The sequence below is a fragment of the Microtus pennsylvanicus genome, chromosome 1, assembly GCF_037038515.1.
Source record: "Microtus pennsylvanicus isolate mMicPen1 chromosome 1, mMicPen1.hap1, whole genome shotgun sequence".
Classification (NCBI taxonomy): domain Eukaryota; kingdom Metazoa; phylum Chordata; class Mammalia; order Rodentia; family Cricetidae; genus Microtus; species Microtus pennsylvanicus.
Window position 1 is genome coordinate 220,818,419 of NC_134579.1, and position 144,179 is coordinate 220,962,597.

Here is a 144,179-nt window from a genome sequence, read left to right on the forward strand (position 1 = left end):
GTGCTATATCAAACAGACCTTTCTTGAATAAAATCCTTTGGTAACATTTTAAATTGAAAACACATCATATATGCAAAGAATAACTTTGCTTCCTTTCTGTTCAGACATGTACTGTGCTGATTCCCACCACTAATCAGAAATTTTCACTTGTCTTAGGATTTCTATTGCTGTGATGAAACACCGTGACAAAAATGCAAGTTGGGAAGGAAAGAGTTTATTTGGCTTACACTTCAGCATTGCTGCTCATCACTGAAGGAAATTAGGACACGAACTCAAATGGAACAGGATCTTGGAGGCAGGAGCTGATTCAGAAGCCACAGAGGGGTGTTGCATACTGGCTTGCTTCTCATGGCTTGTTCAGGCTGCTTTCTTATAGAACCCAAGACCAACAATGTAGGAATGGCACCAACCACCATGAGCTGTGCCCTCCCCAACTGATCACTAATTGAGAAAAATATCTCGCAGCTGGACCTCATGGAGGCATTTCTTCAATTGAAGATCCTTCCTCTCTGATGACTTTAGCTTGGATCAAGTTGACACACAAAACTAGTCAGAGCATAACTATAAAAATATTTAGGGTTAAGTTCAATTTTTGTTTGGCTTTTGTAATCTGTATTCAGGTGTTTTCCAGACCCTCAAACAACTAAAACTCATTCTTAAACCAATTACCCTATTTTACACTGAAAGATAGAGAAACTCCACCTGCTTACAAAATGAGAATTACCTTCATTAACAAAGCTTTTTGAACAAATTAAACTTAATTGTATTGCTCTAGTAATTCTAAAACTGATAATAGAGTGCTTAAATTTCTGTGCTATGTAATGTAAACATTAGTGAGAGCTCATCAAATTACCACAGCCTCCTTTCAACAGGGTTAGGTTCTCCTCTTTCCTATACATGAGCTTCTCATCACTGCCCAAAGGCCTTGAGATACTCCAGCTTGGATTACTATGTCACAAATCTGCCTCCACCACAATGCCTACAAAATAGTGCTGTTATAGCACTCACTGTAATGTCCACCAGCTTATTTGTGCTTCTAGAATATCAGTCCCTGAAAGACAAGAACCTAATTTGTCACTTAACTGTATTTAGTAAGAAGATTTGAGAGAAACAGAGAGAAAGTCAACAGCAGCTCTATCTCTTTTGCTTTTCTTCTTTCTCCTATTTTGAATAATTCAGGCCATTATTTGTGACATGGTAGGAGAGATAGATGTCTAGATACAACACCAGAAGAATGAGGATGTGTCCAGCATGCTCTGTAAGTACTTCAGGGAAGAGAGTAGAGATTTATGTAAGAAGCCAACCTGGTATAGGAAGTCAAAATCCAAGTAAGCATGATGCCGAGGATACACTCCAGAGCCAGAGCAGGGAGTAAGAGATCCAGGAGAGTCAAAATAAAGTCATCTTCAGACATGGAGATGACCCAGCTAATGATTCCAGAGCCCTAGGGAGCTGTGAAAAGAATCCAATGTGGAAAGTGCCTAAATAGGAAGACAAAATCCACAATCTAAGGTGACTCTCCATGTGGGAAGACAACCTATCACAAGGTATGTGAGCTCAGCCATAATGTGATAACATCCACATAGAGGGTCTGAGGGTTTGTGCATCAGTCTCAGCATACAAGCAAGACAGATAGCCCCTTGTGAGATAAAAGGCTCAGTTGCTAGGAACAACAAGATTGATAGCGATTAGATACAGGGAGTTTGAGCATAAGCAAAGTGAGAAATGACTTCCAGGAAGCTGGGACCCTGATGCAAGGTACTGACTGAGTTCAGTGACAAGGACTTTTGCAAGGAGACAAAAAAAGGCACTGGCCAAACCCAGGGCATGAGCTGTGCAATGAGCTCAGTCCTAAAATGTTGACACATCAACAGCAAAGCACCCACATAAACAACCGAAACACTGATTACAGCCAGTGATTTAGAACAAACAACTAACTTAAGCAAAGATAGAAAGCTCCCAAAGACTCAATTAGAAAGGGGGCAATATCACCTATAGAGATTGGTTCTTCCTTCTTTCAATTTCCTTTACACTGGCCCACTCCTTATAATAAAAACAAAATTTATTAGAAGGGCTTACAGGCTATGGTCTGACTATTCTAACACTTACTGTCTCTTGACAGAAAGTCTAAGAATAAAATAGTTGTTTGTGGATGTCGCAGCCTGTATTTAAATTGATGGGGAGCAGATGAAAATTCCTTTGTATAAGCTCCAGTCTATTCTTGCAGCACTTCCCACTTCCTATCAAGTAATTAATTTTATTCTCAACAAATAATTTACCTAGAAATCAGTATATATTTTTCCTAACCCCGATCTCTCTTTTCTCCCTCCCTCCTTACCTTACTCCTATACCTTTGTGGTGGCTAACACACACATACACACACATACACAAACACGCAATCTTTAAAAACATAAAATATATCTTTCAAAAAAGACAGCCATCTCATAACTAGCATTTCTCCTCTCAGAAAAGCATGAACATGTTTGCAGGCCAGAATTATGTCTTAATGTTGGACAAATTTATAGATAAAATTATATAAACTCAGGGATATAGAGAAATGACTCATCACTTAAGAGAAATCACCACTCAGTTCCTAGCACCCATGTCAAGCAGATCACAATTATTCTCATCTTCTTGAAGGAGGTATATCTCATAAGGGATTTCACGTTTCAGGACCATAATGAATATACTGAAATATCATCATGTTGATTGACATTTTAGTTGTGGAATTTATGATATCTTTTGTTTTGGTGGCCTGTGTTCTCAAATACAAATTGATCTATAATTCCAGCTCTAAGGAATGGGGTACCCTATTCTGGCCTCCATGGACATTAACAAACATGTAAAGGCACAAATTCTGACATATATCCACATATGTAGATCATTAAAACCACAACAACTTAGGTATTACGGGATATGAATATAGTTTCAGCATTTCACGGACTGAAGCAAGAAGATCCCAAGTCACTGATAAGTTTGAACTACATAGTTTGAATCTAAAAATAAAGGAAGGGAGGAAGGAAGGAAGGAAGGAAGGAAGGAAGGAAGGAAGGAAGGAAGGAAGGAAGGAAGTTAGTTCAAAGAAAACTCAAAGTAAATATAAAAACTCAGACCATGTTAATAAAACAGCCTTAGCAATCTGATAGCTTATCATTTGCTTCTTTAAAAAAAAAGTTTAAATGACTCCATAATAAACAAAATTTTTAAGAAATATCAACATAAATTTTAAAATGTTTAAGCTAATAAGTATGTATGTACGGTATTTCATGTCATTTAGAAGCAATCTTTCTCTCATGTGTGTATGTTTGTGTGGATGTGTCTATGTGTGCATGTGGGCTGGAGAGTACGTGTGTGCTTTCAGAAGGAAGCATACTAAAATATTAATGTAAAATAAAATTTTTCTTCTGGAATTCAATAATTCTGACATTTAACATAACTATTTTTTTAATTTTGAGACACTACTTTACCCATGTTCAATCAGTTTATTTGAGAACACAGGCCACCAAAACCAAAGATATCATAAATTCCACAACTAAAATGTCAATCAACATGATGCTATTTCAGTATAATCATAATGGTCCTGAAACGTAAAATACCTTATGAAATATACCTCCTTCAAGAGGATGAGAACTGTATATTTGTTTAAATTTTTAAAATATACTTTCAAAGAGAAAAAAATGCAGTAAACTCATAGAACTAGCCTATGTCTAAAACTAACCTGTGAATCAACCAGTCAAATGCATGAATACAGTCTATGAATAGATACACATATAACAGACAGAGACGATAGATATAGGTAGATGATACATAGATAGTTACAGATATATAGATCCATGATCAATCCGTCATTAACAAAACAAGACTCTGCATCATCTCTGCCAACCCCCTGCTCTAAATGAAGAAAGCAAAGAGGAGGCTACAATCAAACTGCAATCAAGGAATGGGCTCTGTGAATATAATGGGTGAATCCTAAATTACTCCCACATGAAATTTCTTTGAAAATTCAAGAGCACAAGGTCTGCCAATTGATTTAACCTTTCTTTTCTTATAGTTGTGTAACAAACTGTCAACCTGAAAAGGACCTACAAATACTATCCCTTAAGCAAAGAAGAAAAACTCACATGATATGATGTAGTTTAATAGCTTAAGCCAACTTTGGGTTACCCTCAAAAATTAAATCAAAAGAAAATGTAATTATTTTCTTACAAGATTTTCTTTCACAAAAGTGAAGTTTAATTATGTTGGCAAGTATTTTTTTGTTAAAATTGTTCTTGGACATTTTTAAAGAGTTTGAAATTTTACTAATTTTTTTCATTATGTTTGTTATATTATCCTTGCATGGGAAGTCATGGGTTAGTATTAAGTGAAATACTAAAAAACTGCCAAGTATCTCTCATCCTGTCTTCTTAAAGCCCATTAAAGATGAGCTGTCTGTGTAGTGAGATAAAAGTTCATCACACAGAAATGCTAGACAGCACCTTATTCTTAGTTGTGGTCCGTGCACAGCTAACGCTAATGAGAAGAATGCCTCAGATCACAGCAGGAAGCTCTTGGACAGGACAATCTCAGTGACAAAGCAGAGTCTCTAATTAGCGAATGTTTCTGCTCTGAAAGTAAAGAACTTGCTCAGGAAATAGTAACAGGCAGATAATCCAGCCTCCCTGGATGGTTTCAAGCACAATGTGGTTGCTGAGAACTCCCTTACATCTGCAAACTGACAGACTCAGGTGACAAAACAGTGATCTCTAAACTTGGCAAAGAATGAAAACATTTGATATATGATAGCATTCTCCAAAGTAGCATTCCTCTTTTGTCCCTGAGTTAAGATGAAGCAATTCCATAGGCCATATTATTTAGTTGAGTTGCTTTAACAACAATAAAATGATCTGAAAAGTTTTGTTTTGTTTTGTTTTTTCTGAAAACTTTTCTACATATTAGTTTTGTGTTAAGGAAACATCTGGGAACTTAAGCAAACATCAGAGACAAAGCTCACATTAAAGGTTATAGTTTAGTAGAAGACACAAATATTCAATGGTGATAATTGTCTAGAATTACATATAAAGCAAGAATCTAAAATTAAAATTAATGAAAATTTAGCCTTTTTATCTCCTGATGCAAAAAGGTTACTAGTGCTCCCAAGTTGTTCGCTTACATACATAAATCTTCTTTCTTCCTTTTTTGCTTTCTCTCTTTAATTCTACAATCTCATGACTAAGAAAGGAAATAAACTCTTTTTTATTAAATTTAATTGAATTTGGAAAAGTACTTATTTTTGATTGTTTATCAAAATAATATACATTCTTTAACAAATAAAGTAGATAAATATTAATTGTTCATTTTTCCTACTTCACGCATTTAATGTGTTTAACCACATTAACTATTTTTTAGAATATTTATAAATAAAATGACATATATACTATTATGAAAATACTAATGCTTTTAAACATTCTGGTGATGCAGACTTGCCATCCAATATTTGTTTAGGAGCAATGAAAATTCTTGCCTCAGCAATAAAATAGTAGTTGTGTTTGTTGAACTATCCATATTCAGAATTATAAACCTCAGGTAAAACAAGTAAGTTAGTAGGTGACCAAAAACAGTCTTCAAGTGTAAGAGTTGAGGCTCAAATTTCATGTGAAGATTACTGTAAAACAAACATCTGATTTAAGTATTATCAAGCATCACCCAAAAAAAATGCTAAAAAGTCCTGAATTATGAAATGTGTCTGTCATCGAATATTTTAGCATAATAGAAATGATGGACTGGGGAGTTGCATATTCATCTTAACAATCAGGACACCAAGAATTGAGCTTGTTATTCTCTCTTATATAAATATTTGAAGCATAATGTGCACTTTAAAAATATACTATTTCCTTTCCTTCCCTTGTAACAGGCAACACTCTCCTCTTGCAGTAGAACAGTGAAACTCTGCCATACTGAACTCCAGTAAAGCAAGGCATTTTATCTGCCACATCTCATATAAGGTGATAGATAAATTGCATGCAATATTATATTTATATAAGAGAGAATAACAAGCTCAATTCTTGGTGTCCTGATTGTTAACCCAGAGACTTCCAGCAAGGAAAACATGTTCAACATAGAGCACAGATTCTGATTAACCAAAGTGTTAGGTAAATAACCTGGCGATTTAAAAAAAAATAGGCTAATGGATGTAAGCTTCATTATTCAGAAGGAAAATTACTAAATCTGAAACCAACTGCTTATAGATACTAAATATAAGCATTTAAGAGCATCGCCAAGCTTCAGTTCTTTGTGGTTACACAAAATGGTTGCTATGTCTTAGTCCATGCACTTTATTCGCTAACATATCCTCTAAAACAGGTTATACATCTGAAAGATAATAATTGTATCTGGTTTTGATCCAAGAATGGTGCTAGCCATTATTATATTACTTCTTACCCAAGTGTGTGCGTATATGTTCTTGTAGTGTGTGCATATGAGGGAGATGCATGTGTGAAGGTCAAGGGCCACCACAGGTGTCATCCTCAAGAACACTGTCCACCTCCTTTGAGACAGACTCTCTCATTTGCCAGAAGACAGACATCCCTGAGTCTTCCGTCAGCCAGCCTCAACCCTCAACTCTAAACACCAATTATGGATAATAATTCCATATTCATCTGATACTTTTCCTTTATATCAACCTCACAGTAAAATTTATACTCACGGGGAAATCATGGGTTAACTATGAAAAGCCATAGAAAATGGGTTGAGACCAGGATTTCTACTATTCTCTCTGCTTACCCAAGCATTGGCTTCTGGAGTAAGCACTGAGAAGCACAAATCCATTTCTTGCATGATTGCAATTTGATCTTTACAGTATGAACTAAAGCTTACTGAAATCCGAGGATTGTTCAAAATGTTTGCTAAAACAGACATCTAAATGAGTATTGCACTTAAGGCACTCATTACTTTTCTGAGGAATAATACCAGACTTTTTCTTCCTAATTATATCCCTCCAGTTAAAAACACATTTACTGTGACTCCCATCATCCTCTAGCAGAGCACAAGGAAGTGATAGTGTTTTCTTATTGTGTCTTTTTTGTCAACACAAGTGTTTTTTTTAAATGTTTCTCCTTTATAATCCAAAATACCCATTGTAATGAATCCTCTCATTGTTCTATCTAGTCAATTCTCTATTCATAGCTACCTTAGTAAACTAGGTTTGTAGAAAACTTAAAGGGATATAGATTATGGGCTGAGTGCATCTTCAAAACTTAAATGTTAAAGTTCTAACCCTGATACCTTAGAATCTTAAAAAGATCTGAAAGTGAAGCATGGTCAATATGATACACCTTAGCCAATATGAATTATAAGAAATTAGAACACAGTAATACACAGATGGAAAAAGTAGGAAGAAAACATATTTGTAAGTCAAAGTGGAAAGCCCTCCGTGAAAAACAGCCTGGGAATTCCTTATTCTTCTTCTTTATTATGGATTTCTAGCTCCTAGAACAAAATCCTTTTGTTCCTTAAGCAATACAATGTGTACTTTGGTGTTATAGTAGCCTTTACAAATTATAATTAATATGACATCCATACTATTATTTGATCCATTAGCTCAACCAATGATCTTGACCTTTGGCTACAGTATATAAAATTTATTTTCTTTTGTTTAGGGATTTGTATAAGTTACTTTTCTTGTTGCTATGACCAGATACCTTATAAGAAGCAACTTAAGGAAAGATGGGTTTGTTCAGGTTTACAATTGGAAGCAATACAGCCTGTCATGGAAGGAGAAGCATGAAAGCAGAAGCTTGAGGCAACCAGTCACATTGCTTCTGTAGCCATGAATGTGAGACCCAGCTCTGAAATCTTAAGACCTACCCTTAGTGACCTATTTCTTTCAGTTAGACTCTACCTCCAAAAGGTTATGCAACCTTCCAAAACATTGTCACTAAATGGCACCAATACTCCACACCCATAAGCCTGTGTGAAATATTTTACATTTAAACCATTTATTTCTGGTCCTGGTGCCATAGAATCACATCCATCTTATAGTGTAATGCACTAATTCCAAATTCAAAAGTCCCTGTAGTCTTTAACAATTCCAATAGTATTCAAAAGTACAAAGTACAAGTATCTTCTGAGATTTTAAGCAACTTGTCAATCATGATTCCCTATAAAAATAAAAGCATAACTTCTAAGATACAATGACATAAAATGAACATTCTAATTTAAAACATGAGCAACAAGATGTAGCGAGGAAAGGTTGAGCCATGGAAGGAGTGATGACTCAGAGCTTGCTGTACTTCCAGAGGTCTGGAATTAAATTTCCACCACCCATATTAGGTGACTCTTAACTACCTGAAACTCCAACTCTAAAGAATCCAACACTCTCTTTTGGGTTCTGCAAGACTCTTCACATATATGGCATTCATTAACAAAGACACACATGCACATAAATAAAATAAAATATTTTAACAAAAGTATTGAACAAAACTAAGGCAGAAATCTAGTAGAGCAAGTATCAAAACTGCCACTCTGTTTCCGGCATCTGCAGCTCATGTTGGAATCATCTGGACTTGAGTGATTTTGGGTAGTTTCAGATCTTCATCTCTCCTATCTGTAAAACATAGAATCTCTCAGTGACATCTTTGGAGGTTCTTTTTCTCATAGTGTTGGGTTTTTTTTAACCTCACAGATTGTGTATGTATATATTATGCTTTCCTGTTTTGTGCTTTTTATGGGATTCCTGAATGTGTGAACATGTGTGTCTCTGCATCTATGTATTTCTTGTGTTTTTTCTTTGACTCTTTTTCTTCTGTTTTGTCATATTCTGATCTTTTTGTTTCTGTTTTATCTTATTTTACTTTATTTTATTATTGTTTCTTAAATGCCTATATGTTTTTTAACTAAAGACAAAAAGGGCTCTCTAGTCCAGTTCTCAATAGACTCCTTGTTACTCTCTGAAACATTATGAGCCAGGCCCAATGTCTACATTTCTCTCAGCATTCTGTCTTATAAAAGCTATGATAACAACATTTGATGAGTTTTCTTATTAATTCTTTAAGTTTTCCACTTAAAAACTAGTTCAAAGGTCTATGGACCACATTGTCATATTTATAAAAGAAAAAAATCCAATCCTGGTACCTATTTTCTGATTAGTTAAATTTCTTGTTACTGTAACCAAATAACTGACAAAAAACAACTTGATAAGATGTGGGATTCTCCTCTATATACTGCAATTATGTCTTATTGCCATTGGTTAATAAAGAAGCTGCTTTCAGCCAATGGCTTAACAGAATATTGCCAGGCTGAAAAATATATAGAGAGAGAGCATGGAGTCAGAGAGATGCCATGTAGCTGTTGAAGGAGAAAGATGCCTGCTGAAATATGCCAGAAATTTGCAAGTAGGCCACAACCTTGTGATGATGCACAGATTAATAGAGATAGGTTAATTTAAGATATAAGAGCAAGCTAAAAATATGCATAAGCTAATAGGCCAAGCAGTGTTTTAATTAATACAGTTTCTGTGTGGAATTTCAGGTCTGGGCAGCCAGAAAACATACAAGCAGCCTACAACTACATTGATGTAAGAAGAGGGTTTTTTTTGTTTTGTTTTGTCTTGTTTGAGGGTATACAGTTCAACAAGTTGAGGAAGGCATGCATGACAAAAGCAGTAGAAGTTGTTGGTCACATTGATCCTGAAATCAAGAAGCAAAATGGACAGCATCTCAAGCTAATCTCTAGAGCCTCAAGAACCGAACTGAATGAACCACATCTTTCACAGAAGATCTATTTTCTAATAATTCCCCTTTTAAAATAGTTCCACAAACTTGATAACGAGTATTTAAATACAAAAACCTATGCAAAGTATTTCATAATCAAACCAAAACCCAATTTTTAATTCTTATACACAATTTCATGAACTGAAAGCACACATTTGGTGTCATTTATTCTCAGCCTCTTCCTATCCTTTACATTGACATCCATTTGCTCAACATATTTTGCATATATTCCCCTTCAATCACACCACTTAAATCAATAAATTTCCTATTTAAGTTAAAAAAATTGTTGCAATTGGGACTGGAGAGATGGCTTAGAGGTTAAGAGCATTGCCTGCCCTTCCAAAGGTCCTGAGTTCAAGTCCCAGCAACCACATGGTGGCTCACAACCATCTATAATGGGGTCTGGTGTCCTTTTCTGCCCCGTTGGCTTATATACAGATAGAATATTGTATACATAATAAATAAATAAATATTTACAAAAAATTGTTGCAATTAAAAAAAATATGTGCTTTCTTTTATTTTGTAACTTAAAAATCCTTTTCAGTCAACCTGTATTCTACTTCCTTATATAGGAAGTCAAACTTTATTTTGAAAGTTATATACAGAAAATATTTTGAAAGTTATATACAGAAAACATATATTTATTATACTGGGCATTCTTTCTGTATTCTTTTTTTCAGAAATCTCAACATATATGAATATGTCATAAGGAAATCAATTATTTTATATAGTTGGCATATCCAAATGAAAAATAAATCTCAAGAAAACTTTTTTTCTTGAGTTCTCGGTAGTCCTCATTGTCTGCTATGTTCAGCAAGTCCAGTTTTATCCCATGCTTTTTCAGACACAGGCCAGTTGGCCTTAGTGGGTTCCTGATAGAACATCCCCATTGTCTCAGTGTGTGGATGCACCCCTCGGGGTCCTGAGTTCCTTGCTCGTGCTCTCTCTCCTTCTGCTCCTGATTTGGACCTTGAGATTTCAGTCCGGTGCTCCAATGTGGGTCTCTGTCTCTGTCTCCTTTCATCACCTGATGAAGGTTAATTTTGATCCTACTGCACATACTGGCTTTGGGGGAGCCTAGGCAGTTTGGATGCTCACCTTACTAGACCTGGATGGAGGTGGGTGGTCCTTGGACTTCCCACACGTCAGGGAACCCTGATTGCTCTTCGAGCTGATGAGGGAGGGGGACTTGATCGGGGGAGGGGGAGGGAAATGGGAGGCGGTGGCGGGGAGGAGGCAGAAATCTTTAATAAATAAATAAATTTTAAAAAAAGAAAGAAAACTCTTTTTTTTTCTATTTTTGGATTTTCGACACAGAGTTTCTCCGTAGCTTTTGGTTCCTGTCCTGGAACTAGATCTTGTAGACCAGGCTGGCTTCGAACTCACAGAGATCCACCTACCTCTGCCTCCCGAATACTGGGATTAAAGGCGTGCACCATCACCGCCCAGCTCAAGAAAACTCTTAATCATCCATATTCATCCCATAATTTAAATGTTATAGAAATGGAAATATTTTCTGGGCATTAATTTCAGGTAAACTCTAACATTCTAAGATACTATTATTTAAGATAATATTAACAAAGGGTTATCCCTGATAGAACAAACAGAAGACTAGTCAGGTCTGTTATCAAGACATTTAGGAAAACATACATGTCTATAGGTAAAAGAAAAAATCCTTTGAGCTAAAATAAACAAACAGGAACTGTTGACAGGGTTTCTGTCCTGCCCAGTTCCTTTAATCATTAAGTCCCAAAGAAATCACACAGAGGTCTACATTAATCATAAACTGACTGGCCCATTAGCTCAGGCTTCTTATTAGCTCTTGTAACTTATATTAGCCCATTATTATTCTTATTTATCCTAGCCATGTGGCACAGTACCCTATTCAGCGGGGCAGTCACATCTTGCTGCTTCTGTGGTCAGATCAGGACTGCAGAGGAATGGGTTTCCTCCTTCCCAGAATTTTCCTGTTCTCATTGACCCACTTCTACTTCCTGTCTGGTTGTCCTGCCTATATTTCCTGCCTGGCTACTGGCCAATCAACATGTATTTAAAATATAATTGACAGAATACAGACCCATACCAAGAAACAAACTTTTAATTCAAACACTCAAATATAAAATTTAAACTCATTTAAAGGTATTTTTACAATGTTTAAAAGGCTTTTTTGAGTTGGGGAAATGGACTCGAGGGTTATCAATTGCTCTTCTAGAAAACCTGAGCTTGGTTCCCAGCACCCATATCAAATAGCTTACAACCAATTTAACTCAACTTTTCCAGAAACCAGACACTTCTAGACACTGCAGGGTCCTTCTCTCAAGTGCAGATAGGCACCCCCATACATATAGACATAATTAAAAATATCAAAAATATATAATTTTTAAAGGTGTTATATTATGAACTATTAATCTCTATGATAAGATTATTATTATAAATAAACACTCAATAAAAAATTAACAATACAAATTGTTTTCATCTTTACACAAGACAAAACATTGTTTTACATGTAACTAACTCCAGCATGTCTCCATTGACAAAATTATAGGCAATTACAGTGTTGATTACTGAAAATTGGATAATTTATTCTTTCACTATCTTAAAACAAAAGAGCTTACACTCTATTGACAGCAAATAAATAAATACGAATTTCAAAGGCATTTAGGTGGAGAAAGAGGAACGAGCAGGGAGCATAACAGAAGGCAAATAAAGACAAATTATGAGATGGGGTAAATAACAACAAATTATCCTGGTATATATATATATATATATATATATATATATATATATATATATATATATATATGAAAATATAACAAAGCCTATAACTTTGTATACAGCTTTTAAAAATTGCAAAACAGAAAAAAGAAAAAAATTAAAAACAAATAATAAATGTTCTTCAAAGATATGTCATGAAAACTATAATTCAGATTTTCCTGAATTGTTCCATTATGTTGTAATAATAATAAATATTATAACATTCATTACAATTATTTTACCAATTTTTATATGTAGAGTTAAAAGACTAGGCAAAAACTAAAGGAAATATATAAGTAGCAAGAGTCACTTACCACTTACCGAGAAAATATTCTCTTAAAAGATGAAGGTTTCATGCAAATCAAGGAGACCATGGCTAGCCTATAAGGTGATATATTCTTTAGTTGTAAAAAATGAATTCAATGCAAGAATCAACTGTTTTTAAAGTAAGAGAAAGATTTATTGTCAAAAATAACTGAACTGTCAGGGAGAACATTTATATTAATCTTGGACTGAATGAAATGTAAAAGTATTTTAATACTTTTGGTCTGTATGTATTCACTTAATATTCTTTCCTAAAAGAAATAAGTTTTGAATAATATAATTACATTTTTTCCTTTTCATTTCCTCTATCCAAACCCCTCCATGTACCCTCCTTGGTCTTCCCAAGTCCATGACCTCTTTTTCTTTAATGGTTGTTAAATACATAAATACAACTAGCTCAATTTATATAAAGCTATTTATGTTTGTTTTCAGAGTAATCATTTGGTAACCAACTGGCATGTTCTTCCTTAGGGAAGACTATTTCTCCCACTCTCAACATTCCTTAGCTGCCTGTGTGTATCACTAAACATTCAAGTACAACTCAGAAGTCTCTGAGAAACTTTAGAATTGCCTTTGAATTTTTACGACCCATAAACCTCAGTATTCACATCAACTAGCTCGAAAGGAAAGGAAAGCATATACCCTCACACTCCTGCCCAAATGCCCCAAGGTTTATTCAGTTTAGAAGAATTTTGGTCACATCTTCTTGGAGTGATGTGCTCTAAATGGTGGGACCTCACTGAGTCTTACCTGTGGAGTTCGACATGAGATCAACCCAATAGAAAATACTGTAGGAGAAGGGAGTGGCACATTGGCAAACCACCGTAACTGCTGAGCATTGTTGTTTCAGATATAATAATGTGACAGCTTGCACTTTTCAAGAAACCCCTTACACACATGATATTAAAGAACTTTACTTACATTCTACTGGGTTTCTACCACTGCATAACAACTTTATATTCTTAAAATATTACCTAGTCATTATACCTAGCTATTTTCTTACAGTTGTTATAGGTCCAAAGTCTAAGTATGACTAAAGTTTGTTCGGTGTATCACAAAACTGAAATAAAGGTACTATCTGAGATTCATTCTCATCTGCAGCTTGGGTCTATTTCCACAATTACTGGTTTTGGCAGAACTCAGTTTCTTGTGTTTATAGAACTGGGCACTGGTTTTCTGTTCTACTAGGGAGTGTTCTCAACCACTAGAGGCCACTGTAAAGTCACTGCCTCAAGGTTCCTCTCAAGTACAAAACCATCTATGAAGACCCTCTCTTAAACAGAAAACCCATTACTTTTTCAATATATTTACCGAGCTTCTGGCTCTGATTACAAGACATAGATTTTAAATCATTCTTGTGGCTAAGTGAGTTCCTTTAGAAAAACAATCTCTAAAGAGTCCCTTTGCAGCAATCATAAAGGTCCAGAAATCTTTAGGATGATCATAGATTTCTGCCTGTCACACTATTAATTCTGTATTTGTTTTTAAAGAGAATGAAGTGAACAGGCTAGATAAAAGAGACTGATATTTTTGTTTAAGAAATCTATTTGTTTCAAGGAAAATTTTAAAAGAAGTGGTGGAACATGAAGGAGGAGGAAGACACAAGGTGGAAGAGAAAGAAAGAAGATGGCTATGGCACAAGAGGAATCATCTAAAATATAGTAATAATAATAAATATAAAGTTTATTGCAATTACTTCACCAGTTTCTATGTCTAAGGGAAACTATAAATAACAAGAGTTATGGGGAGAAAATATAAAATTGAAACCAGAAGACACACAGAATTCTCTGGGGTTTTATTTTAGTTGGACTTTTAAATTTTTTGTTTCAGTAGAATGTCTAGTGGCAAATACGAAACCTTAAGTGAAATAGATTTTAGAGGTAGAAGAAATTTATTTTGCAGAAAATAGAGCTCAGTTATAAAATAATGAGAATAGGTTAAGCACCTACTACATATTCTTAGAAAACAAAGAAGAAAAACCAAAGAAATTGTCCTTAAAATTCCAAATCAAATATTAGCTTATGGGGGTTGTAATCATCTTGATTATTTTCTTGTTCAAAATCTATCTTATTAAATGACTGGTTGAAATGAGAAGTGATGAGAGGTCACAGGAACCACTTCCAGCCTTTCAGGAAGGCAGCCCTCATTCCAAGGGTTTGGGATGCAGAAGTGGAACACTGCCCTCTAGAGGGACAAGCATTTCCTAAAGCGGGTAGCTTTGTCATAGCAACCAATGCAGCTTTCTTCACACCACATCCAAAATTTCAAGTAAAAGACTTTCTCTGGAGCACCGAAAAGAAGTATAAAATACACCATGTGTTAATAATGGGAATTGTTGTAATACTTTTAATAAGACTTTCAAGAAAATAAGTACAGTAAAAGCCTTTTACAGTGGAGGGCAATCTATAGTATATGGAAGATTTCTTCACATGCCATGAAAATTACTCCTTTAACTTATCAACCAGCTTATGCTGACCTACAGAATTAAGCAGGGCACTTCTTACTTCTGTCTCACCCAGAGCACCATGCTATATTTGCAAACCTACCCGTGTTTCGAAATATAAGACTGAGCATCTTTAATGATCTACTAAGGAAAATTACCAACAAAAGTTCTGGTTTGCTGTGTTGTTTTTCCATGTGCAAAGAATTAAATTAGTCTTTTACAAAAGGGTGACCTGTCAAGCCTCAGCTCTTCCTCATCTTGGTAAGTCATTACTTTGCAAAATCTCAGCCACTTGTTTTAAATAAAAGGTAGAACACAGATTTTTTTTAGGCTTCCTTAGTTGTGGGATCTGAATCGTCAGGCTTACTACATAACCCTGCCTTGTCCTTCAATGAGAAAATTGCCACAGTTAGCTGCCCTACAACAGAAAAAATCAAACTCTCCCTGGATTAGTTGGAGGAATTTCAATTTTCTTTGGATATGCACATTTACCTACTGTCCTCAACCGATGGGCAAGTAATACTGAAGCTCCTCTATTTCCTCAGCCCTCCAGCTAAGCCAAATTCAATACTCACAGCATTTCTTCAACTTGTAGCTTTCTGATAGGCCAGTAGTAATTCCTCCCATAACAAGACACTACATATATCTTCTTCAAAATAATTTCTTCTCCTAAAATAAGGTTTTAAAACAACTCTCTACAAAATTAAATGTATGATACAGTCAAGTGGAAGTACTCAGAATGAACATAGAATAATACTGTAGCCCCAGAGAATATTGGGGTCTAAAAGTTTAAGTGTGGATGGAGATTGTGAGGAGGAGATGGAGAAGGTAGGAAGGAGGAAGGAGGTAAGTTAACACAACTAACAATGTATTAAGAAAGATTATGAAACCCCACTAGTTGTAAACTAAAAGTACAACAATAAAGTAGTTTGAGCTGAAGTACCTCACATTAGTGAAGAAGGCTGCTCCCAGAAGACATGGCTTATTAAATGAAGTCTTGGTGTTGGAATAAGTTACCACCCTACCAATTATTTGTCAGGAAGACTCCAGAGACACCCAAAACAATACAAAATACAGCTCTCAGTTGTCCATCCTGAGTATTTTGTAAGTTTCTATTGACAAAGACATTGTATGCTTTGGTTGTACAACACAGACATAGGCACACACACACAATTTAAAAGTAAAATAAATGTCAAAAGCAGAAGTGATGGAGGAAGGTCATTGGCTAATAAAGAAACTGCTTGGCTCTGATAGGTTAGAGCATAGGTGGGTGGAATAAACAGAACAGAATGCTGGGAGGAAGAGGAAGTGAGCTCAGATGCCATGCTCCCCTCTCTCACAGACATGATGAAGCAAGCCGCCAGGTCAGACATGCTAAATCTTTCCCGGTAAGACTGGTGCTACAAAGATTACTAAAAATGGGTTAGGCAAAATATGAGAATTAGCCTGTAAGAGGCTAGAGCTAGTGGGCCAAGCAGTGTTTAAATGAATACAGTTTGTGTGTTGTTATTTTGGGGCATAAGCTAGCCAGGCAGCTGGGAGCCAGGCTGTGGGAAGAGGCCCGCAGCTCCCTCAACACAGAAGCTCGAGACTAGATATAGTTTACCTCTTTTCAAGCTGATGGTCAGTAGTATCGCATAGTGTCCCTCACCAAACATCATGGGAATTGTCATTGGTATTGGTTAACTCCCTGGAACTAGACAGTAATACCCTATTGCCAAAACCATCACATAAGTGAATTACAGAACATTAAGAAATCAAGCTGGTACCAACCGGGAAGCATCATCCCTGTAGTAAGAGACTGCTTGTTTGTTTCCAGCCCAGACCCAAATAATCACACAAAAACTATATTACAACACTGTTTGGTCAATAGCTTAAGCATATTTCTAGATAGCTCGTATATCTTAAATTAACCCATTTCTATTAATTTGTGTATTGCCCCAAAGGTGTGGCTTACTGGGCAAGGTTACAGTGTCTGTCTCCTTCTGCAGCTACTTGGTGTCTCCCTGACTCCACCTACTCTCTATCTATCTATCTATCTATCTATCTATCTATCTATCTATCTATCTATCTATCTATCTATCTATCTCTATCTCTCTCTGTGTGGGGTGTGTGTGTGTGTGTGTGTGTGTGTGTGTATACACCTTTAGGCAAGATTCATCAAACAAATTGGCTATCTAAAATCTACCCTTTATTTCTCCTTGACCCCTGTATAAATTTAGGAATTCAGAATCCAAATACTCAGATAAATACAGTTCCCAAATATCTGAAATGCTTGGCTTTACTTCTTTGAACTGTGACTTTCACAAGAGGAAAAATCGTGATACAAACTCAAAGAAACTCCTCACTTCATTCCATAGTTTTTCCTTCCTATCATGTGGTTCTAAGGAACACTAGATGACAAATACTTCTAACCTTAAAATACACTGAAATGGAAAAGATGTACTCTATTAGAAACACCCCATCAAAGATGAGTGCCATATTTATGTCTACATATGAATGATCAAAATATCTAATGTAAGGTTTACACTTTTTATGAGATTGTTTTGAAGTGCTTTTAAAAACCATAGTTTCTAAAAATAAGTAAAACTTGAAAGAGTTATAATTGTGGAAACATAGGAAGAAAAGTGGGGAAGCCGGGCAGTGGTGGTGCACACCTTTAATCCCAGCATTCAGAAGGCAGAGGCAAGTAGATCTGTGTGAGTTCCAGACTAGCCTGGTCTACAGAGCAAATGCCAGGACAGGTTCCAAAAGCTACAGAGAAACTTTGTCTTGAGACAAACAAAAAAGAAAAAGAAAAATAAAGAAAGAAAAATTGGAAAGCCTCAGTTATTCAAGAGCTAATAATAAATGCTTTCGTTTTCCATCCTGTTAACTATCTTTCATTCATCACAAAATAAGTAGATATAGATTTATGAATAAGAAAATATAAGTATATTCTAAAAATACAAGGTTATAATTTAGCACATGTTGGGAATAGCATTGCAATAATTATCAAAAATCTCTATTAAATACTACCTTAGCTGAAGAAATCATAGACTTGAGACAAAAACCTACTACTTCCATTTTCCTCAACCAATACAATTTCTAACTGTACTTTCAATGCATACCCTGACAGTGTAGCTCTCACCCTTCAAAGAATCTTTTTTTTTCAATAGGTAGAGACCCACAACTGGTCAAAAGGCAGAAAGTAAGGGACTCTGGGATGCCAAACACCAACTGTTACATGTGTAACACAACCCTTACACCTAACTCTCAGAGAAAAACATGGAAGAGGGGACAAAATGAATTAAGGGCAGGGGTTCTGGACACCTGTTACTAAATACTTTCCCCTATGCATTTTCCTATTAAGTGGAAAAATCTGCGTATGAAATCTTAACAATACGTTGTCTGAACAAGTATAATGACAATCATAGACAACATGTATCAACATGGAAAAGGGAAACTCTATATGCTTCCACATCCGGATGAAGAGTTAGCAATAATCAGTGGCTTCTGAGAAAGAATCTTCAGGAGTGAATTCCAGTATAGGATGTTCGATCCTAGGTAGTTACAAACTTCATTTACATCATAAAAAAATTTTTAAGTCATTGAAATAAAAACTATTTTATGGATCTCCTAAACTGCTTAAACCCAGGAGTATGTGAAATCTTGAGAAAGTGGGCTGGAGAAATGGCTCAGTGGTTAAGAACCCTGGTTGGTATTCCAGAGTACTCCAGTACAATTCACAGAACCTACATGGTGGCTCACAATCATAAGTAAATCCAGAGAATCCAGTATCCTCTTCTGGGCCTCCACAGGCACCAAGCTTACATATGGATTACAAGCACCCATATACATTGAATAAATAAATAGATAGGTAGGTAGATAGATAGATAGATAAATGAATAAATAAATAGATACGTAGATAGATGATAGATAGATAGATAGATAGATAGATAGATAGATAGATAGATAGATAGACAGATAGATAGAAAATAATTTTTTAAAAAAGAACTCCAAGAAAATAAGAACAAATTCTCTGGACCTTCAATGCCAATGTCATGACCTTTTTTGTTGTTGTTATTAAAGACAGGGTTTCTCTGTGTAGTAGCCCTAACTGTACAGGAACTTGTTCTGCAGACCAGACAAGGCTGGCCTCTAAATCAAAGATCTGCCTGCCTCTGCCTCTCAATTGTTGGGATTAAAGGCATGTACCATCCCTGACCAAACTCCTGATGAAGCAATTTTTTCCATATATTCTGGAAAGTGGAATGAAGTTTAAATGTTACCACAACACTTTGCTTTCAATAACACTGCAAGATGTGGGTATCAAGAGAAAGGCAGGTGATTGAGGGCACCTTACAAACCTTCGATATTTTTTGTCTTCCTCAGTAAACTACAAGCTCTATAAAAGTAAAAGATAGCACAATTTAGCCATCATACCATACTCAGCCCTAACACATGGTTAGGTATACAATATTTTAATAAATGAGTGAAATAAAAAGCACTTTGGATGCTAGTACATATACTATAAATCTGCCAGATATCATAAAAATAGAATTTCTCATTAAATAATAGAAACTAGGGAGTCTTGTTAAGTAATGACAGCTTTAAAAATGCAAAGACTTTAAAATCTGGTTGATGATTTCCTTCCTAGATGCTCCTCTTGAATGTACACCCTTCTCCTTCCATTTTTCCATTGTGTTGTGATACATAATGAGGCCCCTTGACAGAAAGTAAATGGATGATGACCCATGCTCTGGAACCTCTGGACTGGGAGATAATAAACTTTTTTTTCACAAACTACCCAGCCTCAGGTAGTTTGGTATTCTAAACCAAATGTACTAACTCAAGAGCCTACAACAATAATAAGTGAGCTAAGTCAGAAAGAACGGGTAAAGACCATGGCATAGCGTGTGATCAAAATTATAGTCACTATAATTTGAATAAATAATAACTTTAATAACTATAGTATAAAATCCATTCCAGCAGTCTTTTGTTGCACCCTTTCATACTTCAAAGATCTTCTAAGGTTTTAAGTTTGAACTGCTAATAACTACAGAATAGTAGCATAAATAGCCATCAGCAAAGACTTAACTGCTAGCATTTCAGGGAACAAGGTCCTTGTAATAAATACACTGGAGGCCTCTGCACCAATCCACATGCCAAGGACATTAGGAAAAAATTCTTTAAAGAGTTAATAGTTGGAAAGGGAAGACAACTAATGATGAACACAAATGTAATGCATGTATGTCATCAAATCAAAACTACTATCAAAAAAGGATGCACTAAGGAAGATGGGGAGTCCAGTGTAGGTGGGGAGAAGCAAGTATCCTTGAAAATTCAGCAGTCAGAGGTTTCCTGAGAAGAGATCATTCAGGGACATAATCAAAACTGAGAACGAACTTGGCCATGTGGATATCATTCTGTAAACAAATGTGTAATCAAGTCTGTCAATTTGTTGATTAACTATATTCATTATTTTTATTATTTCTTCATAATCATTTACCCAGTTTTCATTCATATCTAATTTTTCTTACTTGAAAAATGGTTATTCATGAGAAACAATAATCAAAAAGAAATCTTAAGTTGAGAAATGGCATTGCCAGTATTTCAGGAGGCTGATGTAGGAGGATGGCCTGAGTTCAGGAACTTAAGTCCAGCTTGAGCCACATAATAAAAACCATCTAAATAAAAATAAATAAATAGAGATTTATAATTGTCCACTTAGTGAGCACTCAATAAATATTTTAAGTAAAAATATTTATATCTTTAACGCGGCAAATTAAATTAGCATGCTTGAATTTCAGAGACCACCCTTCACCAGCTCAATGTCTTAACAGAATTCATATAACAATGTTGTTTTCCTAACACCAGTTTAATATGTGGTCAGTATTTTTACCATGATATAAAATATGACTATGACTCTACATAGGCTTACCAGCATACTTGTAGCTCTTGTGAAGCAAGGCATATATACTGTACAGTTCCTATAGGAAAGTATAATAAAAAGAGCTGAGAAATAAAAGTATTGGGAAAATTAAATGGATTGTTTTTAATACCCAGATCTTGGTATGTGTTCCAAAAAGAAGAAATTATACAACTAGACTAATAAAATAATAATTCAAAAAATTCAAGAGAAATAGAGAAACAATAAAAATTATTTAAGACTAGAAATATTCAAGAGAAAAATGAATCATATAATAGCATTGAACTCTCAACAAGGTATGAAAAATGTTCATGTTGGATTATAAAATAAACATCCAAATATATATTTTAATATCCTCCCTAGTACATTTTAGTATTTCCCTGAACCAATTTTATTCATGTGTAATTTATGTTTCTATGTCAAACACCTGCATGTTATAAATATATTAGTACAAAAACCTATTTTAAGGTTTTTATTAAATCAGAAGTACGTATGAGTGCACTTTCAGTTGAAGAAGTTAATGCAAGAGTTGCTGGCTAGTTATGGTACAAAACTGAGCCAAGAAAAGCATTCGCTTATTTATATACTGCAGCACCTGAAAATGTCTCATTTACACTGTGCCCAGAACCACAAAATTTATCAAATAAATTTCCATACTCCCCAATCTAAGCAAAAGCTACATTTCCAAATACACTGTGAAATTCACATTACCCTAAAAATAAAATATTAGCACTATGCAGTTGTATCCACATACAGGAAAAAGAAGAGGTCATATTCTATAAATTCTGAAAATAATTACTTGCAGAAGATTTTTATTTAAAAAGTACCTCAGATTTAAAAAAAGACAATAATAAAACTTATGGACATTTTATGCAAAAAGAAGACAAATACCACATAAAGCTTAAAAATGAAGGGTTCAGGTATTAAATTAATTGATGGTATTGTAAAAACAAATACTGGAAATGTCTGCTTAAATTAGTTATTATAATACCAACAACCAGTCTTTTAGCATGGAAAAACTATGGTATCTTGACTGCTTTTATCAACTCCATTAACATACAGAGATGAAGTCCAACTAAAAGATTGGTTATTGATAATTTAGTATACTTCAGAACTATGTGTAACTTTGCCCTCTTCCCGAGGAGATATTAATCAATGTCTCTCTCTCTCTGTGTCTCTCTCTGAGACAGGGTTTCTCTTGGTGCCTGTCCTGGGACTATCTCTTATAGAAGAGACTGGCCTCGAACTCACAAGAGATCTGCCTGCCTCTACTTCCCGAGAAATGGGATTAAAGGCTTGCGCCACCACCGCCAGGCACACCTAGTCTCTTGTTTGATATAGCCAAGGACTACTGATAAACATGTTACAGTAAACAAGACAGCCTTCCAAAATATCCAACAGCACCTATAACTATCTAAATATTAACAGCACTGGATTTTTAGACATTCAATGGCTTAGTTGCTTTTCTGTTACCATAATAAAATACCTTGACAAATGCAATTCAAAGGAGAAGGAATTTATTTGGGCCTACAGTTCAAGGTTACAGTTCATCATGATGAGGAAGACATGAAAGAATACAGGGAAAGCATGGTGGCAGGAAGAGGAGAGTGGTTGATAACATTGCATCCACAATCAGAAAAATGAACAGGAAGTAAGGTTGGGTTATAAAACATCAGGCTCCATCTCCAGTTATCCACTAACTCCAGCAATGCTCCCTCTCCTAAAGGTTTTAGGCCCTTCCCAAATAGCACCATCAGCTGGGAGCTAACTGTTCAAAACATGTAAGCCTATGGGGGCATTTCACATTCAAGCCACAAAACTTTGCTTACATGTCTTTGTTTAAAACCCAACCCCTTGCCTAGGACAACCAATCATGACAAGAATTTTAAGGTCAAATGAAACCAAGGCATAAACTTCATAAAGTAGTTCTAAGCAAAGGACAATTTATAGAAAATTTACTGTCAAGAAGACAGAGTACTACTTTTACCTAATATCTACCCTTCCTACTTGGCTAAAAGACAATTTTCTACTCCTCTTTGTGTGTTTCTTTTTTAGTTTTTATCATGAAAAATCCCATGTATTTACAAAATAAAATAATAATACAAACCATCCAGCTTTAACAAGTGTCAACACTGTGTCATTTTTTTTAAATCTATGTTTTTTTTAATTGAGCTTTACATTTTTCTCTGCTCCCCTCCTTGCCTCTCCCCTCCCCTTCAACCCTCTCCCAAGATCCCCATGCTTCCAGTTTACGCAGGAGATCTTGTCTTTTTCTATTTCCCATGTAGATTAGATCTATGTATGTCTCTCTTAGGGTCCTCATTGTTGTCTAGGTTTTCTAGGATTGTGATTTGTGGGCTAGTTTTTTTTTTTTTTTTGCTTTATGTTTAAAAACAACTTATGAGTGAGTACATGTGATAATTGTCTTTCTAGGTCTGGGTTACCTCACTCAAAATGACATTTTCTAGCTCCATCCATTTGCCTGCAAAATTCAAGATGTCGTTAATGTTTTCCATTGTGTAAATGTACCACATTTTCCTTATCCATTGTTCAGTCAAGAGGCATTTAGGTTGTTTCCAGGTTCTGGCTATGACAAACAATGCTGCTATGAACATAGTTGAGCACATGTCCTTGAGGCACAATTGAGCATCCTTTGGATATATACCCAAAAGTGGTATTACTGCATCTTGAGGAAGGTTGTTTCCTAATTTTCCGAGAAATCACCACACTGACATCCAAAGGGGCTGTACCGGCTTACATTTCCACCAGCAATGCAGAAGTGTTCCTTTTTCCCCACAACCTCTGCAGCATAAGTTGTTATCAGTGTTTTTTATCTTGTCCATTCTTATAGGTGTAAGATTGAATCTCAGAGTTGTTTTGATTTGCATTTCCCTGATGACTAAGGATGTTGAACATTTCCTTAAGTGTCTTTCAGCCCTTTTAGATTCCTCTATTGAGATTTCTCTATTTAAGTCTGTACTTTATTTTTTATTGGATTATTTGTTCTATTGATGACCAATTTCTTGAGTTCTTTGTATATTTTAGAGATCAGAACTCTGTCTGATATGGGGTTAGCAAAGATCTTTTCCCATTTTGTAGGCTGTCATTTTGTCTTGTTGACTGTGCCTTTGCTTTACAGAAGCTTTTCAGCTTCAGGAGGTCCCATTTATTGTTTCTCTCAGAGCCTGTGCTGCTGGAGTTATATTTAGGAAGTGGTCTCCTGTGCCAATGCGTTCAAGTGTACTTCCCACTAGAAAATCTATGTTTCTGTCATTTTTGGTTAGTTGATTTTTCTTGACTATTTAAAAGCAAATGCCAGAGGACATATTCTTTTGCCAGCTGATATTTAATTTTTTTTTCAGCATTTACCCTTGAAGGAAGCTGATCGATATGAGCTAGATACAGTGAACCTAAGAAGAAGTAAAAGAGGATTAGCCAGATGACATGAGAAAGAGATGGCAGAAACCAGAGCAGCTATCCCAAATGCAAACTGATAGTAGGGTGAACCCTCCAAGAATTTATGACAGAAGCATAGGGCTCGACAGAAAGTTGTAAAGGCAGTTGCAGTCAGGCATTAATGCAATATGCATGGATGTCTGGATAGAGGCAGAAGTGAGATGATGCCACAGAGATACAAACAATAAGGGTTCTGACTCAGGAGTGCTACTAAGTCCTAAAGTCTTCACAGCTTTAACAGTTTAGCAGCAATATGGAGTAAGATGATAAAACTGAGAGTCAAAGGAAGCAGAGAAAATACAGATCAGTAAAGAATAAGGAAATGGTCACACCTAAACCACAAGAAACCAACTGGGGTTTCTTGTTTAAGAGCTGAAATAGTGAAACTTGGTAGAGGAAATCTATAGTACTCCCCTACTATGCTCAGAGAATATTTCAGAAAAGGGGGCATAAAGAATATAAGAGCCATAGGAAGGGAATGGTATGGAATACTCACTTACAGGAATGACATGACTGTTTCATTCTTGAATTCATGACAGCTTTGATCAACTGCCCAAGACTGGGCCTGGTAACATTCTGTCACGGAAGTGTGTGTGTGTGTCGGGGTGTTTACAGGGTTCCTTCATCCCTGGGGATATATACACAATTAATGGTTGATAGGGAGAGATATTTTCTTCAGTGGTATAACTATTGTTGAAGTTTTCATGCTCTCATAAACAGCCTTAATGAAACTTATTGTCACAAGCACAGATCCACACACACATAAAGAAAAGGGAATTAAAATAAAGCTACCAACATTCATCAGGGAATATATGGCAGGTGCAGGAGGATATCAGCTTTAATGTAGTTTTTTATTACAATAAAGAGTGCCTTCCACTTCCTTCATCTGGCTTCAAGGATTCTCAGGTAATGTTTGTGTTTTACATAAATTTCCTCCTCTGGAGAGAGTTTTAAAACCAATGAGAAAGTCATTAGCTACCCCCATACCAGAAATAGAATGTATTCTTTTTTTAATCTAATATATGTATATGACGTGTACATATTTGGATAACATTGTCATGTTCATGAATGTGGATACATGCATGCCACAGCATATGTGCAGGAGTCAGAGGTAAAACCTCAGGTCTTGATCCTCTCCTTTTGTCATTTGAGATAAGCTCTTTTTTTAGTTTGCTGGTGTATATCTTATACTAGCTTACCTATGAACTTGCTGCAGCTGGGCTGCACTTTCACCAATAGCCTCTCCTAGGCTCTCTTCATGCCAAGCCTCAACTCCTTTGCATGACCCCTTCAATCCTAGGCCTTCAACTGCTACTGAGGTTGCACCTTCATCTATGGCCTCTCCTAGCCTTTTACAGCACCAAGCCTCAGTTTCTCTCCATGACCCGTTGACGCCTTCAAAACTAGTAACACCTGGTGACACACATTCCCAAGTCTGGCTACCAACACGAGGTACAACCATTGCCACCTCTGGAACACAGCTTCTCTATGTTCTCAGAAAACACTTCCCAGAAGTTTTCACCTCAACAATGCTGGTCTTTTCTTAATTAGCACTAATTTCTTAGCTCCAGACATCCAGCATCAATTGTCTGAGTAACATAAAGGTTTAATTTTTGTAATCCTGGCATCTTTTTAATCACAGCTGATTCTTCAGCCCCAGCTAACCAGAACCACAGAATCTTAACTCAAAATAACAATTGGCCTTGATAGAGTCTCTAAACCTCCCTCTGAAACTTCACAAGCCTGGCCTCCACCCTCTGCACTGCTTTCAACATTCTTATCTTCCAAACTCCCACAGAACATCGCTCAGAGGTCTTAACACTCAAGGGTTCTTCTAGCCCAGGTTCCAAAAATCCTTCAATAATCCTACCCAAAACATGATCATATCTGTCACAGCAATACTCTACTACACTAATACCAATTTGTCTTACTTAGGGTTTCCATTGTTGCAACAAAACACCATGACCAGAGGGCTAGAGAGATGGCTCAGAGGTTAAGAACATTGCCTGCTCTTCTAAAGGTCCTGAGTTCAATTCCCAGCAACCACATGGTGGCTCACAACCATCTGTAATTGGGGTTTGGTGCCCTCTTCTGGCCTGCAGACATACACACAGACAGAATATTGTATACGTAATAAATAAATATTTTTAAAAAAACACCATGACCAAAAAGCAAGCTGGAGAGAAAAGGGTAATTGTGATGGCATACACTTCTAGATCATAGTCCATCACCAGAAGGAATTAGAACAGGAACCCAGGAAAGGCAGGAGCTGGAGGCAGGAGCTGATGCAGAGGCCATAGTGGGGAGCTGCTTACTGGCTTGCTTTCCCTGTCTTGCTCATCCTGCTTTTTTATAGAACCCAGGACCACAAGCCCAGAGATGGCACTGCCCACCCCACTGATCACTAATTGAAAAAAGAAATGCCTTACAGCTGGGTCTCATAAAGGCATTTCCTCAACTGAGGGTCCTTCCTCTCTGATGACTCTAGCTTGTGTCAAGTTACACACAAAACCAGGCAGTACACCACAGAGTTCAGGTCACACAGCATTATCGTTATATGGATTCTCTATGAGGAGGGAAAGGTCAAAATTCACCAAAACATGCAGAATACATAAGAAAACATTTAAATTAGAGATGTTTTGAAACTTTTGTGCTTTGAAATCATTTTAGACTTTACAGATGATGCCGCTTTCTTTAATCTCCCTATTTTAATTACACCATCGTGGTCTATTTATCAAAATGTGAATTGAAAGAGACAGCACAGTAGCAGGAAGGGCAGTGAGGAGGAAGCAAAAGGAGAACAAAAGGCAAACCCATGGGGGTTCAGTTAGCACTTCTAGCTACTTAAATTAACATCGGGTTACATTGACTACATAGTTCAAATAAATCCATTATGAAGATTTTTTTAATGACATAGAATAATAAACCAAAGTTCAAACTTCACCAGCTTTCCAGCAATGCTATTTGTGTTCCAATATCATTTAGTTTGGTGTCTCCTTGGTCTCCTCTCATCAAAGAGAACTTGCATTAAGCAAATGTCCTATATCATGCTGAACTTATTAGTTCTGATCTATTTTTTCATGTGTAAGTATGCCTTGGAATTTCTGCATACAAATTATGTCATCTGTGAATAGAGATAATTTGACTTCCCTCTTCCTGGTCTGGATGCCTTATGTTGTCTTGTCTTGTCTAATTGCCTCTGTTTTATCCTCAGTATGAAGCTGAAGAGAAGTGTTTAGAACTGGCAACTTTATTTTGTTGCTATTCTTAATACCAAAGCCATCAATCTTTCACCACTAGAAAAAATATTGGGAGCTTTGTTGGGTTGGGGAACTTGGTTTGCATAAGCATTTTAGTCATGAAAGGAGGAGGATTTTCTTCATGTGCTTTAACTGCATCTTTTAAACTATCCTACCTGAAGTTTGTATTCCCTAATCACCCTCATTATGACCTTCAGGATCAGGAAACAGTTGAAGTTATGAAAGTGGGAATGGAGGTGATTCTTAAAGGCAAGTTCATAGCACTAGTGCCTATATGAAATAACTGGAGAGATCTGACAGTATTAACTGAATGACTTACCTGAAAGCTCTGAATAACAGAAGAAATAACACTCCAAAGGAATGCATAGAAAGATATAAATTTAGGACTGAAATCAATAAAATAGAAATAAAAACAAAGAATCAATGAAACAAAAAATTGATTCCTTCAGAAAAATCTATAAAATTGATAAACCCTTAGCCAAATTAACTAAAAAATGGAGAGGGGGTATTAAAATTAACAAAAGTAAAGATGAAAAAAGACATAGAGACATACAGTAAGGAAGTACAAAAAAACCATAAGGACATAATTGAAAAAAATCTATGCTCTACCAAATTGAAAAAAATAAAATAAAATGAATAAGTCTCTTGATATATATTACCTACTATGTTAAATCAAGATCAGATAAGTAAATTTAAACATCCATACCCCTGGTAAAATAGGGGAAATAACTAAAAGTCTCCCAACCAAAAGAAACCAAAGACCAGATGAATTCAGCACAGAATTCTACTAGACTTTCAAAGGATTAATACTAATATTACTCAAATTATCCTGCAAAATGGAGAAGAAACATTGCCTAATTATTTTTATGCGGCCACAATTACCTCGATATCTAAACCACACAAAGACCCGGGGGGGGGGGGGAATTACAGAAGTTTCCTTTACAAATATGTATGGAAAAATTCTCAATAAAATATTTGCGAACCAAATCCAAGAACACATCAAAAAGATCACCCATCATGACCTAGCAGGTTTCATCCCAGAGATGAAGAGGAGATTCAACATACATAAACTGATAAACTGACTGAATAAAAAACACACGATCAGCCAGGCTGATGGTGGTGCGGGTGCCGATAGAAGGTGGTGCATACTTTTAATCCCAGCAGTCGGGAGGCAGGAGCAGGTGGATCTTTGTGAGTTTGAGGCCAACCTGGCTGACAGAGCCAGTTCCAGTAAAGCCAAGGTTACACAGAGAAACCCTGTATCAAAAACCAAAATAAATAAATTAATAAATAAGTAAGCAAAGAAAAAAATTACCATCTAATATCTGCAGAAAAAGCCTTGGACAAAATCCAATACCCCTTCATGATAAAAGTCCTGGAAACACTGGGGTAAAAGGGACATAATAAAGTCAATTTACAGAAAACCAATAGCCAACATCAACATAAATGGAGAGAAATGCAAAGCAAGACAAGGTTGTCCACTCTCTCCATACTTATTAAATATAATACTTGAGACTAAGCTAGAGCAAAACTGAAGGAGATCAAGGCGATACAAATGGAAAGGAAGAAGTCAAAGTATCTTTATTTGTGGATGGAATGATTTTATACAGAAGTGACCCCAACACTAGAAAACTTCTATAGCTGATAAACACTTTCAGCAAAAGAGCATGACACAAAAATGAGATTCAAAAATCAGCTGGCTTCCTATACACAAATAACGAAAGGACTGAAAAAGAAATAGCAGAAACAATATCTTTATAACCTCTTTCCAGCAGTAGATGACCAACACCAAACGAACTCAATAGTATTTTTGGAGGTTTTTCGTTTCACGATGCTTTGGATAGGCCTTTTTTTAACCTTACAGTTCTTTTGCTTATATATTATGGTCTCCAATTTTGTTTTTTATGGGATTTCTATGTGTACAAATGTGTGTGTGTGTGTGTGTGTGTGTTTCTTATGCTTTTTCTTTGGTTCCTTTTTTTCTATTATTTTTTTGTTTTGTCCTATTTACTTGTTTGCTTTAGATGCTTGTTTGTTTTCTTTTCCTTCTTTATTTTTTTAATTTGGTTTTTCAAGGCAAGGTTTCTCAGTATAGTCCTGGCTGTTCTGGAACTATCTCTGTAGAGCAGGGTGTTCTTAAACTCAAGAGATCCACCTGCCTCTGCCCTCCTGAGTGCTGGCATTAAATGTGTGTGTCATCATGCCCAGCTGTTTTTTTTTTCTAATGAAAGAGAAGGAAAGGGTGTGGCCTTGGGTCAGTGAAGAGGATTTGGGTAATTGAAGAAGGGGAAACTGCAATCAGAATATATTACATAAAGATTATTTTCAATAGAAATTACATTAAATTTAAAAATCCCATCTGTACTGGCTAGGCTCCCACAAAGCCAGAACATGAAGTAGGGTCAAAATCCCGTGCCAATGTCCTTGGCTTCTCATCAGCCCTCATTTTTTCTCAATAATAATAATAAAAAAGAATAAAAAAACTCCCATCTGTATTAGTGGAGTATGATTATCTTCATGTAATCAAAGATCCCACAGTCGCACAAATAGAGTGCCTTTCTCTTTCGTGTGATATTCAGAGTAAGCAGGTAAAGCAGAATGAGAAGGAAGCCTTCTCCACGAGTTACCTAGGAATTAAAGTCCTACCTTACCTTTCTCATACGTAGCCTCAGTCTCGTCACCTGCATGTTCAAGCTGGTTCAGCCTACAGATTAGAATACGACACAGGAAAAACATAAGCCCAATTTTTTAAATGCAAGACTCATGCTGTTTTTATAATTTATACTGGCATGCTCCTTAATAAAAACTTAAATACACAATAAGACTGGAGAAGATAGTCATTGGCTTGGGGATTGTGTGTCAAGTTTGTAATCAGTAGCTCTTATTGAAAAAAGAAAATAATCAGTATTTGGGATAATTAACTAATCATGAGTTAGTTCAAGCTAGAAAGTGAATAATAAAAAGGTTTAACATAAAATGTCATGCTATGAATGCACTTTTGTTTTTATTAGCATATATTCATTGCACAAAATAGTGGCTTTAACTTTGAAATTTTCACACATGCATTTTATGTGCTTTAATTATATTCAATGCCTATTACCCTCTCTTGTCTCTCCTCCCTTCTGTCTTCTCCCTCAAATAGTAAGAGTTCTACAGTGATGGGATACCCAAAGGGGAAAAACTACCGAGAGGCCTGAATAGGTATAATGGAGTCTTTATTAACTACCAGTAGGACTTTCGAAAGCAGATTTGCAAGAAGCACCCCTGATATCCAGTTGGTCTGAGTTTTTAATGGCAAAAATTAAAAAAAAAAGCACACACATCACAATTGTGATATGTATTGTAAAATACGATTTTAAGGTATGTTACTTTTGTTTATGCTGTGGAACATTTGTTTAATGGTGCAAAGATGTATTGATTTTGTTTATTCTGCATTTGCTTAACCTGTGAAGCTGTGATTCTTTACCTATCTAAAACCCTGATGGTCTAATAAAGTGCTAAATGGGCAACAACGAGGCAAAAGAAAGGATGGGCTAGCTGGCAGGCAGAGAAGACGAATAGGAGGAGGAATCCGAGAGAAAAAGAAGCACATAACAGGAACCCTAAAAGTCCAGCTTCTAAGGTTTCCTCCCAGGGTTCAATTAAAGGTCTCCACAATAAGAGAGGGGGGTAAAAGCCTGGGTCTCAGAATCTGGGGTTTAAGAAATTTACTCACAACAGGTTCCAGGCTCTGTCTACCCATGTATCTTTATTCTTCTTTTCAATTCCATCCCATTACAAATGTTCCCAGCAATACATACCCTTAAAACCAGCAAGTACTCAGCCCTAGCAGGTTCCAGGGCCAGAATTCTTTTGCCCCTTAAAAATCAGATAAGAGTTTTCAGAGAGAGAGAGAGAGAGAGAGAGAGAGAGAGAGAGAGAGAGAGAGAGAGAGAGAGAGAGAGAGATCCGTGGCTGTCAGCTCAAATATGGAAGTGGTTAGTGTATGTCTGGTGAACTCCTTAATGACCAAAGTTAGTTAAGACAGGAATTAAATCATCAGGGGATCCTAGAGGGGAAGGTTAATGCACTATGCTTCATTTCTAGGTGGTAGATAGAAGAGCTAGATGGTTTATTTTCGGTAAAATTATGAATAGGGCACGGACTGTATTTTAAATCCGTGCACTGCTTCTTTTCTCCCAGCATGCATAGAGGATACCAGGCAACCAGGCAACCTCTGAAAACATTCAGGGGGAAGTTGATCTGATTAGCTCCTGATCTGATTAGCATATTCACCAGGCGCTACAGTTAGATCTGTTTTGCTCTAGGCAGTAGTGACAAAGAGGAGACCCAGGCCTCCAAATTATCAATTTCAGGGTATGCTGTTATCAGTCATTCGGATCGGGAGGTAAAACCAGAGCAGCAGCTTGGGAAATCAGTGTTTTATTAAAGCAATACAACTGATAAATCTTTACGGGGTACAAGACCATTGTCCCACAGCAAAGATAAATTTAGCGCTTAAAGTTTTCTTAGGAATATTTTCAAGAGATGGTATAACTGTAGTTCAGTAGCTCACTCCACTACTTCTATGTCTTTTTAAAATCCAGGTTCAGCACAGGTTATGTTTGTCTTTCTGAATCTGCCTTATTTTGTTAAAGTGATGATCTCTAACTCCACCCATTTTCATCTATTTTTTATTTTATTTTTTTATTTTTTTTCTTTGGTTTTTTCGAGACAGGGTTTCTCTGTGGTTTTGGAGCCTGTCCTGGAACCAGCTCTTGTAGACCAGGCTGGTCTCGAACTCACAGAGATCCGCCTGCCTCTGCCTCCCGAGTGCTGGGATTAAAGGCGTGCACCACCACCGCCCGGCTACCCATTTTCATCTAAATAATATGGTTTCATTCATCTTTATGGAGGAGTAATATTCCATTGTGTAGATATGTCATATCTTCTGTATCCATTTTTCTGTTTTAGGAATGTAAATTTGTCTTGAAATGTGAAAAACAGTATAAAAATTCCTTAGAAAACTAAAAAGAAATTATGAATCACAAGGTAGAAAATTGGCCAAAGCAGGAGCTGTAAGAGTAAAGCCCAAGACATGTTCAACATATTCAAACTGAATAATCAGTTGTAGGATATTTATATGATATTTATATACTGTGTGAAAGTATATTTGCTGTGATTGGTGTAATAAGAAGGTGAGCAGCCAATAGATAGTCAGGAAGTGGAGGCAGAATTTTCAAGGAGAGAAAGGAAGAGGAAATGAATCTAGGCATGAGATACTCCAGGAGACATGAAAGAAGCAGGAGAAACAGAATGTAAATTACTATAAAGGGTTAATTTGTTTTAAGAGCTGGTTAAAAGCAAGCCTAAGCTAAGGCCAAGTTTTCATAACTAATAATGAGTCTCTGTGTCATTATTTTGGAGCTGGCAGTTGGGATGGAGAAAGACTCACTGCAATCTGATGTTTCAGTGACTTTGACAACAGGTACAGAATGTACCAACACTAATATTTTTTTAGAAATAATGAAAAATAGCCGGGCGGTGGTGGCGCATGCCTTTAATCCCAGCACTTGGGAGGCAGAGGCAGGCAGATCTCTGTGAGTTCGAGGCCAGCCTGGTCTACAAGAGCTAATGCCAGGATAGGCTCCAAAGCTACAAAGAAACCCTGTCTCAAAATACTACTACTACTACTAATAATAATAATAATAATAGGTCTAAGAATGGCCAACAACAAGCTATTTTTGGATGAACTCTATTGTGGAAGCTTTTACTTCATACAGGCATATGCTATATTTGTAAAGCAAATCATCTTAACAGGAACTAATAGTGACAACCACACATCAATTAATGGCAACCTTCAATTCTTAGCAAGGATGCCCCAAATTCAGAAATGAGTTTGGAGATCAGGGTATTAGTGACTGAGGAAACCCCCTCACTGTTTTAAAAAGCTGATTCCAACAATTGCACGTCTCCTTTGGCTGTCAACAGCAGCTTTTAAAAGCTGAACATTTGAAGGAAACCAATAGTTGTATTCATTGAAGACCTGCTTGAAAAGGGGCAGTCAGTCATATTCAAAAAAGGAAGCTCATACAAACCTGTCTCAGGAACAGGGGCTTCCCAAAACTAGCATGGCACATACTCATGCCTAAACTTTCTAGAATATGTTGGAGTTGTAACGGATTGAGTAAAATGCTACAGATCCCCAAGTGGCTGCAGTGGGCAGTGGACCATGAGACCAAGCCACAGGTCCCCAAAGTGGCAGCAGGCAGTGGGCTGTGGGTTCAAGAGCAGCCAGTCCCAGGCAGGGTCAGCCCAATTCTCCAGTGGCTGCAGCGGGCCACGAGTCCCAGGCAGGGAGCTGCGTGGTGGGTGAGAGGCCTCCATGGGGCAATCAGTCCCACAAGAAGAGGCAGATGTATGGGCATGCCAGGAGACCACGCCACAGGTCTCCGAAGGCAGCTGGTCCCAGGCGAGGAGCCACGTGGCAGGCGAGAGACAGAGACATTGATAGGCATGCCATGCAGAGTGAAGTTGGAGAGGAAGGAGAGAAAAAGAGAAGAGCAGGGAGAGAGAGAGAGAGAGAGAGAGAGAGAGAGAGGGAGGGAGGGAGGGAGGGAGGGAGGGAGGGAGGGAGGGAGGGAGGGAGGGAGGGAGGGAGGGAGGGAGGGAGGGAGGAACAGAAGAGGGAAGGGGATAAGTGGGAAGAAGGGAGAGACAGAAGCTGCCTTTTCAAGAAGGAGATGGAAAAGGAATGGGCTCAGGCTGGAAGCTGAAGATCAGCTTGCCTCAACAGACTGGGGAGGAAGTGGACATGGCTTGTCAATTAAAGGGACAGAGTAGATCATTACAGGAATTCCAGCAGGTATTTTGAGGTATTTATAAACTTGCTTGTGAAGGAAATTGTAGTGTTTGGAGGTTTGCAATCGTAACTGCCTTTTACTAAATATAACTAGAACCCATTTTAGCAATCTGAAACTAAAGAGTATTTTTGGACCAATTTATTTTTTTTTTCATTTATTTATTTATTTATTTATTTATTTAGTTATTTATTTATTTATTTATTTATTTTGGTTTCTCAAGACGGGTTTTCTATGTGTAGCCCTGGCCATCTGTAGACCAGGTTCTGCCTCCCTCCCAAGTGCTAACGTGCATCACCATCACCCCTCTAGGAGTTTTTTCATACATAATTCTCTATAACAAGGTTGTAACCAGTCAACACAACTGAATAAGTAACTACATATTTATGATTGTTTTATGTTAACTGACAATTTATGTCACTGTTCCATTTTCTTGAATCTCACTTAAATTTTATCTAACCATTTATTACTGAACGTTTAATATTACATTTTATATGAAGTCTACTTTCTTCAGAACTCCTTGTGAGCTAAAGTAGATTCTTATTCACATAGTCAGACCTATCTTCTGCTTTCTTCTTACAAATACCCCAGCACTATCTCATTCCCCACTCCCCTTTAGCTCTTCTTCCTCCTCCTGAGTCCCTTCTAGTTTTTTGACCAACATATAACCATAAACACATATTCACACACACATATACTATTTTAAATCAAGGCTCTACATATATGAGAAAATATGTGGTATTTGTCTGAGACGAGTTTATTTTTCACTTAATACCAACACTTAGATTTTGGCCCAGTGAAAAATTATTTTGTTTCTGGCTTTCATAACTGTGGGAAAATCAATTTCTACTGCTTTGAGTCACAAATATAGTTATTTATTACATCAGATCTAGGAAATGAATATAAATAGAAATAATAAATGTTTCATGTGGTAAATAGAACTTTATGAATCATAAATAAGACTTATGACTGGGGAAAAAGTTGTAAAGAACATTACAGATGACAGGAAGAAGTGGTGAGCAAAGGAACTTGCTTTTTGTATTTTTTTTTTTTTTTTGGATTTTCTAGACAGGGTTTCTCCGTAGCTTTTGGTTCCTGTCCTGGAACTAGCTCTTCTAGACCAGGCTGGCCTCGAACTCACAGAGATCCGCCTGCCTCTGCCTCCCAAGTGCTGGAATTAAAGGTGTGTGCCACCACCGCCCGACTGAGCAAAGGAACTTGTACACAAAAAAAAACTGAACAAAATTACAAACTGATTCAAAAGGATAATGTTTATTGTTAAATACACTGAACTTCAGACTAAAAAAGTTAGAATTTGCCAGGCAGTGGTGGTATATGCCTTTAGTCCCATTGGAAGACAGAGACAGGTAGATCTCTGAGTCTGAGGCCAGCCTGGACTACAGATTGAGTTCCAGGAACTTTAGACACTCCAGAACCTCACTTTATGAGAAGCAAGTATGTATGTGTGTGCTTGACTGTAGTGGACAAGTCTGGGAAAAGGAAATTCAGCATCCTGAGTCCTTGGCTTTTCTGTCACATCTAGCAATTTTGCTCAGTTCCTTCCCCATAAACTTAAGTTTTAAGGATTATGATTGCATTCTTCCAAGGCCTAGCAAAAAATCTGGTACCCATATTTGATAAATGGTGAATGAGCAAAAAACATTCTGCACTTTTAAGTCAGTGGTTCCCAACACGTGGGTCATGACCCCTTTGATAAACCCGTATCTTCAAAACAATATTTACATTACGATTTATAATAGTAGCAAAATTGCAGTTATATAGAAGCAACAAAATATCTTGAAGCTTGGGAGTCACCACATGATGAGGAACTGTATTAAAGGGTCATAGCATTAGAAAGATTGAGAACCACTGGTTTAAGTCAATATGATGAGAGGAAGACTAAACTTGAATCCCTTACTCATAAATACCTTTATTACTGAGATAATTTTACTTAAAAATAAACAATACAGGGCTGGAGAAATGGCTCAGCCTGCTCTTCCAAAGGTACCAAGTTCAACTCCCAGCAATCATATGGTGGCTCACAACCATCTGTAATGAGACCTGGTGCCCTCTTCTGGCCTGCAGGCATACATGCTGGCAGAATACTGTATACACAATAAATTTTTTAAAAAAGGAAATTTACAAATAAAAATAAACAATACTGAAAAGTTGAGAAATCTGGTCTGATTCCCCCTGCTATTCCAGAACTTGGATCCAAACCCACTGAATTGGTGGTGGCTTTCTGAAGCAATGCTGAAAAGAGAGAGAAAGACTGACAACCAATGTAGCTTCTTTAAACTTTTTGTTTTTACACTGGCTGTCTGGAACTCGCTCTGTAGACCAGGCTGGTCTCAAACTCACAGAGATCCTCCTGCCTCTGCCTCCCAATTGCTGGGATTAAAGGCGTGTGCCGCCACCACCAGGCATTTTTACATTTTCTAGTGTTACCACAGAAAGAAAAATTCCATTAAGTGGATTTAGTTAAGGCTTAATTAGTTAAGCCCAATTAGAGTCCTGTGTTCAAGTACAAAGACCGCAAAGGTAGGGGCATAGAGATGCCAGAGGATTGTTCTTCTGTTTCGATTCCATGACTACTTTAGCTGTAAAGACATCGGACAACATAGCCTTCCTCTAAGATCTAGCATCTGATCCAGGAAAGAGCTAGCGTTCTGGATGGGGCAACATACTAGCACCACTCTTGAAAAGGAAGAAAGCAATACGTTGGTTCTTAAGGAGTGGGTTATGGGAAGAACTTGAAAGTATATAAATCTTAATACTTAACGTCAAGTTGGTATATAATACCCCCCAAAGAAAAACCAATTACACACCAATGACTGGAGATAAAGCAGATCATAACCCTAGACGATAGTATGTAGAACCCAAGCTTAACCTAAGAGCAGACCAAAAGATCTGCTGCTGACAGGCTTAAAATAAAATTCGTGAAGTCAGAAACACAAATACTGAACAGCCACACGGTTAAGCAGCTGCGGTCGTGAAGAAGGTACGGTATAAACACCTTTGTCTTGGGTACAGCCCCACGGTGACAGGTAGGCATAGCGCACAGCGAGGAGCTGCAAGTCTCCCATAAAGTCTTTCCATTGCTCCCGGACCCCCAGAAACAGCAAAGCGCGAGCTTCCTTTAGAAGCTGGCACCGAGAAGTACGGACAACAGCTTCGGTAACCGGTGCTGAGACCCGCGTCCCCGGTCAGCGGGGGCAGCTGCGGCCGGCGTCGCCTTCCTTCCAGGGGCTTTGCTGGCCTGGAGCCTCGGCTTGGCCATTTCCCTCCCTGACTTTCCTGCAGTGACTGCTCTAAAAGCAGGAGTGACCCAAAGTGACAAAATCTGCCCCTCCCCTAACCTGAGCGCTGTTGCTTCCGGAAGTGGAGCCCCATTTCCGGTTCAGGTCCTGGCAGCTCTGAAAAGTAACGTGGCATATTATGAGAAACAGTTGCAACCCGCCAGGTTAGGCTCGCGTTTTAAACAAAAAACATAAAAATACTGAATAATCTCTATTACGTGATTTTTTTTGTTCTAAGTCCAGAAAATAGAGCATTTTTCAATACCAGTTAAGCACGAGTTCTTACCTACTAACAGGAACCACAGATACAGAGCGCCTGCGCGGGTCCGCAGCCCGCGGAAAGCCCGCGAGATTACCCAGCTGCTTAGCGTGTTCGTGGTGCTCGTCGGTCCGGGAGCTCGGCAAGCATGGGGAAGGTGAATGTAGCCAAGCTGAGGTACATGAGCCGCGATGACTTCAGGGTTCTGACCGCGGTAAGAAGCCCACCTTTCTCGCCTATCCATCCCGGCGGCGTCCTCTTCCTGCTCCTCTAAAGTCGCTGGATGGAAGCTGAGCGTGAGGGCTCTGGTCTGTGGGTTGTGGCCGAGTTTGCGATCTGGGTAAAGGGGTCCAAGGTCTGACTTTCACTAAGCTTTTGTGGAAAAAGGTTTCTTTTCCTAAAGACTGCAAAGCCTTCCTTACCGCTCCTCGTTTTGCTTCAGAGGCTCTCGCGTCTCTGCTGCCCGGGAAACTTCAGTGATCCTTGGCCTCCAAAGTAGGCAGAGAGAGTCTTTGAGGGAGGCCTGGTAGGTTCCCAGTAATAGACTCAGCCACTTAATGTCTCCACTCAGAAAAACACACTTGTCCTGTTTTAGTAACAATTCAGGGTCTTCAATAGAATGCAAAACAGACAGGAGGTCCTGTCGCCAACCCCAAATGAGGGGTCTGTTACCTACAGGAGAAGTGTCCTTGGAGAGAGTTGAAATAAGAGCAAAAACCCAGAGATGGAAAAATCTTCAAACAAAGGAAAGGCCAGTGTAACTGTGTCTAATAGTTGAAGATGTACATGGAAAACGTGAGAACCAAATCATGTAGACTTGCCCTTTCAGGCCTAGTGAACATTACATATGGAAGCCAGTGAATGTTTTAATTGGGAAAATGACAAAATTTGTGTAGCTTTAATCTCATTGCACAGAGATCAGGACATACATCTAAGATTATAATAAGTCAGTCTTTATTTAGGAGTCACTGTGTTTTGGTAAGGAGAAGGACCATGTTACATAATAGGATATGTAATGTGAGTTGTCTGGTTCATATATTGTTTTAAGCCTTTGTAGTCAAGGTAGCATTTAAAGATTAATCTATCAAATGCAAGATCCATAATAAGTTTGGCATGCACTTTCTCCGATAGCTGCCTTAATTAACTTAGACTTATTCTTTAAATGGTATTTTAAAATAATGACTTTTCATCTCTTCTCAGTACATTCACTTATTTCCCAATGTCTGACAAAAAATAAAGTAGTCAAGAAGTGTATTAAAAGATTGGAGAAGCAGAAACAAAACTTTAAAAATGAGTTTAAAAGTCTTAAATGCTTAGTTATGGTGAGACTTCAGAGGAACAAATTGTTCCTCCATAATTTCTAAGGTCCCCAAGGAATTACCTAGTATTGGACGTAAGATTCCAGGTTCAGATTGGATGCTGCCAGTGTTGTCTTCCTTGCCCTCTTTACCGATGATCTCAATTATGCTTAATATCTGGAATATCTGTGGCTTTTAAGACAGGTGTGTAGGTATTAAGTATTTTATTATCAGCCATGTGTTTTTCAAGAATTAACAGTTTTTACTCTTGAAGTTAAGAGACATCAGTGATTAACTGTATTTATCAAGAAGGAATTTAGGTGGAGACAAAAATAACTGTATTGTAGAATTATAGTCATATAGTGCCTTAACCTTTTTGTTTGGCCAACAGTCCCCTAAGATCATTCTATCTAGTGACAGTGTAACCATGGTAATGCCTATTTATACATTTAGCTTACATTTTGCTTAACAGCACATTTCTCACTATCTGTTCCTGTTAGGCTACACATCTGAGGCTAGAGATCTCCTTAGCTGGGAAAGTTTCAAGAGGCTAATATCTTAGCAAGGTTTTAGTAGGCAAGGCTTTGTGTTGCTTATAGCATCATAATGATTCCTTTAATTTCAGGTTGAAATGGGCATGAAGAACCATGAAATTGTTCCCTGCAGTTTGATTGCTTCTATAGCCAGTCTGAAACATGGTGGCTGTAATAAAGTTTTGAGAGAATTAGTGAAGCATAAACTTATAGCTTGGGAACGTACTAAAAGTAAGTATTTTATGCTACTTTTTTTTTGTCAGTTTGCAGCTAATTGACTTTCTGTAGAGCCAACCTTCAAAGGACATGAAGTACAGGTTGCTTGATTAGACAACCACGAACTCACATGTTCTTCTGCCATATTGAATTGGTCAAAAACAATCACAGAGTCCACTCAAATCAAAGAGGGCAGATAAAGTAGCAAGAGCACACTATAGAGCAAAGAGGATAGTCATACAGTTACCATCACCTTTGGAAAATTCATCCACTCGCAGGTCTCTGGAGCATTTCTTCTCAAGCCTTCTGTGATGAGGGTTGAAGGTTTAAAAACCTGTCAGAGATCTTTTTATAAATATAAGAGAAAGTAGTTATTGGAAAAAGAGGATAATGGTTATATACAAAAATAGGCATAAATTCATGGTCAGGTCAATATAAAATATCCTGAACTTAAATACCTTTGTGTTTATGTGCATATCTTTCCACAGACCCTTAAACTGATGTCCATACATGAATCACACTTTAAGTAGTTCTGTAGTAGAGAAGAAATTGGGAATTTACAAGTTTGGGTAATTTATCTTTCTCTCGCTAAGACTTTGATCTTTAATGTTTGACTTGAGTTGATGTATCTTGTTGCTGCAGTACAACTAAATGATGTTCTTAACTAATTTTTTTCTAGCTGTCCAGGGCTATCGGTTGACAAATGCTGGTTATGATTACCTAGCTTTGAAAACACTGTCTTCTAGACAAGTAGTTGAATCTGTTGGAAACCAAATGGGTGTTGGCAAAGAGTCAGGTATGTACTAATAGTATTGTTGAAAGCATTGTCTTTGCTTAAGTTTTTATTTTTATTTTATTTGAGAAAACATTCTTTCATTTTGTTACATAGTCAAAGTTAACAGTAAGTCAGAAAGTTGATCGTTAAGCCAGTTTGTTACATTTGTTAACAGTAATTTAGTAGGGTATAATTACCTTCATAAATTTATTACTATCATTTTAGTAATACCAAGAATTGCCAGGGTTCATACATGCTAGCACATGTTTTGCCACTCAGCTACACTTCAGGCCCTAATATTCTTTTAATAGCTTACATCTTTGGTAAATATTGTATTTGCTCTTATTATATCCGATAACGTATGCATTTGTAATAATTAAAAGTGTGTTTCAAAAGAAAGTAATGGAAGATAGTAAGTATCAGTGCCACAGGTACATCATTTTGTCCCAGCAACGCAGAACCAAAGAGTTTAAAATACCATTGTATATTCATTTCCTTCCTCTGTGAGAGGTGAGGGACAAGAATAAAGACAGAAGGTGAGTCTTTGAACTATAGCCTCCTGTATACCGTTTTTGTTCTTTGCAGTCCTTTCTATCTAATTTATGGGTAAGCAAAATTAAACTTGGAAATCAATAATTATTAAGAAACCTACTAAAAAAGTTCCCTATGAGATTCTCTATGATTAGTGTGCCTTCTGTATTTATATATTAAGTTGTGGTGTGTAAGAAGTAATGCTAGGCTGGTTGGTGGTAGCACACGCCTTTAATCCCAGTTTCTGAGCAGTAGTGATTTTAGTTTCATTTATTCTTAGTTATGAGTAGTAATGTAAGTTCCTTTCTTTAGGTAGATACATTAAAGTTTAGTGCTTCAGTGGGGGAATTTTGAGGAACACAATTCAGTCCATAACAGGGTAGAAAGTGTATAAATTTTGTTATTGCCAAGTTTCAGAAATGTGTAGTGGTTTACATTCTGTCAATAAGGTATGGTAGCTTATTTTTAATATAAATTATTAAAATTTCTTAATGTACTTTGAATATTCTAAATGTCAGCATTACAAATAACTTACTTTGATAGTTGATAAATTACTTAGTAAGAAGATCACAGTTTACTTGCAGAATTAAATTCTAACTTACTGGTCGTAAAAGCAGTTGAATTGAACTTGTTGGAAGAGAAGATGTTAAATCCCTTTTCTTGGACTGAGAGTGTAATCATAGGATAGAGCACTGGCCTCTGTATGCAAGGTCTGTGTTGGCTCCCTAGCACAGTGAGTTTCACACAAATGCTTTCTCAATGAGCTGAATGATTGTTCTGACATAATGATAAAGGTAAGTACTGAGCATCTTTGAAAGCAGTAGTACCCTTTGGCTAAGTACATCTCTGCTATGTTTTACACAAGAAATATTAGGAAGATAGCAGATACAATGAAGACAGATAAACTGTTTAAACCACTGCAGTTACAGTGTCCTAACAATGCTTTTACAATTTTTGCTCTAGATATTTACATTGTTGCAAATGAAGAAGGGCAGCAGTTTGCACTGAAGCTTCACAGATTAGGAAGAACCTCCTTTAGAAATCTGAAAAACAAGCGTGATTACCATAAGCACAGGCATAATGTTTCTTGGCTTTATTTATCCCGTCTCTCTGCCATGAAGGAATTTGCCTATATGAAGGTATATTTTAATGAAAAAAGGTTAACCTCATTATAATCAACCATTACAAAGACCTTAATGACTCCCCACTCAGTTCCTAAGTCCACTTGAACCCTGTTGATTTTGTTCTTTTCCTGGTGGCTTCCTCCTCTTACGGCTTCCTTAATGAAGGTATTTTGTTGTTATTCCAGTTTATGTGTGTGACTATATAAATGTGTTTTTTATTGAAAGCAGTGTCTGGAAATTTTGTTTCAGATAAGTTGACTAGTGTTTTTCTTTAACATAATGAGAAAAATATTAATTTACATATTTGTATAATAAAATGGTATCTGTTACCTTTAAAAATAAGTGCCACATAGATTTTTAAAAATATCTTTAATACTTAAATATTATCAACAACCAAGTTTAATAGAAAAGTTATTCTGTCTGGTATGATTTGTTAGAATTTATTCATTGTTTTTAGTTTAGATTTTCCATTTTAATATGTATGTGTGTATAACTTGTAGGATTCACTTATTTCCTTCCATCATGAGTCTCTGGGATGGAAGGCAGGTCTATTATATAATGCCTTTACCCTCTGGGCCAGATGGCCCAGGTTTTAGTTTGATTTCTACATACAACAACAACAAAAAAAATCTTTTTAGTTGCTTTGAATTATTGTAGTGTGAAAGCAGCTGCTGCTTGTAAGCCCTATTTCTTAGAATAGTTTATATAATCTGATCCTTTATTTGTTAATAGTGGTAGAATTCTTAAGGCAGTATAAATAAGCAATTCTGATCCAGCGATTACCTTTTTTCTCTCTTATACTATAAGGAAGCATCTTGGCCGAAATCATTAGACATTTCCTCCAAACAGTGATGGATGCTTTTTAAGTATATTCAGATTGAAAGTACAGAAAGAGAACCGGGTTACACATAGGTGTTCTTAAATGCATTGATGTTTTCCCAAAAGGAAAAGACTAAGATAAAGCTGTGACTTGAGAGCTGCACTGTAACCTGAGCTCCAGACCAGTGGCTCTCAGCCACCTTTTAATATAGTTCCTCATGCAGTGGTGACCCCCAACCAAAAAATTATTTTTGTTTCTATTTCATAAGTGTAATCTTGCTACTGTTATTAATAGTAATATAAATATTTGTTTTTCCAGTGGTCTTAGTTGGCTTTCTGTGAACGGGTCCTTCAGCCCCCAAATGGGTCACGACCCACAGGTTGGGAACTGCTGTTCTAGACAAATGTTTATATAACCTAGGTTATAATATGTTCTCATGCTGCCGAGACTTGTTAAAACTGGTCTGTATTGATGTACAGCTCTTTAAAAATAGTAAACAAAAATTTCTGGGAATTATTTCAGTTCCTATCCACAGAAAGTAGTGGCTGAATAGAAAGCTTTTAAATTTAAGTACTGTGGTAATACAGGGTAAAGGACTCAATAGTTAGTGTAGACTGATTTAAAGTTGGGAAAATAACAGACACAAAGAAAAGTTTATATTTTAAAGTAAACGTGAAGAGAAAGATACTGAGAAGTGACTGGGAAGCTGGATGTGACTTTAAGGAAAGGATTTTGTGGAAGATCAAGTCTAGGCCAGGATATGAGTGGATGTGAGCCCTGTGTATAGGTGGTTCCGAAGTGACTGTCCTGGCTATACTTTTGTACTGGCTAGAAGAATTTGTACTAGACAGTTAAAAAGAACTTTGAAATCTGGGCAACAAAAATACAAAAGTTGTTCAAAATGAAATAAAATACTTACATCACTGTAGATACTTTTAAAATTATGTATTTGCACAAGCATCTGGTCTGATACTGGTCCATAGGTAAAGTATGGTGGTAGGAGATGGAACACTAGTGGAATAGTAGAAATACTGGCATTCCAGAGATCGGAGAGGAAAGGTCTGAATGGTCTAAGGTAGCATCTGTGTATACTTTTTGCTTACTGTATCACATGGTGTATTCTGGAGAGCTATATCAGTGATTACAGACTAAAATGCCTAACCTTCAGAATGACTTCTTATGCCAGAAAAATCAAAATTTGTTTCTATTGCAATATTGTGAGCACACATCAACAAGTGATAGGGACTTGAAAAGCAGAAAGGAAATGCTCTAAGGGACTTTATAGCTTTTTTTTCAGTAATCACAGTACAGAATATATAGTAATTGTACAATTTAAGAGGGAAAGTTAATTCAAAGAAATTTAAATTTATTTTTATGTATGACTAATTCTTGCAGTAAGTAAACTGCATTAAATACCCTTAGGTTGACTAAAATTTTGGGAAGCCTTGTTGTATAAAAATGCATTCTTCTTTTCTTTTAAAAAACAGATTTTATTAGCTTTTTGTACTTTTACATTTTAGGCATTGTATGAGAGGAAATTTCCAGTTCCCAAACCAATTGATTATAATCGCCATGCAGTGATCATGGAACTTATTGATGGCTATCCCCTGTAAGTATTCATTAAGCTTGAAAACATGGGTTTTAATAAATAAATTTAAGGTTCATGTTTTTAAGTAAAACTTACTAAGTTTTTGGAATGTAAGAGTTAGGCAAAAAATATGTTGAAAACTCAGTTTTATTCAGTTCATCATCTCTGCTATTTGTGAATTAGTTTGTTCAGTATTTATGTTATATACCAATACTTTCAAGTTCAACAGTGAACAAAAAAAGTTCCTGCCCTCAAACTGAACAAGGAAATACATAGTATATCTAGTGTGTTAATAAACTCTATTGATAAAGATCAGTGAAGACTGGAGGTAGGAAATTCCTATTTAATATAAGATAGGAAAGTGTCATTCACGGGGTGGAATCTTAGGAAACTAGCTAAGGCAATATTCCAGGTAAACGAAGGGCTTTGGTCCTTGTGTGTTCATAGCTGTGGTTGGAGAGAAAACAAACCAGAGTGACTAAGGTGGGGTGGGCAGGAGGAAGTCAGGGAATAAAGTTAGGAAACGCACAGCAGTCCAGGCAATGATAATATCTTTAACAATAGTCATAAAGAAAATGAAAAATGCTCAGGTTCTACAGGTAGCAACATGAGTTATTTTGGGATTGAATCTGAATGTGAAATAAGTGAGAAATTAATGATAATAAGGACTAAAATCTGAAAGACATGCTACCTGACAGTTAAGTGAAGAAAGTGTTTCAAGGAAAGAAGTCAGCTGACTAGAAATGGAAATGACTAAAAAAAAACATAGAAGAAATTGTCTTGAACTGTTTTTTTTTGTCATGAGGTGGAAGGAAATCTGTTGAAGGTCGGATGAGTCCTATTTAAAAAGAGTTGAACCGTAAGGAAGATGTGAGAAAGGAGTGGCAGACAGACGGGACCGTGGCAGTGGGTGGTCTTTCAGTGCTTGAGACACGGATCTGATGAGAATGAGGAGGAAGCTGGGAAGGTTGGGAAGTGAAATGCATTTTTATATTCATTAAAATCATGAACATGTACAAATAATCTATTTATAATTTCCTTACTTTTAGGTGTCAGATACATCATGTTGAAGACCCTTCATCAGTTTATGATGAAGCTATGGACCTAATAGTCAAACTGGGAAATCATGGGCTGATTCATGGAGATTTCAATGAATTCAATCTCATATTGGATAAAGATGACCACATCACCATGATTGACTTTCCACAGATGGTTTCCACTTCCCATCCAAATGCTGAATGGTATGTGCTAAAACTGGTTCTAGTTGTGTATATTTTGTGTATCATAGAATAGTTTTTATTCATAATTTTCCAGTTTTCTATTTAGATTAGTAAATTGTTTCAATGATGGAATTTTGGTTTTTTTATATCTGACTACACTAGAATTTTCCCCATAAGAGAATCTTTACTACTCAGTATTTTAAGGTAGAAAAAAATATATTTAGATTCAACTTTAGACCTTTTCATTATGCTTATCTTGTGTGTTCAAGCTCTAATATATAAACTACAATGAAGAAAACAGAAGAATTTTACTTAACATTCAAATCAAGCTTTCTTAGCCATGGAGCCAATTTATTCCAACAGGACTTTAAGAAATCAGAGAAGCTAGGTGGTGGTGGTGCATTATTTAATCCCAGCACTTGAGAGGCAGAGGCAGGCGATCTCTTGTGAACTCAAGGCCACCCTGGTCTACAGAGTTGGAAAGGTTATATGTCCTGTACAGAAGTAGATAAATAGACAGTAGATAGAAAAGACAGCATTAAAAACAAATGTTTACTTTTACAGGTATTTTGACAGAGACGTTAAATGCATTAGAGAGTTCTTCATGAAACGTTTTGGCTATGAAAGTGAACTCTACCCAACCTTTAGTGACATCAGGTTTGTACTGCCTATAATGATTGAACTCCTTTGATAGATTTATTTGCTTAATTCTAAAGTTAATTGTTTTGTCTGAAATTACGTCTAGACACACAACACGTAGTTGCTGTTGAGTTTCACCGCTCTATAGTACATGAATGAAACTTGAAGATTTGAAAATACTTGTCGTCAGTCCATTAAGATGCTACAGTTGAACTTTTTGGATTTGAATTTATTTTCTTATGAAGTCTACTCTTTTCATTGTATTTTGAATGTTGTATCAAATGTTCATAAGAAATCAGGTGACAAATCTTAGTGAAAATGGTGTTTTGTTTTTTAAGATTTTACTTTTTATTTTTAATTATATGCATTTCTTGGTTAGGGTTTTAACTTGTGATAAAATACCATGACCAAAAGCAGCTTAGGGAGGAAAGAGTTTATTTGACTCACGTTACAGTCCTTCATGAGGGCAATCCAGGGCAGAGGGACCTTGAGACAGAAACTGAAGCAGAAGCCCTGGAGGAGTATTGCTTATTGGCTTGCTCAGTTTACTTTCTTAAACCTCCCAGGACCACCCAGTTTGGGGAGACGCTATTCTAAGTGAGCTGGGCTCTCTCGCTTCAATCATGAATTAAGAAAATGCACAAGCTTGCTTGTATACCAATGTAGTGGGTACATTTTCTCAATTGAGGTTCCCTCTTTCCATAGGGTGTAAGTTGACAACAGGCTACCCAACACATATAAGTGCAAGTACCAACAGAGAGCAGAGAGCGTGAGATCTGCAGCTGGGTGGGTGCTAGGAACCAAACCACCTTCCACTAGAAAAGTGATGAGCCATGCCTCCATCCTTGTGGTTTTTTTTTCCAAATTATGTATATTTTTTAGTTAATATTTCTCTACTGGTTTTATACACTTTTAAGGTATTTCCTGGTTTGAGATTTGTTGTTAAGATTCATCATTTATTAGAGTGGTGCTGTTCATCTTAGAGATCTTCTTTGTTCTTCGATGCTGGTACCTTCTTTCCCTAGGAGGGAGGATTCTCTTGACGTTGAAGTCTCCGCCAGTGGTTACACAAAAGAAATGCAAGCAGATGATGAACTGCTACATCCAGTAGGTCCAGATGATAAAATTCCTGAAACAGAAGAGGAATCTGACTTCTCGTTCTCTGATGAAGAGGTATTAGAAAAACACAAACTTTGTACGTCAGAAATGGAAAATGAACTGAACCCAGTAGATGAATCAGATGGCGACTGTTGCTCCTCATCTGGAGACCTCAAGCAAATAAAGGAAGATAGTTTATCAGAGCAGAGTGCTGATGTTTCCAGCTTTGAAGTGACTGAATTAAATCAAGCTTTAGAAGAAATGAAAGGTCAGGTTCTTGCCCCCAGTTCTGTTACTGGGTTTCCTGAGGAGAGCAATAATACTGACAATGATACCAGACATGATGGCCAGGCAGGTCAGTGGAAAAGCCTTGCTGACTCTGAAGAGTGTGAAGATGGGTGCCCTGAGCTGATTGCCTTGTCGTCATTGAACAAGGAGTTCAGGCCTTTCAGGTATAGATTCTTGTTTTCTTTTTGCCTTTAATCTTGAGATCAGTATGTTCTTTGATTCTGATGAGGGAACATATTTGAAAAAGACCAAATGCTATGACATAATTGTGCTGTTCCATCCTGTGTAAAATGAAAGCTTTTTCATATTGAAACAAATTTGTCTCTTCAATTGATCTGATTCCAAATAGTCCATTGACTAAATGTCACAGGTTTCTGTCTTTAACTAAAACCAATGACTTCATAGAATTAATGCAGCTCACTTAATAAATAGAACTGTTTCTAGACACGGTAAGTTGTTCTGCTTTCTTAATACACTTATTGTGTGAAGATAAAGTCACTTCCTGCCAAGTTCAATTGAACCCAGGTTCAATTCCCAGGACCGACATGGTGGAAGGGGAGAACTGACTCCTGCAAATTGTTCTCTGACCTCCATGTACATGCTGTGGCGTGTACCATACAGAAAGATAAATGTAAGTTTGAAAAATAGATATTCTAGAAAAATACTGGCTATCAGAAGTTCATATTTTCTTATACATTACTTATATTAAAATATTGCGCATTGAAAGGCATAGATGTATCAATGATTATACTTTTCATTATGCTTTATAGGGCAATTTCAGAGTACTTCTGTCTATGGCTGGGCATGGTGGTACATACCCTTGCACTTCTACTTGAGGTCTGAGGTAGGAGGATCAGCCTTGGCTACAAATAAGGCCACCTGTCTCAGAAAGAATGGGAATATTATATCTGTCTGTAACTATGTCTGCTTTTGTTCTGAAGGTAGCAAGAAAGACACTCAGAGTGCGAGAAATAGATTTATATCATTTAGTGAAAAACACTAATGAATTGTGGGAAAATGATAAATTTCAGTTATTGAAACATTCTCTTTGGGAAAGTTTGATGGTGACTTGTCAGGCATTTCATGAATGTTCCAAGTACAGTGGACTGAGTTAAAGTAGTTTCACTTTATGCTTTCATAAATAGAATTCTGAGGCATTTCATCATAAGCTTCACTGCAAAATATACAATTTAATTTAATTAACATAAACTGTGTATTTTTTGAATTTTGGTTTTTCTAGAGATGAAGATAGCATGAAGAGTGTTCCTCAGCATAGAACAAGAACTCTGAGTGTTACATCTACAGGCAGTATCCTAAGCTGTTCAACAATTCCTCCAGTAAGTTTTACGCGTATACCAGCTGTTTGGGCCAGTGCTGTGGGGAGAGTAGTGAACTTAGGTACTGTGGAAGTTTCAGGTCATTTAGATATTTGGATCTCATATGTTAATGCTATAAAATTAACAGCATTCAGTTTAGCAAGAGAGGCAAGGGTTCACTTTTACCTGGAATAAGCAGTTTCCAAGGATAGGTCAACATAAGTATTTTAGATCCAGATGGGAGTTTGTATTTTTCCATGTGATTCATCTGGTTTGGTTTTTTTTTAGTGGTAAATTTTTTAGTGGGGATTTGTACAAAAGCAAAAGGGCCTTTAATTACAAAATCGTGTCTGCCTTTACCAAGAAGGAGTAGTTTTCGTCTTGGTTTCCCCTCTGCTCATGTTGACCACTAGGTGGCACTCTGGTGATTTGTAACTTAAACTATTATGCTACACTGACCCCTTTGGCTGTATAATTTGTATTTAAGTTTTCCAACAGCTTCTCCTTGTTTATCTACTGTAAAAATTTATCTTCAACATTGTAAATTGGAAAGATACTAGCAATGTAAATCTTTGCTTTAATGAGTTTCTGCTTCTTATCCGAATGGTTATTAGTGATACTAACTATAAAATCTTTCCAGGAGCTGGTGAAGCAGAAGGTGAAACGTCAGCTGACAAGGCAGCAGAAGTCAGCTGCCCGACGCCGGCTACAGAAAGGAGAAGCCAATGTGTTTACCAAGCAGCGCAGGGAAAACATGCAGAATATTAAATCTAGTTTGGAAGCAGCCAGCTTTTGGGGAGACTAATATATTTCTGATATATATATATAACATATATATATAATTGTATTTATCCACCTTTGATCAGTGGCCAAAGCCACTATATATAGAAATAAACTCTACTTAAACTATAAAGTTGGTTTCCAGAGACTAATTAATAGTATTTCTGCTAAGCATTATTTTTTTTAAGTTTTTCAAATAACTGTTAAATCTAAAGTAATTTCTTAAATATAACTTCATTAGCAATATTTGCAAACTGTATCATTTTTATTTCTACCTTAAACAGATGCAGGTTCTGACTTTACATGTAATAATAGAGCAACTTAAATCAAGCTGTAGTTTTCTCTTCCTTTCTCCTTCAGTCAGTCACTGATGAGTTGGTTTTAGGATTATATGAGACAACATACAATTATTTGGCCATTGGAGTGAATTGACCCCCTTCTGTTAATTTAGACTTCAGTAGTAGAGATAAGTCAGTAATGGATAATCAGCCTTCAGTCTATTCAATGCTGTTTTCATTAACTGTGTAGTCATGGGAAAGAGACTTCAGATAGCCCTACCAGAATTCAGCTTTTCATCAGGTTTGAGCAGTGTGGCTAATGGAGGTGGAAGAAAGAAGGAATGAAGAATGAAATGCTCTTTCTCATTTTCTTACATGCATGACTCCAGAATGTGTGCACACCTCAGTATTAACAAGTATTTAGTACAGGAAAGAAAATATAAACCATGTTTCATTCCTCAAGCATAATCTAATTCAGAAGGATAGAGATGCATGTAAACAGACCGGTAATAGAAGAGCCTCTTCAAGAAATGACCACCAGATGGCAGTATGTGCCAGAAGTGACCAACAGAATGCCTAGAGTGATAAATAGAAGAAATACAACAAATGTTTTTCCATGATAAAGACATCAGATTCCCTTTAACCTAAGTGAAATTAATGCTTCTGGCTATTTGCAATAGATTGTTATCTAAATTCATTTAAATATTTGGATATAGGTATATATCAGATACAATTTCTTTGAAAGTTATACTAATTTTGGAAGTGTTGACATAGTCCTGCTTTAAACTTTAGTTGTTTCTTTAAGCTGAGGTACTCCATTTTTATACTTTGCCAAAAGTATTTTTATAACATAAACTAGTGTTGAAGACAGCTTAATAAGACCACAGAATGTTTATTTTGGAATACCTTTTCTTGATATTCAAAGTGTTGAAAGCAAATTGGGAATAGAAGTGTATGACCTCATCTTGGCTTTACTCCATTGGCTGAGTTGACTTGAATACCTACTATATAAAAAGCTCATTTCTATTTGATAAAATTAGAAGACAGATTTACATGGTTCTTACCCTTAATAGTCTAAGATTTCAAGTGACCTACCAAACAAATTCAAATCAGAAATAGAGGCTTTAACCTAACTGGACAAAGATTTGTAGAAGCTGTTAAAGCTTTAGTACTAAGTGATAAGGGATTTGAATTTTGGAGGTTTTGTTTTATTTGGAAACGAAGATCTGATTGCAAGAGGTTTTTTGTTATTTTTAAGATTGGGGGTGAGGGGTATCTTTCCGGACAAGTTCTAACGTACATGTTTCAAACTATCTGTAGCCAACAAAATGCTAAACTCTACCTATTCCTAATGCATTAAATCTGTATGTTGTAAGTAAATACTTCTGGGGGATCAGGATGTGCAAGACCTTGTTTGATACACAGCAGAGTTGGAGATAAGTCTAGGGTTTCCAGTTTTAATTTATTTATTTATTAGAGATTTCTGCCTCCTCCCAGCCACCGCCTCCCATTTCCCTCCCCCTCCCCCAGTCAAGTCCCTCTCCCTCATCAGCCCAAAGAGCAATCAGGGTTCCCTGCCCTGTGGGAAGTCCAAGGACCACCCACCTCCTTCCAGGTCTAGTAAGGTGAGCATCCAAACTACCTAGGCTCCCACAAAGCCAGTACGTGCAGTAGGATCAAAACCCATTGCCATTGTTCTTGAGTTCTCAGTAGTCCTCAATGTCCGCTATGTTCAGCGAGTCCGGTTTTATTCCATGTTTTTTCAGACCCAGGCCAGCTGGCCTTGGTGAGTTCTCGATAGAACATCCCCATTGTCTCAGTGTGTGGGTGCATCCCTCGCTGTCCTGAGTTCCTTGCTCGTGCTCTCTCTCCTGCTCCTGATTTGGACGTTGAGATTTCTGTCCGGTGCTCCAATGTGGGTCTCTGTCTCCTTTCATGGCCTGATGAAGGTTAATATCCAGGAGGCAGCTCACAACTGTCGCTAACTCCAGTTCCAGGGGATCTGACCCCTTCATACTAATGCATATAAAATAAAGTTCAATAAATTTTAAAATAATCATAGTTCAATGGACACCACAGTTGTGTGATAATCAAGAATGTGAGAATAACTCTAAAGCCCAGAGAACTTAGAAAAATAGCATTTGCAAAGATACTTAGTATCATATTTTTAGGTCTCTTGTCTTAGTATTGTAAATTGTAGATACTAATGTCATCAAAACATGTTAAATTGCTTAAAAGATAAAATTAAATGGAGGAAGTGCTTTATTGAGAAAAGTACTTCCTGTGCAAGCATGAAGACCTAAATTTCGATCTTTAGCATCCATGTAGAAAAGCACATACTGCTCTGCATGTCTGTAATTCCAGGGCTGAGATGGTGAGGGTTCACAGGTAGGTGGGTCCCCGGGACCCTCAATAAGGTAAAGAGCAATAGAGGAAACTGTTGACCTCTAGCTTCCACATGTGCACAACACACACAATTTCATAACATGATAAGTCGTGTCAGTGTAATTCCTTAAAGTACGCTTTATAATATAAATTAGTTATATGATTATCACAATATATGCCTCCCTTTAAAAGGAAATGACTGTGACTATTTGATAATTTAATCTTTTTTTTAATTGAGAAAAAAAATTTCCGCCTCCTCCCAGCCTCCCACTCCTCCCCCCTCCCCCCCTCCTCCCCCCTCTCCCCACTCCTCCCCCCTCTCCCCACTCCTCCCCCCACTCCTCTCCCCCTCCTCCAGTCTGAAGAGCAGTCAGGGTTCCCTGCCCTGTGGAAAGTCCAAAGTCCTCCCCCCTCCATCCTGGTCTAGGAAGGAGAACATCCAAACTGGCTAGGCTCCCACAAAGCCAGGACATGAAGTAGGATCAAAACCCAGTGCCATTGTCCTTGGCTTCTCAGCAGCCCTCATTGTCTGCCATATTCAGAGAGTCCGGTTTTATCCCATGCTTTTTCAGTCACAGTCCAGCTGGCCTTGGTGAGCTCCAATAGATCAGCCCCACTGTCTCCGTGGGTGGGTGCACCCCTTGTGGTCCTGACACGAAGGTGAACCCAAAGAAAAACATATAGCTATCCTCCTGGGTATGAGAAGTAGACAAGATTGATAATTTAATCTTAAACACTGCTATAAATCTATAGTTTGTCCTATTTTAAGAGGTAAAGGGGGGGGGAGTATGTTTTTCCTACATCCATTTTCCAAAAGCTTGCTAGTGTAAAGTTACCAGGGAAAAGATACGTGGTGTTTTAAGATACAATTTATAATTGATCACCTCATCTGGGTTTGGAAAGATAGGACTAGCACACCAACCTTATGACAGAAGGACGATTCTACTTAAGAGCCTGGTATCAAACTGATGAGCAAATTTCAAAAATCTAAGTGGGGGTGGGCAGTATTCTGGGGAAGGTAATCTGGAAGGGAGATTTGGTTGAATAGATAGACTGAAAAAGACAGCATGCAAAGGAGGAAGTCATGCAGAAAATTTGGAAGGCAGAAGTATAGTGTGATTGCTGTGCTGTAGTCAAAAGGGACCAGATCACAGATATCTTCTGTGGAATGGAAAATGATGCATTAGTGGAAAAACAACTAGGTTTCAAGCAGCACAGTAACTTCATTTTAAAGAGAATTAGGTGAGACTCATTGACACTTGTCAATGTTAAGAATGATTTGAAAAGAAACTGGACTGAAATTTAAAAGGCAGATATGTTGTGGAAACAGGGTCTAGTCTATCATACCAAGGTTATAGAGATTCTCTGTGACCTCATTTTAATTGTAACTGTAAACAAATATCTTCAAATACCAAATTTCTTCCCTGAAGTTGGAGTAGGAGAGCTTTCTATGTGTTACTTTCATTGGTCAAATAAAGAAACTGCCTTGACCTTTTGATAGGACAGCAGCTTAGATAGGCAGAGTATACTGAACAGAGTGCTGGGAGAAAGAAAGCAGAGTCAGGCAGATGCCATGATTCTCCAGCCTGAGATGGACGTAGGTTAGAATCTTCCTGGTAAACCATGACCCCATGGTGATACACAGATTACTAGATATGGGTCAAAGCAAAATGTGAGAGTTAGCCAAGAAAAGGCTAGATATAATGGGCCAGGCAGTGTTTAAATGAATACAGTTTCTGTGTTATTATTTCCTGGGCTAAGCTAGCTATGCGGGAGCCGGGCAGGATGAAAAGCAAACCTGCTCACCTTATCACTACATGAAGTTACAGAATGAGTAAGGTTGTGAGAGGCTTGATGGCAGGATGGAACTGATGAACAATGAAAAGGCAAATTGCAGGACAGCTGATTTTGGGTGGTTTAGAACTTGTTCCTGATTAGGGTCTCTGTAGAGTCACTTGGCACCACACCTGTCTTACCTCACAGGCACGAAGTGCAAGGAGACAGTCTATACAACCAGATTTTGATGTCTATCCTGCCGTACTCACTTTTTACGAAGCAAAGCCTTTTTTTATATTACATATCCATGAAAAGCCCATCTCAATAGAAATAGAACATTCTCAGAGTTTGGGGATAAGGGGGGGCAGGAGGGAGCACTTTCTCCCTGAGCTCAAAGTCACCCAGGTATTTTTAGAGGAACAGAAGAATTTATTATTTTGTACTTTGGACTGTCTCCAGTTTACAACTTGTGGGAAAATAGGATCCCTTCGTATGCAGCTTAATATTCCTCCTTAAACAGATTTTGAAAAGGCATAGTTCTTTGTCAGCAGAATGCTTGCTAATGCAGTACTCTGGTCACAACAGGAAGTATGTGGAAATTATAGTTTACAGTGTGAAATGGAAAAGCATGAGGCTTTTATCTTAATGTAAGCACATCTATAAGTAGCTGGAATTGAATTAAGTGTCTACTTATGATGCAACCTTTACAGGAAACTTCATCTAAAATAGATGGAGCTGTGAAATTACTGGTTGCTGGAACCTGGCATCATCAAATCTTATAGTTAAGTCATTTGAAACCAATATAAACTTTCCTGTGTTTGTTTTAACCTAATACTTTTTCTCATATTCTACATATTTAAAATTACTCATTAGTTTTGCAAAATCTAAACATTCTGCACAACTATACCTATACCAACATGATTTTTTAAAAAATGGTGTCTCAGCCCCCAGCACTCTCTGTGGAAGACCCACCTCCATCCTCTTCATTTGAGAAGTGGCTCAAACACTACTGGACTTCAGTAGTCTCTTCACAGACAAAGCATATCACTCCATAGCCACATCTGTGTCAATTTTTTTTCAAGCAACCAACTGTATAAATCTCAGTCCTGGAGGGGAGGTTTGAGAGAAATGGAAGGACAGGAACTAATAATTAGATAAACTTTGAAAGAAAATATCATAATAAAAGCCATTGGCAAAATCTACCCCATAAACCAAAATTTTTAAACTATCAATTTCAAGACATGAATTGTTCTGGAATTCAGCCAGCCACCATTAAAGTATCAGTTCAGTTTTCACAGACACATATTTAATGACCAAATGGCCTGACATCATTATCTCCAATCTTATAAAATAGAACAGCCAAATTCTTCCAGCTTTAAACAATTCCAAGTTTATATCAAAGCTGTTAACCTGTGAGCTAAACCCTCCCTGATATCCTTGACCTGTAAAGTACTTCTTAAAGAATAAACTGTGCTTCTCTTGGAGTCCAAATTCTAAGAAAGGGCTGGGCAATTGGACATAAAAGACGGTAAGAACCCACAGGTCCATGCAGGAACCCCAAATATATTCACCAATCAAGGGGCTCTGATAAGTGAAAACTTTATTGTGTTTTCTGGCTATGAAGGTGAACTCAGATATCCCTAACAACTTTGTAACTGCTTTTTACAAATCTTTATATAAAATGAAGAAATATCCATCTCCTTACTCTGCAGATGGGATATTCATTATTTCTCTATTAACCATGTGGTCCAACAGTTACTTATTATTGACAATTCCCTAATGTGCTTGAATTATCAATGGATGAAAAGTCAAGTAAAATTATACTATGTTACTTGTGTTTTTAAACTTTTGTCTGTAGAAAATGTCAAATAATTACTTTTCCAGCTGTCTCTCATAAACGCCTTCATACAAGCATCTCTTTGATCTCCTCCCAACAGACAATAAATAAACTCTGAGAAGTCCATTCACCTCTTTCAGTCACTAAAGCTGGTGCTTAGCAGCCACTCGTCCTTCCTCCTGGCTGGCCTTTTTCTGAGAAAAACTGACAGAACCTCAACAAAGTTAACGTCTGATTCTTCTTCTTTCCCCTCCCACCCTTCCTGGGAAACAATGCTAATCATGACTTCAACCTCTTGCTGGATTCCATTTCACCTTTTAAGTTCCCCCTCTACATCTTCTGTCAGTTTCTGTAAACGATTCATTCTGTCTTAACATTTTAACCCCATGCCTTTGATTCTTCTTTATTTCATCTATTTTGTCATAAACTTTTCAGCATCAAGGCATAGACAGATAAGTAAAAAAAAATTATTTCAGGGAAGATAAGCATCCTAGCCATCACTTTTATATCTCATTTTTTTAAATAAATGTGTAATGAGTTAGCTTAAACTAAGTATGCTATTAAGACAAGGGAAATGAACTTTTTTAAACAGCAAAGTTGCTTCCTCATGTTCTCTGTCCCATCTCCCACCCCAACCCACTCGTGGTCCTCTTATCATCTCCTCCCACCCCGAGAAGGCTGGACTGTTCATAGATTCATTGAAGCTCTTTCTTTTATCACTGGGGACTGAGTTTTATCACTGAGCATATTAGTTAAATGCCATTTCTCATCCTTTAAATTAGTACCCTCACAGAGTTTGTTAGAACATGATTTTCTTTACTGTAGTCTTTTACCATTTCGGTAGGCAGAGACTGCTCATTCATTTCTCGACTGCTCAGACCCAAATAATCACACAGAAATGATATTAATTACAACACTGTTTGGTCTATTAGCTCAGACTTCTTGTTAACTAACTCTTACATCTTAAATTAGCCCATTTCTATCAATCACTGATCACTGTGAAGCTATGGCCTACTGGTAAAAGTTCTGGGGTATCTGTCTCCTTCAGCAGCTACATGACATCTCTTTGATTCCACCTACTCTTTATATATCTCTATTCAGATTTCCCACCTGGCTGTACTCTGCTAAGCCATTGGGTGAAACAGCTTTTTTTATTAACCAGTGGTAATAAAACAAATTCATAGTATAATAGGGGAATCCCACATCATCTCCCCTTTTCTGTCTAAATAAAAGAGAAGGTTTTAACTTTAACAACATAATATTTACATATAACAAAACAGGTATCAAGCAAGAATTATAATTACAATATTTTTGTGAGTCTAAAGTTTCATATCTAATTCTTCATCACAACTAAGGAAAACTATAACTATCTGTCTTCAGTTCTTCAAAGATCCCAGAAGGAAATCATATTACCTATGAAAACAGGAAGTAAATTGTAAGCAACTTCCAAAACTCTAAATTGACAGAGACATCTAGCCACCTGGACAGTTACCCAGTTTTTCTGTACCATTTGGGGCATCCATCTTCAGCCTACAGGCCCATAGTATCCAGCAGACTTTTTTATAAAGCAGGAAATTTGAAAGGCTGTTTCACCTATGTTGGCAGTATCAGTCACCTTCTTTTGTATCCTTCAGAATGTCTGGCAGTTTCTTATGTGAAACAGAAACCCTGAAGGACCATCCTGTCTTTTGGAACATTTAGCAGTCACTTTTCTGTGGGTCATATATGTCCAGTTCATATAGCACACCATTAAACAGTCCAGGCAAGAGCAGTTTCTTGCCCAAATGGCTAGCCTTGTCACATTAAAGGCAAATTTCATAATGAGCTTTTTCAAAACCCATCAATCTCTATAAAAGTTATTGGTGCTGCCAGAAGCAGACATATCTCACTGATGAGAAAAGTCTAAGTTCTTAAAACATTTTAAATGCCATATTCCATAGGTCTTTGAAGTGTTGAAGATTCTTTAAGTGAAATAATATATCTCTATATATCTAGAAGACCTAACTAACATGACTACAACTTTGACTATTACAAATTACTACCTATTAATCTGCAATTTTTAATTATACATTACATTTTTAAATGAGCTGTCCAAACACAATACTTTAAACAAGAACAAAAACACATATAACAAAATTGTGCCAATAAACTATAAAGTTGTATCAATAAACCAAAGTGCATATCAATGTATTCATCTCTATATCATATCTCCCTTGTTTGTTTTTTTAAAGAGATTGACTGTGACCATTAACAATTTATACCCAACCCCTTTTAAATGAAGACAAACATTTATAAATGATCATTTTGGGAATTTGGGCATAGTTTTCCCCAAACTGCATCCTGCTTTATGTTGGGTGAAATATTTTTAGGGGTTCATGGAAACATTTCAGAGGGATCTTGTTCCATTAAACCACACTAGCCTGGAAGGAATCCACAGGTTCTCATCTTCTGTAGAGACCAAAGCAGAATCTCTTTTCCAAAGCAACATATCCCTTAGACCTAAATTTTGAAGTCAAGATACCTTTATGTTGGTTTAACTTAGCAAGCTCCAGAATCACATGTCTCTCTGCAATCAAAAAATTTGAAGAAAACACAATAATATACATGATCCAGATTGTCTGTGTACATTCCATCTTTACATGGCTTATTTTTCTTTACCCCTTTAATCATGACTGTCTGTACTCCTTTATATTACTTTTACTGTCTCTTTAAAGTCTTTGTTTTATTTTTTAACTGTCTATATTCTTTTTCTTCACTTTCCCAAGCCTATGTGCATTTATCCAAAACTGTAACCTATTTAGAGGTTTGTCTATGTCTGAATCTGTCTTATTGCATATCTGTAATCATTTTCTGATCAGGAGTACTTTTTAAATGGTAAGCAGCTTAGCTGCAGCATCCCTGGATGCTGACTGCCTCTCTTGGCCTTTCAATATGGCAGAGGTACATTTACTTCAACTCTAAGATTCATGCTCATTGCCCCAGCTCCAGGGGTGCAGCAGATCTATGTCACCATTAATCAACTTGTAGTACTCTGCTCACAAACCCCATTCAAATTCTTCATAGCCCGACCTCTCAAAAGAGCCAGAGTCATTTGTTTGTGCTGCCATTACAAACCAGGAAGCTATTTCTTTTCTTTTTTTTCATCACAAATAAGACTTTATTTGTCACTATTAAAAATCTGTATTTCACACAGATTCTTGGACTGGTGGTTCATATCCATCAGCTCATTCAACCTTAGCACCTGTCTCATCACCAGTAGTTTTTCCAGAACTACCACCATCACCATGGAGCTCCATGAGTTTTCCCAATTCAAAGTTGGGTTTCTTCAGCATTTTTACTTTCCTAACGAAGACATCATGAAGAGGACAAATGGGCTGGCAAGCCTTTTCTATGTCTTTCCCAATGCTGTCTGGAATCAGTTTATTAACCACTTCCTTCAAGTCATTTGTCTGCACCTCTCAGGTCATGATCTCCATCATCTTCTTCCGTATCTGGCGGACCTGCTGGTGCTGTGCATATGAGGTCTTGTGGATCTGATTGTTGCGTTTTTTAGTGAAACCAACACAGAAGAGTCGGAGCAAATAACCATCGGTTGTCTTGACATCAACGTGAGCTTCAATCATGGTCTGCCACTTTTTGACGAGGAAGCCATGCATGCAATTTTTTGCTGCTAGCACTGAGTCAGGAAAACTTCTCTTAAAGGAGTCATTCCTCTGCTTGCTGCCAGCAAACAGAGTCTACCAATAAGCTGTGCTTAACTCTGTTCTTTTGTGTCTATAATTCCTTCCTAAATGCTCTCAGTTTTTATATGGATGTAGTTGTTCAATGTTGTTGAGCCATTTTGCAAGCAGAGACTGTGCATTTGTTTCCCAGCCATTTAGACCCAAATAATCATACACAAACAACATTAATTACAACACTGTTTGGCCTATTAACTAACTCTTATATCTTGAATTAACCCATTTCTATTAATCTGTGTAACACCACGAGGCTGTGGCCTACTGGTAAAGGTTCTAGGGCATCTGTCTCCTTCAGCTGCTGCATGGCATCTCTTTGATTCCACCTACTCTCTCTTTGTATCTCTGTTCAGATTTCCCATCTGGCTGTACTGTGCTAAGCCATTGGCTGAAACAGCTTCTATATTAACCAGTGGTAATAAAACAAATTCAGAGCATACAGAGGGAAATCCCACATCACATATTTTAATTTTCCATATTTTAATTGTACCTTTGGCATAACCTTCAGGTAATCAACGCTCATAGTGAAGGCCATAAATCCCTGATAAAATAGACACATTGTTCAATGTTTCTCTGTCCCTCCCATCTCCATCAGTTGCTTTTTATATCAAAGTAAAGTAAGAAACCACATAGTAGTTCTTCTGACTGCTACTAATGGAAGTTTGATCTAAGAAATTCTTATGAGCATTCAAAGAAGAATGTGTAAGCAGAGGCGTAGGAAAACTTTTATTGAAAGATTGCACTTAATGAAGAAACAATGCTAACTTTGATATTGTATAGTCTGCCTTCATTAAAGTTACTGTTTTCATTACTAATGTGAAAGACCACGTTTCTTTGAGCATGGCAAATTTGTTGTGAGGGTCTTTGTTAAGATCCTCATAGCTACTGGGTGGTGATGGCTCACACCTTTAATCCCAGCACTTGGGAGGCAAAGACAAGTGAATCTCTGTGAGTTCAAGGCCAGCCTGGCCTACAGAGTGAGTTCCAGTACAGCCAAAACTACACTGAGAAACCCTTTCTCAGGGGGAAAAAGAGAGAGAGAGTGGTGCTCATAGTTTTCTTATAAATTCCTATGTGTCAGTGAATATCTTTTAATTCATCATATTGACTTCTGTGTTTCCTAGGAACGAATGGTTAAGTTGCCTAAGACTAGGAGCGACTTTCTGAATATCAGTCTACCATTTGTGAAATGAATATATGATCTTCTAGACATCTAGAAAATCTGTTCAAACATTTGTGTTCATTTATAAGCATAAAGTGATAGGTGTTAGAATGTAAATAGAGCACTCAGGATAACTCTCTGATTTTATGCAAGAGAAATGTCAACTCAGAGATGAGCGGCTTTTCACAGTTAGATGACAAAAATATAATTCTAGGCCTTATTGAGCCCACGTTTATTCTTCCTTCTACTACGCTATTTAGGTCTCAAGAGATCACTGGCCACTCTTCCAGAGCACTGGCTGCTTCTCCAGAGTATCCAGGTTTAAGTCCCAGCATTCATAGACACCAGGTACACATGCAGTGCAAAGAAATAAATGCAAGTAAAACATTCATACACATAAAATGTTTTAAAGAATTATTATATTCAGTTTAGGTCTACAGGAAAAGCCTATTTACTGATCAAAATCTAGGCATGAATCATTTCTAACTTTTCTGTTTCCTATTATCAGTGTCATTCCTTGGGGAAATCCATATTATTTGTCGTGGTTCTATAATGAGAACACTAATTGTCTTGGTTTCCAATATTATGTTATTCTCAAAGCACTTACATTCATTCATACCATGTGTCTATTCTCAGGGTAACAGGGTTGGTTTTCAACCACCAGTCACCCAGCTTATTTTTGAAATTAGGAACTTATTTCCTCCAAATAAAAAATAAATTTTGAACTCTTGGACTACAGTAACTAATATTTTTCTGGTATGAAGTGTTGCTCAATGACAGATTGCTTGTTTAGCCAGTGCACATCTCTGGGTTTGATCTTCAGCAACATACACACATGCACATTCACACGCACATACTTGCTCACAAATTTGTGCAGGCCATATAAAGTATACATTGTGATCCAAAGTAAATATCTTCATGTTAAGTTCAAGCATACATATGAAATATACATAGATCTATATGTAATTTCATTTAATGTTTTTGTCCATGGAGCAACCTTGAGTTTCTTCTTTCTGTGGCCTGTATTTCCTGTGGGTATTTGACAGAAAATAGTCATTATAATGACAATTACTATTACTGCTAGATTTTCCTTTTCTTCATTTTTAAGCCCTCCCTTGTATAAGTAGCTGAAGAAATTTTCACATGAAAGACATTTTATTTATACACAATCTTTAAAGGATGAGTTTCACAATAATAGGATGTGAAAATTGGAAAGAACATTATAGAAAACAACCTGTAGTAAATGCCATATAACAAGACTTAAACAGGGGGCTCAGGTGGGGAGACTTAAAGCAAAGAGGTCTTCCACAGCTTCTCAACAACTAACAGATGTTAAAATCAGGGTTTTTTTTTATTTCTGGCATTACATATAATTACAATGTGATCACATGACATGTTTGTCTCTTGTCAAAATACTATTTTACACATAGTTATGGATGTTGTAGAGATCATAGGAAAAATCTGATTTATGTTTTTTATAATAATGTCTATATTCTTTTAAAGGTATTATTTTTTGCTCTTGCTCACCAGAAATTCTTGTCCCTTTTGTTGCTGTTGTTTTTGGTGTTGGTGTTGGTGTTGATATTGTTGCTGTTGGTGGTGTTGGTGGTAGTGCTATTGTTGTAGGTGGTGGTGGTGGTAGTGCTATTGTTGTTGGTAGTGTTGGTGGTAGTGCTATTGTTGTTAGTGGTGTTGGTGGTAGTGCTATTGTTGTAGGTGGTGGTGGTAGAGCTATTGTTGTTGGTGGTGTTGGTGGTAGTGCTATTGTTGTAGGTGGTGGTGGTGGTAGAGCTATTGTTGTTGGTGGTGTTGGTGGTAGAGCTATTGTTGGTGGTGGTGTTGGTGGTAGTGCTATTGTTGTAGGTGGTGGTGGTGGTAGTGCTATTGTTGTAGGTGGTGTTGGTGGTAGTGCTATTGTTGTAGGTGGTGGTGGTAGTCCTGGTGATGGTGGTAGCAGTGCTGGTGGTAGTGGTGGTGATGGTGGTGGTAGTGTATGTAGGTTCATGATCAGAGGATGATGCTATATAACCTCTATTGTCACTCTCCACCTTACTTTTTACAGAGTATTGCTATGAATAAGAAACTCCCTATTTCTGCTAAATTGACTGGTAGATGGGTTCTGGGATCCATCCGCTTCCCTACACTAGTGTTACTTGTACATGCAGCCATGCCTGGCTTTTACATAGGTACTGAGGATTTGAACTCAAGTCCTCTTGCTTTTACAACAAAGGTCATTACACACTGAGCCATTTCTCCAGATATTTTTAATAGAATGAATTATTATGAGTGAGTGATATCACAATTAATTAAGTCAGTTTTAGGAATGGTTTTATTTGGGGATCAATAGAATAAGTGTGGTCATGCAAGCTACAAAATAGTCCACCAGGTTTTGCTTGGTACTGCTCACCAGAATTCACTGTCATTGGGGAGAAGATTCTGAATGCATTCATAAAGCAGAATTTAACTTCAATCATAATATTTGTAGTACCCTCTTTTCCAAACAGGAATTTAGATTATGTTTGTTATAGTGGTTATACAATTATGGCAGTCTCCAGGAGCCTCTCCTTTGTAATTTAGTAAATTGCTTTGAGAACCGTGCTTCTTGAGTTCCTATTCCTGGGTCAGTTCATTTGAAGATAGAAGGCCAAAAGAAATGCCCAAATAGGCAGAACAGCACAGGCAAAATCTGTTTGGAAAGGAACTCTGTTCCCACGATTAGTGAGCTTCCCGAGCCAGCCTGTAGGTGGGTGTGTTTAACAGGGGGAAGCAATGGGAACCAGCCTGTCAGCCAGCCTTTCAGGCTAATTAGCTCAGAACACAACAAAGATAAGTGAGCCTGAGAGGAGGGCCCTGAGGGTCTTTAGATTCTGGGAAATGTCTGATTGGCAGATGTTAAAAGGGATTCTTCCGTAATCCAGTGCATCAATGAACTGCACAAATTCAGTCCAGAGCTGCGAGAACTCAGGCATGCGGATGCTGTGCAGCCGGCTTGCACAGTCAGAGCCGAGATGGACAAAACCTTGGAATCTCTAAGGCACATCATTGCCCAAGCCTTGCCGCACAGAGACCCGGCTTTGGTCTTCAAAGACTGTAAGTACTGAAGGAGAAAACCATATTTTTTTCTGACTTTTTAGAAAATAGCCGTAAGTGTCTAGTCACTTCCTATTTAACTATGATTTCTGCTAGATCTTTGTAGTCTTGTGTTGTGGGCTAAGCGATATTTAAATTGTTTCCAACTTCAGTCAGGAAAATGATTCCATTTTACTTACATCCACGAGGTTCTGGGTTATTTTGCCAAGACACTACTGTATAGAAGACTTTCTTTCTAAACTCTAAAATGTGCCAAGTCTTAATGAACTTTTCCAGATGCTTTTTAAATAAGGCAAAGCTGAATAGAATTTGGTGAAAACTAAAAATATCTTGGAAATTATAATAAAAATGCATCTCTAGTGGTTAATCTAGTTAATCTTCCAAAACATAGCTAGTCACATTTAAATCAAGTACTATTTTTATCTAAAAATATTTGTAGTAAACAAAATTTAATAATAAATTGCTGAGCTCCTAAATTTTAATAACAAATTATAAAGCCAATAAAATGAGATATCTTCCTCACCTCAGCCTTATTCTCCACATCCCCACACCCACCCCACATGGCTTGGCAAAGTTATTTTCAAATCTTTTTCTAAAATGATTATGAAAAATAATTCAGTCAAGCTTTCCAATTCGAGCAATACTATTAAACCATTTGTCATATAACTTTGCTTCTGGAACCAATTTGATTTCTTGCTGCTGCAAAACAGACTATCTTCACAGTGTATCTTATCTACAGTGGATATCAGATTACAAAGGGCTTCTGAAATAGAATTGCGCTTTGGAACTGCCCAAAAGGTGAAAATGCATATGGAATGTCTTTCAGCCTGCAATGCGTTACAGCTTTCTTCCTTGTGACTCTAGTGATGTCTGTCTCCATCAAAGTATCAGTGGTTTGGATTTCGCGTCTGATTAGTGAATAACAGTCCTCTCCAGATGTCCTTGTAGCTTATATTTCTCATATGTGTGGTGAAGAAAGAGAAACGTTGGGCCACTTTATTCTATAAAATTTCCCTCTTAGAAATTAAATCGTAACCAATCTGGCCTTCAAGGCATAAAATAAAAGCTATTTTCTTTCTTATTTTTTTTTGAATATTGCCTTCAAGCATTTGTCAATAGCTATGTTAGAAATAATAAAAATCACTCCATCCTGAAGCCTAGCCTGGGGTCTATTCTGGCTTGTTATGTTTCCCTCAGTGAAAGGAAAGGAAAGAATGTCTCTCCCCTACATTGCATTCAGCTCTTAGTGAAGGGCAAATGGCACTGGCATGTCCAAAGCTTTGGGTAAACTGTAAGGAATTACATCTAGACTTTGGAGAGCAGAGGCAGTAAAAAGAAATGGAGGGAAAAGTGAGGCTGCATGGTCCAGGTTTTAAGCTGAACTAATTTCTTCCAATTGCATACTGTCTGTCACCAAAATGTTTGCAAGAATGCTATTTTTTTTCTTGTTTTTTTTCCCCTGAGACTCTTATAATCCACACAGAAACTCTTTCATATGGAAAAAATGTGTCCCATTTCATATATTTCATTCATTCACAGCAACAACAACAAAAACCCCTGAATCTGGCATTTTTCATTGCCAACTTTCCCTTGGCACAACTGCTGCTCCGTAGCTGGCGGCAGCTGCTTGTGTCACTTCGTGAGTGTGAACGTTTGAGTGCTGGTCCTCTCTCTTCTGGCTTGTCTAACCTGGAAACAAAGTGACTAAATGACAAATGTCTCTACTAATATTTGTGGAAGAGTAGAAAAGGGTTTACTTTCTGCGTGAAGACAGTAGATGTCTTTTGGGGACCGAGCCACATCTTACCAACTCTGGTTGCTGTACATGTCAAAGTCTGACCTATGAAGCTATTTTTTTCTTTGGCACTACACTCCTGCTGGCAACCAAAAGAAAAGTGTCATCAGTCCTAAGTGGCAGATTCTGTCTCCTGTCCTCCTCACTCTAGGCTTCTCCTGTGACACAATCCATCCAGTCTCTGCCAGGAGGGAGGGCCATGCACTTGAACACATCACTGCTAATTATTTAAGAAGAATTGCTTCCTCGCTTATTTTTTTGGAAGATGAAAAGGGACTTTAGAAATTTATAAAAACCCTTGGGACTGGAGAGATGATGCAGCAGTTAAGAGCACTGACTGTTCTTCCAGAGGACCAGGTTCAATTCCCAGCACCCACATGACAGCTCACAACTGCATAAATCCAAGAAAAGATAAACATGCAGGCAAAATGTCAATACATGTAAAATAAAAATAAATAAATTATTCAGGAGGGAGAGGGAACTGGGAATGGTATGTAAAATAAAAAAAGATTGTTTAAAAAATAAAAATGTAAAAAAAAGGAAGTTATAAAACTCAACTCAAGTGAACAAAGGAGTATTTTTTTTTAATGTCAGGTTGTTTCTAAACTCCTCTTCAAGAAGACAAAGTGCTATTTCCTTTGTTCTCTGGACACAATACAGAGAGCAGAAATGGCCTCCTGAGTTAATCACCACCCTTGGTTGGCTTTTGATTTGCTTACAAACAAGCAACAATTGGTAAATTTTTTCTGGAAGTTGATTAGGAAAAGCACTCTGAGCATTTTCTAGTCTGAGTCAGATCCATGTGGGAATGGTTACATTCGCTTAAGGAACTGCATGTTGAATGCATTGCTCAGCCAGGAAGGCCCTTCAGACGCCATTTTTACAATATGTTAAGTCTGTTCTAGTTTAGATGTTGTTCATCTGTGATAGTTGTGTATTTTTAAAAAGTATTATTTTCTTTCTCAAAAGGAAAGGAATCCCACAACATTTTTTTCTTCCTAGTTGACATTCAGATGAAAGAGCTTTGGGATAAGGTAGGCTCCATGTATGAAATTTGCTTCTGAAGGCTGGCACCAGACTGTTCTCCACAACAGGAACACTCAGTAACCGGCAGCACTGGATAGCACCACACAACCAGACAGAGCATGTTTTCAGAGAAATCATGGCAAATGCCCATGCTGCCTTCCATTCTGAGTTCTGTGCCATCCAGTTTTATTCCATGAGTCATGAGTCACAAGCGAAGATGAGCCCCTGCCCTCTCTTGTGGAGCATGTGCTTGCTGTTTGCTTGCTACTCTTTGACCAGTCCTTGACTTTTTCTCGAAAGAAACTACTGTATGATTTCAAGACAACTATGTAGCAGCAGATCCTAACCTAGGTACTAATTCTTCACATTACAAAAGATAACATACCTACCATCTCTAAGGTGTTACTTCATCCATTATATAGACACTAGGTAGGATGGTAAATCTTCATAAGATAACAGATAATATGCCAGAAACACTTATTCTTCATAGCAAGCCAGTAAATGCAGATACTGCTGTCGTACTGTAGTACCATTGTTATAAGTCAGGGAACAGAGCCAAATTGCCCATGTCCCACCATGGTAAGACATAGAGGCTAGATACAAATATCTTCCAACTTCTTACTTTTTGTTGCTCACTATATGACACTGGTTCTTAGAGGTGCCCGGCACTACTATATTATCAGAGCTGTAATGGCAATGTCTGTAGGGAAAACAGAGAGAGGAGAGAAATGAACTTTTCTGGGAGGTGAAGGAGCCTAATAAGTAGTCATATTTGAACAGAATATGGCAGGGATGCAGACATGGGGGCGTTTTTAGAGGAGGAGAAGCCACTTGGCCAAAGGCTATACAAGGAGGATGGATTGAATGAGAGCTGAATAGAAGAAGCAGGTTGATTGTTGCTGACAGATTGGCCATCAGAAGGTGAAGGAGTTAGGTGTGATTGTAAACTGCGTGTGGAAGTTCATGTCTTTATGCGACGCTTTTAAAAGTGTACTGGTAATGGCTGGGAAGAACTGCAGCTTTCATCAAGGAAATCATTTGCCAACCCAAGTAAAATGTAAGTTAGTAAATGGTAACTATGCTTCGGGGAAGTTGTTACTTTCAGTATGGATTGTCATTCCAGCCACAAGAATTAGTAGATTACTGGTTGAGCTTTACAAAGTTGTATTTTAGATTTCACTAGTATTTTCTCCACATTCTGAGATGAAAGGTAAGATGGAGTCTTTGTTAAGTGTTGCTCAGTTAGATGCAAATTTCTGACATATTTTAGGTGCATTAGCTTTTTTTTTTATTTGAAAAACATTTCTCTGCATGGAAGGTTTTATATATACATACATACATATATAAGATAGGTGGATACTTAACTTCAAAGAGCACATTTTTACCCCCTGGAAAACTCAGAACAGACTACAAGTCTATTAAAAACATCTTAGTAATCATGAATCTGGCTGTATATGGCCTGGGAGAATCAAAATCCTCAAGAGTCAAATATTTTTTCCGTCCCATTTTCTTTAGTGCAGTTACTTGAAATCTATAAATTTGATGATACATTTATAGTTTTCACATTTCACAGAGAGGGATGCATGTAAGGGATGTAAAATTCCTTTTGCACGCTGCAGTACATTCCGCCATATAAACTGCCCTTGAAAGAACACCATTTCATCTCAGAGCAACGATTCCATCCTAATTGTAACAGAGTAGATGCTGATACTTTTGGTACTAAATTAGAAATGTGTGCTTTAAGGGAACTCCTTCAAATGCCAGTTTTTCTTTATTTGTTACAAGGATACAATAACTTTTATTTGAATCAGCTCATCTATCAGTGGTATGAAAAATATTCTCTTTATCTTTTTTCAGAAAATGTTCATTTGACAGTTTAAATATTGAAATACAGCCTTAAGATAAAATATTTTAAAGTCTTTTAACTGGGGTGGGAAGGGTGACTTCTCAGTCAGTTAAAGGCCATTTCTGTTCTAATACCTTTTTCCTCATATATTAATATATTTAAAAAATAAAAATAAAATATGATAGACTATCATTCCATGGAATTGAGATTGGTCTGAGACCTCTTTATGGGCTGTTGTCCCATCTCACCAGAGGTTTTTATTTTTATTTTATTTTTTTTTTAACAACTGAGATTTGCTAGCTTGAACTCAATTCTAACAACTTCTGAAACTCATGTGCTAAATTACAGTCCATAATAGGATACAGCTGCCCAAGGGTGAGGTTCTAAGTTATGATTTTTCTGTTTAAATGATACGGTTTTACTGATTATGTGCTACAGATTGATTTAAGAAATGTTAGACAACTTTAGAAGCCTTTCATAAAAGAATTTTTTATTTGATATATTTTATATTGAAGTTTTAACCCCCTAAACTTTTTTTCCTCCATGTTCAAATGTCCATGTAAGTTTAGTCTGTAGAGGTATTTAAAACAATTCTATTTAAAAGAACAAGAATCCTACTGAAAGTTTAAAGATAACTGAAGAGAAGAGACAATCACTCCATCCTGTAGTTCTCTCCTTTGTCTCTCTGGAGTCAATGGAATGTTACGGTTTCAAATTTTTGTTGGCTTTGTTTTTTCTCTGTGATGCAATGATAATCAGTTGATCCCTAGTTCAGTCTCATCTTGTTGAGCAGCTGTGAGAACCCATCACTCACCCAACACACTGTTGGCACTCATGGCCTTTGCTTTTTCATCTTTGTTCCTCTCCTATGCTTCTAAACTACCTACTATAATTTTTCTGAGATGGCTTTGTCTATAGCTTCGTTTTAAGTACCAAGGAAGTACCAGACCTTGTAATTTTGTTACATGCCAGATGCCTCTATAAGGCCAGGTACCTGGAAGGCATATGACAGAAACATTTAAATCATTGTTTAACTTTTCTCCCCCACAAAAGAGGAACAGGAGAAGAGTTTTTACATTGTCAGGTATTCTGCTTAATGATGAAGGAAACTTCCCAGCACTTTTCTAAGCCATTCTTCAATTGACACAATTAGCAGAGAATAACTACATTTAGGAAGAAGTTGACATCAAATTAGGCAGGAGGGACCATGGAAGAAGCCCTTAAAACCAAAGTTACTTCAGGCAAATCAGCCGGAGGTCTGCCTCAAGCTAGCCTTATGACTAGCTCAGAATCACCCCATGTGTCATTGGCACAATGTCTGAATTTACCACACCTACATTCATCCTTAGAATGTGCCTCCAGCTGTAAGTTACCAGGGCATTCTTATTATGACCCAATTCTATTTGTGCCTTTTTACTGACCCTGTGGCAAATACTGAAAAAAACATTCTTTGAATATTTATTTCCAGGGAATATGCACCTAAAACCATATTTGTAAAGATTTGACCATTTTAATGAACTTGAATTTGTGCCTGATCCTTAACTGGCTATCTCACATACAGTACAAAGTCAATGCCCAGTAGAACACGGGGAAAGATGAATACACCACAACTGGAAAATACATTGCGTCAGGATTCTATTCTATACAGCCTTTAAAATTGGATGATATCGTCTGACCCATACTACATGTAAATTGTACCATGCTGCTGCTGCTACTCAAGTGTGAAACATACAATGACTTTTCATTTAGCTTGCCTTTGAATCTTCCTTTCGTTCCTTCATACTCTCTTTTCTCTCCCTGTCCTTGCAAATATACATAAATGTTATTTAACTTTTATCATGAAAAGATTTAGAGTTCAACCTTTGTAAATTCTAAAGGTGAAAAGTACCCCCCAAAAGGAATGATATTACTTTTAAATTTTTTACGGACCCTCCTGAAAGGTTAACTATGCAAAACAACTAAAGAATTTCTATTCCTTTAAAGAAATGTTTGGAATGTGGGTAGAAGTGAAAGGAGGAAAGAAAAGCCAAACAAAAACCAGTCAGCTTTCCAGCTGCTTAAGGAGCTGAGGCACAACCCTTGAATAGTGCCTCTGCTGGGAACAAAAAAGGACTCCAGCTGCCTGCCCCCACTGTGCCAATGCGGCTACCTTAAAAGAACTTTCATATAAAAGGAAAAGGGGTCAGGGCACTCCTGCTGCAAGATACAGGGGCAGTGTCTGTAAGAGTCCATTAGCCTGGCCAAAGTCAAAAAAGGTAGGGATCATTGCAAATGCCTAGACAGGTAGCCTGGCTGATCTGTTTCTGGGACTCAGAGAGACAAAGAATAAAACCCAAGGGCACCCCATTTTACAACCTAGTTTATGTGCATGATAAATTAATATATCTTGAGTTTATCTTTTACATTATTTGGGGGTCCTTTTCCTGTTTCCCTCAATAAAATTAGAAAATCACACTGATACAAACAAACTCTACATGATTGAGTTGCTAGAATAGTAAATACTATTTAACATGTAAAATGTCACCTGTTAACAGGTATTTTAATTAAAAGGTGTTATTAAAGTATTATAAACATAAATCTAGCTATTCAAAAGTAGAGAATCATTGAAAATACAGCAATTATCTTGAAAGCCACTTAATGGTGTATTTGTAAATGGCAGGTCTTTCCAATTTGTCTTAATTATTTTTGGCAAGGAATATTTTACTCAACTAGAAATTTTCCTGACATAAGATTAAAGAAATTGGCTCTTTCTTGTGGTAGATTTATAACAGATTTTTACTATCCTTTGTGTGTATGTGTGTGAACAGATGACCTCTTCTAGGACTGACGTTTTAAGTGATTGAACCAGACTGTGAAATGTATTGTTTCTGCCTTCTTGGGGCATACGAGTCACTAAGTATTAAGTTAAAATAAAAGCTAATTCCTCAGTAGTTCTTGCTAAGGGCAAATTCATTGCTTTTACTATCCAGCAAAACGTGAAAATTTGGGAGACTAACATCTCAAAATATTGAGACATGAAACATTTTATTAATTTACTTTTTGGCTATTCTAAATCTTTGACCTAACCAGCAAATGTTCTCAAAAGAGCTTGTTCTTTTTTATTTCTGAAATTCTCATGTATTTGGTTAATAAGTAGCACAACATATTTAGTGAGAAGTTACAGACATGCATACTATTTTTAGAGCATTTAATGTTAAGGTTTCCAGAACTCTATTAGCATTAGTTTCAAAGATGCAATATGCAAACATATAACCATGTCTTCTTTCAACACCTCTGGATCACAATAGTTAAGAAACTAGTACTTAGCATATGTGAAGATCTACTCGGAGAATTTTCTTTTTTAAGACATACACTGTTTTCCTCAGATGATGATTTCAGCTTGGATCAGGTAGTTCACTGTGGTACACATAGGGTTCAAACCCAGGCTGTCTGTCTCAGCAACTGCCTGTCTCTTAGTGATAACTTAAAAGATAAAATGCAGTACACATTTTAATATATATCAATTAGTGCCTATCATTCAGGGTGATTATAAAAACACTTTCTGATCTGTGGAGCACATAAAATATAATACTTCCTATGTGAAAACATAGATCATATATCCCTGTTGGTGTCTCCATTGAAAATATGAAAATACAACTTTTTTGCTTCTTTGTCTTCTTCCTTCCCTCTGCTAGAGTGGTGTCAATCTTCCTTTTAATACCACCTGCTTCACCATCTCAGACATGCGTGTGATGGAGCTTAATCTAGAGTATTTGCTTTCCCTGTGTTGATATGTTCAAGCACACAGATAATAGGAGCTCTTCAGTTTTCTCTATTTAATTACTATGTTCAAATCTCCATTTCTCAATTTTCCATTTTGCTTTTGTAAGCCCACTCTTCTTTAGTACAGTCGTCAGCAGAGTCATATTCAGAGTCTGAGCAAATGTCTTTGCTTGGCTTTTTATCTATTTTTTTCCCTGACTCTATCATCTAACATCTTTTCATCTTTCTCATCACCTTTACTGTTGTTACTTTCTCCTCCTCATCTTCACTCTCCTCTTCTTTTTCCTCTTCATCTTCCTCTTCCTCCTTCTCTTCTTCATGTTTTTCTTGTATTTCTATGTGAATCAAATTTCCTTATTCTTTTTGCTCATCACTGTCCCCAACCGGCAGTTCAATGCCTTCAGCAAGGGCAATGGGCAAGGAACTTCACATTCATTCCATCTTTGTCTCCCACTTGATTCAACAGGGGGACCAGCTGTGGGTCATTTTAAATTATTATAAAAATCTGAGTTACTCCAACTTAATCCTTAGCAAATCATGTTCCATCTTGAGATGGTACATCTTGGCAGCACCTTTCCTTCATAGGAGAGGGGAAGAGTTGTTTCCACTGCCCTTTCAGGTTCCTTAACTGGGCTATAAACCAAGTATAAGCATATGTAAACAGGAAACAAGAGGAAAACTATGTTTAGTGATATATTTATGCAAAGGTAAATGTGTAAATATGTGATATGAAGAAGTGTCAGGTAAATAAAATTTATATAGCATTCAGAGTTTCAGAATTGATGGAGGAGGTGTACTGGGAGAGGGTGGGGATGCAGTAATAAGGGGGTTAAAGAGGGTATGTACCATGAATAAAGTTTGCTTAATGTAATAAAACGTCTTCTCAGCTCTGGAAGAACATGGGGGAAGGGGACTGTAACATGAAGAGCCTGCTTGTTGGGGTTTCTGTCCCACCCAGTACCTCACAGCTGGCAAGCCCCAAAGAAAATCACACAGAGATCTCTATAAGTTATAAAGCTGATTGGCCCATTAGCTCAGGCTACTTATTAGCTCTTGTAGCTTATATTAACCCATTATTCAGATCTAATTTAGCCATATGGCTAGGTACCTTTTTCAGCTGGCAGATCACATCCTGCTTCCTCGGTGGTCTGTGTAGGACTGGGAGGAATCAACTTCCTCCTTCCCAGAATTCTCCTGTTCTCATTGTATCACCTCTACTTCCTGTCTGGTTTTCCCGCCTATACTTCCTGCCTGGCCAATCAGCGTTTATTTAAAACATGATTGACAGAATACAGACAATTCTCCTGCACCAGGAGACCATGATCAAACTGTATTTACATTTAGAATTGTTTTAAGTTATAAAAATATAGTAAAAATAAAGATAAATTTTTAAATAATGAAACAATGAAAGAAGTTAAGGAAAACACAAATAAATGGAAAGCTTACTCATGTTTATGGGTTGGGAAAAACATGTTTCCACAGCCATGAAAGTTATCCCAGAGAAGATCTCATAAAATGTATAGTATCAGACTTCCCTGTGCTCTTCTTTGGTTGGTGAAGTTCCTAGGAAGTGCTGTTATAACAATTGAATTCCTTTTAGAAGATGCAGCTTTAGTCAGACAAAGCTCTAAGAAAAAGCCACTGCCTGAACCATACATACATCCCCTCCCATAGGAGGCATAGTGCTTCCTTCAGTATTCTCATGTACCAGCCGACCCAGACACATCCTGCACATGTGAGAACACATGATTCTTGTCTTTCTGAATCTAACTTACTTTGATTAACAAGATGATCTTCAGCTCCATTGAATGGGGTGAAATGGGACCTCAATGGATTCCAGACTGTATTTTTCTGATTTTTAAGTTGTTGAAGAATTTTCTATGTATTTTTTGACCACCTATACTTCATTTGAAAAGGGTATATCCAATTCATTTTTTCCTTGATTCTACTTACATGATGTATTAAGTTTATTAATTTGCTTATGGTGAACCATTCTTATATTTCTGATGTAAAATCACCTTGCTCATGATATATGATTTTTAATGTGTTTATGAATTTGGTTTGCTTTGCTCAGGTTTCTTTCTTACAAAGCCCAGGACCATGAGTCTGGGAATGGCACCACCCACAATGGGTTGGGCCCTCTTCTATTGATCACTAATTAAGAAAATGCCCTACAGCTGGATCTTATAGAGGCATTTTCTTTACTGAGGCTCCCTCCTCTCTGATGACTTTAGTTTGTTAGGGTACAGTCCATGTCAAAAAGAAGGCATGATGGCAGGAGGCTAGGTCACATTGCATCCTCAGTAAGCAGAGAGAGACACAAGCTAGTGTTCATCTCACTCTTTTCTTTTATTCAGTACAGGACTCCAACCTCTGGGATGGTGATGCCTACATTCAGGTTGTCTTTTCTTTCAGTTAAAACTTTCTGAAAACAGCTTCACAGATGCACACAGAAGGATAGGTACATAGTGGTTATAATCTAGAGGAGTTAACAACAAAAATTAATAATTACAAAGGGAGAATAAAAGCATATGGGATGAAGGAATGAAAAAATAAGACTAAGGGGAAAACACAGTAAAACCAACACAAAGCCAAATGATTAAAAAATACTGAAAATTGTTGATGTTCCTCTTCATCTGAGGAATTAGAAGATGAGATAATATTTTCTTCCCTCCCTCCTCCAGGCTTCTAGTTTACAATTTACATGGCATGGAGAAAAGAAAGATATGGAGTCATTTTTGCTCCAAAGTCCAAACAGGTTACACCAGAAAGGGATTCATGCTAGATAAGCATTCTTGTATCCGCTGCGACATGGCTTCTGTGTTGAGATGGTGAGGCCTAGATACTGTGTGATCCCATGTGTCTGGCCATGCAGTATCTGTCCTAGAGCTCTGGCTGCAGTTTCTAAATGTAACCCTCTTCTGTGCACCATGGCCCACATATCACTCCATGTGAATGTACATCCAAGTCATAACCAGTTTTCTGGCTCAAACCAATTATTCCCAGTCTTCTGTTTGTCTGTAATAGGTAGAGACCTTTGGATCTTCAGAAGTAAAAATGAAAGAGCTGAACCTTTTTCTTCCAGAAGGATTTTGCTGTAAGCTCGCTGTTTTTGTTTGTTTTGTTTTCTTCAAGATGGGGTTTCTCTATGTAGCCCTGACTGTCTGGTAACTGGCTCTGCAGACCAAGCTGGCTTCAAATTCCACCTGCCTCTGCCTCCCAAGTACTAGGACTAAAGGCACATGCCACCATGACCCAGCTTGAAAACTCATTCTTAAGGTGGCTGCCAACCATGGCCCTAGAGAGTAAGCTAGGACATACAGGGCCCTTTCTTCAGGAGCAGCTCACTGTGTAGATCATTTATCTCCCACCTTGAACTATATTTCTGCAGAGCATCAGATTGCCTGCCTGAGCCCTTCCTTTGCTCTTGCTTAAAGTTCTGCAAGAGAGCATCCTCTGCTTTCCCACTTTCCCACTATTTTATCTACTGCCCAATGTTGAGATTCATGATTTATTTTATAAATCTATGGTTAAATTTTTCTATATTTTACCTGGTCTTTGTCTACTGTTCACAGTTCCACCCCTGTTCCTTTCTACACCATTCACATTCCCCTATGGCCAAGCACTTGATGATCATTTCAGACATAAAGAACCCAGACACTCCCAGATATCTCTAATCTACTCTCTTATCACCTTCTTGTGTAATTCTTTTTAAAAATAAATGTCTCCTTATTTTTTAATTTAATGCCACTATTACTTCTCTGAGAGTATAATTTCTCTTTTTTCTTCCAGTGCCTATCTCATTTCCCTAAGGAGAAACTCAGATTAGGCTCTCCTCCTACATAGACTTTCCTTAGAACTCTCAGCCTGTTGGGGGTAGCTGCTTACTGGCCACCCAGATTTGTTTCCCAGCTGCCCTGACTAGAAATAATCACACAGATGCTATATTATTTGCAATACTGTTAGGCTAATTGGTGTGGGAGGTCCTTCTGTCTATGTGTTGCTTTTATTGGTTAATGAATAAAGAACTGCTCTGAGCCTACAGCAGAGAAGACCAGAACAAGGCAGGGAAAGCTAGGTTGTATGCTGGGAGAAAAAGGGGCACAGTCAGAGAGAAACCATGGATCTGCCACCTGAGACAGATGCTGGGAACTTTAGCTGGTAAGCCACAGCCACATGGCGATATACATAATAATAGAGATGGGTTAGTTTAGGATATGAGGTTAGCCAGAAATACACTCAAGTTATTGGCCAAACAGTGTTGCAAATAATATGCTTTTCTGAGTGATTATTTTGGTTCGGAGCAGCCAGGAACCAACAAGCGACTGCCATACACAGATATATTTTCAGGCCACGCAGTGTACTGCATGATGGATTTAGCTTTTACTCAGAAAAAAAAGGGTTTGTATGCTGCATGGTGCTACCCAGAGTTTAGGTGGTGAGGATGGCTCCCACCTGGCAGTCCTAGAGCCAGAGGAAAACTACCTCCACTATATTTAAAGCCTGAGAGAGGTGGAGCCAGCACCCAGGGCCACTGAGACCAAGCTGCTTAGCATTTTAAAAACCACTTCTGGTCGGAAAATAATTACAGATATGCAATAAAGGCAAATCCAGATTAAAAAAAAAAAGACCACTACATGGGTCACAGTGTTGGATAAATGTATGTTGGCTTGGGAGAAAGAGAAAAAAAAAAGAGTATAGAGAGGTATAAAAAATAAATCGTTTAAAAAAAATAAAGTCTTTTAAGAGACAGAGTATAGATAGTCATAGATTAAAAGGAGCAAAGAAAAAACAAGCCACTTAAAGATGGAAAACTCACAGAGAGTCTTGATTATGTATATTATTGTGTCTTCTTTGAATTTATTGACTGTGAAGGAGCTAAGTACAGAGACACATTTCATTGTATGGACTGCTAAGTTAAACCAACATAAAGGTATCTTGATTTCAAAATTTGAGTCTAAGGATATGTTGCTTTGGAAAAGAGGTTCTTTTGTTTTCATAGAAGATGAGAACCTGTGGATTTCTTCCAGACCAGTATAGTTTGATGGAAATAGATCCCCTGAATGATTGCTGTAAATACTCCCACAAAGAAAATACTTTGCCCAACAAAGAGCAGGAAACAGTTTGGAGAAAGTACGTACATATTCTTAAATACTGTCTATAAATGTTTGTTTACATTTAAAGGGGGATATGATATAGCTATAAATAATTTGCATTGGTATAGATCTTGGTTAAATGATACAAATTTAAGGTCAATCTTGTTATATGTATATTTCTGGTCTTGATTAAGGTGTTGTGATTCTGTAGTTCATTTAAAAAATGTAATGTATAATTAAGAAATATAGTTTAATAAATAATCATCTATAATAGTCAAGCTTGTAGTCATGTTAGTTAGATTTTCTAGATGTATACAGATATATTTCAGTTAGATAGGTATTCTTCAAATCTTTTAGAGACCTTCAGAATACAGCATTTAAAATGTTTAAGAACTTACAACTTTTCATGACAGTGAGACATGTCTGCTCCTGGTAGCACCAGTTACTTCAAGAAGAAAATGGGCATCAAAGAGGCTTATGGAGTTGGTTACCCATTTGTGCAAGAAATTGCTTTTGCCTGGACTGCTTCACTGGACATGCAGGACCCACAGAGAAATGACTGCTGATGATGCACAGATTAGTGGAGATGGGTTAAATTAAGATGTAGGAGTTATCCAATAAGAAGCTAGAGCTAATGGGTGAAGCAGTGATTTAAATAATATGGTTTCTGTGTGATTATTTCATGTCTAAGCTAGCCGGGCAGCCAGAAACCAACAAGCGGCCTCCTCCTGCCAACAACCAATAGCTTAAGTGTATTTCTGGCTTACTCTTATACTTTAAATTAACCCATTTCTATTAATCTGTGTATTGCCACTTGGTTGTGGCTTATCTCATAAAGTTCCAACCAGCATCTGTCTCTGGAGGGGGCTACATGGCATCTCACTAACTCCACCATCTTTCTCCCAGGATTCAGTTTAGTTTTTCTGCCTACCTCTACTCTGTCCTATCACAGGCCAAAGCGGATTCTTTACTCATTAACCAATAAAGCAACACATATACAGATAGACTTCCCACATCATCAGCCCACATCCATCTTCTTTTCACTTTGCAATTATTTAATTACTGTGCCATGTTTTCTTTACACTTTAAACATTATTATTCATTCTATTCTACAATTTGGAGCTTTAATATTTTATTCATTAATTACATAATTAATATAATATTTCTTCAGGCAGACTGTAAATCTCTGTGGGCTGAAAGGCCTGTTTTGAACTTTCTTATATTTCAGGGTTATTGATCACACATAGACTGTGACAGTACATAACTGTCTGTTAATTAGGATGTTCTATTCCACTGATCCTTCACGATATTTCCAGTACAGTGCAGGGAGCATAAATCAATTAAAGGAAAGACAAATGGACCCACAATCATATTTACAACTTTCCTAAACCATAGTTAATAAAGATACAGCTCACGTGAGATCACAGCTATCTGTTACATGCTGACTCTGGCTAGGTTTCTCCTTTCTTAACCACCTCTGGAGCGTCCCATCTAGCTGGGGGCAGGTTATTACCATCACAGCCATGTTGTTTCAGTAACACTAGGGTTCATACATAAAGCCTATTACAGAACTCCCCTATTCCTCTAATTCCTGTTCCTATTCCTATTCTGAACTAGTGAAATTTACTTATTTCCTATATATTCAGTCAATCACACAGCTAGCTCTAGTTCAGACCATGCAAAGTGTTGTTGAGATTCCGAATGAACAATGACTGTTTCTAAGAGGATAATTTTATCTTCTTGGTTGTAAACCTGGAATGGCACAGAGTAGAATGAACCAGAGCATGTTCCTCCCAGGACCCCATAGTCTGCTGTGAGTTAAGTCACAGAAAACTATAGTTTATTAGATGAATTGTTACCACAAAACATTCCATTCTTATAGCCAAAAGAAAGGCCAGCCAAGTCAGACTTGATAAATGTAGCCAGGAGCACCATATCCATTTTATGAGCATGGTTTATAGGAGATTAAGTGCTAAGACACAGGACCACTAATGGAATAAGAGCTTGGGAAGGGAGATGCATATAGGTTACACTCAATGAGTAAGGCATGATGGAGGAGGTAGTGTTTCATCTGAAATGTGGGGTAAATTAGGTATGGGGGTGGGGAAAACAGCCAAGGTAGGAGAAAAAAATAAGTCTTAGTTCAAAGACAAGTAAAGAGAGTTCTTGCTGAAGCCAAGAAAGGATTTTTTTCTGGCGAGTGTCAAAGTTTAGATAGTCAAGGTGTCTTATACTGTTCATGTCTTCTTTGGTTAATTGTGAATGTTTCAAACTGGACTTTATAATAAAGAAGGGAAACTTGAGGAAGGTGAAAATGAAAACCTCCCATGTAGAAGAACTTCTGGGCAGTCTAATTATTACTCCCAAAATGCAGTTATTATCAAATTTCAGAATATATTAAAGAAAAATTATATTAGCTACAGTAAACTGTGTAGCAAACTATTTTGTTGTATACAAAACATTCAAAATCTTGAGGAGATTTACCACTGTATACAAAGAAGCAGTCCAAGGCAGGGAAATGGATTAATAAGTTTTACAAACAACATAAATTAGAAGTAAATTGCTTCCTCTATTTTCAGTGTTCTAAGATCATAAATACCATGAAACAGAATTGGGTTTTATATAGTTTCTAGGATCACCCAATAGTCCTATTTTTTCTTACAATGCCGCTGCAACCATTGGACCTCATACCTCTCTACTGCAGCCCCATCACTTAGCAACATGTAAGTGCTTATCTTCTTGTTCTGTCTGCAGCATCAGCCAAACTGTCCCTGTGTGCTTTCTCCAGGTATCCAGCCAAGGGTCACTAGCATCCTTCCATTTAGCATTTAGATTTACCGGGTAAATCTTGTCCTGGCTGTAGATAAAACCTTTTTGCTCTTAATACCATTGAGAGAAAATAGAGACTGGAAAAGGAACCTTACTAAACTTTGAGAGAAATAATGTATACCTTTAAACAATGTGTCATAGACCACAATTTCTCAATTGTGGGGACCCCATGTGAAGTCGACTGAATGTGGGGGTGGCAAAATCCGTTGGTAACAGCAAAGTGTTTTTGAATATGTAATGGCCAAAAGTTAATTAAAAATCAAATGCATACTGAATCCAAGGTTCCCAGAGCCCTGATTGTTTATGTTGCATCACATGACTGCACTGCAACCTTGGTTCTGAGCGTAAAACACACATAACTCACACTGTGTGTACTGTCCACCACTAGCCAAAAGAACAGATAAAGACAGAAATATATATTATTAGCTAAGAAGTCAAATAAAATAAAATAAAAAGCCTGAAAATTCTGAGTTGGCAATATTTGTCAAAATGTATCACTGGAGTGGTGTAGAAGGAAGCCAGGCTATGGTAACTCAAAACCAAAAGTAGCACTAAGCAGAGACAGTTAACATAAGATATTCTTACCAGCAGCCTGACTATAACATGAAAATTTCAGTAACCAGTCACCACCAATAGTTCCAAGGTTTAGTGAGGTATTTCTATTCATTCATTGTCTGCTGAGAAACAATAAGAAAAGAGTAAAAATTTAAAAAAATAAGTCAAAAGTATGACTAAGAAGCAATATCCAAGAGAGAGAGAGCATGAAATATTTCTTATAGAGCTGGACACACATGCAGATGAGTCCCTAGACGTAGAGATGAGTATCACACACTTGGTAGCTCAAGTTTACGTTGTAACATGGGGTACACAGAATTTGGGACTGAGACTTCTAAAGACTAAACTATTTAATGAATCCTCTTCCTCTTCTCATATTTCCTTTGAAATAGCCTATAAATCTTGCTGATGTTCCATAAACAAAAAAGAGCCTGTTTTCTATAAATAGAACACCCTCTTACATAACTAACCTTTAGCGTTGCAGATAGCAAAACTGGGCTTCTTCGTGCTTCACTCCATTCATCCTGATTTATAGTCACAGAGGAGACACAAAGAGAAAGATGCATTGTCTGTGTTCATGCACATATGTTGCACTTTTCAGGGTGATGACATCTCTACTACCATCAAAGGAATCTTTTATGGTTGCATAATGAAAAATTCAAAAGCTGCTTTTTTTATTCATTCAGAAATCTAAATCCACACTTATGAACTCTTAATGCAAATAATTTGTGTGGGCCAAAATTCTTATGTGGGTCCTACCTAGATAATCATGAGTCTTCAGTTTCCTGCTCCAATCAGAACAATCTCATTCAAAGATGAACTTAGAATTTGAAGATAGTGATCTTTGTCGACTAGTTGAGCAAAAGACCCCTCACTGGTTTCCATTTCAGGATTCAGGCTTCAGAATCTCTCTTGATGAATCTAGACAGTCAATTGCATGTAGAGATATAAACTGGATTCTTTATAAAAAAAAAGTCTATGTCTTCTCAGAACTTGAATTGAAGAAAAGGATGTGGGCCAAATACAAACATACAAAAATATCTAATTTCCACTTTGAGTTTTATCAACTGGTATAAAACACTATTTTAAATTTGTAAACAAATTAAAAGTTCTATATTCACCAATTTTCAACGTAATCACTTGCACATATATTCCACTTAATCTACTTTTTCTGTATTAAGCTTATCTTTTTAAAATATTTCCCAGAACACTTGAATATTAAAATAGTTTTTTAAGCTACAAAGGTATCCAATTCCTTAGAAGACTTAGGAACATTCTTGACACATCATAGCCCTAAGGAGAAGGTGTTAGAGCCTTATTGTCTTGGAAACAGCTTAGGGGTGTGGATGTGCAGTGCTTTTGCTGTTAGTTCAAACTCTGTGACACTCCTGACTTCCAGGGAAAAGTCAATGTTCAGGATTTTGAAACACACAAAAGTGTATTGCAGTACTGGAGAAAACCCTAGGGCCTCACCTTGCTAGACAAGCACTCTGCCACTGAGCTAATGCACAGACCCTGCATTGCTACACTTTAAGATGCAAGTATCAAAGAGCAGTTCAAAGGGGCTTAGGGAAAAGCAGATGGATTGTTTTGGGTAGTTCACTGCAAAGCAAAGAGCCTGGGTTGTGCAACGCTGGACTTAGGAGCACAACCTACGTCAGCAATATTTAGTCTTTTCTTCTCTATCTCCCCTGCTACCCTTCTCTGTGTTCACTTAATTCTCAAGCCATCTTTCTTTCTTGATCGAGCAGTGCTGTGCTTACATATTCCTCCAAACCACACATGAAAAAGGAGATTTCCACCAAAAATCTTGGACTGTTGCCTCTAAATGCATAACCTTTGGCCAAATCCCCAGTCCCAACCGTAAAGCCTACATGATACTTCAAGGGAACCTTTTGTCCTAGTCACACATGGCAGTGAGCAAATGCCCCTCAAGCAGAACTGACAGATATCTATCTAATGCTGCCCCCAAATATGCTGTGAGCTCTCTAGAAATGCAGTGGACTCCTTGCATAAATCTTAGAGGGAAGAACACCAGCTCACCTTTCCATAGAAACCCCAGTGACTGAAACTGCTGTGCCAAGCGTGGCCGATGCAGGTACAGGCCAGACTGACAGCTGTCTGGCAGCAGCGCTGGCAAGGAATTCCTGCATCAGGGAGAGTTTAGCCAACATGACTCATAAGGTCACTTTTGACTCCACAATTCTATTATCCTTGTTAATTTCCCCAATTCAATTTGCAGTACAGGATAAACAAACCAGCCTAATTTGATCTGGAACCTCTGCAGGCTATCACAGGTCATTTAATCTAAAACACATGGCCCTCCTCACCATTCCTGTGTTTTCCAAAATCTTCTAACAGACCCTGCTTTACAAGACTCCATGTTATTAGTTTCACTCATGGCTTTTTCCAGTCTCTTGCTTATTTGACAATTGCCTTTGATTCTACTTTAGATTGGGGCAGAGGGAATATAAAAGAGTTTTCTCCTTTCTGAATTTCTCTTAAGTCATATGAATAGTAAATTCAGATTAATACTACATTTCTTTTTCTTATTTTTATTTATTTTTTTTGGTTTTTCGAGACAGGGTTTCTCTGTGGCTTTGGAGCCTGTTCTGGAACTAGCTCTTGTAGACCAGGCTGGTCTCGAACTCACAGAGATCCACCTGCCTCTGCCTCCCGAGTGCTGGGATTAAAGGCGTGCGCCACCACCGCCCGGCTTAAATATTTATTTATTTATTTATATGTATTTATTATGTATACAATGTTCTGTCTGTGTGTATGCCTGCAAGCCAGAAGAGGGCACCAGACCTCACTACAGATGGTTGTGAGCCACCATGTGGTTGCTGGGAATTGAACTCAGGACCTTTGGAAGAGCAGGCAATGCTCTTAACCTCTGAGTCATCTCTCCAGCCCAATACTACATTTCTTACATCTTCACAGTGTGGCTTTCTCTTTTCAGGTTTGAGTCTGAGAAATTGGATATGGGTTATAGATAATCACAGATCTGGAAAAAGCCTACTAAGGCAAAATTTCAGAGATGAATTACCAGATTTTAAATTTGGATATTAATATCATTTATAAAATAAATTTGATACACTGCAACCTTGTTAGAATTGGGGTACTAAAACCACTTGAGTCCTACAAGATATGCACAGTCCAGTCAGATGGCTCAGCCACGTGGTCTGGCAACCTGAGGTTGATTCTGGGGAACCACATAACAGAAAGAGAAAGCCAACTCCCCAAAGCTGCCATCTGACCTTTATACAGGTGCCAACGCATGTACATGCCCCCCCCCCTCGACACACACACACACACACACACAATAAAAATGTAATTTACAAAGAAAATACCCACATTTTAAAGTTACATATCTTGGCGTCCTTACATATGCTTAACTAAAGAGTCTTCACAGTTGAACGCAAACCTCATAGTGCATATGTCCCATTTAAATAGCAACTACCACATCCCAAAATCCAGCCTTAACCATTTGGTTTCTGCCAGTATGTGTCCACCCTCATAACTGATGCTACTTCTTGTCTTTTGCAGTGAATGTTGTGTCAATGTTACAGGAATTTTGGGAAAGTAAGCAGCAGCAGAGAACCACATTCTCCAGTGAAGGCCTGGTGGTGTATGAGTCAATGCCCTCCTCTGGGCCTCCCTTTGTGAGTTATGTGACTCTTCCTGGAGGGAGCTGCTTTGGCAACTTTCAGGTAAGAACAGCCAAGCCCTTGTTAGTAAAAGATAACTGGGCTAGAGCAGAGTTACCTTCTCACAAAGTAGCTGTGAGTTTTCTTGGATATAGTGAATAAAGCTGAGTCGTAGCCTATCAAATATACTGGAAAAATCAGTCAAATGTCCCAATTTAAAAAATAAAAAAGTGGTTGATATTGGGATGTGCCACCACACTTCTACAGAGAACAAATTTTTGTAGTATAGTATTTCATTTCCAAGGTAACTGTTGCTTTTCCCAGAACAATTCTGGAATAAAATGTATAGAACCAGAAAACAGTGACAAAGCCTTCCCCAGGGCATTTCTGTCAGGTGAAAGACTGCACTCCCATGATTTTGCCCTAATTAAGTAATCAATTTGGTCATCCTTGTAGCATGTGTCTTTAATCCAGGACTCAGGAGACAGGTACAAGTGGATCTCTACAAGTTCAAGGTCAGCCTGATGTACCTAGAGAGTTCTAGGCCAGCTAGGGCTACATAATGAATCCCTGTCTCAAAACTAGCTAAATAAATAAATATTTATATAAAATATATAAATCTATGTAATCAGTCTACTCCACACCAAAGAAGAAAGTTAAGAGCTAGGATCAAGTACCAGTCCTTATCCCAGGGTCTGCCTCTGACTACTTGTAATCCCTTGAAAAACTCATTTCGACTTTTAATTTTCTCAGTTTTGAGATAGGAAATATCCACAGCATTAGCCAAAAGTCATAGAAAATGCATTCTCAATGTGTTTATCATGATATATCTGCTACTTTGTGGGCTTTCCAAATATCATTATTACAATACTCGTCCATTTGGTTACACTTTTTCTTCCTTGTGTGTAAATGTGGATGATGTGGGATGCCCTTCTGTATATGCCTTTTATTGGTTGATGAATAAAGATGATTTGGCCTATGGCAGGGCAGAATATAGCCAAGATGGAAAAGATATATAGCGAGAGTTGACAGAGTCAAAGAGATGCCATGTAGCTGCCAAAGGAGACAGATGCCCAGAACCTTACCTGGTAAGCCACAACCTTGTGGCGATACTCAGATTGATATAAATGAGTTAATTTAAGATATAAGAGCTAGCTAGAAATATGCCTAAGCTATTGGCCAAACATTGTTGTAATATATATAGTTTCTATGTGATTATTCGGGTCTGGGCAGCCAGAAAACAAATGATCAGTCTCCATTTACAATGTAGATATATTTCTAATTGTGTATCTATACAAAGTATTAGCCTATATTATAGCCAATAACTGGTTATCCAATGAGTCACTAGAGAATATCAAACGATCTAAGGATATGGTCCATACTCTTAGGAAATCAATGTAAAAAAGTTATAGTAATTATGGAGTTATATTTAAGAATCATTGCAAGAACAAACAAGGGAACTTTTAAAATTACCAGTCTTTTTAATGTAATAAATCATCCCTCATTTAGGAAACAAACAGTGGTGCTTTATTTCTGACATATGGAAAAACAAACACAGCCAAGTTTCTTTCTGAGCTTGATTGCTAAGAAGCCCTGTTTAAAACATATATATATATGTGTGTGTGTGTGTGTGTGTATGTGTGTGTGTATGCATATATATATATATATATATATTACATGTGCAGGTTATAGAACCCAATATTTTTAAAGCAAGATAGCTTTAAAAGTATGAAGATAGATACATACCTGGTGTTACTTTAATTTCTACCTATACTTTTCCTTTGAATTAATATTTCACTCTATTTTACCTTATTGCCTGGTATATCTGCTTTGTGCTATCTCTAATCCTTTGTATAGTGAGATAATATTATGTTTTTAAGCTTTTAAAACATTACAATTATTTGTGTGTGTTCACACTATGCCATGGTGCTTGTGTGAAGGGCAGAGAACAGCTTGTGTGAGTCAGTTTTCTACTTCTATCATGTGAGTCCTGAGGCTCGAACACAAGTCATCAGATTTGGTGGCAAGCACCTTTACAAGCTGAGCCATCTCACTGGCCCAGGAAAGGCATAATTTAATAAACAGACTAACAAATTGATGCTGTGTATGTTATTGGGGAATGTAAATTAAAGCTGAGGTATACAGTTGAAGGTATCTTATTCAGATGAGAAAGTGTTCTCAGTATAAGGAATGGTATGTACAAAGGCACACCAAAAGAGGAAACCTCAAGGATTTTCAGGATTATCAAAGTATAAGTGTGGAAAGAACTTGTGGAAGATAGCATTTAGACACTTGGCCATCACACCTTGCAAAGGAATACATGTTCTATACTAAATAAAATCAAAACCCTGAATGTGAACGATATATTCAGATGTGCTTCTGAAAGACTTCTCTGGTCGTTGCATGAAGATATCTTAGAACTAAATGAAGTTAAGAGCTTCAGAAAGTGAAATGAGTCATGCGCATCTGTTGTGGTAGAGCTGCATATACAATGTGATCAACAGAGAATGTACACAGACTTAAAGATGGCTGGGAGTTGGAAAGTTGGGATAAAACCTCAATTTTAGCTTTAGCTACTGTCCAAGGAAGATGAGGCGGGAACAGAGACTCCAAAAAATGTGGACAGAATGATTGACTAGGGGGCATTCTCCTTGAAAGCTAAGTTGGAGATCTTTTTAAATACTGCATTTATCCATTAGTTTGTTTTGTTTTTTAATAATTTATTTATTCTTATTTTATATATATTGGTGTTTTGCCTGCTTGTATGTCTGTGTGAGGGTGTCAGATCTTGGAGTTACAGATAGTTATTAGCTGCCCTATGGGTTCTGGGAATTAAACCCCATTCCTCTAGAAGAACAGCCAGTGCTCCTAACTGCTGAGCCATCTCTGCAGTCTCATTGTTTTTTTAAAAAATTAGATTGAATATATTGGGTGTATAGATAACTTTTGGAAAAACTTTAAGGTTACTGACATTGAAATAGGTCAAAATCTAGCAAATTTAGTTAAGAAAACCAAAACCTATGTCTTTGAAAAGATAAGTAATTTGGAAGTTATAGAGCACACCTTTGATTCCAGTACTTGGGAGGCAGAGGCAGGCTGATGTCTGCAAGTTCAAGACCAGCCTGTTCTACAAAGTGAGTTTCAGGACATCCAGGTCTACACAGAAAAATCCTGAGAGGAGGAGGAGGAATAGGAGAAGGAGGAGGAGGAGGAGGAGGAGGAGGAGGAGGAGGAGGAGGAGGAGGAGGAGGAGGAGGAGGAGGAGGAGAGAAAGAAAAGATAAGTAAGAAAGATAAGAAAGAAGACATCTTCGGAATTTCTAAATAATAAAAACCAAAATAAATATTTAACAAGGTTTTGCCTTACTTAGAAGACAAGACATACAAATTATAGGAGTGTAATAAAAACAAACTAAAAAAATCATTATGTTAAAAATCATAAGGGTTCTGTAGAAATGGCTAGATGATTAAGATCATGTACTGCTATTGTAAAAGATGTAAATTCAGTTCCCAGCACCCTCATCAAATGGCTCACAGCCACCTATAACTCCATCTCCAGGTTATCTACACTCACATGCACATAGATACACACACATTAAAAAAAATAAAACTAAAACATTTTAAAACTAACAGAAACATAAACCAATTTCTGGTTAGTAAGAAACTATATTATCTTTAAAACTTTTCTCTAAATCATTTCCAAATAAAAATTTTGACTAGGGGAGAAAACTAGTGGTTGCTGTTATCTTACTGAAATCCAATGAATCTACAGCAATAGACTATTCAGCTGACCTTAGTTCTCCTCCTCCCAGCTGTATCTCCTAGAATCTGATACTGGATCCTTTGGCCCAACTCTCCCACACCCCATGTCTTGATCTCTTCTAGTCATCCCCATACTCACACTATTCCCACCTTCTAATTCCGTGCATACGCTCTGAATCTTCTCTTGGAAGCAGTCTACCTCTTCTGATTTCTAAAAGCAGTTATTTGCTTTTCTATTAGCATCTTGTGCTAAGGTAATGTATGCATGTGTTTTGTCTCTGCAATAAAATATAGATGCCTCAGGAATGGGACCCATATCCTCAAGACCTTCATAATCTCAAGCACTGCTATTTTCACATAAGATCAACCTAATAAATTTTGTTTAATCAATACTCAAATTAATGAATAACAAACCCCAAGAATAACTTAGTGTTGTTACTCTTCTATGTAATCAATAGTAAGTAAAGGTATCCGCTTAACTTTTCATGTAGGGCTACAGAGGCTCGTAACCCTGTAATAAATCAATATTATCTTGTACATATCTATGGCTAAAGTACTGGAAGTGAATCAATGAGAAATAATTGCTCTAGGACCCCCCATTCCCTCTGGATTTCATTTGTGCATAACTTTGCTCTCACTTGGCTCTCATGGCCATGAATAACCAATTATTACTGTATTTGTACTCAGGAACGAATTATGTCCACAGTCAATAAATGCACTCATTATAGTATATCTAAAATGGAATGCATTTATCATATAAAAATATATCTAGAGACCATGGATCTAAGAATTCCAGTGCTCTTGTTTTTGTTTTATGAATTTTCCTATTGTCTCATAAATTTTGACTCAAATGACAGGACTTCCCTTAGGTGATGAATCCAACATTCTCCTTGTAGTTTTAAAAAGATGAAAACTCCTCAGCAGGGAAGCCTCTGGGTGACTTCTCTGATCATTTTAAAGTCTCCTTTTCCTTATGTTTAAATCATCATAGTTTAAGGTTCCCAGGAGGATTGTTAACATCCTTGCTTTAAAAGATCCAGAACTTCCTGAATCAAATATATTTTGAAATGTATTTGGGTGTTGGCAACCAAATCTAGCCCCTTGACCCATTTGTCCCTCCAAAACATGGTTGGGGAAAGAAAAAACAGGAAATAAAAGAGGAATAAGAATTTCTCTAGAGATGATACCTTGCACTGTTTCTTTGTGAGTTTAAAAACCATCTTAAATGTTCTTTTCACCATATAGCATTTAGCCATGTTTTCCAGCAGCTAGCCTATAAGAGCCTACCTACATGCTTCTTCCTGCTATGCCTTTTCACATAACCAAATGCCACCCTTGTGCACTGCAAATCATCTCATGATGGATTATTAATGCCAAGGCCATGTGCTGAAGCATGGAGAAGTGATTATGCCAAAGCAGGCTTCTTGCTGTGTCGTGGACATCACTTCCAGTGGTGCCTAGTGATGGAAAACAGTTAAAGTGGAGGATGGGCTGGATTACAGAGCGAATCACGCTGCCATTAGCATTTCATGAAAGCTGTAAGAAATTATGTTCATTCACTCAAAACATGGTATTCATTGAGCTTTAGTTTTCTGACCAGTGAAAGGAGAGCTGTTCAAGGCTTTGATGGTCACAAGCTAACACTGTTTGTTATGCAAAACACTTCTCATTTTAGCAAATGGAAAACTTGTGTCCATGAAGACTAATTAAGACATTTTCAGTTAATCTTGACACCACAGTTCACCCTCAAAAAATAAATGCAAATATATGGGGGAAACACCATAGATCTTCCTTTCATCAGACCTTCATAAATTACTATAGCATGAAAAAAGAGAAGTGAAAATATGGTGTTATTCTTAAATATCTAAGCAATAAACAAAATAATCTACTGATATAAAAGTTTTCCTCAGAAGTTAAATGAGATTTGTGCATTTTGATTGTGTTTTCATTACATCATTTTTTGGGGAGGGTCTAGGCAGTTAATCATTCTCTTGGCATACGTCACAACCATGAAAACCAGCAACATTTTCCACATTTTTACCATAAAAACAACTATGACCCCAGCTTATCTATCAGCCACTCCTTATGAATGCACAAGAAAACCCACTACTGTTTCAGCAACTGTTTTTGTTTATAAACCGCAAGGAAAATTTGAGTATCTTATTTTATATTTTTATTTTAAAAGTTTATGATTAATTTTTTCAAAAAAAAAGTCTGTGATTTGTATTCCGTATAGAATTGGCTAGGATAATTTGGAATTAAGGATTGCATTCTTATCTTTAGTAAATGCAAATTTCCTTTTGGCATAGTACTACATTTTATACAATTATTTACATATGTGCATTATTATTAATGAAAAATGTAAAGCATTGATGTGATAGCTTGATGTATTTGAAATATGTTTAATTTCTTAGGATATTATATCTTTCATAACTATTTGGGTGCTATCGTTAAAAGTGTTTCATAGAAAATAAGCATAGGTGTTCAACGACACAGTGTGATTCTAAGCCTAGTTGTATAATGCCAGGTCTATGAGGTTGAAACACTTGGTATCTCTACCAGCAGACTCTTGACTGTCCCCCACAACCCATTTTTAACACATATCTGGTTGTTCTGGGTGGTTTTATGTGTCAACTTGACTCAAATTATAGAGTCATCAGGAGAAAAAGCCTCATTTGAGAAATTGCCTCCTTGATATCCAGCTGTAAGGCATTTTCTTATTTAGTGATCAGTGGGGGAGAGCCCAGTCCATGGTGGGTGGTGCCATCCCTGTGCTGCTGGTTTGGGATCTATAAGAAGGTGGGCTGAGCAAGTCATGGGAATCGAGCCAGGAAGCAGCTCCTCTTCATGGTCTCTGCATCAGCGCCTGCCTCCAAGATCCTGCCCTATTTGAGTTCCTCTCCTGACTTCCGTCAGCAATGAACAGCAATGCTGAAGTGTAAGCCAAATAAACTCTTTCTTCCCCAACTTGTCTTTTGGTCATGGTGTTTAGTTGCAGTAAGAGAAACCCTACCTAAGACACTGGTGTTGTGCAATGGGCTGTATAGTAGGAAGAAAAAGAAACCACTCAGTCTTTGCTTAATGGCCTTTAATTATTTTGCCACTCTGCTTTTCAAAGTCATTGCTTATGAAAATACATAGGAAAACTATTTTTACAAGGATTGTACTGAGTACAAGAAAAATGAAAGTGTGGAATGTTGTTTTCTTTTACTCGCTTAAGATGATAAGCACATTTTACCTGTATAGTCAGACACAAAAATACATTTTATACTTTTATAAATTGTATGAGTCTTCTCAAAATCCAAGATAGTAACGATATATCTAAGTCACAATAAAAATAAGTTAATAAAACTAAGGTTTTCCCCATGACTGAGAGAATATTTAGTCAGTTCACATACTTGACTAAATGAAACTGCAATGCTTTCTTTGCTAGTAATCAAATAAGCCCTCATTTTAACATTTCAGTCTCCAGATAGAAGTGAGGTTCCTGCCATAAAATCAAGACTATTGTCCACACCAATGTTGCTTTAATACTAAATATTTCTGTTGGAAACAATCCTTGGCTTTTTTCCTGGCTTTGGTACAAGGCTCAGATGCATCACATATTATGGGGTATAGCAACTCCTAAAGCAGTTATTTCCTGGTAGAAATCTTCACAGCAAAACATCCTGACATAATTAATGAGACCTAAAGATAGAAAGGCTAGTTAATACTGCATTCATATGAAAGACATGCCAGCTAATTATCAGACTTTAATGACTTGCATGTAACTTGGAAGTGTGTATTGCTTTAATAAGACCCTTTATTCCCCAGCCTTCTTTCCTTAACTCTTATCTGCTTCTTCCTTATTAAACAAAGTGAATAGAGATGCTTGACCTCCAGAGAAAATGGTAGCATAGAGAAAGGAAAACTTAGAGAAGGCCCATGATAAAATAAGGATGTCAGGATATCTCTACAGGAGTCTTACAGCCCTTGGAATACACCGTCTTACTAAGTTGCTGAGCAGGTAAATTTGACTTTCCCTGGTTTCCTCCCATCCCTCTCATGCAATCTATTTACACCAAAATTACTATAAAAAATAAGTCAAAAGAAAAATTTTTAAGAATTCTTTTTTATTTAAGTATGTGTGCATGTATGTCTGTGTGAGAGTATGCCATGTGTTTACAGGTGCCTTCCGACGTCAGAAGAAGGTGTTGGATCCCCTGGAACTGGAATTACAGGTGGTTGTGAGCCATCTGATGTGGGTGATGGGAACTAAATCTTAGTTCTCTGGAAGTGCAGTGAGTGCTCTTAACTGCTGAGCCATTCGTCTCTCTGGTCTCCAAATAAGCCAAAAATTTGAGCTTTGATTGATTCATCTTGTCTTCACCTTAACTTTAAAAAAGGAAGAGAGAGAGCGAGAGCGAGAGCGAGAGCGAGAGCGAGAGCGAGAGAGAGAGAGAGAGAGAGAGAGAGAGAGAGAGAGAGAGTTGAAGGAGCCCGGTGTAATTTGGGATTTAATAGTTACCAGGGACTTTGGTCTAGGTACATGTGTAGAATAGCATTTCAAACAGAGGTAAATGAGGAGATGGGCAGGTGGTTTATATTATGAAAAAACATTCTGATCTACCATATGCCTGAAATGTTCCCCTAAGCTAACAGAAACTGGTAAATTTTCTCCGAACACTGGACTCTCAAACCAGTCCCCTCCCCCATGCCTAGCAAAGACCCCTGTTCTCAGCACATACAGAGACTTGAATTGTCTCCACATTCTTCCTCCAGCCTGACCTGAAGAGGTGGCGTTAACCTGAGTGATGGGAGCTCAGCCGTTGCCCTTTCCACATCACCATCTGGAAGGGGCAAATGCTATTACATCCACAACCCAATATATTGAAACACATGCGAATGTTCATGCTCTGACCCGGGAGGTCAAAGCATTAAAGAACTGAGAGCAGCAGGGCCTGGCTTGTGGAATTCTTTTTGTTGAAGGCTTGCTTGATGTCAGAATGAAACTGAGGTGTTGGTAACACTGACCAGAGCCCACAGGTCATGCACACGTAAACTCTGCAAGTCGCTTGCAGAAACTCGGACTACATGTTGCAAAGAAAAAGTGTTCTCAACCATTTGAATGACAGACATTGCAACATTTAAGATTAGGACAAGATTTTCCCCTTTCACTGTCAGTTTATTTGGTTTGCCACTTGCAAAATCTTAGTGTGGGAGAGCCCCTTGTGTGCAATTTACTGTTGAGTGAGTCCTAACTAAATATCACTAAACTGTCCTTGATCCCAGCAAAGATTCATTTTAACTTGAGTCACAAGTAACACTTGCTATTACATTTCTGTTATTTTGCCTGCTACATCTTTGCAGCTCCTCAGCAGCCATTCATAGGCACTAAGTAGAGTGTACTTAATTTGACTCTATAGATTTCAGATTGAAAGAACCTTTTTATTAATCTTTAAAGCACATGGATGAATAATTCCAGGAAGTCTGTTAAGATGGAGTTAGGTTCCTTGTCTTGATGTCTTTCCACACGCTTTCCAACAGAACCAATCATATCTAGGATATATGTTCAATAAACTTTTGAATGGAAAAAAATTGACTCAACACACACATCCTGCTTATATTTTTTAAAACAAGTTATGGATGAAAATTAATCCATTGACAGATATTATGTAAGTTACTCTTCAATCTGAATTATTTCAGACTGACGAGAAGATGTCCTATAAGGAATATACCTACAGTTTTTAAGTGTTTTGTAAATTATTAAAATGATACTAATTTCTTGTTAGACATTTCTACTTAAAATTTGCCTGTTATTATTTTATTTATAATATTTTATTTATAAATTTTATTTAAGCTCTTTTAAGAATGTCTTTGCATTCCTAAGAAAACAAAACAAAGCACAATAAAAACCATGAATAGCTACTATTTAATTTGTGAGCAATCTACAAATTAATCTTGTTTACATCTTAACATTGTATAGTTTATCACAGAAGAAATAAAAAGCAGAACTTCAATTTAATTTAGAAAAGCCAACAACTTTTAGGAGAGTTATCAAAGGGCTTTTTAACCTGATTTTTTTTTTGCTTAATTCTTAGATAGAAACAGTTCTTCTATTGAGAAACTACCATTGTTTTATGTTCACAATGCAGATTTATCATAAAGACAAAAAAAAGCTTCTACATAGACTGGCTGAAAGCATAATGTTAACACATTTTATTTGGAATTTTTTACATTGTTTTTCTTCTAAGAACAGGTCTAGGGTCTTCAGATTCACCTGGAAGGTTTATTTAAATGCATATCTGGGAGCTGGAGTACTGGGTCAGTGGATAAAGTTTTCTTGTACAAGCATAAGGTTATGAGTTTGAACCCCATCACTCACATAAAAAAAGCTAGGCATAGAGACATGTGCCTATGATCCTAGTGTACTGGGTCCTTGAGCTTGCTGGCAAGTTAACCTAACTAATTGGTGATCTCAGAGTTAGCGAAAGATCCTGTCCCATAAAAATAAGGTGGAAGGCTGGTCAGCAAGATGGCTCAACAGATAAAACTGCTTCCAAGATGTTGACTCTCTGATACCTACGGTAGAAGGAAGAACCAACTCCCTAAACTTTCCACTTTCCTCTAAATGAATTCTCCCATAGATTGTTCTCCAGGCCTGTTCCATGGTACAAATGTGCCTGAAATTAGTAGCCCCCACACAGAACACAACCATGCATACTGTTCACAGTGACTCACTCATCTGAAGATTTGAGTTAGGATTCTTATGAAGTACAAAATAAACTACTGGTTAGATATACTTGAGAGAGAATATTTATTTGTTTGTTTTTTTAAGTCCCATAACCTTGGGGTGCATAACCTTTATAAAGTCTATGCTTCCACAATTATAAAATAAGAGTAATAATAAAACCAACCTCATAGAATTGTTGTGATAACTAGACATGATATTAACCGTAAAATGCTTAGCACAGGACCAAAGCACTGAGGGTCAGCAATAAGATCTCAGACACTGAGCTCTCTCCCAAAAGTGCAAGTGAAGACTCTGTAATAGTTATCTTCTGTTGTATAATAAATTGTTTCAAAACTTACACACATGTTCAGGACTCTGGAATCAGGTGGTAGTCAAGCCGTCATCTAAAGATTGGATTGGGTATCCTTCAACGCCACCAAGATGGCTATTGACCCCAGGCCTTTTCTTGGTCATGTGTGCCTTTCCATGGGGTTGCTTAAATACATCAGCTAACTTTTCTTCATGAAGGTAAACAGAGAAAAGGCAAACGGGGTCTTTATAAACCAATATTACAGAAATATACTATCACTTCTGCCATGTTCCATTGACTAACACTCCTACAGAGTCGAGAGACTTCGGTGAAGATGTGAATGCTGGGAAAAGGAATGAACCACTGAGGGCATTTTCTTTTTGACCCACCATTGCCTTTAAATGGCTTTCCTAAGCATTACAGCATTCTGTGTGGATTTTTTTGGGGGGGGGGAGTGGGTGGGTTTTTTTTGCATAAGAAGGGTTATCAGGGAGGAGAATATTTTCATTTTTGCTTTATTATTAGAAGGCATTAATGACTATAATAGTTTATAATCTACTAACAAATAAAAGACACCTGAGTAGCAAGAGAAATATCTGGTGGGGTCTGCTGGCCACTCACAAAGCATCTAGTTCACATGCCTAAGAAGTCCACGGTTGACTTTGCTAAAGATTTTGACTGTTTAATATTCAAGCTCAGAACTTTCATAGAATGCAAAGGGTGAAAGCTGTCTCTGTGTGTTAGCAAGTAAGAATGGTCAGCACATAAGGTACAGTTTACAGATTTGTATTTATGATGAGGTCTGGGGAAAAAATAGCAAGAGTAAACCATACAGTGAAGTCTAATTCTAGTTGGAAGCTGCTTTGAAATAGCATCATTCTTTACTTACTCCCATCTGATGTCCTTGATGACCAGTTTGGAAACAATAAAATGCCCTTTAACTTGCCGTATTTATTTCTTTACAGTTCCCATTGTTTGGTGATGACTGTGAAGGTGCGTGTTCTTATAGGAGCATCCAGACTGTTATTTTGATATTCCAAGCAGACTGCAAATGAGCTAAATTGCTTGGCCAAGTATATGTTCCTATGGGTGAAAGGTTCTCCTTAAACCTCTAAAAAGCAAAACAGGCAGCAGTTTTACTGGCTTGGATTTGTAGTTTCAGAAGAAAGCAGCTGGCTGACATTATAGACATTCATTCTGAAGTGATTGTCGTTCAGATATATAAAGAGCAATATGAAGAAAAGTTCTTTGATGTCTCAGAACTGATTTTATTTTATGTACTTATTAACAGGCACACTTTCTCCCCATTGGAAGGGGGAAAAAAACCCTCCAATACCCTGAAACAATAAAATAAGTAAAGACAGGTGTCTGCTTTTACATCTTGAGATTAGCTGAGTCTCCCACCTTCCTCTTCCATGCTTCCCTGGTAAAGGCCCTGTCTGTTGCCTGCCTGGCTGGCCATTCTTTGATCTGTGAGACAGTACGATGGCTGTAAATGGACATGCTGCCTTTGATCTAGTACTTAGCTGTTCTTACTTAAATAGATTGCTTCTTTTAACTATGCAGTGTTTACTTTGTCTCTCCCCCCCCTGAAAGTTGTCTTAAATTGCTATTATTTAGACAAAGATATTTCCTAAGAGTTTGAGAGTACCCTGACCTGTATCTTATTCCCTAAATTCTAAAGTCCCAAAACTCTGTTGTAGATTTTGCAAAGTAAAACTGCTATTAAAATGAGCTGCTGGTATAGATGTTGTGTAATATTGGCAAAACCTTTTCTTTTTAATAGGAGTTTATTCTTTTCAAAGGATAATAAATATAACTTACATATTGAGAAAAATGTTCATATCAGAGTCTAAATCCAGTTTATCCTTATGAATATTAGTTCAGGCTTAATATATTTTCGTACTGCTGAATTAAAATACCATATAAAGTATATAAAATAGTACTTTTAAAGAAAAAGTAGTATATATATTTATTCTTGAAAGAATTTCTTGCACATTTTTCAGGGGTTTTATTGATTTTCTACCAAGTTTCCTATGTGTCAGCCTGTTATTCATTCAGTAAATTGTAATAGGAAGGGATGCAAAAAAATTATATAATAGGTTATGAACACAAAGAAAATTATCTAACAATTAGGGCATGCAGGAGGAGACAACAGGCAAAAGACCAGCAAATAATTACATTCAAGTAAACTGATGCTACTGGAACTTAAACTTCCTCTGTCCGTGGTCTGTCTGTCTGTATCTCTCTCTCTCTCTCTCTCTCTCTCTCTCTCTCTCTCTCTCTCTCTCTCCCTCCCTCTCTCTCTCTCTCTTTCACACACACACACACACACACACACACACACACACACACATCTTGCCCCACTGTTTTAAAAGTCTTTATGATTACTATCTTTTCCATGCCCTGATGGTACACAAGCATCTCAAATCAAAGCACTGATCCTGGTTTAGATGTTATAATGACTATTGAAGAAGCATGCAAAAATACCAAAAAAAAAAAAAGTTTGGGGAGAAGTCAAAAGAAGTGATCAGTTGTTACCTACATGATTCTTACACTAGAGCATTCATGATATTTGGAGGGTTTAGAGACTGGGAACCTGATCTCAGGGATTCAAATTGGGTTTGTGGAAGTGGGCTCTAAATGATACAAGGTTGTATTCAAGCACCTGGGGACAGGGCAGAAAGGTCAGTGTGGGGTAGAGTGTGAAAGCACACAGGAATTTGAGACTATGGAACTGAAAAATGAAGTGAGGCCCTCAATAATACTTTTCTTACCTTTTCACACTATTTATAGTCATGTTTCTGAAAGCCTCACATTTAGGTAGTAGAAGCTCTGTATAAGGAAATAGCCCCCCCAAACTCAGGTGGACTAGATCTTACAAGCCTGGGCTCCCTGGCTACCCCATTGACTTGTCTTGGGCCTGGACTTCTTTTCACAAGTGTAGTTTCCTACTAGGAACCTTAGTGTCTATAGCTCTGTGTTCATAGGAGCCTCTTGGAAAGCAGTTATCATTTCTTAAATGTTCTAAAGGTATGGCTTTATTCAAGCTCTGATAGGACTTCTACCTCAACTCAAAGATTGGGAACTTTTAAGTATTAGGAAAAGAGAGAGAATGAACTGAATGGAAGCGAGATACTCAGGCAAGCCCATGTGAACAATGAGGGAATCAGGCTTGGAGGACAGAGACTAATATTACACTGGGAGCACTGGAAAAAATATTTAAAAGTATTGGGATTCAAACCCAGGGCCTTGTGCATTCTAAGCAAGTACTCTACAACTGAGCTAAAGCTCTACAGTCCCTCTCTAGCCTAGGTTCGCCTCAAAATATTATAACTTCAGCCTTGAAAGTACTGGGATTACAAGGAGTTGTCAACACGCCTCAGGCTTGAAATATAATGCATTTAATAAGTTACTGAGCATATACAGTCTGTGGCACCTAACTTTGGAAAACCAAATGGTTTTGATTTCTATACAAACTATATATGAGCAAAGTATAAAGGGCAATCCTCAAGGAAATTAGGGAACTATTGCTAGAAGAAAGGTGGGGAACAAACGCTGGAAAAGTTAAAAACAGTATGTACTGACAGTAGTATCCTTTCACTAACATATATATTCTTAGAACCCTCATAATGGTAAATGTGACTGACATTCTTTCATGGACCATGGTGATGTATTATAACCATTCTTGGTGCTTTTTTATATCAATTAATCAATTTCAACTTCAATCCTACTATTATTTTGAGGCACAGAGAGAGCCCATGTAAATGTATACGGCAGAAGTGCACAGAGGTCCGCGGCTGCAGTGTTGGAATGGTAAGATGCTGACTTCTCTAATAACTGCCTCTCCTTTCTCCTCAAGTGCTGCTTAAGTAGAGCTGAGGCCAGGCGGGATGCCGCTAAAGTGGCGCTCATCAACTCTCTCTTCAATGAGCTGCCCTCCCGAAGGATCACCAAGGAATTCATCATGGAGAGTGTTCAGGAAGCAGTAGCCTCCACCAGTGTGAGTACCTAAGGGAGGCGAGAGGGGGGAACATGAGAACATTTGAATCTTGGGAAATACCAAAGTCAGCAAATTCCCCATTTCAACAATATTCAGGTTAAATTTCTGCCCATCTACTCATGAAAGTTTAGCAAAATGAATTTTTAGGTTAGAAATCACGAAGGTGAAAGTGGTTCCCCACTGTGTATCTTGTTAATACTCTTGATATGCCAGGATCAAAATCAATTAACTTTCAGACTGAGGAAGATCACATGATCACACTGATTTCAATGTTTGCTTTTTGAGGGTTATAGATATTTTTCAGGGTCCAAAATGTATGCAGTTGAAAAATGATTTATAATCTAGTAGTAAATTAGCTCTAATTTCTCCAAACTTAACTAATTATGCTAAATATTTTAAGTTCTTCTTTCTGTAAATAATAATTCCCCAGCCAGTATGCAGCCTTGCAGTTGATAGTGTAAGAAACTATGGGCTGCTTTGACAGCTCTGTGTGTTCAACAATCATGGTTTCTAGCGGTTTACATCTTCTGGTAAGCTTTGAAACTTTCCGTGACAGATACAATGAAATGCTTTGAAAGATAAATGAAAACAACAAAATGTGCCTTAGAAATTTAAATAGGAAAATTTCTCAGCAATACAGTACTAGATATTTATTTGTCCAATAAATGGTTGAGAATTCCTGTCCAGTATCTCCAACTGTAAGCCACCCTGAACCCCACGTATAGCAGATGTTTCTCTGTGAGTGTTTGAATCATAGAAGAGGGCAAACGTTGTCCCTTTTCTTCTGTTTCTTGCCCCCCCCCACCCCTTTTCTTTAGACAGGGTCATACTATGTAGTCATGATGCTACTGAAACTCACTTATGTAGACCAGGCTGGCTTCAGACTCATAGAAATCTGCCTGCTTCTGCCTCCTGAGTGAGTCCTGGGATTAAAAGCTTTTGTGCCAGCATCCCCTCCCTTTGTTTTTCTTCCTGAGCTGAAGTGACAGTCTCTGTCTTTACTGGGCAGCAGCTCATGAAGGAGATGATGAGACTGTTAGGGATGCTTTTGCCTTATCACTTGGAGAAGAGCTGGGGAAGCAGGACAGTGGGATTAGTAGCCTAGCTGGGAGAAAGTGGGGAGGTCTGTACTATATCTGCTCTGAACATAAAAGCAAGCTTTTTTTTTCTGGCCCTGTAAATTCAAGTGCCTTTGAGGAAGAGAAGTTAGGAAAATGATGCCTGATTTATATACATGTGGAATTTACTTAGGAGCAAGGAAGGGCCCTCAATGTAAATGTAATTTGTCATTTTTTGGTGGAAATTTCTAAAGAGAGAGATATGTGTGGCTTGCAGGCTTCTGGATGGATTTCCCCTAGGATATTTTAAAAGGCCAACGTAAATATTTCAGGAGCAGTGTGTTAATGTTATTGCATTTGAAGCTATACATCTCCTGCTGCCTGATGTTGACAGCTGTTTGTGCAGTCTCACAACGCTGCTATTGCTCACCATCCTGGGAATCCAAGGTCATGGGATACTGAAGGAAGCCTGAATACCATTCCAGAGCTTGGGTTTGCTGCTTAGTGTTGTTCCTCACAACCAAGCTAAAGAGAATCTCATTTCTACCTGTCACCTACCTTGCTTCTTAAATATTAAGTAGTTTATATATGTTAAAAATGTATACAAACCAATACTCATGCAGTCAGCAACAGCTTATTATGAAAACTTCCCTTTAAGAATCAGGCAGGCAGGAAGGAATGGGTCACACGCCTGTAAAGTTCTTTCAATTTCTATTATGCAGTCTTACCTGAAATCAGGATAAGATCAATGTTGTAAGATTCCAGTAAACCACAGTGACAGTCATGGAGAACAGCCACATAAGCATTAAAGCATCACTGACAAAAGATCCTAAAAGAAGAAAAGGGAATTCCTGCTTTGGGATTATTATTCTATCAGTAGTTCTACAATCTGCTAGCATTTTAAGCAAAAGTCACATTTAAGCTGATTATAAAACACTCGTTACTTGAGTCATTGTAAATGAGATTAAGCATTTTATCCAGAACCTTTAAGCCAATAATAGGATTAAGTCCTATTCATTCAAAGAAGGGAAGGAATTATTATTGACATTTTGTTTCTTTGTTTGATTTCCTTCCCAAGGGCACTTTAGATGATGCAGACGACCCCAGCACGAGTGTTGGAGCATATCACTACATGTTGGAGTCAAACATGGGGAAGACCATGCTGGAGTTTCAGGTGCCTAACTCCCTGCTAGTTATTTATTTGATGATCCAATCCAGAAGCCTTAGAGATATACAACTCATATATAAAGACTAGCTGGGTTTAGCCTTACTCTGTTCCTTATCATCTATCTGTCTATCTATCTATCTATCTATCTATCTATCTATCTATCTATCTATCTATCTATCTATCTATCTATCTGTGTATATATATCTATATCTATATATATATATATAGTGTGTGTGTGTGTGTGTGTGTGTGTGTGTGTTTGTACATAAGCTTAGGTGCCCATGCAGGGCAGAGCACCAGATTGCCCCGGAGCTGTATTTACACTTAGCTACTGAGGCATCTCTCCAGGCCCAAGACATGTAACTCTTATCATTAGCATTAGTATCTTTTGTTCCAACAATCTGATTTTTAAAATTTACCCTTTTAGAATTCAGCGTGGTGACTGCATTTTAGCCACATTCACTAACCCAAATCAAATAGCAATCCTAGCACACTTTGCTCTCATGAAGCACACTGCCCAAAACTTCAGGGCCTCTGTGTTTCAACAACAAAGGAGAACTACGAAGAGTCTTTTTTTTTCTTCAAACAAAATTATCTTCAAACAGAAGAAAATAACAGGGGAAAGGGAATGGCACAAGAGAGAAGACCTATCTATTTAAAACCATACAGACCTACATATGGTGTCTATCACTTTAGAAACAGAAGGACAATGCCTGTTTTACAACCCAGTAACACTTCACCAGCTCTTCAGCACTAAGATCCCCTTTAAACAAAATCAAAAGGTTAAAAATGTTGCTTGTGCAAAATTCTCCAGAAGTCAGATAAGGGTTTCGGTGGGGGTACATCCAAAAGTACTACTTCAGTTCTGATATTTCTATTAAACATGAGGCGCCTCTCCCTCCTATCAGGGAAACCAACATTAACAATGTGTCATCCACATCTGATGAGCAGCAACAGCTGAGGAACTCTGTTATATAATCCTAAGTTTAATACTTCCCACTTTTTTGTAGGCATGAAAAAACTACACTGTTTCTTGTCTCTTCAGTATATTGCTCAATAAATCACGGAAGATATTTAATACTATAATGTAAACTTTTGCCTAACAGAAAGCCAACTGTAAGGGTTTGAGCATGCTGAAGGTGCACTCTGTTGGGCTGTGTGGTTCACTGGGCTAACTGCACTATATACAGTTTTGGTTTACAGATGTTTTCTAGTTAAAATTCTATTTGTATTTATAAAGTTTAAAATAACAGTAACAACATTGATATCAGTATCTGTTTCTTATTTGATACTTTCTTTGGCATAATATTGAGTATTTGACAATTATTAGTTTAATTAAACCCTTACAACAGTCATCTGAGGTAGTCATTATTATTCACATGTTACCAAAAGAAGATTATCTTCACTTAGCAAATGGTTGAGTTCCAGGCTTCAGACCCATGCAAGGCAATCTCTTTCCTTTTTTCCACACATCTGATTCTCCTCATATACTGAGCAGATGAAAATCTAGCAGTGATTGGGCAGACAGTGTGTGTCCCTCTAAACAGCTAAGCTTAAATGAAGTCAAATATCCAATGACATAGAATACCAGCAAAAATTAGTGGACAATAGTACAGTCTTACTCCCAGTACTTCTATTTTCTTACGTTTGATTTCAAGAAGTAATCAGACTTACAAATTTTATGAACAAAAATGTTTATCATAGTAAATCGTAATCTTTGTGTTACAGCTGCTTTATGTTGCAGCTGATGTCCAAAAACACCAACTTTTCTTTGTAGTAGATGAGGACATATGGAATAGACTAGCTGGGTTCAGCCTTACTCGGTTCCTTATCTCTAAATCTGTTTCTTCTCTTGTGTATAAATCTGAGGAAATACCAGTACCACCTCACAGCGCCCGTGAAGGTGAAATAGGACACAACGAGAAGAGTCTGGAACAGCCTGGCATGTGGTAAACACTCCATGAAGGTTAAGGGTAACTCTGAAGGATTGTGTTACTTGAAACGTCAGAGGCTGCTTGATGGATGTATTCCCCCTGACACCTTTAGGTAATAATAAGTTTCACAAGAGGTTAGATAGCTTTCTGCCAAAATGCTTCATGCCCCCCTGCCTTACAATAAAAGGGGGAGAAACTATGAAGGATCTATAACCCTCCCCCACAATCTAACACCAAGCTTTAGAGAAAATAACAGGAAAAAGAATGACAGAAGAGAAAAGATATGCATTTAAAATTATACAGACTTATGTATGGGTGCCTATCACTTTATATCTATGAACTTGCCCATTCTGAAACTCATTTTTATTTTCTGCTAAATAAAAAGAATCATGTCATTTTATAGAGCTAAAGACTGGGGCGTTTATAAGTCTTCCAGAACAGCCCTTGGAAGAAAGTCATTTAACTTTCTTTCTTATTTGTTCTTTTTGTGCCTTTCACATCATGCAAGCCGATCCATGCATCTTCCGTACCATTGCCTCCACCCTCTGCCCCTTTAACACCTCCCCAAATAAAACAAATCAAAATTTAAGTTTAAAAACAAGAAAAAAAAGAGATGGGGAGAAAGGGAAACTCTTGTCATGGAAACTGCAGTATAACACAGGGGGTCATGCAGTAAACCCCTTTATCCATACATCTTTACATGCAGACATTCATTGCATGGAATCATTGGCTAGAGGCCCCTCGTCTCTGCTACACTACTGACACTGGACCCTCACAGGGACTCTTCCTGGACATCCCTTTGCTGCCCTGTGCTGTGGAGACCCCCTCCCCTTCCAGCAGATCACAGATGGGGTGGATGTTGGGGTGGGCCAACAATTAGCCCTGGTTCTGGGTCTGACTAGTTGCACTGTTGGTCATCTGGTCAGCTCTCTCCTGTCTTCAGCACCAGGGTGAGTTCTCCAGCTTTGCTCCGCTAGTTCACCCTTTGAAGTGATGAGCAAGGGTGGGGTCACTGGTTCTCCAGCTCCTGCACCTTGAGGAGTAGCTCTACTGTTCTGCCCCGTTGAGGTGTAGAGGCCCCTCTCCCTCTGACACCCCTGTACAAAGAATGTGATTTAGTAGCTATTAAAAAAATAATTTTGAACATGGTTGGCTTAGTCTGCCAAAGCTACTGATGTAAGAATTAAAAAACAAAACAAAACAAAAAAACTTTCTTCCAAGTACTATGAAATGCTTTACTGAACCTCCCCTCAGTATCGCTTTAACCCTTGCCTTGCTAGACTGCTTTCTGTGTGGTCTGTACTAAGATATTTAAATGATAATTATTTAAATCACACTCAAGAAATGCTTCATAAAGAAGACTGGGGCAGGAGAGGGACAAAAAGAAAGATAGAAGGCAGGGAAAACTCAAACCCTCGGGTTAGGAGAGAGGACCCAGGGAGCCAAACTTTTCCTTCTTCCTGCCTGCTGGGGCCCAGGAGGTGCATGGGGTCTGGGCAAATTTGTGTCTACACTTAAAGGGAAGTGGGTACAGACCTGGGCTATTGTGGCAGAGGCACAGTTCAGCTCCCCCCCCCTTACTGGGGGTGTCACAGAAGAGTGTTTGGATCTGGGACCGGATGACTATAGAGTAAAAAGGCAAAATTGGTGTCTACTGACTGCGGTTTTCGCCGGGTTGGCCCTGCAGCGCTGAGGAATCCTAAGAGGCTTCTGTTTACCTTCAGTTCTTGGGAGAGAAGGGTCTGCCTGATTTGGGGTAAGCGGCCAGAGAGAAACTGCCTGCTGTTATGGGGGGGGACATGAGCAGCAACCAGAGGGCACTGGGTCTTGTCAAGGTCAGATTCTAGAGAGAATTTGACTGAAGTTGGTTAATATATTTATTCTGAAGACTAATGCAATCCAAGGAAGAGTTGTTTATTTACGTCTGTACTAAATTCCCCAGGTCGCCTTTTAAAGCCCCATCCCATAAACAAATTTTCTCTTAAACTCTTTCTCGTGGGTAAAGAGATGGTGCCCACCTGTTTTCCAAGGTCTCCATTTACAGTGTTTGTTTTTCTTATTTCTGATGAATCACAGAGCCAACCAGTTTCCCAAAGTTCCAGGCAGAGGCAATGAGCCTTTTCTCATGCTCAAAGTAGCTGAAAAGCCATTGTCTCTAAGAGGCGAGACCAGGAAGGCAGTTTCCAGGACAGAGCCCAGTTGTTGCAGGATTAAAGGAATTTAATGACAAAGTAGAAACAGGAAGCTGTGGATGGAGAGCAAGCAGCAACTGCAATTTTCCCTACAAAGCAAAGAAAACACAGGTTTTATTCACCATTCAGTTTACAATTTACTTGATGATCAAGACAAGTTATATGATTTGTGGGGCCTCGTGCAAAATAAAAATGCAAAGGACTTTGCTCAAAAACAATTAACCCAAGTACCAAACCAGGGCAGCGCCTTCAGGGCTGCAGAGACCTCACAAGTGAGAAGCTAGGCTTGATGCCAGGACAGATCCAGAAGGTCCTAGACAAAGAGAGGAAAGCAACGCATCTGTCTTGGCACAAAATTGAAAGATGCTTTTAAAAGCTCAGTGATTAAGAGACAAAATATTATACTACAATATTTTTAAAGCTCAAAATAAGTGTAAAAGTCTCTCTTAATAAACAAAATACAAAAAACAAAGTTAGGTTTCAGTAGGTAGTCCAGACTTGCCTTGAGCCTGTTGCTGCCTCCCAGTATTGGAGTTGACCATGTGTGCTACAATGCCTGGTACAAAATACTAATTTTTTAAAGATCCTTAATACTCATGAATCAGTTAAATATTGCCTCACATACCTCACCCTAACAAGCTGCTTTCTCACTTTCCTTTCAGTTCAGCCAGGCAGGCTCTCTAGACTTCAAAATTAGTTTATTTAATAAACTTCACAACAGAAGAGCAGAAAAAATCATCATAGAGTAGGTAACTGCAAGTTTCTATACAGGACATGGGTTGATAAGTTACAAAGCCAGGGTTAAAACCAGGCAACAGGAATCCAGTGAAACTAGAAAACAATTCCTTACAGATGTCCTCTGTAAGAATTGCATGGATTTTCCTTCAAGTCTGACAGGGCATAGAAGCATTGGTTTAAGCGCCAAATCACAAGAACTCGGGATGTTGTGAAACCTCCTTTAAGGAGCACTTGAAAGAAGAGGTGGGAAGATTTCTGAGTTCAAGGCCAAGCTGGTCTACGTAGTGGGTTCCAGGACAGCCAGAGCTGTATAGATAGCTCATCTCAAAACAAACTAACAACAACTACTGAAAGAATTTGGTCTCGAGAAGGGAAATAAAGAAGTGAGATAAGAAGTATGTATAAATAGTTAGGTATACTTATATTATAACAAGTGTTTCTACAGAGCAGGGCAAAGACTCGACTGGGATAGAATGTATGAGGATGATGAGAAGGAGGTCACCTTCCCTTAAAATATATAAGAACCAGAGCCACACTAAGGAGGAAGTCCTTTTTTAGACAAACTAGAGCAGTAGGGAACTAGAAGAGGGGCTGTGATAGGGCAAGTCGCTGGGCATTTGACTTGGGATGCTCGACAGTGGGGTCTTTGTTTGGTGTGGAAGGAACAACTTGTTTAATATTTGTGTTGATTTTAATTGGTGGAAACAAATGGTTTTGCTTTTACTACTAGCTCAGTGTCTGGAGGTGCCAACTGGATCTTGGGATACAAAGTAGCAGCTCTAACCCATAATAGAAGCTTTAGAGCTGCCCTATCCTCTGATAACCCTACAGTTCTAAAATCACAAGATAATTTTAACATGCCTGCAGCCTAAGACTACACATCTCTGGGCTTTCAGAAGAAAAACATGTTCATGAGCAAATAGAAGTAAAGACAATAAGAGACTGTTGTTTTGAATATATGAATAGTCAATAGGACATTTGTCTAGAAGCTAAGTTTTCATAACTATTTTTATAAGCAGAAAGTTCCGTAATTTTATGGAGTCATTTTCCAAAGAGTATATGGTTGTGTTTTATGGTATTAATTCATAATTGACATCAAGCTTTAAAAAAAAAGCAAAAGCAAAAACAAGAATCCCTGAATAGGTGAAACAAAATAATTTCAGCTAGCTGTGACCTTTAGGAAAATGGAAATGTTCAGCTTGCTGGTCCTAGATCAGGCAGGGAAATGGGGATAGAGTTGATAAGTTTTGCTCACTCAGGGCTAAAGAGCAGAATGTGGAACCTTCATTTGTTTTAAGGTGAATTCAACCACACCATCCACATTTCAAAACATTCTTAAAGCAGAGGGACTTGCCTCTCTTTTTATGCTGGCTAAAATTCTCCCTCCCTCTCCCCCCAGCCCCTCTCTCTATTGTCTCTTTGTCTCTGTCTCTATCTGTCTCTCTCTCTCCACTTTTATCCCCCCCTTCTCTCTTTCTGTGTGGGAAGTTCTTCTGTATATGTATTGCTTTTACTGGTTAATGAATAAAGTAGCTGCTCTCGGCCAATGGCTTAACAGACCATAGACAGGCTGGAAGATATATATATATATATATATATATATATATATATATATATATATATATATATATCGAGAGAGAGAGAGAGAGAGAGAGAGAGAGAGAGAGAAGGGGAGTCAGGAGAAGTCATGTAGTCACCACCAGGGACAGATGCACCGAAACCTTGCCAGTAAACCACAGTCACTTGGCGATACATAGATTAATAGAAATGGATTAACGAAAGATATAAGAACTAGCTAGCAATGCACTTAAGTGATTTAAATAATATAGTTTCTGAGTGGTTATTTTGAGTCTTGGCAGTCGGGAACAAATAAATGGCTTCCTACTACATCTTTCCTCCTCCCTCCTCCCATCTCCCTTTCTTTCCTACATCCTGAAAAAGTCAGGTAAATAATTTATTTCATCTTGCTGATATGGAACTTTAGTACGAGTGAGTCTACTTTGGTTTTGTCCATTTTGAGTCATGTATTGGAAGGAGCTGGTTCAAAGCAAATGGACACCTATAAATTTTGCTTAGTAATATATATATATATATATTTCAGTTTACATTCTTAAAATTTCAGTTGTATTCTTTTTTCTCTTTCTTTCTTTCTTTTATTTCTTTCTTTCTTTTTTTGAGTCAGGGCTTAGGGTTTTGCTCTAGTTTTTTTTTTTTTTTTTTTCTTTTTGGTTTTTCGAGACAGGGTTTCTCTGTGGTTTTGGAGCCTGTCCTGGAACTAGCTCTTGTAGACCAGGCTGGTCTCGAACTCACAGAGATCCGCCTGCCTCTGTTTTGCTCTAGTTTTTAAAGCCTGTCCTAGAACTAGCGCTTGTAGACCAAGCTGGCCTCAAACTCACAGAGATCCGCCTACTTCTGCCTCCTGAGTATTGGGATTAAAGGCGTACACCACCACCGCCTGGCTCAGTTGTTTTCTTTAATGCCACTTAGTTACATGACTTAAAACCCAATACATTTTCTCCAGAATGCTGGAGAGAATTCTTCTCACTCTTTTCTCTCAAGTCAGACATGTTGGGTCTCATGTATGCTAAGTACATGCTCTACCACCAAGTGAGACGTTCAGACTCTATTATCAGGTTCTGCTGTATCATTTATTTATTTATATGACTTTATTAGTAAAATTTCATTCAAGACATGTGCCCATTTAAATGCCATTGAATTTTGTTTTTTACTTCTTTTGTTGTTTGTGCTACTAATATTTTGTGGGTATTAAGTCTTTGTGAGTTGTGTGGTTACAAACATTTTTTCTATAGGTTACTATTTAATTCCTTTGATTGTTTCCTTTACTATGTGGAAACATTTTACTTTGATGCAATATTGTTTATCTAATTTTGTTTTTGTTCTACTGCTTCTGGGTTCACAGCTGAAAATATCATGGTTCAAGAAACATTTTCCTTATGTTATTTTCCAGTGGTTTTGGAGTTTCAGGTCCTATATTTAAATGTTTAATCTGTTTGTTTGTTTGTTTTAAAGAGAACAAACTATCTTTTCTCATTATACATACTAATCCAAGTTCCCACTCCCTCCGCTCCTCCCATTCCCTCCACACACTCTCCCATGCATCCCCATCCAGTCCTCAGAGAGGGTAAGGCACATTGCTTTGGGGAAGGTCTAAGGCCATCCCTACTGTATATAGGCTGAGCAAGGTATCATCCAAAGAGAATAGGTTTCCAAAAGGCCAATACATGCAGTAGGGATAAATCCTGGTGCCATTGCCTGTGGCCCCGCAGTCTGCCCCAGCCATGAAACTGTCAACCACATTCAGAGGAACTAGTTTGGTCCTATGCTTGTTCCTTTCCAGTCCAGCTGGAATTGGGGAGCTCCCATTAGCTCAGGTAAACTGTTTCAGTGGGTGTACCCATCATGATCTTGACCCCTTTGCTCATGTTCTCATTCCTCTTACTCTTCAACTGGACTTTGGGAGCTCAGTCCAGTGCTCCAATGTTGGTCTCTTGCCTCTGTTTCCATCAGTTGCTGGATGAAGGTTTTATGGTGACATTTAAGATATTCATCAGTTTGACTACAGGACAAGTCAAGATTGGGCTCCCTCTCCTCTATTGCTTAGGGTCTTAGCTGGGGTCATCCTTGTTGATTTCTGGAAATTTCTCTACAGTCAGGTTTCTTGTTAGTCTGTTGTATCTTGTAAGATTTCTTCTAGCCATTTACAAGCAAATGTGTATATAGTAATCTTTCATTCTTTTAAAATAAAACATAAAGTACACACTGTTGGTTGTGTGCTTTTCGATTATTTTAACAATATGCCATAGATTTCTTTGTATTACAGATTAGAGGGTGTGAACATTCTTTACTGTTGTCAGAGACTGCTCGTTTGTTTCTGGCTGCCCAGACTAGAAATAACTACACCGAAATTGTATTATTTGCAATACTGTTTGACCCATAGCTTAAACATAGTTTTAACTAGCTCTTATATCTTAAACTTACCATCTGTTAATCTGTATATCGCCACATGGCTGTGGTTTACCAGGTAAAATTCCATCAGACGTCCAGTGTCTGTCTCTGGCGGGGCTACAAGTCTTCTCACTGACTCTGTCTACTCTCTCTCTGTATATCTTTCAGCCTGGCTTTACTCTGTTAAGCCATTGGCCAAAAGACACTTTTTATTAACCAATGGCAATAAAACATATTCACAGCATACATCGCCTCCCATATCACTACATATTCAGTGTTCAGTAATATGGATGTATCATACTTTAGTTGTTCTTTAAATATGAACATTTAAAATGTTTCCAGTCCATGGCAATTAAAGAATGATACAATGTATGTATAACTTTGTAAGTTATTTCTCTTATTTTCTGACATACTTAAGTTACTTTTGGGGTGTACAATTACTTTAATGTGTGTATTTTTAGTGTTGAAAGACATTTGTCAACTATTTAGTAATTTTGTATTGAATGCAAGATAAAGCAGGGGAAGGGAGGAACTTCTTCAGGGGCATTTGTTCTCTGTCCATTGGACAGTCCCAAAGTTTCTGACAGACACTTTGTTGCCTTTGTTTCTTTGGGACCAGACTTAAGTCTAATCAGCTATTTCTGACATGTGCTTTTGATTTAAGATCAATGACAGACATTTGATTTTGTAGGAACTGATGACCATTTTCCAACTATTGCACTGGAATGGAAGCCTGAAAGCCCTCCGTGAAACAAAGTGCTCTCGACAGGTGAGACTTTCTGGTTGAAACAGGTTGGTGCTTTGAGGACAAGACAAGGAGTTTCCAAACTTTGAAGAGGCTTCCTTTATTCGGATGCTTCTGTTTGTGTAAATATATAGACTGAAACTGATTGTGCATTTCTTTGTTTTAAATTTATATTTGCCTATTCAGTAAGAGCAGGGACGAGTAAAGAAATATTGAGTCACGGACTGCCACATATTAAGAATGTTGGCTCTGCAAGGGTTGATTAGAACACCTACTATAGTGAATGCAGAATGAAGCAACCGTATGACAGTGTTGGATTCTAAGTGAAGTACTGAACTCTCCTTGTGCATCTCTCTACCCTGCCTACCTTGGAACTGTCCTCTGTTGCACTCTCCAGTATAGAAAGAAAGAGAATACATGGTTTCTAAAACCTCCTCACTAAAGACAGACAGAATTGTTACAACAAAAGTTCCTCAAAAGCAATAAAAAGGATCATTAAGTTGGACACACTGGCATTTAGTAACCTTAATTTTTTTTTGGTTTAGAAGTTTTCTCTTTCTTTTCCAAAGGCAAGTTCTCTGTATTCCTTCATTACTTACAATAGGAACCGTTCTTCTTTCTAATATTAAGCGTAAACTTTATCCTGTGTGTTTAACACTTTTTTCTTGTTGTCCTCTGAGATTTATCCTTTCCTTGTTCATCATTAGAACTTAAAAGATAATAGTTTATTTTTGAAAATTTCCTAATAAGAATTTGTATGAAGAACTAAGATGCTACAGTAAGTAAGAGGAGAGCGAAGGCACTGCAGGCCCAGTAAGTTTTAGTTGTTCTTTGCTTAGAGAGTCTGGCTTTCAAAATGTCAAAAATGGAAAAGAAAGAGTAGCTGACAATGGCTTTGGCAATTTTTCCCCTTTCCTTTGATTTTTGAAAGTCCTTTGAAATATGTTGGGTTGGTCATAAACACTTTTCCATGATTGTTTTTAATTTGTTAAGGTCATAAATAAATACCATATGTTCCTGATGAAAATAAAAATAAGCAAAGCATCCATTCCTCATGATCAAACATATATATGACAGCATGATGGATTGATATTTTTCACAGAAGAAATGAAAGTAGTTAATTTTTAATTATTTGCAAAAGTAAAAACTAGGGCATCCCAAAAGTATTAATGTAATACCAATAATGATAATGCCTCCATTCTACAGTACATTTTGGAAGTTCTTTCTATGCTTATTGTGAACCATATGGATATTTATCTTCCTTATGCTAAAAGTCTTTACCACTCTACAGGCAGTGGGCTCTGGGAGCCAAAAATGAGACATACTAGTCTTATGTAACAGTCTACTGTATTTGGAGCATCAACCAATTTATACTCTGAGGGTTACGTGTATAATCACAAGGGCAATCTGCACATGGTGGACAAGTTTCATATGGCAAAAGCATTTTTCCATAGAGGCAATAGCCAGTAGTAATGCGTAATCTGAAGTAAACTCACTCCCAACTGGTACTCCTGGGAGGCGCATGAAAACACATTCCAAGAACAGTTTTGTGTTTTTGAAGAAACTGAGGTCACAAGACTCTTGTCTGTTTTCTTGGTGTTTTCTCACAAGCACTCAAAATTCTCCTCACAGCACTCTACTCTTGAGCTGTGTTCCAACAACAAAGTACATCATCTAGAAAATAGTTGGGTTTCAAAGTGTTCTAAAGTCCCCTTGACTGAAGGCTTCCTCTTTCCTGTAATAGGTATGTCCTAATCTCATTCTGCCTCAGCTAGACTGTGTAACTCCTTTCCTCCCTCTGTCTTGTTATAGCCAGTAGTCCTGGTTGGGCCCAAGGGTCCAGTGAAATGAATGAAATCATATTTATATATTGTTATAGAAATATATTTTGTGAACATTATTGCTATCCCTAGTGTTAGGTTTTGACTCAGCCTGGAGGGACAGGCTTTGCAGGACAAGATGTGTTCATTATTTCCTTTTCAGAAGTATGTCAACAGGATTTGGTTTCAGATTTTGAAAGTTAGTGTTATTTAAAGGCCACATAACTGACTGGGAAGTATGGAAGGCCTTGCACACATGTGCCTTTGTTTCTGTCTATTGACACTCTGAACTTTTGTTTCTTGATTCTAGGAAGTCATCTCCTATTATTCCCAATATTCTTTAGATGAAAAGATGCGCAGCCACATGGCCCTGGACTGGATCATGAAGGAGCGCGAGTCCCCAGGAATTCTCTCTCAAGAGCTACGTGCAGCCCTGGGGCAGCTGGAGGAAGCCAGGAAGTCAGGACAAGAACTACGGTTTTACAAAGAAAAAAAAGAAATCCTGAGTTTGGCTCTGATTCAGATCTATAGTGACCCTGACCCTTCCTCACCCAGTGATGACCAGCTGAGCCTCACAGCTCTGTGTGGCTATCATTAGCAAGCCCAGGTCTCAGGTTTCCTGAGGACTTTCACATCAGGAATCTCATTGACAGAGGTTGTCAGAGATTTTAGCATAATAGTCACTACCTGAAGGGTACACTACTCCCTACCCATTCTGTGCACAGAATGGGAAAGTAGTACTGGTCCAGACCCCAACTTCCTTCTTCATATATGTTTTCAACTATGCCCTTAGTGGTTCTCCTTCAGAATGAATGACAACAGAACTGATTGGAAAGTATTATTCAGGGTTGAATCCAATCTAAAGTCTAGTTGACATGTGCCTTATTTCACACAACGGGCCAGTACAAAAGTCTCCAAGAAAACAGCAACAGTACTAGGGAAGGTAGCATGCAAATAGTGCTGCTATGAACATTGTTGAACAAATGCTTTTGTAGTATGATTGGGCATCTCTTGGGTATATTCCCAAGAGTGGTATTGCTGGATCCTGAGGAAGTTTGACTCCTAATTTTCTGAAAAACCGCCACACCGATTTCCAAAGTGGTTGCACAGTTTGCATTCCCACCAGCAAAGGATGAGTGTTTCCCTTACTCCACATTCTCTCCAACATAAGCTATCATGGGTGTTTTTGATTTTAGCCATTCTGACAGGTGTAAGATAGTATCTCAAAGTTGTTTTGATTTGCATTTCCCTGATAGCTAAGGAAGTTGAACATATCCTTAAGTATCTTTTGGCCATTTGAAATTCTTCTGTTGAGAATTCTCTATTCAGTTCAGTGCTCCACTTTTTTAATTGGGTTATTTAGAATTTTAATATCTAGTTTCTTGAGTTTTTTAAAATATATTTTGGAGATCAGACCTTTGATGTGGGGTTGGTAAAGATCTCTAATTCAGCAGGTTGCCTTTTTGTCTTAATGACTGTGCCCTTTGCTTTACAGAAGCTTCTCAGTTTTAGGAGGTCCCATTTATTCATTGTTACTCTTATTGTCTGTCCTATGGGGGTTATACGTAGAAAGTGGTCTCCTGTGCACACGCATTGAAGGCTACTTCCCACTTCTTCTTCTATCAAGTTCAGTGTGGTCGGATTTGTATTGAGGTCTTTAATTCATTTGGACTTGAGTTTTGTGCATGGTGATAGATAAGGATCTATTTTCATTCTTCTACCTGTTGAATTCAGTTATGCCAGCACCATTTGTTGAAGTTGCTTATTTTCTTCCATTGTATAATTTTAGCTTCCTTGTCAAAAATCAGATGTTCATAGGTGTGTGGATTAATATCCAGGTCTTCAATTTGATTCCATTGGTCAACGTCTCCGTTTTTATGCCAATACCAAGCTGTTTTTGTTACTGTAGCGCTGTAATAGAGTTTGATGTCAGGGATAGTAATGCCTCCAGAAGTTCCTTTATTGTATAGAATTGTTTTGGCTATCCTGGTTTTTTTGTTTTTCCATATAAAGTTGATTATTGTTCTCTCAAGGTCTGTGAAGAATTTTGTTGGGATTTTGATTGGTATTGTATTGAATTTATAGATTGCCTTTGGTAGGATTGTCATTTTTACTACATTGATCCTACCAATCCAGGAGCATGAGAGATCTTTCCATTTTCTGGTATCCTCTTCAATTTCTTTCTTCAAAGACTTAAAGTTCTTGTCAAATAGGTCTTTTAATGCTTTCGTTAGTGTTACCCCAAGACACTTTATGCTATTTGTGGCTATCGTAAAAGGTGAAGTTTCTCTTATTTCCCTCTCTGCTTCTGTATCCTTTGTGTATAGGAGGGCTACTGATTTTATTTTTGAGTTGATCTTGTAACTTGACACATCACTGAAAGTATTTATAAGCTGTAGGAGGTCTCTGATAGAGTTTTTGGGGTCAATTATGTACCCTATCATATAATCTGCAAATAATGAAAGTTTGACTTTTTCCTTTCCAATTTGAATTTTTATCTCCTTTTGTCGTCTTGATCTCCTTATGTTGTCTTATTGCTAAAACTTCAAGAACTATGTTGAAGAGGTATGGAGACAGTGGAAAGCCTTGTCATGTTCCTGATTTTAGTGGAATCTCTTTGAGTGTCTCTCCATATAATTTGATGTTAGCTGTCGGCTGTATGTTGCTTCTATTATATTTAGATATGATCCTTGTATCCCTATCTCTCCAAGACCTTTATCTTCAAAAGGGGTGTTGAATTTTGTCAAATGCCTTTTCGGCATCTAATGAAGTGATCATATGGTTTTTACTTTCAGTTTATTTATATGATAGATTACATTGATAGATTTCCATATGTTGAACCAGCACTGCATCTCTGGGATGAAGTCTATTCGATCATAATGGATGATTTTTTTGATGTGTTCTTGGATTCGGTGTGCCAGTATTTTATTGAGAATTTTTGCATCAATGTTCATGAGTGATATTGCTCTGTAATTCTCTTTCTTGGTTGAGTCTCTGTGCAGTTTTGATGTCAGGGTAACTGTAGTTTTATAAGAAGAGTTTGGCAATGACTCTTCTGTTTCTATTATGTGGAAGACATTGAGGAGTATAGGTATTAGCTCTTCTTGGAAGTTCTGGTAGAATTCTGCACTAAAACCATCTGGCCCCAGGCTTTTTTAGTTGGGAGGTTTTTGATGACAGCTTCTATTTCCTTGTGACTTATAGGTCTATTTAAATTGCTCACCTGGTCCTGATTTAATTTTGATGTGTGGTATCTATCTAAAAAATTGTCCATTTCTTTTACATTTTCTAATTTTGTGGAGTACAGGTTTTTGAAGTAAGACCTAATGATTCTCTGAATTTTTCAGTGTCTGTTGTTATGTCCCCTTTTCATTTCTGATTTCGTTCATTTGGGTGTTCTCTCTCTGCCTTTTGATTAGTTTGGATACGGGTTTGTCAATCTTGTTGATTTTCTCACAGAACCAGCTCTTTGTTTCATGGATTCTTTGAATTGCTTTCTGTGTTTCTATTTTGTTGATTTCAGCCCTTAGTTTGATTATTTCCAATCTTCTATTCCTCCTGGATGAGTCTGCCGCTTTTTTTTCTAGAGCTTTCAGGTGTGTTATTAAGTCTCTAATGTGAGCTTTCTCCATTTTCTTTATGTGGGCACTTAGTGCTATGAACTTTCTACTTAGCATTGCTTTCACAGTGTCCCATAGATTTGGGTATGCTGTGTCTTCATTCTTGTTGAATTCAAGGAAGACTTTAATTTTTTCTTTATTTCTTCTTTGACCCAGTGGTGGTTCAGTAATTGAGTGTTTAGTTTCCATGAGTTTGTCTGCTTTCTAGGGGTAGTATTGTTGTTAAATTCTAACTTTACTCCATGGTGATCCGATAAGACACAGGTAGTTACTCCATTTTTTTTTTGTATCTGTGGATGTATCTGTTACCGAGTATGTGATCAGTTTTTGAGAAGGTTCCATGAGGTGCTGAGAAGAAGGTATATATTCTTTCCTGTTTGGGTGGAATGTTCTATAGATGTCTGTTAAGTCCATTTGATTCATTACATCTGTTAGTTTTCTTATTTCTGTTAAGTTTCTGTCTGGTTGACCTGTCCATTGTGGATAGAGGAGTGTTGAAATCTCAGTGTGTGGGGTTTGATGTGTGATTTGAGTTCTAGTAATGTATCTTTTACATATGTGGGTGCTTTTATATTAGGGGCATATATATTCATGATTGAGAATTCATTTGATGATTTGTTCCTGTTATGAGTATAAAGTTTCTTTTTCCATCTCTTCTGATTGATTTTAGTTTGAAATTAATTGGTTAGATATTAGGATAGCCACACCTGCTTATTTCTTAGGTCCATTTGATTGGAAAACCTTTCCCCAACCCTTTACTAGGAGGTAATGTCTGTCTTTGAGGTTGAGGTATGTTTCTTGTAAACAGAAGAATGTTGGATCCTGTTTTCATATCCATTCTCTTCACCTGTGCCTTTTTATAGGTGAATTGAGTCCATTGATATTAAGTGATATTATTGACCAGTGGTTGTTAACTCTGGTTTTTTTTTTGATGGTAGTGTTTGTGTGTTTCCTTTCTTTGAGTTGTGTTGGTGGAGGGTTGTCAGATGCCTATGTTATTATGGGTGTTGTTGGCTTCCTTGAGCATATGTTTTCCTTCCCATACTTTCTGTAAGGCTGGGTTTGTGGCTATATATTGTTTAAATCTGTTTTTGTCCTGGAATATCTTGTTTTCTCCATTGATGGTGAAAGAAAGCTTTGCTGGGTATAGTAGTCTGGGCTTGCATCCATGGTCTCTTAGCGTCTGCAGCACATCTATCTAAGACCTTCTGACTTTCATGGTTTCCACTGAGAAGTCGGGTGTAATTCTGATAGGTTTACCTTTATATGTTAGTTGACCTTTTTCCTTTGTATCTCTTAAAATTCTTTCTTTATTCTGTATGTTTTGTGTTTTGATTATTATATGGTGAGGGGATTTTTTTTTGATCCAGTCTATTTTGTGTTCTGTATGCTTTTTGTACCTTCATAGCAATATCCTTCTTTAGGTTGGAAAAGTTTTCTTCTATACTTTATTTTCTGGGCCTTTGAGCTGGAGTTCTTCTTCTTTTTCTACCCCTATTATTCTTAGTTTTGTTCTTTTCATGGTGTCCCAGAGTTCCTGAATGCTTTGTGAAATTTGTGGGATTTGATGTTTTCTTTGATCAATGAGTCTATTTCCTCTATGGTATCTTTAGCACCTGAGATTCTTTCTTCTATCTCTTGTATTCTGTTAGTTATACTTGTTTCTGTAGTTCCTGTTCATTTACCCAGATTTTCCATATCCAGCCTTTCCTCGGTTTGTGTTTTCTTTATTTCCTCCATTTCAGTCTTCAAGTCTTGAACTGTTTCCTTTACCTGTTTGATTGCTTTTTCTTGGTTTTTTTGGGTATCTTTGAGGGATTTATTACTTTCTTCTAACTTTTTGTTTGTCTTCTCTTTTATTTCTTTAGGAGAGTTTTTCACTTCCTGTTTAAAGGTCTCCATCATTTTCATAAGGTTACATTGAAAGTCATTTTCTTCTACTTCTTTCGGATTAGGATGTTCAAGTCTTCCTGTTACGTTTTCACTGGATTCTGGTGTTGCCATGTTGCTTTTCAGGATGTTGGAGGAATTCTTGCATTGGCGCCTACCCATTTCTTCCTTCAAATGAGACCCACAGAGTCTTGACATCTTGGTCCCATCTTTGTTGTGGTTGACTGAGTACTTGGGAGTTTTTCTTAGTCTGCCCTCTCTTTGGTCCACTCAGCACTGGAGCAGGCTGTGTTTGAGGATTCCAAGGAACTCACAGGCAAAAGGCAGGCTTGGGGGCAGGGTGGGTTGGGGGAAATCTCAGGAGCAGGGACACTCCCAGTTGGCTGGCCAGAAAACCTAGAGAGTTGTGGAGGGGCCTCTAGGTTCTGGCCCACTGGTAAGGTCCTGTAGAGTGGGGCATCTGGCTGTCCAGGTTTGTGGGTGCTGGCTCACCTCTCAGATCCCCTAAGCACCGAAGCAGGCTGTGTTGCAGGGTTCCAAGGATTTCGCAGATGAAAAGGTGGGCTTGGCGGCAGGGTAGGATGGGGTAAAGAAAGCCCAGCAGCAGGAATACACCCTGCTGGATGACCAGAAAAGCTTAGGGAATTTGGGGGTGCCAGTAATCTGTCCCCCTGGGAAGGTCCCAGGGAGTGGTGCTTCTGGCTGTCTGGCATGTGGCTACTGACTTACCTCTCTGGTCCCCTCCACATGGGAGCAGGGTCTTTCGCAGGGTTCCAAGAAAACTGTTGTTATTAAAGACAGGATTTCTCTGTGTATCCCTGTCTATCTTGGATTTCATTCTGTAGACTAGGTTGGTTTTAAACACAGAGATCTGCCTGCCTCTTCCTCCATAGTGCATTAAAGATATGTGCCACCACCATCTAGCTGATAGCAACCTTTAAAATACATAAAATTAATTAGTACAGATTATTTGAAAAAAAATGTACAACAGTCAGCATACTCTTGAGCACTCCTGAAAATTACTATATTCTCATCATGTATTGTGAAATTAATTTTAATAACAAAATTATTACATGTCATGTTTCTCAGACAAGAAGAAATTAAGCTACATAACTGCCCTAGTCCAATATCCTAAGAAGATAATGGTATGTAATGTTGATAGATTTCATCTTAAAATGTTATTTTAACAACAATCATATTGCTGTCCTTAATGAGGCTAAATATCATCTAGAAGAGAAGGAATCAGGATTATTTTGTTTGTTGAATAAATTTTTAAGCGAAAGAAAATTTCTATTTAATTTTTTTTTCACAAAATCTTTAGCATTTCAAATCCATCCCATTTCCACATATTGGCAGTGGTATTTATATGTAGTACATCTTTACTCTATTTACAATTTTTGGTAATGTCCACCTCAAAAGGATGATATCTGATTAGATATAAGAATGGGGCTTAGATGGGTCAAAATCAAACTCACCTAATATTTTATGATTATGACACTGGACAAATTCTGTGAATTGAAAATGATAGAAACTGCTCTTTCTCTTGGAATAGTACCAGAAGCTTCAGCAAAAGTAACAAAGATCAAAGCCATAGCTGGTCCCATCTAATAGCAAGTCAACTTGAGTCAAGACATGGTGCTGACAAATCATCACACACACATCTGTAACACTGGTACAGAGAAACATAGGTGAGGAAAACAAACTCCTGCCTGTCTTGTTCTCAATACTGCACTGTGGAAAGAGATTAAAGTAAAGGAGTCTATAGGAACGTGGAGCCCGAAAGCTGATTATTGTTATGAACTCCTTGAAAATCAGGCAAAAAGTCACAGACTAGCTCATAGCAAAATATAACAATATCAGAAAATATATGGATCCCACTAAAATTCATGGATTGTCCCAGAGCATCCCTGACCCTTAGTTTGAAACTCACAATTTTAAAAGCATACATAGATTTAAATTTCACGTCAGAGACCCAGTGTATCTTAGATCTAGCCCATAGACCCTACTTCTAAGATGACTACTGTTATTCTTAAACAAAAAAACTGTATTGTTTGGCAAAGATAGTTTAATTTTTGCAAAATCAAAATATACCATGTTGTTATGAAAAAAAAACCGAGATGAAGAAGTTACTAAATGGAGGCAGCTGTATCAGAATATTACAGATTTAATAAAGCTACTCTCCCACCAATGTTCTGGATTTGGTTACCTGCTTTTTCTAACACTACTGTTCACATGTACTTTTGCTCTTAATATCAACTATTTCTAGCAAAGGAAAAAAATCAAGCCATCAGTTCTTCACTGTTAATCTGATCATTTCAGTCTGGAAAAAATCCAAAAGTTTATGACTCTTGTATTTCTTTAGGGAACATGTTTTCATCTAAAAGAATTGTAGTTGACTACAGTTGAGATGTTTTAGAGTTCTTATTTTTATTGTGCAGCGCCTTTCTTTGTAGCCAAATCCCAAAAGAAGACAGTTTCCTTACCTCTGACTATGTCCATGGGTAAACACTGGTCCAAATATTGTCACCTAATGATTTTTGTGGGGTTGTAAGAACTCAAAGCATAGCCTTCTATGCTAAAACTTAATGTTAATGTTATAAGTATGCCAATACTGTTTTCATCTATGATTCCAGGATAATAGAACTCATTTTCTCTTCCCCAGTGGTTTTGGTTATGCATCTAAAATACCCAAAGAGCTCTAAAAATCTTAAATAGTCAGAAAATTCTAAGGTTGATGGAATCAAACTTTTTGGATGCATGGTCTAGGCACCAATAATGTATATATCTCATCAGTTTTAATGTATAGCAAAGCTGTCAGCTACTGCTTACTTTTTCTAGTAATCACTGACTCAAATCTATTATCTACCAGTAGAATCATTGCCCTGCTTGACCTTGAACCCAAACCCAAATTTGGAACTCTTCTAGGCTACATAGGAGTAGATACTTTTTCTTGAACACTTCTTCCTCCCTGTAACCCAGAACTAAAACAGAAAAAGTGTTCACACAGACACACACTGGGAAGGGAGGGATCAGTTTACATTATAATAGAGAAGAGGAATACTGAAAGATGCCATGGCAAAATATAACCCCGAAAGACACACTTTCAGTGACCTACTCCAATCAGCGTTTATGTCCAGTGAACTTCCTCCCATGCTTCTGATCACACTTCAGTCTTTTATATTGTAGCCTGAAATTACTTAATAAATCTTTTACTGAGCAGTATGGCCTTGATCTCTCAGGTAAGAACACAGAAAGAAGGTTTGTCTGGAAGCTAGAAAATATCAGAAGGAGCAGAGATAGTTTGGGTTTTTGTTTGTTTGTTTGTTTTGTTTTCTTTCAAAAAAGCACCATGACACCAATGTTCAGTATTGGTTTTTACCACCCTGCTAGGAACCAAACCATTACAGCCTCCATCTACAAGCTGATAGTAAAATGTCCATCTTTCAATCTAAGTAAACCTTGGTCACATTTTTGTCTGGGAGCAAAGCAAGTATTAGGAAAGTGAGCAGAATTTTAAACTTTACTCTGAGAGCTGTTGATTCCGAAAGGAAGCCAATTTCCAGTGGGAAATTATCAAATTGCTCTCTGCAGACAGTTCCTAATTTCAACATGAATTGTGTTCCATGAGTTCATTTGTAAACAAGTTAATTCAACTCTGAGGGTGGTGGTGGTGGTGGTGGTGCGTGGGTGTGTGTGTGTTGAAGAGTAAGACAAGTTTATCAGGCAAGACTGCTTAGCTATAGAGTACCTAAAGTTTTGATCCATGAAACCTAATATGGACCTTATAACCCAAGCAGGGTTTTAGCTCAGTGGTAGAGCATTTGCCTAGCATGTACAAGGCCCTGGTGTGGTCTCCAGATCCAGAAGGTAGAACAAGGAGCAGCTGTGGGTGTGAGGTCCCATACTAAAACATCTCCCTGGGGTATATTTTTCAATTCCAGATTGGTTGTCTTTTTTTCCTTCCATCCACTCCCTACCCCTATTTAATTGTGGTCTCTTCTACCAACTTTCTGAAAAACCAACCAAACAAAAAAGACTTCTTTTTTTTTGTAAGAAAAACAAATCAGGATTTGACATCTCACATTACATAGTTTTTCACAGGTTTGCACACATATATTCATTATTGCTCATGTTTCAGGATCTACTTTAAGTTCTAGCTCTGTTTTTCCAGTGGTTCTTTCCTCTTGCAGCAAGATATAAGCCATTTTAATGAGTCACCCCAATCGAGTCCAATCCAAGAACTGAGTACCATCATGGTCTGAGTTGATGGCTATGGTCAGACCTATGCTACTTGTCTGTCTCCCTAGAACCAGTGGTCAAGTCAAGCCCATGGAAACAACTTAGACCTAGCGGAAAAGGAGGAGGGCAAATATAGGTTCAGCTACCAGAGGTAAAATGGCAACGTCCCAGGACATTTAAAAACAATTTCCTTCCCGAGGATCTTCAAAGACAGTATAACCAATAGAAGAAATGGAATCTCTCCAATCAGAAATTGGGGGAAAAAATTCTGGGTAAACAGAAACAACAGATGTGTACTATGAATACATTGTGCGATTTCCAAACATTAAATGCTTCCTTGATGGACAAACTGCCACTATTAGAGATGCTCAAAAGAATATTCTCCCCAGAAGGGAAAACAAAATTGCTTCCAGACCAATCACATAGGAATACATAGACACCCTGAGGACTCCTGAGGAAATGTTGCTCACTTATATGTAAGAATTCTGTTACCCGTGGAAACCCAATCACTCTTACTACTCTGCAGTCACATTTCATTTATCTTCAGAACTGATGGATTGGTGTTATGCAAGTGAGTCAGAAATTTTTGTCTGGTCTGTTTCTGCTGGGCACTGGCTTTCATCATCACTGGCTGCTAATGAACCTTAATAAAAGGGGAAATAGTTATCCCAACAAGTGCAAACAGTTGGAGCAAAAATGCACAGTTCAATAGCCTGACTTTATTCATCTGTATTTAAGACTGAGTGATTTAAAAACCTTAAGCCTGCCTTTCTGGCCTGTGAGTTGTGACTTAGACAGTCATAACAGTATGTGGGAAACAAGTTATTCAGAGGTGATCTATTGTGTCTGCTCAGACAATGTACTAGTTCCATCAGCAATTGTTGATGACACCTGGGAGTAAGTAGTATTTGGTGAAAGCTGTTTTCCATAGAGAAAATCTGAAAACACAGATGATCTATTGAAATTCCAGTTTGCTAGGAGAACTAAAAGGTCAACTTGGTACTACACTTAATTGAAATTAAAAAGAACAGACGTTGTACCCTTTCAGTTAATCAATCAAATAAGACGGGCTATCTATCTATCTATCTATCTATCTATCTATCTATCTATCTATCTATCTATCATCTATCTATCATCTATCTATCTATATATCTATCTTATATCTATCATCTATCAATCTATCATCTATCTCTCTATCTATCTATCTATCTATCTATCTATCTATCTATCATCTATCTATCATCTATCTATATATCTATCATCTATCTATCATCTATCTATCATCTATCTATCTATCTATCTATCTATCATCTATCTATCTATCTATCTATCATCTATCTATCATCTATCTATCTATCTATCTATCTATCTATCTATCTATCTATCTATCTATCTATCATCTATCTATATATCTTATATCTATCATCTATCAATCTATCTATCTCTCTATTATCTATCTATCTATCTATCTATCTATCTATCTATCTATCCATCCATTATCTTACTGACATCTATCTATCCATTTATCTATCACTTACCATCTCTACCTATTTATCTATTGATAAAAAAATATCTTGGATCACAAGACCAGTAGTGCAAATGAATTTAAAAAAACTTACGGTCTCTTCAAGTATCATAAGTGCCAAAATACAGTTCCTTTTATAATAAATGAGGACATTTGTTAAAGAATCTTCTGTAAATTAAAACAACTTTCCTTTAATTTTGCCTTTTATTTAGCACATTCTTATGGGCAACACGTTTGAGATCTTTTCTCATTCCTCCACGTTAATCAAGGACTGCATCTCCTTGCCCAGTTTACCAACTGTCTGTGAAAAGCCAAGGGGACTTTGCTAGCACTCTATGGAAAAGAGGCTTCAGTGGGCTGTGCTTTGCCACATGAGAAACTTCATCCCAGACACTGCAAGTGAGACACATGTTGACAGTAGGATTTACAGGGCCTAAAATAAATGGCCTAAAGAATAAAAAGTCAGAAATTATTATATCCAGTTAGAAAGGAGCATGTTGGAGTTATGCTAACAGTCATAACAGTATGGCAGGCTTCTCTGGGGTAGTTTTTATTTACCTGAGACTTTTCTTCTTAATAAGCAGACACCTTTATTCTCCAGACATTCCCTTCCTACTCCCTCCCAAAACTTGTCACCACCATCCAACTTTCCAAGCCCTTCTTCAAGCTTCATTTAGTCAGTTATGCTCACAATGAAAATGATTGTTTCCTTGTTAATTTCTACTCTTCGATTATTTCAGGAATTTAATTTTCAAAATTTCAGAACAAAACATTTTCTTTTTTTCATGATACCTGTTGCAAAACAGAAAACTTTGATTCTAAGTCTTGCAACCTTATTTTCCCTTCATGCCCGAGAAGCCAATTTTTTGCTGGATTCAATCTTCAGTTTCTTTTTCATGTTGTCTAGTTACACAGTTCATTTGTTCGATCCAAATTACTTTGTAGTCACATTGAGAATCAAAGTTCTGTAGAACTAATCAAAGTAAACTGATTTTGTAGTAATAAAGACATTCTCATTTACTTTTACTCCCAATTCTTTCTCTCTCTCTCTCTCTCTCTCTCTCTCTCTCTCTCTCTCTCTCTCTCTCTCATTGTAGGAGGGTCTTCTATTTATCTGTTGTTTCATTGGTTAATTGATAAAGAAAACTGTTTGGCCTGATAGGTCAGAACATAGGTAGGCAGGGAAGACAGAACAGAATGCTGGGAGAAAGAAAGCAGAGTCAGGCAACCGCGATGAAGCTCTGGTCCAAGATGGATGTGGGTTAGAATCTTCCTGGTAAGCCACGACCCCGTGGTGATACACAGATTACTAGATATGGGTTAAAGCAAGATATGAAAGTTAGCCAAGAGGAGGCTAGAACTAATGGACCAAGCCATGTTTAAATGAACACAATTTTTGTATTGTTATTTAGGGGCATAAGCTAACCAGGCGGCTGGGAGCCGGGTGTCAGGAACACAGCCTGCTGTTCCTTCTACACACTCTCTCTCCTCCCCCTCTCTTTCTCCTGCCTTCCTTCCTCTTATTGTTATTTGGATTATCATTCATCATCCACAAGCAATACTGCATATGTGTGTCATTTTACAATGACCGGATTTGCTAAAAAAGTGTGCAAAGCTATTCATTGTTTAATAGGTTTTTGTAACTTTGAAATCGGAAGTCCTTTATATCCAATATATAATTTATAGATCCAAGAACCCACCCAAGGGCGCTGAAACCTTGGAATGGCCAGATGACACCCAAGCATTCACCCTGGAGCCTGAGCACCACTATGATGAACAAATATGTAATAGAGAGATAAGAAAGATGGAGTATGATTATTCAGTGGAGAGATGGGAGAGAAAGTGCAGAGAGGCTTATGCACCATGGAGAGAGGTAGAAGTGGAGATATGGTGGCAAACAGGTGAATATGAAAAACCTATGCAATCACCTAAGGCTATGGTGATGTCAGATCCAGCTGTCCCTTAAGGTCATGTCTGGGTTCATGGCCCTACCACAGCTCAGGTCTGTGTTGACGTCCATGACCCTTTTGCCACCAAAAGCCATTGTGATGTCTGTGGTCTGTGCTGCTACCTGGGACTATGTTGATGTCCAGGGCCATGCTGCTGCCTGGTGCCAGTGGCCATGTCGCACAAAACTTGAGCTTCAAGAGTTGAGACACCAGAACGCAAGGCTGTGTGTCGCAAGAGTGTGACTGACTCTTGGATAGGCAAGGCATCGAAGGCTTCATCTCCAGAATGTCTCTTGCTGCAGCTGTGTCTTTACCTGTTTGCCACTGCCATTTTTCTCTGGTATCTGCAATGGTGTGAACGGGTGTGAAGACATCCCCACTGCCTTTAATGTATTGTGATTATCTCCTGGAAATATCCCATTCTACTGGTCATTTTTACCTGTGGATTATTCTTTTCTCTTTAAGTTGTAAGTTTTAACTGAAATAGTGATTTTATACAACAGTGTTACTTTGAATAGAATGTTGATGATTAAGGGTTTTTAACAAACGTAGTTAGAGATCATGATAGTGGTTAGTTTAGTGAGAAAATTAATATAGGTAAAGATCGGATATAATGTTGTCCCCTTCTGCAGCAGCAGCCTGGGATCAAACTAATTTGAGTGACCTGGGCTGCCACTTGAGGCCATGGTGATATCCTGGCCTGTGCTGCCCCTGGGGGCCATATCAGGGCCCCGAGTTTCTGCTGCAGGCAGGGTCTGTGTTGATGTTTTTATGTTTCCGCCAAAATCCATGGCTACATCAGTGGTCTGGGCTACCACCTCATTACATCTTGCTATCTGAGCACTGTGCTGAACTGTTCCCGTCCCTGCATGGGAACCACACACAGGAGAGCCAGTTCTGCTCCTCGAGGGTCAGAGGAGAGTTGATCCTGCCCTTTACTAGCTCTGGGAATGCTAGCTCCACTCCCCTCAATGGCCACATGGTGAGAGAAGAGGCACTTTGGAGACCCTGACCAACTTCCTTACTACTAGGCCCAGATCCAGGGCCTTTGAATTGTCTCACCCTAACACCTGCTCCATCTGTGAGCTGTTGGAGCGTGTGAAGGAGCCAATCCCGTGGAAGCATAGCCACAAGATCCCCATGACTCCGGGCAAAAGCAGGATATATGAAAGAAGTCCCTGTGGTGGGCGCGGGGGGAGGGGGAGGGGTTCAGTATTGATGGTGTAGCAGAAGCCAGCGCTCTGAACCAGGCCAATAACTTATTGCAATGAACATTTGCAAGTAAAGCTATTTAAACAAAAGAGTACATATAGTGCATGCTACACCACAGCACCCAATGCCACTATAACAAATGAATATGTGGTGGCAAGGTGGGAAACAGTAGTGTGGTAGGAAGGATACAAGGGCATAGACAGCTGTGACTGCTAGGAAAACAAGGTTGTGATCGACAGAGGAGAAGGCCATTGCCTAGGGGGTTCTGCAAGATGTACTATTTTTTTATCTTAAGTTTTATTTTTTTTTTATTTTCTTTTTCAGGGGAGGTGGATATAGAAGGGCTGAGAAATGAGTGGGACTGGGGTGCGTGTTGTGACATTTGCAAGGTAAAATTCTATTGAGAAAAATATATAATTTATGTAAACCTTGCCAGTTTCTCTGCTTTTATAGCAAAAATACTTCTTATATTTCAACAGTAAGAAAAGATAGCTACCTTATGTTTTTCTGTGTAATGTTTACAAAAAATGGGAAACTTGAAATGATAATACCTGTGCCAAACAATATCACTTTCTGAAATTAAACCAAAATCTTAAAAACTTCCCTCATACCTGCAACAGACTGAAAAGTAAGGGCTTTCCTGGTGGTCAGTTCTCAGATGAGAACTGTGAGGTGCTCCAGTGTGTAAGAGGGAAAAGTCCCTGGAATCCATTCACAGAATGGAAAGATGAGAATTCTTTTTTGTTACCCCAGAAAGAAGGCAAATACTCCATTGTGGAAAACATTCAAACTCAATAGGAGTTACAAAGTAAGGAATTTTACCTTTCAGCTTCATTACTTCCCCAATCAGGTTGGTGGTGAATATTTTAATATCTGCTACTGGAGAAGAGTGTGAACTTTATTAAAATCATTGTTTTGTCCTTTAGACCCTAAATATTCACTTTGACAGATTTATCCTCCAGGAAAGTTCTACAGGTACTTAAGGAACATTTTTTTTTATTTCACTGTTCATAATGGAAAACATTGAAATGTTCCTCAGTAGGGGACTGATTAGTTCATAGTTCATCTCTCCATGTGCTGTTCAGTGTGTAGAGACCAGGCACTAGCCTACTAATCATTTATGTATAGCTTGCTTTCCTCAGTACATAATGGAATTGTAAAAAATGAAATAAATGGCTTTGGTAATAATCTGTTATGAATTTGTGTTTGTATGTATGCTTGCATGTGTGTGTGGTGCATAAGGTCAGCATTGGGAATGTGCACACAGGCCTGAGGCTAGGAGTCTCCTTTGGTCATGCTCCACAAGGTTTACCAGATGAACCCAGAGTTAAGAAAAGGACTAGCATAGCTAGCAAACTCACTCTGGGAATTCCTGTCTCTATCTTTAGAGCTAGAATGAGAGATTGGAGCAGTAGTTGTATTATACCCCCCCCCCCAGTTTTTATGTGAAAGCTGAGAATCTATACTCTTTCCTCATGCTTGTACAGCAAGTACTTTACCCGCTTTGGTTGTTTAGCTAGTCCTATTAATGATGTTTATGTGGATGGATGCAAAAATTATATCAGTTATATTGGATAAATATATTTCTAAAATTGTGTCTCTTTCTTCCCATCTTTAAAAAATTCACATTATTAGAAGTGTGTGTGTGCGTGTATATGTGTGTTTACATGATGTGTGAGTGTGGACACACATGTGCCATAGAGCACATATTGAAGTCGGAGGACAACTTTGTGAATCAGTTCCCTCTACCCACCTTTATGCGGGCTTGTGGGATCATAACACTTGCACAGCAAGAGCTTTTACACACTAAGCCACCTATCTCTTCTGTTTCTCTTCTTATCTCTTTATATGTGGTAAAAAATATATGTAATTACATATATGACTTACATTTGAATCTCAAATTATATTGATCTTAGGAAGTATTTGTAACATGCAGTTTTAAAAATAGGTAGGTTAGATTTTTCCTCATAAATATATAAAAGTCCAATGTAAATTTATGAAAAAACAATTTTCAAAGTAATACATAATCCCTTAAATAACAAATTAGACATGAATGAAAATAACAAGTTTGGCAGAACATGCAGCTAGCCTTGCAGGTTGGTATAGAGCTGAGCAAAGAAGGGCAATGAATTGTGTGAAACAAGTTCACACAAAGGAAAAAACTTCTAAATTAATGTTTAAAAATAAAAACAAACTCCAAAGAAAAAGTGGCAGTTTTAGGATTTAATGTTAGTTAACATCCAAATATGCAATTGTTGTGCATTCATCATGGAAATGTCTTTTAATGACATATTGTAAAATCATGCATTTTTTTAATGGCACAGAAAGATGTTCTTATTATTACTGATTTATTTTTACCTCAAAAAAGATAATAGAAAAACAAAAAATAGACAGCAAACAGGATTCCTGCAGATCAGTAACTTTGTTCTTATAATGTGCCCCTTGGCAGTTGGTAACAATGGATAATGATTTAAATTCCATTCTTCTTCAGATATCTGATGCTCTTGTTGGTAAGATGAAACCTTAGGTGAACATTCTTCAGGCAAGAGCATCTCATGTTTTATGAAAGTACACTTAGAAGAAGGAAAAGGCCTAATAAATTTTAAAATACTTTATCTCACTTTTTATAGCATGTTTACATATATTTATATAGCCCTGGTTTGTGTTCTTATTATTTGATATTCTATCTTAGTCATTTAATGTTATTTCATGGACACCTTTTCATTTGTTACTGTGTTTACCAAGTTTGTCCTGCATAGTACACCATCAGCAAGTTTATTTGCTCTTCAGAAGAATTTTTTTTTCAGATTCTGCTATCTTTAGTGGCACCATCCTGCAAGCAAACTGTACAAATACTGTCCCTTCCTGATTTATTTTTTAAGTAGTAATATGCAAAGTCTAATAATAAATATATTTAGTGTTCTTTTTATGGAATTTTTTCATCTAAATGGATTTGCTCACTCTTTGAAATCATGATAAGTAAACATTCATTTAAAATGAAACTAGTAACAAATGATTTGAATATTTTAAAATTTCTAGCATATAATAAATAGTAGGCATGTATTACCAGATTACATTCTAAAAAGGAGTCAGTTACATATGTAACATATGTGGTGTAACCTCCACACAATACCAGCATTTAAAGTCTCAGAATTATTGTGATTGCTGTTCTAATAGGCAAGTTTCCTCTGAAAAAATTATAAATACACTTTGCTATAAAAAGCAATCATGTTAAATTTCAGAACCCATCCTATCATCTGGCAAAGAATCTATTCAGGATGTGATTTACTTTGTTCTAGTTTTCTATTTGTGCTAGTGAATTTTCATTCAACCAAAGGAGAACAATATATGGACAGTGTTCAGAGATACATAGAGATGGAAGTCATTATCATCCCCTAGGGGAAATCTTGGCCTTTGTTGGAGCTGTGTGGAACAGAAAGAAACCTCAAAGCACAAATATTAAACACCCCTTTCAAATAATACTAGCAAATTCTCCTGTCTGTGCCTTCTTTCCTAGAACCAATCAACTTGGCTTTGCCATTGTTTATTTTTGCTTCTAGTCTTTGGTTCCCACCAAGCCATTATGCTGTGTTTTGGAATAATATTATACAGATGTTCTATAGTCTATAAAAGCCTTCTTATGTTCTTGTTCCTTCCCCACAAAGGAAAGGGGTAGACCCTGAAGAACCAAACAGGAGCATGGAAAGAGAAAGGTTCACATGGGTCCCCTGTGCTGGGTACTCGTAGTTTCCTTGGCAAGGCTGGTCAATGATGTTTTGAGCCAATGTGTCATTAAAGAAATGAGGTCCTTCACCCTAACAATAGATTCCTTGACAAAATTCTCTCAGAATGCACCAAGAAATAATTACAACTGTGAGATTTCTGTCATATTTTCTCATTTCCTCTATTCCAAGTGAACTCTAATAGTCTGAGGCTTTAACTAAACTTGGAGTACATAAAACAAAGTTGCTTTCTGTACATAGAAGTTTGCTCAAGTACTTAAAAAGAAAGCTTCTGCATTATGATGCCCTACTAGAGCAAACTGAGGAAAAGCTGGTATAAAAACACCTTTCTGATGAGTCTTCCCCACTCCTGGCAGGAATTTAGGTATTTATTTATTTATTTATTTTAGATCATTTCACATGAGTACTATATTTATATAATTTCTACCCCTTTAACTTTACCTTTAACTCTACTGTATTCCCTATCAGATTCATGACTTCTCTGTTATTGTTGCACATATATATGTACATATGTATGTAAGCTACTGAGTCCACTTTGTGTTACTAGTATTTTAATGTGTGTAGTGTTCATCACTTGGGATAGGATAACCTATCAGGGAGCTTGTCCATGAAGAAAATTCTTTCTCCTGCCCTCAGTGGGCATTGATTGCCTATAGCTCTTCATCTAAGAAAGGAATTCTTTATATTTCTAAATCCATGTTGGCATGGCAAATGATATTGCCATTAAGCAAGGTCTTCTTCAGACTCCTGTGTCATGGAGATTTTATGGGTACAGTGTCCCTGTTATGTCTAGAAGAAGCTGCTTAACAGTAGCTATTACTTTCTATCCTCTCTTCTGTTTGTTTCCCTGAGCTTTATGTGATGTAGGATGCCCCTCTGTATGTTATGGATAAGTTTTATTACCATTGGTTAATAAAGGAGCTACTTTGGACTATGGCAGGGCAGAATATAGGTAGGTGCAAAAGCCAAACTAAATACTGGGAAACAAGACATGTAGAAAATGAGGTAATGCCATAACCATATGGCAATACATAGACTAATAGAAATAGGTTAATTTAAATATAAGAGCTAGCTAATAATAAGCCTGAGCCATCAGCTTATTATAATTATTTATAATTACTATTAAGCCTCTGAGTTGTTATTTGGGAACTGGCAGGTGGGAAGGAAACCTCCAGCTACAAATGGTACCCACCATCTGGTATGGATCTACATAAGACCTAAAAAAGCTTAAAAAAACCAGAAGGCTTCTAGACCCATAAAAACAGGAGTCAAGTGCAGCTTGTTGGTAGCCACATTCTTTTCAGATAGTCTCTGTTTGCTGGTGGCAAAGAGACATAAGGCTCCTTCTATAAGAGATGTTTCTTGATTCCTGCTGACTACATGGAAGACTCTTTTAAGAGGTGCTGCTACAAAGCATTTGAATGGGGTTTGTGGGCAGCCTGCTGTAAGTTACTTGGTGGTGGCATGGACCAACTACTTCCCAGAGTTGTGGTGATAAACATAGCTCTCAGAGCTGGCAGTAAACATACCTGCACCATAATAAAAAACTGAGCAGGGTAGAAACAACAGCCAAAGCATTCATTCTGGTCCTAGCCACACTCGCTTAACATTTTAAAGCAGTGGTCAAAAAAGAATTACAGATGCTGAATAAAAACTGATTCAGACAAAAATAAATCTCTGAACAGGTCAGAGTGTATTTTAAGAATGTACGAAGTTTAAGAAAAATGGGTATAGACAGTTATAGAAGGAGTTTTAAAAAAATCAAACAAAGTCTTTAAAGAGACAGTAAATGTAATATTAAAAAGTTATGTAAAGATGGGAAATATACAGAGAGTCTGTGTTACACATACTATTGGGCTTTCTTTGTGTTTTTTTTTTTGCTTTGTTTTTTTTTTGTCTTTTTTGTCTTTTTTTTTAAATTTATTTATTTATTAAAGATTTCTGTCTCTTCCCCGCCACCGCCTCCCATTTCCCTCCCCCTCCCCCATTTCTTTGTGTTTTTATTGACTGTTAATGATTTAGCTACAGAAAGACTTTTGATTATGGGTACCGCTAAGCGCAACCAACATAGAGGTAGCTTGACTTCAAAATTTGGGTCTAAGGATATGTTGCTTTGGAAGAGATTCTGCTTTTGTTTCCAAAGAAGATGAAAAGCTATGGATTCCTTCCAGGCTAATATGATTTGATCAAGTAAGATCCCCTGAGAGGTCTCCATGGGAGCAATGGCACAGGCAATCTAAAATCCAGAACAGCTTCAAAACAACTGGCTGAAACTATGTAGCCTCACAGACTACTGCAGCCAAGATTTAACCATCATTATAAATTTTCTCAGGATCCCCATAGGAATACCAGTGCCCCTAAGCAGTAGGAAGTAGTATAGAAAACTATGCACAAATTCCCAAAATATTGTTTATAAGTGTTTGTTTTCATTTAAAGGTAATTGGTTATGAATGGTTAATGGTCATAGTCAATCTTTTTCTAAAAGAAGAAAGGGGTATAGAAATGATGGTAGATTATTATGATTAAAATAAGTAGATTATTGAATCTACTTTAATCCAAAAAACAACTGTTAGTCTCAAAATACTTTATATTGGTATGGATTTGGGTTTATTAATACAAATTTAAGGTCAATTTTGTTACAGTATAGGTTATTTCTACTCTTGTTTAAGGCATTATGTTTATACAGTTCATTTAATAGTGTAATGTATAGTTAAGAAATACAAATTCATAGTCATCTATAATAGTCAAGCTTATAGTCATGCTAGATTTTCTAGATATGCAGAGATATATTTCAGATGGATAGGTCTTCTTCAAACGTTTCCAAGACCTAGAGAATGCAGCATTTAAAATGCTTTAAGAGCTTATATTTTTCTTGATAGTGAGACATATCTGCTCCTGGAAGCATCAATTACTTTAAGAGAATGATTGACATTGAAGAAGGCCTATATGGAGTTTGTTTTCAATGTAGTGTAATTAGTCATTTGGGCAAGAAACTGCTCTCACCTGAACTTCTTGACAGTATGCTGTATAAATTAGACATGCAGGACCCACAAAAAAAAATGACTTCTCACCTTGCCAAAACAAGGTAGGACAGTCTTTCAGGGTTTTTGTTTCATGAAAGAGATATTCTTAAGGACACAAAAGAATGTGACTGATGTATTTTGCCAAAACAGATGGAACAGTCCTTCAAATTTCCTGCTTCACTGAGAAATCTGACAGCTATTCTAGACCTGTATGTTGAAGATGGATGCCCCAAAACTACAGAACAACTTTGGGTGACTGTCCAGGTAGCCAGATATCTCTGTCATTTCTAGAATTTTGTAAGTTGCTTATAATGCACTTCTTCTTTACTTAGGTAATATTATATCCTTCTGGGGTCTTTGATGAAGTTGAAGACTAGATAGCTATAATTATAGTTTTCCTTATTATGATAAAAGGTAAATTAAATATAAAACTTTAGACTCACAAATATAGAATAGATGACAGAGTATTTTTTATTTTGTCAAATACAAATAGACTAAATATTATAGCTGTAATTCTTGCTCAATAAGCATTTTGTTATATGTAATTTTACTATATTAAAGTTAAAACCTTTTTTAATTAGACAGAAAAGGGGAGATTATGGGGAATTCCCCTCTGTATGTTGTGAATAAGTTTTATCACCATTGGTTAATTAAGTATATGATTTGGCCTATGGCAGAACAGAATATAGCTAGGTAGGAAAGCCAAAGTGAATAGAGGAAGAAAGAAGGCAAAGTAGAGATATGCCAGCCAGCTGCTGAGGAAAAGACATGTAGAAAATGAGGTAATGCCATGGCTACATGGCAATATATAGATTAATAGAAATGGGTTAATTTAAATGTAAGAGCTAGCTAGTAATAAGCCTGAGCCATCAGCCAAGCATTTATACTTACTATTAAGTCTCTGAGTGGGAACTAGTGGGTGGGAGAGAAATTTCCAGTTACATTTATGTGTAACAGTTGTATTGTAGGTAGAGCATTAAAATGGGGTCAAAGTCTTCTATGGTCACTTATTCTTTACATGTTGGTCTTTGTAACAATTTTTATCTGTTGCAGAAAAAAAATGTTTTTTAGGCTTACTACCCAGGCCTGTAGAGGTCATAGACCCTAGAGGAGAACCTACTACTGTAATTGTCCTCAACCAATATAATAGCTACACAGGCAGAGGAAATTTATTTCTCAGAAGCATATCACATTATCTTAAGCAAAAATCATCTAACACAGAAGGAAAATAATAGTATGGTCTCTGTTTAAAAAGCATTTAATTATTAGGGCTGAAAAGCTGGATTACCGGTTCAGAGGAATTGCTGCTGTTACACAAAGTTAGGTTCCCAGCATCCACATTGGTTAGGTCACAACTGCCTACAATGCTAGCTTCAGGGGATCTGATGCCATCTTCTGACCTCTAGGGTAGCTGCACTAATATCACAGATATACATGAATAAAAAATAAATTATAAAAGAGAGTTTATATAACCCTCATTTTGTAATCTGAATTGTGATTAGTTACACACTTATATCTATATAAAGGTATGCATATGGCTTTATAGTAGAATTCCTCCACTTGGATATTTGAAGGAATTATATTTATAAAGATAGAGATGATTTGAAAAACATATTTACATTTAACTGAAAACAATTTACTCCATTTATCATAGATTAAGGAGAAAGAAAACTATGTTAAAAAACTATGATGAAATAATCATCTATAGTTTAACGTTTCAAGTTTTTGAAATATTAACTCAATAATGCTCTACTTATGTGCTTTAAAAAGTCTTTTTTACTTAATCTTTTAAATTAATCTTAAAATTTTACTTAATATTTCCTAATTCAATTAAGAATCTATTTTACACATATTTTTATATTTCTGTACTTCTGCCTAAAATGAAAGGCAAGATTAAGGTAATGCTTGATAACTGTAGCAAATTTGGATTCAACAAGTTGCATTTTACTGAGATGCAGTAGCATGAACCATAATCTCAGTAGAAGCAGAGAGATTGATTAAGTCCTGTTGATTGAGAACAGCCAGGACAACTTAATGAGACCCCACATGATGTGGAATTCTCCTCTGAATGTGATGAATATGTTTTATGATCATTGGTTATTAAAGAAGCTATTTAAGCCAATGGCTTAGTAGAGTAAAGTCAGGTGGGAAATATGAATAGAGATATAAAGAGAAAGTAGGTGGAGTCAAGGAGAGGCCGTGTAGCTGCCAAAGGAGATGGAAATGCTGGAACCTTAGAAACCTTACTGGTAGGCAACAACCTTGTGGTAATAAACAGACTGATAGAAATGGGTCAATTTCAGATGTTAAGAGCTAGCTGGAATAAACTAGAGTCATTGGTCAAACAGTGTTGTAATGAATATAGTTTTTGTGTGATTATTTGGGTCTGGGTGGCTGAGAAATGAATGAGCAATCTCTACATACACCCATCATTATTAAAAAACACAAGATACATTTTAAAGTCAATTTTCTATTGCTTGCAAAAGTTTATTTTACACAGTTGGAAGTGTACTTAGTGGTAGATTGCATACTTAGCATACACAATATTGAGTTCAATTCTCAGAAGAAATATCACACATATATATGATGTACATTTTTAAAATGCCTTTCTCTGGATTCTTAATTTTCAGTACATCTACATGCTACCATTATACTGGTTCAGCTGTTGAGGGCCAAATCAGAGATGTAACCATAGATTGTCATCAACAGGTGAGAAAGTAAAATCAAATTCTTATAATAAACATGGGTGATATTTTTATAACTGTCATTATAACAAGCATTCTAATCTCAGAGTTGTTAGGCATCAGTCACAAAAATTGTTAAAAACAGACCTCTCAATTTCAGTGGGAAATACTCTGCTTTTCTTAGCAAATAGATATGAAGAGAAACTGAAGTTCATGATTATGAAAGATGGAATAAATATTTCAAGCACATTTGGCATGCAATTGGTATGTAGGAAGTTTGCTGATCTTTCCCACGCTATCTGATAAGATGTCATAGCTGATCTACTCAAAGGCACTGAATTATCATTTCTCCTCAGACTTCTTCACCTGCATAAACCAGTTAGAGGTTTCTACTTAATGGTTTGAAGCTTATAATTTTCTGTTTCTTGTCCGTGTTATATGAATTTGCAAAACACAAACATCTGTTTCTCTTACTATACATCAAATGCCATGCTAATGGATTATAATTATCACACTTTTTGTATTTCAATAGCTTTGTGATATTGGGAATACTGTTATCTCCATTTATAGAGTGTGAATATAGATCTAAAAAATATAAAATGAGAAGTTAGATGGATCTGAGTGTAAATACTTCCTTATCACTGACAAATTTAGTATTTCTCAGACTTTCATGAACATAAGAATCAGCTGGGGACTTTTAGAAGTCCAGTCTCTGATTCAGTAGTTCTGGATGAAACACAAGAATCTGAAAGTTTCCAAGTGACACTGACATTATTGATTTGAAGAGCATATTTAAAGAAGAGTGTCCTCAACCATATCTGTCAAATTCTTGCCTCTGGCCTACCTGGAGGCCAAAGGGCCATGCGATGAGCTTTCTGATATATATATGTGTGTGTGTTAAATGTGAAAAGAATTACATCGATATGTTGAGTCTTGCTCTGCCAACTATCATTACCTTTTACTTGCCCCATTAAAAGTCTTTGGACTCATAGGACCTATCGAAGTTTCTGGTCTCCTGTCAAATCCATTCACCATCACCAGTAGAAAAAACAGGGTTACTTAGCATTTGCAGTCTTTTCCAATTTATTTCATACAGCTGCACTCTGGTGTAAAACTCTGCTACGTTTGTCCTGGGAAAATTTTCCAGCTTGAAAGCTACTGACAGAACCTCAAATCCTCAAGACTATGATGCAGCAGCTGTTCTTGTCTAGGAAGTATATGGTTTTGAAGTATGCTTACAAAAGAAGGTACACAGTGAAAGGACATGGTCACACCAATGGAGAGCATAATGTCTTCATAATATTCATGAAGCTGTGAACTTTGTTGATAACTTCAATTATAATTTGTGTTTAAATGATCGCAATTGTCATGTGATGTAACTTTTTTATTCCTGATCTACAGACAAAAACTAAAACTAAGAACTTTATATGAATTACCCAAGGCCATATGGATTGTCAGAACACAGACCAAGAATGAAGTCACATGAGGAGACTTCTGAGTACTTGTTTATAAGAAAACTCCAAGAAAAAAAAAACCTAAGAGTCTTGTGATCTCAGTTTCTTCAAAAACATAACATTGTTCATGGATTATGCTTTCCTGTCCCTCCCAGGTGTAGTGGAGAGGGGTGAGTTATTTCAGATTATTCAGATTATTAACAAGTAGCTACTGTTATTAGTTTATATGTGTCTATGGAGAAACATGTTTTTTTGTTCAAGTGCAGCTTATCCCCCATGTGTACCTTGCCCTTGTGATTGTACACTTTACTCATGTGACTCCTTATTGTATTAAGACTGTTTGTTTGTTCCCAGCTGCTCAGCTCCTAAATAACCACACAGAAACTAGATTATTTGCAATATTGTTTGTCCAATAGCTTAAGGGTATTTCTGGCTTACTCATATATCTTAATTTAACCCATTTCCACTCCTCTGTGTATCTCCACAAGGCTGTGGCTTACCGGCAATGTTTCAGCATGTCTGTCTCTGGTGGCGGCTCTGTGGCTTCTAATCACTCTGCCTCCTTTCTCCCAGCATTCAATGTAGTTCTTCCCCAGCTCTCCTCTGCCCTATCAAGCCAAGCCAGTTTATTTATTAACCAATAAAAGCCAGACATAAACAGAAGTCCCTCCCACACCAACTCCTCTTAACCCTCAAAGTATAAATTGGCTATTGCATGAGACTTTAGTCTGTCTCATTCATTGGCTCCATTCTCCCAAGACCCACCTCCAAGTAGAACAGGAAAAAATGGTGATAGAAGGGATTTACTTCTCAGACCAGTATGTAGCCTGCCCTTTGTAACTGGTATGTCCATCTACAGCAAGAGGCAAAAATCAAGCAAGATGCCCTTGCTGTGCATGCCTATCTCTTGAACCCAGTACAAGTTTCTTAATTCTTTTAAAGTTCCTTTGTTGAATATTTGAACTGAAGATACTACTGTTCTTCCAGATTTCTTTTTCATATGAAATATAGCAACTTTAGGGTAGTGAGAATAATACATACTACATAATAGGTGACAGGCAAATCCAGGATTGAACCCCTCCTCCAGAAATAAGAAGAGTGGGTCCAGAGTAATACCACAAGTTCTAGGCCAGCCTGGCCTATGAGATTAGATTTTAAGATTATCAGGGCCAAAAACACTTAATAAAGCTCAAGACAAAAAATCCATACTCTCTTTTCCTCATCCTGTATTGGTACTCTCCATGGTTTTCTCTCAAGGCTGACTATATATAGGTTTTTTATTGATTTTTTTAAAATTTTTATTGAGCTCTACATATTTCTCTACTCTACTTCCTGCATCCCCCGTCCCCACTTCCACCCTCCCCCAAGGTCCCCATGCTCCCAATTTACTCAGGAGATCTTGTCTTTTTCTACTTTCTACTTCCCAGATTGATGTAACTCACTCTTGGTGTCCTCATTGATGTTTACATTCTCTGGAATTGTGGTTTGTAGGCTTATTTTTTGGTTTTGTTTTATGTTTAAAAACCACCTATGAGTGAGTACATGTGATAATTGTCTTTGTGTGTCTGGGTTACCTCACTCAAATAATGTTTTCTAGCTCCATCCATTTTCCTGCAAAATTCAAGATGTCATTATTTTTTTTCTGCTGTGCAGTACTTCATTGTGTAAATGTACCACATTTTCCTCTTCCATTCTTCAATTGAAGGGCTTTTGTTTCCAGGTTCTGGCTATGACAAACAATGCTGATATGAACATAGTTGAGCATATGTCCTTGCGGCATGTTTGAGCATGCTTTGGATATATACTCCAAAGTGCTATTATTGGGTCTTGAGGAAGATTGTTTCCTAATTTTCTGACTAATTGCCATACTAACATTCAAAGGGGCTGTACCAGCTTGCATTCCCACCAGCAATGCATAAGTGTTCCTTTTTCCCCACAACCTCTCCAGCATAAATTGTCATCAGTGTTTTTGATCTTGGTTATTCTTACAGGTGTAAGATGGAATCTCAGAGTTGTTTTGATTTGCATTTCTCTGATGACTAAGGATGTTGAACATTTCCTTAAGTGTCTTTCAGCCATTTTAGATTCCTTGGTTGAGAGTTCTCTGTTTAGGTCTGTACTCCATTTTTAAAATTGGATTATGTATTCTTTGGTAAAAAATTTTTTTGAGTTCTTTGTATATTTTGGAGATCAGAGCTCTGTCTGATGTGGGTTACTGAAAATCTTTTCCCATTCTGTAGGCTGTCATTTTGTCTTGTTGAAAATGTCCTTTGCTTAACAGAAGCTTTTCAGTTTCAGGAGGTCCCATTTATTGTTTCTCGCAGTGTATATTGACTGAGGTTTTCTGTCATGCCTGGTTCCTGTAGTCATTAAGTCCCAAGAAATCACACAGATATGGGTCTATTAACATTCTTCTACATGTTGATACCCAGTCATGCCAGCACAACTTGTTAAATATGCTTTCTTTTTTCCATTTGATATTTTTTGCGTCTTTGTCAAAAATCAGGTGATCGAAGATGGGTGTATTGATATCTGGGTCTTCTATTTGGTTCCGTTGGTCCTCCTGTCTGTTCTTATGCCAATACCAGGCTGTTCTCAGTACTGTAGGTCAGAAGTAGAGTTTGAAGTCAGAGATTGTGATGCCTCCAGAAATTCTTTTATTGTACAGGATTGTTTTGGCTATGTTGGGTTTTTTGCTTTTCCAAATAAAGTTGAGTACCATTCTTTCGAGGTCTTTGAAGAATTTTGCTGGGATTTTGATTGGCATTGTGTTGAATCTGTAGATTGTTTTTGGTAAGATTGCCAATTTTACTATTTTAATTCTACCTACCCAAGAGCATAGGAGATCTTTCCACTTTCTGGTGTCTTCTTCAATTTCTCTCTTTAAAGATTTAAAGTTCTTGTCATACAAGTCTTCCACTTGTTTGGTTAGAGTTACTCTGAGATATTTTATGCTATTTGTATCTATTATGAAGGGTGTTGATTCTCTAATTTCTTCCTCAGCCCTTTTATCATCTGTGTGTAGGAGGGCTACTGATTTTTTTTTGAGTTAATCTTGTATCCTGCTACATTACTGAAAAAGTTGGAGAAGTTCCTTGGTAGAATTTTTGGGATCTCTTATGTAAACTATCATATCATCAGCAAATGGTGAGAGTTTGACTTCTTCTTTTTCAATTTGTATTCCCTTGATCTCCTTTTTGTGTCTTATTTCTCTTACTAGGACCTCAAGAACTGCCACGCACCATGCCCTGGCACCCAGTTGGCGAGCTTCAGGCAAGGGAGCTGGGGGTTTAAATACACAAACACACACACACAGAGACAGCGACACGGGTCATCCTTGAATTCCCCAAGAATTCCCCCTTTATTGTGTTCAGGGGCAGATTATATAGAGATAGCCACACTACAGCCAAACCCACCAGAAACCATTCTCCTGTCATCAGGAACTCCTGAAGGTCTCGTGCTCAGAGCAGCTGTAGGCACTCAGATCAGGGGAAAACAAGTTGTTTACAAGAAATTCAGGATCTCACTGGTCCCAACAAAGAACTATATTGAATAGGCCTGGAGAGGGTAGACAACCTTGTCTTGTTCCTGAATTCAGTAGAATCACTGGGAGTTTCTCTCCAATTAGTTTGATGTTGACTGTTTGCTTGCTATATATTGCCTTTATTATATTTAGGTATGCTCCTTTTTTTCCTGCTCTCTCCAAGACCAATATCATGAAGGGATATTGTATTTTGTCAAAAGTTTTTTCAGCATCTAATGAGATGATCATGTGGTTTTTATTTTTCAGTTTGTTTATGTGGTGGATTATGATGACAGATTTTCGTATGTTGACCCATCCCTGCATCTCTGGGATGAAATCGGAATGGTCATGGTGAATGATGGTTCTGATGTGTTCTTGGATTTGATTTTCCAGTATTTTCTTTAGTATTTTTGCATCAATGTTCATGAGTGAGATTGGTCTGTAATTCTCTTTCTTAGTGATGTCTTTCTGTGGTTGGGTATTAGGGTAATTGTAGCCTCATAAAAAGAGGCAATGTTTCTTCTGTTTCTATTGTGTGGAATAATTTGAGGAGTATTGGTATTAGTTCTTCTCTGAAAGTCTTGTAGAATTCTGAGCTGAAACCGTCTGATTCTGGGATTTTTTGGTTGGGAAACTTTTGATGACTGTTTATATTTCTTCAGCAGTTATAGGTCTGTTTAATTTGCTTATCTGATCTTGATTTAGTTTTTGTAAATTTAATTTCTATTTATCTAAAATGTTGTCCATTTCCTTTAAGTTTTCCAATTTTGTGGAGTACAGGTTTTCAAAATATGCCCTGACGATCCTCTGTATTTCCTCTGTGTCTGTTGTTATGTCCCCCTTTTAATTTCTGATTTTGTTAATTTGGATATTCTCTCTCTGCCTTTTGGTTAGTTTGGATAAAGGTTTGTCTATTTTGTTGATTTTCTCGAAGAACCAACTCTTTGTCTCATTGATTCTTTTTATTGTTTTCTTTGTTTCTATTTTGTTGATTTCCACTCTCACTTTGATTATTTCCTGCCATCTAGTTCTCTTTGGTCAGTTTGCTTCTTTTTGTTCTAAAGTTTTCAAATGTTCTGTTAATTCACAAGTGTGGGATTTTTCCAGCTTCTTTATGTAGGCATTTAGTGCTATGAACTTTCCTCTTAATACTGCTTTCATTGTGTCCCATAAATTTGGGTATGATGTATTGTCATTTTCATTGAATTTTAGGAAGTCTTTAATTTCTCCCTTTATTTCTTTCTTGACCCGTTGATGATTCAGGTGAGCATTGTTTAATTTCCATGTGTTTGTGGGGTTTCTGGAATTAATATTGCTGGTGACTTCAAGTTTTATACCATGGTGATCTGATAAGGTACACTGGGTTATTTCATTTTTTTTTTTATTTGTTGAGATTTGTTTTGTTACCAAGTATGTGGTCAGTTTTTGAGAAGGTTCCATGAGGTGCCGAGAAGAAAGTACATTCTTTTCTGTTTAAATGGAATATTCTATAGATGTCTGTTAATTCCATTTGAGTCATAACATCTGTTAGTTCTCTTATTTCTCTGTTCATTTTTTTGTCTGATTGAC

At 37.4% G+C, this 144,179-nt stretch overlaps 2 protein-coding genes across 2 annotated transcripts; both read left to right on the top strand.

Moving 5' to 3' along the window:
• Window positions 1-38,379: 38,379 nt before the first annotated feature.
• On the top strand, window positions 38,380-50,653 carry Riok2 (RIO kinase 2). Its single transcript, XM_075951810.1, has 10 exons — window positions 38,380-38,508; window positions 40,218-40,356; window positions 41,021-41,137; window positions 42,611-42,786; window positions 45,112-45,200; window positions 46,229-46,420; window positions 46,964-47,056; window positions 48,064-48,588; window positions 49,665-49,761; window positions 50,381-50,653. The coding sequence occupies exons 1-10, from the start codon at window positions 38,443-38,445 to the stop codon at window positions 50,543-50,545; spliced, it is 1,659 nt and encodes a 552-aa protein (XP_075807925.1). The 5' UTR covers window positions 38,380-38,442; the 3' UTR covers window positions 50,546-50,653.
• Window positions 50,654-64,507: 13,854 nt separating this feature from the next.
• Window positions 64,508-120,537, top strand: Lix1 (limb and CNS expressed 1). The gene is made up of 6 exons (XM_075951818.1): window positions 64,508-64,785; window positions 85,241-85,404; window positions 99,987-100,127; window positions 102,264-102,359; window positions 111,875-111,952; window positions 114,059-120,537. The coding sequence occupies exons 1-6, from the start codon at window positions 64,704-64,706 to the stop codon at window positions 114,344-114,346; spliced, it is 849 nt and encodes a 282-aa protein (XP_075807933.1). The 5' UTR covers window positions 64,508-64,703; the 3' UTR covers window positions 114,347-120,537.
• Window positions 120,538-144,179: the final 23,642 nt, after the last annotated feature.

Coding starts and splice junctions, on each gene's coding strand:
- Riok2 (XM_075951810.1), top strand. CDS start 38,443: ATGGGGAAGGTGAATGTAGCCAAGCTGAGGTACATGAGCCGCGATGAC. Junction 45,201..46,228: donor CTTATTGATGGCTATCCCCT/GTAAGTATTCAT, acceptor CCTTACTTTTAG/GTGTCAGATACATCATGTTG. Junction 47,057..48,063: donor CCAACCTTTAGTGACATCAG/GTTTGTACTGCC, acceptor TTCTTTCCCTAG/GAGGGAGGATTCTCTTGACG.
- Lix1 (XM_075951818.1), top strand. CDS start 64,704: ATGGACAAAACCTTGGAATCTCTAAGGCACATCATTGCCCAAGCCTTG. Junction 100,128..102,263: donor AAGCAGTAGCCTCCACCAGT/GTGAGTACCTAA, acceptor TTCCTTCCCAAG/GGCACTTTAGATGATGCAGA. Junction 102,360..111,874: donor AGACCATGCTGGAGTTTCAG/GTGCCTAACTCC, acceptor TTGATTTTGTAG/GAACTGATGACCATTTTCCA.